Source organism: Pristis pectinata, chromosome 4 (genome assembly GCF_009764475.1).
Source record: "Pristis pectinata isolate sPriPec2 chromosome 4, sPriPec2.1.pri, whole genome shotgun sequence".
NCBI classification, from domain to species: domain Eukaryota; kingdom Metazoa; phylum Chordata; class Chondrichthyes; order Rhinopristiformes; family Pristidae; genus Pristis; species Pristis pectinata.
The window spans coordinates 111,399,091-111,527,651 of NC_067408.1; the positions used below are offsets into that span (position 1 = coordinate 111,399,091).

A 128,561-nucleotide genomic window follows, 5' to 3' on the forward strand; every position below is an offset into this window, starting at 1 on the left:
GGGAATCTCTTCTCTCTCTGGATCAGTGAGAGAGACCGAGAGGAACAAGCCCACTTAGTTCTTCACCAATAATCAACCGCTGAGAAGGAGGCAGGTAATAGATCATCGATCATAGAATATAACAGCACAGTACAGGCCCTTCGGCCCACAATGTTGTGCCGACATTCGCACAGCATTTAAAACGCATCTCGACAGCCACAAGTAATCTTGCTGGAGGAACTCAGCGGGTCGAGTAGCACCTTCAACTCGATCTGCTGAGTTCCTCCAGCAGATCTTGTTGCTCCAGATTCCAGCATCTGCAGTTTATTGTGTCTCTAGCATCAAGACAAGGACGATCCCAGCATTGGACGCTGGGACCAAGTGCAGGTAAATGGGATTAGTATGGATGAGTGCTTGATAGACCGAAGGACTTGCCTCTGTGTTGTCATTCAAATCAAGCTCGCTTTCCGCCTTTCCCGTTAAGTGGGAAGAAACCGGGAGCGACGCCTGATTAATGCTTCATATAGTTCCACCCACTGGACCCCCGGCTGCAGCGCGGGTTTCATCAAGTCCGGGGTCCGGCCCACTGTTGGGGATACACCAAGCAGACGATTTGTTTTTGGGAATCTCAAACACCCGTCTGTCTGTTGAACAAGTCCCTCAGCAGATATGACCTAGGAACCTGGCCCCAGTTGCTGGAGGACGGAGACAAGTCAGCTCTCGCTACTGCCCCAATGGATCTTCCCCTCCGGAGAAAGAGGCCATTCGGCCCTTCGAGTCTGTGCCAGTTCGCACGGCAATCCCATCAATCCATTTTTCCCCATTTATTACCGTGTGGTCTATTCTCTCACACATGTCCACCAGCTCCACCTGAGCCACCAACTACCTACGATCTGGGGGCAATTTGCAGTCGCCAACTAACCTCCCAACCTACTTGTCTGCGGGAGGAAACCCACACGGTCACGTGGAGAACGTGCAAACTCCACATCGGATCCTAGACTGTCCTGCTCATTCAGACCTGATCTCGGGTGCCGGCTGTGTGGAGTTTTTGTACGTTCTCCCTGTGACTGCGAGGGTTTCCCCCGGGTGCTCCGGTTTCCTCCCACAGCCCAAAGACGTACTGGATGAGAGGTTAATTCGCCGCTGCAAATTGCCCCTCCTGTATGGGTGAGTGGTAGCATCTGGGGGGAGTTGATGAGAATGTGGGGAGAATACGAAGAAAGGGTTAATATTGGATTAGAGTACATGGATGGTTGATGGTTAGCATGGACTCTGTGGGCTGACTGGTCTGATTCTGTGCTGTAGCTCTCTGTGATTCTATACTCTATGATTAAATAGAGCTGAATACTGAGCTGCCCTCCTGTGAGAGGCCTCTCTCACTGTCGAACCTTTCCCCACTGCACACCTTCAGGGTCACTCTAACTTGGGACCAGTCAGCAAAGGTCAGGATTGAACCAGGGTAGCTGGAACTGTTAGGCAGCGGCACCACCTGTTGCAACACTGCGCCACCCAATTCCAACATAAAACAGAAGAGGATGCTGATATTAGAGGGAGGTTCCCTCGTGCAAGAATCTGGAACTAGCGTTCACCCATTTTAGACCAAATTTAAGGCAATTGTTTTTCTCTTGGAAGGTTTTGAATCTTTGGAATTCTCTTCCTCAGAGAGCAATAGAAACAAAGTCTTTGAATAGTTTTGAGGCAGAGATAGAGGGATTCATGGTAAGCAAGGTATTGGTATTGGTCTATTATTGTTACTTGTACCGAGGTACAGTGAAAAGCTTGTCTTGCTTACAGATCGTACAGGTCAATTCATTACACTGCAGTTACATTGAGTTAGTACAGACTGCATTGATGTAGTACAGGTAAAAATAATAACAGTAAAGTGTCACAGCTACAGAGAAAGTGCAGTGCAATAAGGTGCAAGGTTACAACAAAGTAGATCATAAGGTCAGAGTCCATCTCATTGTATAAGGGAACCGTTCAATAGTCTTATCACAGTGGGGTAGAAGCTGTCCTTAAGTCTGGTGGTACGTGCCCTCAGGCTCCTGCATCTTCTACCCGATGGAAGAGGAGAGAAGAGAGAACGTCCTGGGTGGGTGGAGTCTTTGATTCTGCTGGCTGCTCCACCAAGACAACGAGAGGCAAAGACAGAGCCCAAGGAGGGGAGGCTGGTGTCCGTGATGCGCTGGGCTGTGTCCACAACTCTCTGCAGTTTCTCGTGGTCCTGGGCAGAGCAGTCGCCGTACCAAGCCGTGGTACGTCCCAGGGGTGGAAGGTGACTGGGGAGGGGAGGAAAGCAGTGTTGAGGTTAGTCAAATCAGCCATGTTCTAAGTGAACGGCAGGACAAACTTGAGGGGCCGAGTGGCCTCTACTCCTGTGCCTAATTCATACCGTTACAAGAACAAGTAATTCATCAATTCTATCCATGAAAATGGAATCCTACTTTGTAACTAATTTTACCTCTCTCCTTTCTACGACTTTAGCACACAATGACGTGTCTAAGAGGCAGAATAGAGTAAGCAATAGAGAGAGAATTCAACCAAGAGTTAGAATGACTTCTAAGTATTACATCACAGAAAGCAAACAGTTTAATGCTATGTGCCAGTGATGCTGCTGCAAGCAGGTTTTTCATTGCAACACACACACAAAATGCTGGAGGAACTCAGCAGGTCAGGCAGCATCTATGGAGGGAAATGAACAGTTGGCATTTCATCAGGACATCAGTCTCGATTAAGGGTCTTGACCTGAAACTGATGCTGCCTGGCCTGCTGAGTTCCTCCAGCATTTTGTGTGTGTTGCTCCAGATTCCAGCATGTGCAGAATCTCTCGTGCCTAAGTTTATCATTGCACCTGTGCATACATGTACTTGTGCATCTGACAATGAACTTGTCTTTGCTGACTGGTCCCAAGTTAGAATGACCCTGAAGATGTGCAGCGGGGAAAGGTTCGACAGTGTTGGATTAGTGGACAAGACCGATCAAATCTGATCTGACTGGGGTGAAGTGTTTCACCGCAGGAGTGATCAGTGTTGGCTGTGGTTCAGAGACTCAGACTGCACCAGGGCAGTTGGGAACTGGGGAATAGCTGGGGATCCAAGCATTGTCCGGGGAATGTGGGAGGAAAACGTAGAAGGGATGAGGAAGAGGTCCTTGCCTGTGTGCACTTAGATCTAAACAGTGTACCCATGCAAGTGAGAGAGGCCTCTCACAGGAGGGCAGCTCAGTGTTCATCTCTATTCAGTCATAGAGTATAGAATCACAGAGAGCTACAGCACAGAATCAGACCATTCAGCCCACAGAGTCCATGCTAACCATCAACCACCCATTTACACTAATCCAATATTAACCCCTTCTTATTCTCCCCACATTCTCAACAACTCCCCCCAGATGCTACCACTCACCTACACACGGGGGGGGGGGGGGCAATTTGCAGCGGCGAATTAACCTCTCATCCAGTACGTCTTTGGGATATGGGAGGAAACCGGAGCACCCGGGGGAAACCCTCGCAGTCACAGGGAGAACGTGAAAAACTCCACACAGCCAGCACCCAAGATCAGGTTTGAATGAGCAGGACGATCTAGGATCCGAGGGCACAGCCTCAGAATAAAGGGACGTCCCTTTAGAACTGAGATGAGGAGGAATTTCTTCAGCCAGAGGGCAGTGAATCTGTGGAATTCATTGCCACAGACAGCTGTGGAGGCCAAGTCACTGGATGTATTTAAGGCAGAGATTGATAGGTTCTTGATTGGTAGGGGGGTTAAGGGTTGCTGGGAGAAGGCTGGAGAATGAAATTGAGGAAAATAAAAGGCAGCCATAAGATATAAGATATTTATTTATTAGTCACATGTACATCGAAACACACAGTGAAATGCATCTTTTTGTGTTACTGAGAATGTGCCGGGGGCAGCCCGCAAGTGTCGCCACACCTCCGGCGCCAATATAGCACGCCCACAACTTCCTAACCCGTACGTCTTTGGAATGTGGGAGGAAACCGGAGCGCCCGGAGGAAACCCACGCAGACACGGGGAGAACGTACAAACTCCTGACAGACAGCGGCGGGAATTGAACCCGGGTCGCTGGCGCTGTAATAGCGTCACGCTAACCGCTACACTACTGTGCTTACTGTGTGGAGCAATGATTGAATGGTGGAACAGACTCCATGGGCTGAATGGTCTAATTCTGCTCCTATATCTTATAGTCTTGAACAGGAGCCACTGGAGCTGGGAGCCAGGGGCTCTATCAGCTGTGATATTGTGCTGCCTATCAAAGGCTATAACCATTGGAGCTGCTGGCACAAGGCAAAATATCCATCTACCTTCCCCTGGATCTGGACAGTTCTCACACAGCACTCCACCCACCACTACCACCCAGCTCTCTTCTACTGCTCGCTTCTCTCTCCCACTTCCCTGTTCTCCCTCTGCAATTCCAAACTTCCCATTCCAGTCATCCTCCTCCCTCCTAGTCCCAGCAGCCATGCTGTCCAAAGCATGGGACGTCCTCACCAACTTGTGGAAGTTCCTGGGCTTTGACCATCTTCAAATGGAAACAGGAAGGCACCAAGAACCTTGAATCTCTTCACCAGGAGCGGGCAGAAGCTCAGTGTAAAAGGAGGATCTGTGCACAGGGTGGTGAATCTCTAGAATTCTCTACTCACTGGGTTATGGAGGGTGGGTGGTTAGAGGTGTTTAAGGTGGAGTTTTAGAAAGATCAGGAATTGAGGGTTATGAGGAATGGACACGGGAGCTGAGACCAGCACATAAGAACATAATAGGAGCAGGAGTCGGCCATCTGGCCCGTTGAGCCTGCTCCGCCATTCAATAAGAACATGGCTGATCTGGCCGTGGACTCAGATCCACCTACTTGTCTTTTTCCCATAACCATTAATTCCCCTACTGTGCAAAAATCTATCTAACTGTGGCTTAAATATATTTAATGAGGTAGCATCTACTGCTTCCCTGGGCGGAGAATTCCACAGATTCAATATTCTCTGGGAAAAGCAGTTTCTCCTAATCTCTGTCCTAAATCTATTCCCCCTGATCTTGAGGCTATGTTCCCTAGTTCTAGTCTCACCTACCAGTGGAAACAACCTTCCTGCCTCTATCTTATCTATTCCTTTCATATTTTTATATGTTTCTATAAGATCCCCTCTCATTCTTCTGAATTCCAGTGCGTATAGTCCCAGGCGACTCAATCTCTCCTCATACGCTAACCCCCTCACCTCTGGAATCAATCTGGTGAACCTCCTCTCCACCGCCTCCAAAGCCAGTATATCTTTCCTCAAGTAAGGAGACCAGAACTGCACACAGTACCTCACCAGTACCCTGTACAGTTGCAGCAAAACCTCCCTGCTCTTAAATTCAATCCCTCTAGCAATGAAGGGCAACATTCAATTTGCCTTCTTGATAACCTGTTGCACCTGCAAACCAACCTTTTGTGATTCATGCACAAGAACTCCCAGGTCCCTCTGCACAACAGCATGCTGCAATCTTTCATCATTTAAATAATAATCTGATCTTCTATTTTTCCTTCCAAAGTGGAGACCTCACATTTACCAACATTGTATCCATCTGCCAGACCCTTGCCCACTCACTTAACCTATCTCTATCTCTCTGCAGACTCTCCGCATCCTCTGCACAACTTGCTTTTCCACTCACTTTAGTGTCATCAGCAAATGTAGATCCGCTGCACTCGGTCCCCGCTTCCAAATCATTAATGGATATTGTGAACAGTTGCGGGCCCAGCATCAACCCCTGCGGCACCCGCTCACCACTGATTGCCAACCAGAGAAACACCCATTTATCCCAACTCTCTGGCTTTTATTGGTTAACCAGTCCTCTATCCATGTTAGTACATTACCCCCATAGATTTGTGTTGGTTTGTTATTGTCACATGCATTGCGAAAAGCTTTTGTTTGTGTACCATCCAGTCAGATCATGGCATATCGATCATGTACTTTGAGGTAGAAGAAGAAAAACAGAATGCAGAATATAGTCATAGAGTTGTACAGCACAGAAACAGGCCCTTCGGCCCAACAGGTCCATGCTAACAAAAGATGCCCACCTAAGCTAGTCCCATTTGCCCACATTTGGCCCATATCCATCTAGACCTTTCCTATCCATGTACCTGTCCAAGTGCCTTTTAAATGTTGTTAATGTACCTGCCTCAATTACTTTCTCTGGCAGCTCTTGCCATATACTGACCACCCTCTGGGTGAAAAAGTTGCCCCTCAGGTTCCTATTAAACCTTTCCCCTCTCACCCTAAACCCATATCCTCTCGTCCTTGATTTCCCAACCCTGGGTTCTGGCTAGGGAAAATGCAGTGCAGGTAGACAAATAAAGTGCAAGGGTCACGACGGGGTAGATTGGGAGATCAGGAGTTCACCATCCGTGTATGAGGGGTCCTTCCAAGAGTCTGATGACAGCAGATAGAAGCTGTCCTTGGCCATGATCGTATTGTATAGCAGAGCAGACTTGGTATTGGTATTGGTTTATTATTGTCACTTGTACCGAGATACAGTGGAAAACTTGTCTTGCATACCTATCTTACAGGTCAATTCATTACACAGTGCCGTTACATTGGGTTAGTACAGAGTGCATGGGCCGAGTGGCCTATTCTTGCTCCTGTTTCGTTATATTTCTCTTGTGATGTTTTTTTGATGAAATAACAAAGAGGCTTGTTGAGGGGTTATTGCAGTTGTTCTGATAAAACAAAACTCTGAATTTTGTGCGGACTGATGTTCATGAGACACAGAATCCCGGATTCCATGAGTGGCCAGCAAGAATCCATTTTATTGTGGGCTGGTAGCCTCCCCCTCAGTGAGACCATAAGACAAAGGAGCAGAATTCGGCCATTCGGCCCATCGACTCTGCTCTGCCATTCTATCACGAGCTGATCCATTCTCCCATTTAGCCCCACTCCCCCGCCTTCTCACCATAACCTTTGATGCCCTGGCTACTCAGATACCTATTAATCTCTGCCTTAAATATACCCAATGAGTTTGCCTCCACAGCCGCTCTTGGCAACAAATTCCACAGATTCACCACTCTCTGGCTGAAGAAATTTCTCCGCATCTCTGTTCTGTATGGGCGCCCTCCAATCCTGAAGTTGTCCCCTCCTGTACTAGACTCCCCTACCATGGGAAACAACTTTGCCACATCTACTCTGTCCAGGCCTTTTAACATTCGAAATGTTTCTATTAAGTCCCCCCTCATTCTTCTGAACTCCAAGGAGTACAGCCCAAGAGCCGTCAAACATTCCTCATATGTTAACCCTCTCGTTCCTGGAATCATTCTAGTGAATCTCCTCTGAACCCTCTCCAAAGTCAGCACATCCTTTGTTAAATAAACGGTGGAACCCTGCCTCTGCAGCAGTGAGTTATTTCAGGACAGGGGGATAAAATGGGCAAGTATAGCTCCAGCATTCTAACCTTTCACCCTGTGGTTAAAGTGGGAATTACTTCTTTTCTCGACTGCACCTACAACCTTTAGCTTTGGCCAAAGTTACATTCAATACAAAGACGCAGAGACTGGAATCTGGAGCAACAAACTGCTGGAGGGACTCAGTGGGTCGAGCAGCACCTGTGGGAGGGGAAAGGAATTGTCGACATTTCAGGTTCACTCACCCTATCTGGTTCTGTCTGCCCTTTACCTCTCCCCTTGTGGTTCCCATTATCACCGTCCCTAACACACTCCAGCACTGATAACCTTTGTTTGTTTTAATTGTGTTCTTTCTTGTAAATATTGTGTACATTTTGTGTTTGTCTTTCTTGTGAGTGTTGCTTATACCATGCTATGTGCCTGTGATGCTGCTGCAAGTAAGTTTTTCACTGCACCGGTGCGCACATGTACTTGTGCACATGATAATAAACTCCACTTTGACTTTGTGTCCCCTTCCCCAACCTGGCCCCATCTACCTTTATTTTTTCCTTGCCAGCCTCAATCTATCATCCACCGGCCTCTCGTCTCCAAGTTCCACCCGCCCTTTGCCCATCATCCTTCGTGGTCCACCCATCAGCTACCGACCCCCGTCTCACTCCTGCTCCTTGTACCCAGCTACCTTCCCTCTCCACTGTCGGTCCTGATGCAGGGTCTTGACTGGAAACTTCAGGCAGGAGGTACAGAAGCCTGAAGTCCCACACCACCAGGTTCAGGAACAGCTATTTTCCTACAACCATCAGGTTCTTGAACCAACCTGCACAACCCTAACCCGACCTCAGCAACAGAACACTACAGACCACCTCTTGCCCTACCATGGACTTGTCTCTGATTGTACCTATGGCTTCTTTTTTGCACTGTCTCACTTTTGCACATTCTTTTTTTCTCTGCATGTTATAATTTTATGTACAATTTATATTCCATGTGTTGTCTGTAACTATGTGCCTGTGATGCTGCTGCAAGTGTTTCATTGTACCTGTACCTCACCATCCTTGTGCACAAGACAATAAACTCGACTTGGTCATTCCTCTCCCCCCCCACAGATGCTGCTCGACCTGCTGAGTTCCTCCAGCAGTTTGTCATTACAGTCGATATATACTGCCTCAGAAAACTGTCGAGCTATTGCAGAATTATTCCAAATATGTGCACTACAATACTGTGTCCTGTTTGTATGGCCTTGCCTCCCATTTCTGCTCACATTTTGTTCCGACGAGCGAGTTGGTGATTGTGCTATACAATGATCACGGCTGAGATTAATGGCTCAGAATGACTCACTTGGGAATCCGAACAAAAGGGCCCGGCGTTTATTAAGCAATTTATCACTCCACATCAGACTCTTGCGTGATTAGGGTTGAATTGTATCTGATTCAAGGTTTGCTGTGGTCACTAACACAGTAGACAGCACAAAGACAGAATATCTCTGCTCACAAAGAGAGGTGACCCCATGCAGATTTTTTTAATATTCATTCAAGGGATGTGCGCTTTGCAGGCTGAGCCAACATTTAATTGCCCTTGAGGTTTGGGTATAACCACAATGCAGTTGGAGAGGGAGTTCCAGGATTTTGATTCCCCAGGAACAGCGATGTATTTCCAAGTCGGGATGGTGTGTGGCTTGGAGGGCAACTTCCAGGGGTTGGTAGTCCCCATGCTTTTGCTGTCCTTGCCCTTCAGGCCGGTAAAGGTCGTAGGTTTGGAAGGTGCTGTCTAAGGTTTGGTGAGTTGCTGCAGTGCCACAAGCTGCTGCTACTGTGCGTCAGTGGGGGAGTGAGTGAATGGTTGTGGACGGGGTGCCTATCAACCGGGCCGCTGTGTCCTGTACGGTGCCGAGCTGCTTGAATGTTGTTGGACTGGTTTACCCTGGGTGCTCTGACATCCTCCCACATCTCACGGATGTGCTGGTAGGTTAATTGATTATGATGAATTACTCTTTAGTGTATGGAGTGAGGGTGTTGATGAGCTCGTGAGGGAGAACAGAGCACGGGGAAAAAGGAATGGGATTCTTCCGAGAACCAGCAAAGACTTGATGGGCCAATTAGTCTTCTATGTAATAAGAACATAAAATAAGGCTAGAGATGATGTTTACACCTGTGGAGGAAGTCGAGAACCAGGAATCAGAAATGTGAGATCGTCACTGATATCTACAACAGGGAATTTTGTGGAAATGCACTAGTGTAGCGGTTTGCGTAACGCTATTACAGCGCCAGTGACCCAGGTTAAACTCTGGCCGCTGTCTGTAAGGAGTTTGTACCTTCTCCCCGTGTCCGCATGGGGTCCCTCCGGGTGCTCCGGTTCCCTCCCACATTCCGAAGACGTACGGGTTAGGAAGTTGTGGGCATGTTATGTTGGCGCCGGAAGCCTGGCGACACTTGCGGGCTGCCCCCAGAACACTCTATGCAAAAGGTGCATTTCACTGTGTGTTTCGATGTACATGTGACTAATAAAGAGATCTTATTTTTTCCTGTTCTGCCAAGCATTTCAACAAAATTCAGTTGTAGATAGGTTCAGATATGGTGGGTGGGTTAGGGTTGGTACATTAGGCTGGGTGGGTAGGTAGGTTAGGGTGGGTGGTTTAGGGTGGGTAGGTTAAGGTGAGTAGGTAGGTAGGTTAGGGTGGGTGGGTAGGTAGGTAGGTTAGGGTGGCTGAGTTAAGGTGAGTAGGTAGGTAGGTAGGTTAGGGTGGGTGGGTTGGGGTGGGTAGGTTAGGGTGAGTAGGTAGGTAGGTTAGGGTGGGTAGGTTAGGGTGGGTGGGTTGGGGTGGGTAGGTTAAGGTGAGTAGGTAGGCAGGTAGGTTAGGGTGGGTAGGTAGGTTAGGGTGGGTGGGTTGAGGTGGGTAGGTTAAGGTGAGTAGGTAGGTAGGTTAGGGTGGGTGGGTTAGGGTGAGTAGGTAGGTAGGTTAGGGTGGGTGGGTGGGTTAGGGTGAGTAGGTAGGTAGGTTAGGGTGGGTGGGTTAGGGTGGGTAGGTTAAGGTGAGTAGGTAGGTAGGTTAGGGTGGGTGGGTTGAGGTGGGTAGGTTAAGGTGAGTAGGTAGGTAGGTTAGGGTCGGTAGGTAGGTTAGGGTGGGTGGGTTGGGGTGGGTAGGTTAAGGTGAGTAGGTAGGTAGGTTAGGGTGGGTGGGTTAGTGTGAGTAGGTAGGTAGGTTAGGGTGGGTGGGTTGGGGTGGGTAGGTTAAGGTGAGTAGGTAGGTAGGTTAGGGTGGGCGGGTAGGTAGGTTAGGGTGGGTGGGTTAAGGTGAGTAGGTAGGTAGGTTAGGGTGGGTTGGGGTGAGTAGGTAGGTAGGTTAGGGTGGGTTGGGGTGAGTAGGTAGGTAGGTTAGGGTGGGTGGGTAGGTTAAGGTGAGTAGGTAGGTAGGTTAGGGTGGGTGGGTTAGGGTGGGTAGGTTAAGGTGAGTAGGTAGGTAGGTTAGGGTGGGTGGGTAGGTAGGTTAGGGTGGGTGGGTTAAGGTGAGTAGGTAGGTAGGTTAGGGTGGGTTGGGGTGAGTAGGTAGGTAGGTAGGTTAGGGTGGGTGGGTTAGTGTGAGTAGGTAGGTAAGTTAGGGTGGGTGGGTTGGGGTGGGTAGGTTAAGGTGAGTAGGTAGGTAGGTTAGGGTGGGTGGGTTAGGGTGGGTTGGGGTGAGTAGGTAGGTAGGTTAGGGTGGGTGGGTAGGTAGGTTAGCTCGTGTGGCCAGTAAGCACTGTAAATACCAGCTGGCCAATCGGTAAGCTGCAGATTCTCTGCCCGTCCAGTGGCAGGGAGGGAGACGGGAGCTGGTTGTCATGTTGGTTGAAGGAGTCTGGGACGCAGGGGTCCTTTTAAAACCAATGCTGCAGCATCACCAATGACGGTCCTGAATCAACGGAATTATACAGGGTATCAGTCCTACACAGCAGCAGGAGTAGGCCGCTCGGCCCCTCAATCCTATCCCACTATTCAAATTGATCACGGCTGATCTGTCCCAGGTCTCAACTCCTCTTCTGTTGCTCTCAACTCCCTGCTCTTTCAAGATTACCTACCTCCTCTGAGTAACTGCAGTGATCTAACCTCCACGTTTCTCTGGGGGAGAGAACTTCAGGGATTTGCTATCTGGGAGAAGGAATTCCTGTGCACCTCAGCTTTAAATGACCAACCCCTTATCCAGTACCCGTGCTCCCTCGTCTGAGTATAGGAAACGTCTCCCCATCTCCACCAGTGAAGCAAGTGTGGAGTTTAATTCAGCTAAATGTGAGGTGTTACCTCTTGGAAGACAAACCAGGGCAGGACATACACAGTGAATGGTAAGGCCCTTGAGGGTGTTGTAGAAAAGAAGGACCTAGGGGTGCAGGTACATAGTTCTTTGAAAGTGGTGGTGAAGGCACGCACATTTGGCACGCTTGCCTCCATTGGCCAGGGTATCAAGTACAGGAGTTGGGACATCATGTTACAGCTGTATAAGACATTGGTAAGGTCACATTTGGAAGTACTGCATACAGTTCTGGTTGCCCTAAAAGACATTTGGGCAGGTACATGGATAGGAAGGGTTTAGAGGGATATGGCCAGACGGGACTAGCACAGGTCAGCTTGGTCAGCATGGATGAGTTGGGCCGAAGGGCCTGTTTCTGTGACTCAGTGTGGTACTCTCCACAGACTGGCTGCGCAGTCACCCTGGATCACATGGAGGTGGAGTCATACCCATCGAGCCAAGCTGCCAGCTCACCCAGAGGCCACAGACTGCTGATGTTACTGCAAGCAATTGGCACTTGCACGGAATACCGCTCCCAGCAACTTCCCAGGATGGAGACAGGAATTTTAAAAGAACTATTTAATTAAAATGCTGGAAGGAGTTAACTTCTGACAAACGCCCAAAATTACAAAGAGGTGGGCAGGTGCCGACTGATATCTGATCCCGGTTACCTGCTGCACCTTGGGTACAGGACAAAATGAAGGTGAAGTCGAGAGTCACAGGCCCAGATGTGACGCCCTCCTAGGTTCATCAGCCGGTTGTATCTCTCACCCCAGATATTCCAGCTCGGTGTTTCTGGGACACACTGGGAGCACAAGACAGGAGATTCCCCACTGCCACCCTGCGGCTTTACAGGGCCGGGCTCCATAGGATTCAATACAGAAAACTTTTCATATTACTGCGTGTAATTTGTCCATTTATTCATTGAGCCGTAACTAAGGCAGACCGGGTGACCTTTCCTGCTCCACCTCTCGCTCTCCAATCTCCTCGCACACTATTGCTTGACTTTTGTTATCTGTGCGATTTCTGTCCTCTGTAACCTACAGAAGCAAAAGCAGAGGTTTTACTAAGATATCTTTATCTTTATTGGTCACGTGTACATCGAAACACGCAGTGAAATACATCTTTTTTTTGCGTAGTGTGTTCTGGGGGCAGCCCACAAGTGTCGCCACGCTTCCGGCGCCAACATAGCATGCCCACAACTTCCTAACCCGTATGTCTTTGGAATGTGGGAGGAAACCGGAGCACCCGGAGGAAACCCACGCAGACACGGGGAGAATGTACAAACTCCTTACAGACAGCAGCCGGAATTGAACCCGGGTCACTGGCGCTGTAAAACGTTATGCTAACCGCCACACTACCGTGCCTGCTACTATAAGCAAAGGGCAATGTGAACCTGCCTCCCAAATAATCCCATGAAGCCAAGAGAGTGAAACAGAACCCTTCCAACTCACCAGTTTTTGGGATCGCTGCCTTAATCTTCCCCATACAGAGAAAAGGGTCTGTGGGAAAAGAGAGGTCTGTTACAGAAGAAGCAACTGATGGGACTATAGACCCCAGTGTCAAATACAATCTGAACACACTATCTGATGGCAAGAGCAAAGAATTTGCATCCAAATGCAGGATGGATCAAAGCAATTAACATCACACATTACAGCTGCCACAACCAATCTGCACACAGTCCTATTCTACTGACAAAATGCATCTGAAAGGTCTTCCCTGTTCATTCCATTCCCTGCAATTTTCATCCCTACATGTATTTATCCAATTTTCTTCTAGAACTCATTATTGAACCATTAGGTGTTTATGTCATGTACCTCAGAGAACAGCTTTATGCAAACTTAATGTAATAAGGTTTCTTTTAAAAGATGATTTTCCTCGCAGTGACCAGAGAGCTTGAGTTCAGCGTTAACAATTAAGGATTAAATCAGCAGCCAAATAATTCATGCAGTCTTTCCGGTAAATAACACAGTAATAACACCGGAAGACTACTTCCTGGAGGTGAAAAAATGCCAGCAGTTTGCCACTGGAGCTGTTAACCCCTTCACTGCCAGGATGCTGCCTGCCCCCTCGCCCTCTGCAATAGCAATGAGTGAACTACGTCTGACCCTTGACCCTTGTGGGGGTGGGGTGGGGTAGGGGTGGGGGTGGTGGGATGGGAGGTGGGGTGGGGGTGGTGGGATGGGATGCGGGTGGTGGGATGGGGGGTGTGGCGGGGTGGGGGGTGTGGCGGGGTGGTGTGGTGGGATGCGGGTGGTGGGGTGGGGGGGTCTGGTGCGGTGGGGTGGGATGGGGGGGGGGGTAGGGTGGGGTGGAGATGCGGTGCATGGCCTTTGCTCTTATCAGGTGTGAATGTGTGCAGCTAACAGCAGGAAAATTTACAGCCACTGACCCAACACCACTCCACACTTGAGCTGGTACCACTTTACTCCCCTCTCTATCTAGAAACAATCCTTAACCACTGCCCTGATAAGATCAGATACACCAGCAGAGACCAGATCAAGAACCAACAATGATTATTAAACCATGCCACCACACCAAGCGCTCCTAATCATGAAGAAACTGAATAAACTTCGGGATTCTCAATTATATTGTGGGAGTTAAAGACAGAAGCAGGAGGTGGCCACCTGCCCCTCGTACCTGCTTTCAGTGAGGACCCTCACCACCCGGGACACACCCTCTTCTCATTACTACCACCAGGGAGGAGGTACAGGAGCCTGAAGACCCACACTCAACGATTCAGGAACAGATTCTTCCCCTCCACCATCAGATTTCTGAACGGTCCATGAACACTACCTCATTATTCCTTTTCTCCCCCACACTATTTATTTACTTTTGTAACTTATAGTAATTTTATGTCTTTGCACTGTATTGCTGCCGCAAAACAACAAATTTCATGGCATGTAGGTCAGTGATAATAAACCTGATTCTGATTCCCATTCAATAAGATCATGGCGATCGTTGACCTCAGCACCACTATCCTGTACTGACCATTACAGAGGAGAAGCTGAACAGGACTCAAGGTCCTTGTAGTTACAATTTGAACACACTGACATCAAGAGCGAAAAAAAAGGAATAAAAGAACTTGAACTTAAGAGTTTTTTTTACCCCAAATACAGTACGTATCAAAGCAATTAACAGCACACATTACTATTGCCACAAGCATTATGTACAAAGCCCTGTTCCACTGACAAAATCTGAAAGGTCTTTCCCATTAGTTCCATTCCCTGCAATTTTATGTATTTGCCAGTTTTTCTTTACAAACTCATTATTGAACCATTACATCGCTATGTTACGTGCTCTCGATAAATCTGTTGGTTTTGGTCTCGATAGGTGACCCACCTTTGCGCCATCTTACCTTCAGTTGAAGGGGTAGTGAGATCCCCTGGAATCTCCGCTCCAGGCCGGGCCGGCTCGTGCTCAGATTGTGGGCAGCGGTGATCTCGTACTGCGAGCAGACTCCGGTCCGGGAGATGTGCGGCCCGTCGCTGACATCAACGAAATCACCGCACCTGCAGAGACAGACAGTGACGGAGAGGCTCACACTTGTCCTGTGAATAGTCTTACCACAACTCACGGTGCAAGGCACCAGAGCAGGAGATTCACACCGTTGACATACATCTATTGTACATCACTGGAATGCATAACCACAAGGAGGACATGGATCAAGGGCTGGTGTGTAGCAGTTAGTGTAACACTATTACAGTGCCAGCAACCCTGGTTCAATTCCGGCCGCCGTCTGTAAGGAGCTTGTACATTCTCCTCGTGTCTGCATGGGTTTCCTCCGGGTGCTCCGGTTTCCTCCCACATTCCAAAGACGTACGGGTTAGGAAGTTGTGGGCATGCTCTGTTGGCACTGGAAGAGTGGCAACACTTGCGGGCTGCCCTCAGAACAGTCTACGCAAAACAATATGTATTTCACCGTGTGTTTCAATGTATGTGTGACCAAAAAAGATCTTATAAATGGGGTTAATACAAAGATTAGTATGGGGTTAGAACTTGATGGTCAGCATGGAAGTGGTGGGAACGAAGGGCCTATTTGAGTTCTGAATGACTCTATGACAAAGGTTTGCCCAGGGCAGTCACGAGCTTGGCTTCCAGACTGAACACAGTCTTCACTGGCCAGGTCTGTACACACATCAGCCAACTATGTCAAAATGTTCCAGTAAACCAAAGCCCATTATTGCTGGGTCAAACACTTCATTTGATCCGGGACTGGACTGAGGTCGGGTCAGCTTTGTGGGTCCTCAGACCGAGGGCAGATCAGGGCAAGTTGGCAACCCTTAGCTCTTTATAAATAAACACTGTATAGCTTGAAAATCGGGCAGCAACACTGGCTTGACTAGACAGGTTGAGGGTTGGGTCCGATTGAGTTAGAAGTAAAAATATTATTGGTCCTCCAGCTTGGGTTGGCTGTGATTGGGTGAGGTTTTACTTTTGTCCAAAAACTCACTTCTACTTCCAAACAATCCTACTCTTTCCCCCCGGGGATGTGTTCCGATCTGCTTATCAGTTAGACCGTTAATGTTTCACTGGCCATTAGTTGGCTCAGGTCAGGTGAAGATTAAGACATCTTTATTAGTCACATGTACATCGAAACACACAGTGAAATGCACCTTTTTTGTGTAGAGTGTTCTGGGGGCAGCCCGCAAGTGTCGCCACGCTTCCGGCGCCAACATAGCATGCCCACAACTTCCTGACCCATACGTCTTTGGAATGTGGGAGGAAACCAGAGCACCTGGAGGAAACCCATGCAGACACGGGGAGAACGTACAAACTCCTTACAGACAGTGGCCAGAATTGAACCCGGGTCGCTAGCGCTGTAATAGCGTTATGCTAACTGCTACACTACCGTGCCTGCCAAATGAAACCCCAGTGATCGTACAGGTATGACCGACTTCGATGAGCTCACTATCCCATGAAAGCAGCAGCCTAGGAACCCTTATCCTGTAACTACAACCACCAGATTCAGATATGTACTCCAAACAAAGATCACCTCCAGTTGCTCCCACCCACCAGTGCTTCATCCTAACCCAGCACTGCTCCAGGTGGTACAATCTCCACGGCCAACTCTCTACATTTATTCATCCTGCCACTTCCTCGCTGACTGAACAGGGTGACACACTGGGCCACGCGTCAACAACAACTGACGGTCCAAAGCAAAACATGGCACGGACCCCAACAACCACAGGCGGTTTCACAATGCAGCAGTTTTAATGGTGACCTAAAACAGAACTGCTGGAGGAACTCAGCGGGTCGAGTAGCATCTATGGGGGGGAAGAGGGGAGGAAAGGAATTGTCAACATTCCTTCATCAGGTTTTTTTTTGCTCCAGATTCCAGCATCTGCAATCTCTTGTCTGCCCATTTTACGGTGACTGTCAACATTACTGTCAACTCCACTTCGCATTTATTACATTACCCGAATTTAAGTATTCCACTGCTGTAGTGGGATTTGAACTCGCTTCTCAGGATCCATGGTCCAGGCCTCTGAATACCAGTCTAATAGCATGGCTGCCATACGCCCTAATCTGTATCAGATGCTCTTCAAAGTTTTGGAGGGCTGCTACTCAAAATATCACGCGCTAGGGTACGTTATTACTGAGAGTGGACAGGTAACCCTACAGACCTCTGATCTCCTCCCTCACTGCGACAGACTGAGCAATAAACCCTCGGCCCATTGAAGCAGTTCTCACCTGTACAACTTTACCAGTTTCTTGGGGTGGAGGGATGCCTGCTCCTCAATGGCGACCAGCTTGTGCCTGTGAAGAGACGCATACAGGTGAGGCACGTTGCACACTGACTGTCAATGTGCGTGGCACTCGCGCACGTTTGTCACTGACGTGCACACTGACAAACACACAATATCACAGCCACCCTCAGCTGCATATTCCTAGTCAGGCGCCTGCACTGAGACAATCACAGTGGATATACTCACCCTCACTGGGGATGAACACACACACACACACACACACACACACACACACACACACACACACACACACACACACACACACACACACACACACACACACACACACACACACACACACACACACACACACACACACACACACACACCCCAGTGCATTCCACATGCCATTGTCATAAATAATATTTTCATAAGAACAATCAGGTTCTTGAACCGACCTGCACAACCCTAACCCTACCTCAGCAATGGAACTCTACAGACCACGGACCACAAGAAACTGCAGAGAGTTGTGGTCACAGCCCAGCGCGTCATGGACACCAGCCTCCCCTCCTTGGACTCTGTCCTTACCTCTCGCTGTCTTGGTGAAGCAGCCAGCATAATCAAAGACCTGGGTCATTCTCTCTTCTCTCCTCTTCCATCAGGTAGAAGATACAGGAGCCTGAGGGCACGTACCACCAGACTTAAGGACAGCTTCTACCCCACTGTGATAAGACTATTGAACGGTTCCCTTATACACTGAGATGGACTCTAACCTCACGATCTACCTTGTTGTGACCTTGCACCTTATTGCACTGCACTTTCTCTGTCGCTGTGACACTTTACTCTGTACTGTTGTTGTTTTTACCTGTACTACATCAATGCACTCTGTACTAACTCAATGTAGCTGCACTGTGTAATGAATTGACCTGTACAATCGGTATGCAAGACAAGTTTTTCACTGTACCTCGGTACAAGTGACAATAATAAACCAATACCAGTACCTCTTGCACTATCGTGGACTTGTCTCTTATTGTGTCTTTTTGTTTTGCACTAATGTCTTGCTTTTGCAGTCATTTTTTTTCTCTCTCTCTCTTCACTGTCTTGAATAATTTATGTAGAATTTATATTCTGTGTTGTCTGAACCCCTGTGCCTGCGATGCTGCTGCAAGCAAGTTCTTCATTGTCCCTGTACTTTATTGTAGCTCTACCTCATTTTATTGTCATGTGCACATATACACTCAACCTGACTTGACTCAAGGCCATCAAAGACATGACTGTGTTAACGAGCCTCAGCTTCCCGATCAGCAGTCAACTTATCCTCTCTTGACAGCACCCCAAGGCAGCAAGGTAATGGGTCCCTGAACCAAAGCAGCGGCCACAAGGAACTTCTGGATGTCAGCCCCAAGGAATACTTTGGACCCCCTTTCCCTTAATCACACTGGGAGGTGCACCAGACATAAATGCACTGCTGATCGTCTTCACGGGAAGAGGCAGAAGTGGGGAGGATGGAGCCGTGCTGTGCAGGGAACATTCTCCGGACCACTCTGCCCTCCTAACCGTCCTCGCATGTGTTCAGAAATAAACTAATTTAGAAAATGAGGAATAAGGGGTGTTGCCGGGACTCCAGGGCTTGAGTTACAAGGAGAGATTGGATAGGCTGGGACTGTTTTCCCTGGAGCGTAGGAGGTTGAGGGGGGAACGTTACAGAGGTTTATAAAATCATGAGGGGCATAGATAAGGTGAATGGTCACAGTCTTTTAAAGGGGACTTGAGGGGCAAGTGTTTCCATGCAGAAGCAAATGGGATTAGTTTAAGGCAACTGGGTCGGCATGGATGAGTAGGGCCGAAGAGCCTGTTTTCATGCTGTGTGACTCTATGACTCTATCTATGAGTAAAATTGCGTCTCCCAAAGCGCAGCTCCCTCTCACTTACTTGTTCTCCTTAAAGATCTCTGCGGCCACATTGGGCGACACCTCCAGCGACTCGAAGGGCAGGTCGTTATGGATAAGCCGGTGAGCCTCTTGAGTCAGGGACCGTAAGTTCTCCTGCAACACAGGCAGAAACACAGGCTCTGAGAACACGGTGGTCTTGTGTGAGTAAATCCCAACCCCCCGCCAACCCACCTGTTGGGGAACGAGTGGGCAGCAAGCTGCTTCCGAGAAACAGGCAGAGAACGAGGCAAACTCCAGAGGGCCACATATCCCACTGCCACTGCACTGCTCTTCACTGGAGTGATCCCAAACTACTCTCCAATCCCTAATTCCGCCACGGGAACTGTTTCAACACCGTTCTCCTGAAAGATGAGGTTTCATCATCAATCAGAGCAGAAAGTAGCTTCTGTCTTCAAGGGATTGTCCCACACCAAGTGTGGGTGACCAGTGCACTCGTAGCCAGGACACAAACAAGCTGTGATCTTCACAAAGGAACCGTATGCCTCTGTAAAGCAGCCAACATAAAGATCCCACCCACCCTGGACATTCTCTCTTCTCTGCCCTCCCATCAGGCAGAAGATACAAAAGCCTGAAAGCACGTACCACCAGGCTCAAGGACAGCTTCTATCCCACTGTGAACAGTCCCAAGGACGATGAGGTGGACTCTTGACCTAACAATCTACCTCGTTATGGCTTTGCACCTGATTGTCTGCCTGCACTGCACTTTCTCTGTAACTGTAACACTTTATTCTGCATTCTGTTATTGTTTTCCCTTGTACTACCTCAATGCACTCTTGTAAATGAAATAATCTGTATGGGTAACATGCAAAACAAAGTTTTTCACTGTACCTCAGCACATGTGACAATAATAAACCAACTTAACAATGTATGAAGACTAGTATGCGCTGCTACCCCACCAAACCTCCCTTCCACACAGAATGCAAGAAGCAGTGTCTAAATGCTGGTTTCATAACTATATGCTCAGTGGTTGAAACAAAATATATGGACAGCAAATACATCAAGTACCTACCTTTGTATTAACCGTGCATATTTATCTGTGGAAATATTTTCAATGAAATAAACATTTTTTTAAGAACATGGAACAGTACAGCACAGTACGGGCCCTTCGGCCCACGATGTTGTGCCAACCTATATAAACACCTACCCCACAATCAATCTTACCCTTCCCTCCTACACAGCCCATAAGTCTCCATTTTTCTTACACCCACGTGCCTACCTAAGAGTCTTTTAAATGTCCCTATTGGATCAGTCTCTTACCACCAACCCAGGCAGTGCGTTCCAGGCACCCACCACTCTCTGTGCAAAACACCTACCTCTGACATCTCCCCTACACTTTCCTCCGCCCACCTTAAACGGACGTCCTCTGATATTGGGTATTGCCACCCTGGGGAAAAGGTGCTGGCTGTCCACTCTATCTATGCCCCTCATAATCTTATACACCTCTAGCAAGTTGCCTCTTATCCTGCATCGCTCCGAAGAGAAAAGCCCTAGCTCGCTCAACCTTTCCTCAGAAGACATGTTCTCTAATCCAGCCAGCATCCTGGTAAATCTCCTCTGCACCCTCTCTAAAGCTTCCACATCCTCCCTATAATGAGGTAAATTTTTATATACTAAATAATTTTTCCCCAGAGATCTGCTCCCAGGGTTTAACCAAGACCACCATTTGAAATAGATAACGTTAGCATTAAGAATGTAGGCTGTGAGCCTAATCTCCACCCTCTCCTGATAGTGCTGTTCAGGTGATGAGGATCCGCACTCAGTGCTCACCTGTCTACACCAGCAACGGCAAGTGGGACGAGGGTGAGACCATGTGGTGACAACCAAAAACAGCGCTTGGAGTAATTCACCTTTCCAATGATCAAACTTGCTTGGTCAGAAGGCACAAGAGACCACAGATGCTGGTACCTAGAGCAAAAAACAAACTGCTGGAGGAACTCAGTGGGTCGAGCAGCATCTTTGGATGAAGGGTCTTGACTCAAAACACCGATTATCCCTTTGCCTCCACGGATGCTGCCTGACCCGCTGAGTTCCTCCAGCAATTTGTTTTGTCTTGGTCTGTGCGTGTGCATGCGTGTGTGGAGTTTGCACGTTCTCCCTGTGATCATATGGGTTTCCTCCCACATCCCAAAAACCTGTGGGTCGGTAGGTTAATTGGCCACTGTAAATTGCCCCGAGTGTGTAGGTGAGTGGTAGAATCTGGGAGGAGTTGATGAGAATGTGGGGAGAATGAAAAATAAGATTAATGTAGGATTGGTACAAATGGGTGGTTGAAGGTCAGTGTAGACTCAGTGGGCCAAAGGACTGGTTTCCATGCTGTATTACTCTGTGACTGTGTAGTTATGGGTCAGCTGTATTCTGTTGTGTTACGTACAAGTGGGAAGAGAAATTCTAGCACACACTCACTCTGCAAGTAGGGAATCCTTTAACTCATCTGTAGCCCACGTTCCCCAGGCAAGGCTATCAGTAGCAAACAGGTCAAGTCCAACACACCTGGGACTGAAGGAGCACATAGAACATAGAACAGTATAGCACAATACAGGTCCTTCGGACCACAATGTTGTGCCGACCTTTAAACCTCACCTAAGACTATCTAACCTCTTCCTCCCACATATTCCTCTATTTCAAATTCCTCCATATGCTTATCTAGTAATCTCTTGAACTTGACCAATGTATCTGTCTCCACCACTGCCCCGGGCAGCGCATTCCATGCCCCAACCACTCTCTGGGTAAAAAAAACTTTCCTCTGATATCTCCCTTGAACTTCCCACCTATTACTTTAAAGCCATGCCCTCTTGTATTGAGCATTGATGCCCTGGGAAAGAGGCGCTGGCTGTCCACTCTATCTATTCCTCTTAATATTTTGTACACCTCTATCATGTCTCCCTTCATCCTCCTTCTCTCCGAAGAGTAAAGCTCTAGCTCCCTTAGTCTCTCCTCATAATGCATCCTCTCTAAACCAGGCAGCATCCTGGTAAATCTCCTCTGCACCCTTTCCAACGCTTCCACATCCTTCCTATAGGGTCTGCTGTCAGCCACATTCCTGCAATGAAGCTCACACAACTGTAGGAAATACTGACTGGGGAGATCCCAGATCAATCTCCAGATGGACAGGAGGTCTCCGATGTGATCAACGTTTTATCCTCAAGTGGTCTCGGTGACCTCAAGTTAGTAGAGCACCCTGCAGAGGCAGTGGACGGAGTGCACCACCCTACTAACTACACACTCGCCCACCCCACCACCAACCACAGCTGTGGAAGAGTCTGAGGTTCCTACATTGACGTCAGAACCCAGAGAGGAAGCAAGTCGCCCTCAATCCAGAGGGACTGCCTAAGATGATGATGGTTCATATCACCAGCCGGTTAACTCAATCCTGTACTGAAGTATCCAATCTGCTCCAAACCCTTCAGAGCATCCAATGTAGCCTTTTCCCTATTTTGTTTCTAAAGAGTCGTTTTACAGTCAGGCCAGTTATGGGCTACATTATCCAGAAATTCACATAACCTGGGAAATCTGTAAACTAACCTCACTGATAACAACTTACTTCTAACCGAACTGGGGCTCTTATCTGGAATGTGCTGCCAGAGGAGGTAGTGGAATCAGACACAATGACCACCTTTGCTCGGCATTTGCACAGGTGCTTAAACAGGCCAGCACCTGCCTATCACTATCTCTAAACTGCATCTACCTATCACCACCTTGTGCACACCCCACCTCCCCTCTTTTGTCCACCTATCACTGCTCTGCTTTTCCCTCCTAAATACTGGGCTTCCCCTTTTCCCATCTTCAGTCCTGAAGAAGGTTCCTGACCTGAAACGTTGACCGCCTGCTTTTCTCCACGGATGCTGCCTGGCCTGCTGAGTTCCTCCAGCATCGTCGTGTTTTTCACCTAGATTCCAGCATCTGCAGTCAAGGCATAACTCACTGAGGGTCAGGCCAGGCTGAGTTCCTCCAGCAATGTATTTATTGCTCATTCATGCTTATTTATGTCACATTTTGAGCCCTTAAAATGGAGAGAACACTCTGACACAGCCCTAAATTTTGGGAGAACAGTGTATGCTAAATGGTACAACGTCCTGTTGTTTTACAACAGCCCATCTCCATATCAACATAACAGGAGATCAGCTGCTATCTAAACTTACAGCATAAACTGCTGTATGACTTTGAAAATTTATTCTGGAGGTGAGGAGGGGGATCGGCAGGTGATGCTCAGGACCTCCGAGCCAGAGAGTTTGACCAGAGGGCAGTACACTCACCTCCGAGGGTTTCCAATCATCCAACCGGCTGTCCAATATCACGTCGTAACAGAAAGCTCCAGCGATCACTGCAGGAGGAGAGTCATAGAGTCACAGAGTTGTAGCGCACGGAATCAGCCCTTCTACACACATGCCGCCCTTTTTGCCCGTCTGCACTAATCCCATTTGCCTACACTAGTACCATATCCTTCTATTCATCTATGCCTTGCCTATTTGTGCCTCTTAAACAACGTGATTGTATCTGATTCCACTACCTCCAGATATCATCCATACCCTGTGTAAGAGTATCCCAAGGTGGAAAACATGCCCATGGTCAAAGAAGAGATGCTCTCCTCGGTAGATTAACTATTCTTGACAGACCTCTTATACGATAAAGGTGAACTCTTGATCTCCCAATCTACCTCGTCGTGGCCCTTGCACTTTATTTGTCTACGTGCACTGCACTTTCTCTGTAACTGCAAAACTATATTCTGCATTCTTTTTCTTTTTTACAATCTAGATGTAATGGATCCAAGGGGACATTGCAGTGTGGATCCAGAACTGGCTGGCCTGCAGAAGGCAAAGAGTGGTTGTTGAAGGGTCATATTCTGAGTGGAGGTCGGTGACCAGTGGTGTACCTCAGGGATCTGTACTGGGACCCTTACTCTTTGTGATTTTTATAAACGACCTGGATGAGGAAGTGGACGGGTGGGTTAGTAAGTTTTTGCAGATGACACGAAGGTTGGGGGTGTTGTGGATAGTTTGGAGGGCTGTCAGAGGTTACAGAAGGACATAGATAGGATGCAGAGTTGGGCTGAGAAGTGGCAGATGCAGTTCAACCCAGATAAGTGTGAAGTGGTTCATTTTGGTAGGTCAAATATGTTGGTGGAATATAGTATTAACGGTAGGACTCTTGGCAGTGTGGAGGATCAGAAGGATCTTGGGGTCCGAGTCCATAGGACATTCAAAGCGGCTGTACAGGTTGACTCTGTACATGGAGCTGAGTAAAATAGAGGGTTATGGGTAAGCCTAGTAATTTCTAGGGTAGGGACATGTTCGGCACAGCTTTGTGGGCCGAAGGGCCTGAATTGTGCTGTAGGTTTTCTACGTTCTATGTATGGCATGATGTATTGTCCTTCATCAATCAGGGAATTGAATTTTGGAGCCGTGAGGTATCGTTGCAGCTATATAGGTCCCTGGTCAGACCCCACTTGGAGTATTGTGCTCAGTTCTGGTCGCCTCACTACAGGAAAGATGTGGAAGCCATAGAGAGGGTGCAGAGGAGATTTACAAGGATGCTGCCTGGAATGCGGAGCATGCCTTATGAAAGCAGGTTGAGGGAACTCGGCCTTTTCTCCTTGGAGAGACGGAGGATGAGGGGGGACCTGATAGAGGTGTATAAGATGATGAGAGGTATTGATAGGGTAGATAGTCAGAGGCTTTTCCCCAGGGCTGAATTGGTGGCCACAAGAGGACATAGGTTTAGGGTGCTGGGGAGTAGATATAGAGGAGATGTCAGGGGTAAGTTTTTTACTCAGAGAGTGGCGAGTGCGTGGAATGGGCTGCCGGAAACGGTGGTGGAGGCGGATACGATAGGGTCTTTCAAGAGACTGTTAGACAGGTACATGGAGCTGAGTAAAATAGAGGGTTATGGGTAAGCCTAGTAATTTCTAGGGTAGGGACATGTTCGGCACAGCTTTGTGGGCCGAAGGGCCTGAATTGTGCTGTAGGTTTTCTACGTTCTATGTATGGCATGATCTGACTGAGTGGCATGTTTTTCCACTGTATCTCAATACACGTGACAATAATAAATCAGTAAAACCAATCCTGCTTAGATCCCCAACGTTCCATATTTCCTGAGGATATAGAAGGCCATTTGGCCCATCAAATCTGTGCCAGCTCACAGAGCAATCCCATTCCCCCGCTAATTTTCCTGTAACTTATTCTCCCCAGATTCCCCTCAACTCCTTGCAGATTCTACCACTCACCTACCCACCAGGGGCAATTTACAACAGCCAATTAACCTACCAACCCGCACGTCTATGGGATGTGGGAGGAAACCGGAGCACCCGGCGGAAACCCAAGTGGTCACAGGGAGAACATGCAAACTCCACACGGACAGGATTGAACTGGGATCACAGGCGTTGTGAGGCAGCGGCTCCACCAGCTGTGCCACTTGTACAAGTAGCCGGCAACGTCCTGATAATTTCCAGAGACTTTGGAAGGGGTCTTAACTGGACTGGGAGTCGGAGGAAATGCCAGGGGAACACCTACCACCCACCCCTCAACGTGAAGGGGCACACCCCAGGGATCTTCACCTACTGCACTCAGCCTCTTCCCGCAACATGACCAATACCTCAGAGCCTCCCCCAGAAGACACAGTAAAGGCTTTCCCCCTCTCCCCAGAGAGTGGGCAGTGTAGTGCACTTCCACGGTTACCAGCAATCCTTCACATGACTTGCCTTCATTGATCGGGGGTCTGAGTATAAAAGTTGGGAAGTCACGTTGCAGCTGTATAAAACTTTGGTCAGACCACATTTGCAGCTCTGCTTGTTGCATTATGGGAGGCTATGGAGAGGGTATAGAAGAGGTTCACCAGGATACAGCCTGGATTGGAGAGTATTAGCTATAAGGAGAGGTTGGACAAACTTGGGTTGTCTTCTCTGAGGCTGAGGGGCGATCAGATGGAAGTTTATAAAATTATGAGAAGCATGGGTAGGACAGATGGTCAAAGTCCTTTTCCCCAGGGTGGAAATGTCAAACACTAGAGGGCATAACTTGAAAGGGGAAAGTTTAAAGGAGATTTACAAGGCAAGTTTTACACAGACAGCAGTAAGCGCCTGGAACGTGCTGGAAGCAGATGCAACAGCAATGTTTAAGAGGCAGTTAGACTGACACATGAAAAGGCAGGGAATGAAGGGATATAGACCATGTGCAGGCAGTTGGGATTAGTTACATCATGGTCAGCATAGACATCGTGGGCCGAAGGACCTGTTACTGAGCTGTACTGTTCCATGTGACCGCGAGTCGCATCTGCCTTCCTGACAGACTGATCAACCAGCACCATTAGAAACAGGAACCTTGCTCCGTCTCAAACTCCGCGCTTTCCAGCGGGACTGAGATGGCAGTGATCAAAACCCAACGCTGACTTCCTTCCACAGAGACCCAAGGACTGTGTAGTTCTCGCACAAGCATCTCAGCTGAAAACCCAGCACCTTGAAAACAGGCCAGAAATCACACAAGGAACCCTCCTGCTCTGCAGTTTCCTATTGTCAAATAGCCATTCAGTTCCCCACCAGCCTCCCTCAACCTCAACCTCATCCTACCAGCACCTCTTTCCCTTTCCCTCTCCCATCTGCCTTCTCCATGGACGCATTGCACCCTCAGCAACCCCCATTCCTCAGAAACTGGGCCAAGCTCCACTTCCTTAAAGAGAAGAGACAAACAGACCTGCTACTTCTGGTGCTCGGATCAGCTCAACAGCGTACTCATCTTTAAACGCTGTCTCAAGGACATAGCCCATCATCATGGCACACGATCGCCAATAAGCCTGTTGTAAAGAACAGTGCACAATGAGCGAAAGATTATCCCTTCCCAAGACAAGGTCGAGGGAATGGGGGAGGAACCGGTTTCAAACCATTCACTTCCACCCCGCAAATAAATGAAACCATAAGTTCTTGTATTCTACTGTACAGGCTGGGACTGTTTTCGCTGGAGCGAAGGAGGCTGAGGGCTGACTTTATGGAGGTTTATAAGATCACGAGGGGCATAGCTAAGGTGGATGGTCACGGTCTTTTCCGCAGGGTAGGGGAGTCTAAAACTAGAGGGCAAAAATTTCAGATCAGATCTGATATCTTTATTAGTCACATGTACATCGGAACACACAGTGAAATGCACCTTTTGCGTAGAGTGTTCTGGGGGCAGCCCGCAAGTGTCGCCAAGCTTCCGGCGCCAACGTAGCACGCCCACAACTTCCTAACCCATACTTCCCCAGAGGAAACCCACGCAGACACGGGGAGAATGTACAAACTCCTTACAGACAGCGGCTGGAATTGAACCGGGGTCATTGGCGCTGTAATAGCGTGACACTAACCGCTACACTACCGTGCCTGCCCTGAAGAACAAGGTTTTCCAGATAGAGTGTGGTGCGTATATGGAACGAGCTGCCACAGGAAGTGGTTGAGGCAGTACAATTACATTTCAAAGGCATTTGGACAGGTTCATGGATAGGAAAGACTTAGAGGGAAATGGGCCAGATACGGGCAAATGGAACTTGGTCGGCATCAACGAGTTAGGCTGAAGGGTCTGTTTCCGTGCTGTATAACTCTATTCGATCCTCTCCGATCCATATCTCGTCAGATCCAGGTCACAATCTTTCTGTAACCAGCAACAAAAGTGATGTGGGCACTTTAGCAGAGAAAGCAGCTCCACCTTGATCCTGGAAATGTGCAGACAGACCTGCTCCCTCTTCACACACAGGTCTCCTGACTTAATAAAGGATACGCCTGTTATCGTGCGGCAAAGCTTCACCAGACTGGTTCCCGAGACGGCAGCTGGGTCAAACCCGGAGAGAACGAGTAGGTTAGGACTGTATTCTCGGGAGATTAGAAGAAAGAGAGACAACCTCATCGAAAGATACAAAATTCTCACAGAGCTCAACAGGGTGGATAAAGAGAGGATGTTTCCCCTAGCTGTGGGGTATTGAACAAGGGGTCACAGACTCAAGAGGTGGTCAACAGAGGGCTGAAATGGGAAGAAATGTCTTCTCACGGAGGGTGATGAATCTTTGGAATTCTCTGCCCTGGGAACTGTGGGGTTCAGTCAAACAGGGGCCAATACATTTCCAGATACTAGAGGAATCACGAGATATGGAAATAGTGCAGAAAAATAGAGGTAGAACATTAGCCATGATCTTACTGAATAGCGCAACAGGTTCAAGGCACTGAATAGTCATTTCCTGTTCCTATTTCTTATGTTGCCAGTTCAATCCCTGACCCTCCCACCCAAAGTCCCAGCAAACTACCCCTCCCACCCAAAGTCCCAGCAAACTACCCCTCTCACCCAAAGTCCCAGCAAACTACCCCTCCCACCCAAAGTCCCAGCAAACTACCCCTCTCACCCAAAGTCCCAGCAAACTACCCCTCTCACCCAAAGTCCCAGCAAACTACCCCTCTCACCCAAAGTCCCAGCAAACTACCCCTCCCACCCAAAGTCCCAGCAAACTACCCCTCCCACCCAAAGTCCCACTGTAACTACAGACACAAGAGACTGCAGATGCTGGAATCTGGAGGAACACACAAAACACTGGAGGAACTCAGCGGGGCAGGCAGCATCCGTGGAGGGAAATGGACAGTCGACGTTTCGGGTCACGTGGACTGAACCAGATGAGGGGTCTCGACCAGATGTGTCGAGTCCACTTCCCTCCATAGATGCTGCCTGACCTGCTGAGTTCCTCCAGTGTTTGTGTGTTGTCCCTGAGTTATTATGTAGTTATAATAAAGAACTACAGTTCCCAGTAGGCAATGCAAGGGGTCACATGGAGGAACAGGAAGCAGCTGTAAAAAGAGAGGGAAAGCAAGCCAGTCTGGTGTTAGTTATACTAAAACGTTCAGATGTTAAACCCACGCGAAGTTTGTCCCTTGTTGAAGAACAAACAGTCCCTGTATAACTGTCTTGGTTTCCCATGTTGAGGAGAGGAAGTTTTCCTGTTTCCTCTTTCCCATCACCACCCCCACCATTCCCACCCTCTGCCCCGAACGGAACAGCAAGCTGGCCTTTACCTGGTTAACGACTTCAGGGTTCTCATCCGTAAAGGTGAGGAACTGGATGTCACAGGATTTGTCCAGGGGTTTGTACATGTCCCAGACCTCTCCATCTACAAGTGCAAGTATAGACCGCCTGACACACCAGTTGCTGATGTCTGTGGACAGAGATTTTTAAAAAAAAACAGGTGACAGGATTAGACCACGGCTAGTCAGTTTCACAAAACCATCAAGGACTTGAGGTCAGGCAGACCCTCGAACAAACTGTCCCGGGAAGCTTCACCGGACAAAACAAAGTACTGAGTCATCTCAGCTAAACTGCTTGTAACTAAACAAAGACAATACGATGTACAGAGAAAGTGCAGTGCAAACATACAATAAAGTACAAGGACCACAACAAGGTAGATTGGGAGTTCAAGAGTTCATCTTTTAGCGTATGAGAGGTCCGTTCAAAAGTCTAATCACAGAGGGACAGAAGTTGTCCTTGAGCCTGTGGTTAATGCTCTCAGGCTTTTGTATCTTCTGCCTGACAGGAGAGGGGAGAAGAGAGAATGCGAACAGGGGAGGGGTTCTTGATTATGCTGGCTGCTTTCCCAGACAGTGGGAAGTATAGACGAACTCAATGGAGGGGAGGCTGGTTTGTGTGATGGACTGGACCTCAGTAATTTAGATACAAGTTCCTCACGAGCTACTTACGCATGGCACAGTTGTAGGGTGTTGACAGGCCCTTGTTCATGATGAACACTGCTCCCGGTTCAGGCCTCCCCACATGTTTAACTTCGATCTTCTCGATCCGCGGCACCAGTGCTTGCTGCCTGGCCTTCTCCTGATCGAACAGCTTGCTGCGCTTCTGAAGCAGCTCTGTGCTCGACAGGCGGGAGGCTGCAGATGTCGAGAGAAAGCCTGAAAGGAAACAAATGAAGACTTTTATCGTCACAGGGAGATACAGCACGGAAAGAGTCCAAGCCAACATCAAGCACCCATTTACACTAATCCCATTTTATTCTCCCCTCATCTCCCTCCAGGTTCTACCCACTCACCTCCACCCTAGGAGCAAGTTACAGTGGCCAATTAAACTACCAGATGTGGGAAGAAACAGGAGGGGACACCCAGGCAGTCACAAGGAGAACATGCAAACTCTACACTGACAGCACCGGGGTTCAGGGTCGAACTTGGGTCGCTGGAGCTGAGGCAGCAGTTCTTCTAGCTGTGACACCGTGTTGCTTTCTTTGGATTCATGAGTCTTCAGAAGGAGCTGCCTGCACTTAAGAGTCACACAGCACGGAGACAGGCCCTTCAGCCCAACTCATCCATACCGACCAAGCTGTCCACCTGAGCTGGTCCCATTTGTCTGCATTTGGCCCACATCCCTCTAAACCCCTCCTGCCCACGTACCTGTCCGAGTGACTTCCTCACTCTTCCCTCCAACAAATTGCCTCCATATAGAATCAGAGATTTATACAGCATGAAAATAGACCCTTCAGCCCAACAAGATGAGAGTGAGTTTTATTCCAGATCACAAAGTTTGAGAGGTAGTGAGGTGTGAGTTCTGCAAGGGTGAATTTCTAGAACGCAAATGGCCGTAACACGGGGGTAGCCTGTACTCTGAGTTAAAGAGAACCTGAGTAAGGGTAAAAATACTGGGCTTCCTTATTACCTGTAAATATGTTGCACCAGAAAGATTATTTCTTTAACTCTGCAGTTGATGTCAATGCAGCATAAATTACAGGCTATGACAAATTATAGACCCAGAGCAAGTGGTTGGGCCCTGGGGAGTGTTGTAGAACAGAGGGGCCAAGGAATACAAGTACATGGTTTCCTGACAGTAGTGTTGGTGAGGCTGCATTTGCAGTATTGTGTACAATTTTGGTCACCCTGTTATAGGAAGGACATCATTAAACTGGAAAGAGTGCAGAGATTTACGAGGAGGCTGCCTAGACTTGAGGGCCTGAGTTATAGGGAGAGGTTGGGCAGGCTAGGACTTTATTCCTTGGAGCATAGGAGACTGAAAGGTGATCTTATAGAGGTGTATAAAATCATGAGGGGCATAGATATGGTGAATGCACACAGTCTTTTTCTTAGCTGAACAGCAAACCATCCACAATCCACCTCTTGATCAGCTGGATAAGTGGGCTGAGGAATGGCAAATGGAGTTTAATTTGGGTAAGTGCAAGGTGTCACACTTTGAGAAGACAAATCAGGGAGGGACTTTCACACTGAACGGTAGAGCCCTGAGGGGTTTGTGGAACAGAGGGACCTAGGAGTACAAGTACATGGTTCACGGAAAGTGGCCTCGCAGGTAGTCAGGGCATTTTCGCACGCTGGCCTTCATCAGTCAGGGCATTCAGTACAGAAGTTGGGACGTTATGCTGCAGTTCTACAAGACATTGGTGAGACCGCATTTGGGGTATTGTGTAGTTTTGGTTGCCCTGTTATAGGAAAGATGTCGTTAAGCTGGAAAGAGTGCAGAAGAGATTTATGAGAATCCCTCCCACAGATGCTGCTCGACCCGCTCAGTTCCTCCAGCAGATTGTTTGTCGCTCCAGATGCAGGAGAAGGTTGTCGAGAGTGGAAAGACTGAGTCAGGGAGAGAAGTTCAGCAGGCAAGGACTTTAGTCCCTGGAGTGGAGGGGAATGTGGGGAGACCTTATAGTGGTGTATGAAGCCATAAGGGGTATAGACAGGGTGAATGCGCAGAGTCCTCTTCACGGGATTTCCCAGGGTTGGGGGATCAAGAACTAGAGGGCATAGGTTTAAGGTGAAAAGAAACAGATTTACTAGGAACTTAAGGATAGGTTGAGTAAGCTAGGGCTTTTCTCTTTGGAGAGGAGGAGGATGAGAGCTGACTTGACAGATGTGTACAAGATGATAAGAGGCATAGATGAGTGGACAGTCAGAGACTTTTTCCCAGGGCAACAATGGCTAACACGAGGGGACATAATTTTAAGGTGATTGGAGGAAGGTTATAAGGGGATGTCAGGGGTAAGTTTTTTTACACAGAGAGTGGTAGGTGCGTGGAACGCACTGCCTGCAGAGGTTGTGGGGGCAGATATATTAGGGACATTTAAGAGACTCTTAGATAGACACATGAATGATAGAGAAATAGGAGGGAAGGATTAACATTTGGGAGGGAAGGGTTAGGTAGATATTCATTCAATGGATCATACTCTATCATTTCCAGCACCTCCAATAAAATTCCACCATCAGGCAACCTTCCCTTCAACGTTTGAAAGGGACCATTCCCTCTGCAACTCCCTGGTCCACTCTTCCCCCTCCACCAGCCGTTGTACAGGATGTTGCTAAGGCCGCATTTGGAGCATTGGGTTCGGTTTTGGTCACCCCGCTACAGGAACGATGCTACTTAGCTGGAAAGAGTGTAGATCGCCACATGAATGATAGAGAAATGGGGGGTGATGCGGGAGGGAAGGGTTGGATAGATCTTAGAGCAGGGTAAAATGTCGGCACAACATTGTGGGCCGAAGGGCCTGCTGTAATGTTCTGAGAGGCAACCTCTTCACCCAGAGGGTGGTCACCATATGGAACGAGCTGCCAGAGGAAGTGGGTGAGGCAGGAACATCAACAACATTTCAGGTCCATGGATGGGAAAGGTTCAGAGGGATATGGGACAGATGGGACTGGCTTAGCTGGGAAGCTTGGCCAGCCTGGACCAGTTGGGCCGAAGGACCAGTGTCCCTGCTGCGGGACTCCACTGGGTTAAGGGACCAGTGGGTGGGGAGGGGGGTAGGAACATTTGTCCGCCGGAACCGGAAGTCGGATACTCACGGCCGCATCGAGCCCAGATCGGTGGGACACAGCCGGCCCCCATGGCCACTGGGGGTGAGCGGGGAGGACGGTAGAGAGGGGGGAACGCAGCCGCCGCGTCTCCTGTCCCGTATCCCGGGTAACCGGACCGACCGGCCGCCCGCCACCGACCGCCCGGCTCCGCGATCGCCGCCCGCTCCCGGAGCGCCGCCTCGCCGCCCGCACCCCGCCTGCGTCTGACGTCACGCGGGAGGGCGGCCGTGCGTGCCGCGTCGGAGGGCGGCCGTGCGTGCCGCGTCAGAGGGCGGCCGTGCGTGCTGCGCGCCGTGGGTGGGGCGGGGGGAGCGGCGCTGCTCAGCTGCTCCCTCTGCCGGCGCCCCCTGCCACTGCTGCTGCTGGCCGCCGGCAGGCCGGCACAGCAAGATCCCACGCTCTGCATGCAGCCTGCTTTCATGCTTCCCCACGTACTGCAACGGTGGCGGGGACCAGCGTCCCCTCAAAGATATAAAATTAATCTTTTAGGTGGATGACCTTTTTTTTAGCAGAACTGGGATAGGACAGGTTTCAAGATGCAGATAGGGAGGGGCAGAAGAATCAGAATCAGGTTTATTATCACTGATTTACATGATGTGAAATTTGTTGTTTTGCAGCAACAGTACAGTGCAAGACATAAAATTACTATAAATTACAAAATAAATAAATAAATAAATAAATAAATAGCACCCAAAAAAAAGGAATAACGAGGTAGTGTTTGTGGGTTCATGGACCATTCGGTAATCTGATGGCGGAGGGGAAGAAGCTGTTCCTGAATCGTTGAGTGTGGGTCTTCAGGCTGCTGTACCTCCTCCCTGATGGTAGTAATGAGAAGAGGGCGTGTGCCGGATGGTGAGGGTCCTTAGTGATAGATGCTGCCTTCTTGAGGCACCGCCTCTTTAAGATGTCCTTGATGGTGGGGAGGGTTGTGCCCGTGATGGAGCTGACTGAGTCTACAACCCTCTGCAGCCTCTTGCGATCCTGTGCATTGGAGCCTCCATACCAGGCGGTGATGCAACCAGTCACAATGCTCTCCACCATACATCTGTAGAAATTTGCAAGTGTCTTTGGTGACATACCGAATCTCCTCAAACTCCTAACGAAGTGGAGAATGAAAAGGAAACTGATTTTTACCGATTTAGAAGGTTATGAGTGTAATAGGTCCCAATTCTCCCAGGACTGATAGCAGTCAAATGTCAATCCCATTGACGACTCTGGAATCTCATAGGGCTACCTCCCCTCTACACTCTCGGTCCTTTTGCTGAGTTTTGTCTATCCCTTTGCCTCCACAGATGCTGCCTGATCCACTGAGTTTCTTCAACCATTTGTTTTCATTCCAGCATCTGCAGTCCCTTGTGCCTCCAAGCAGATCTCCTTCCCTGAAAGAAATTTTTATGACCATCCAGTGATTTTATGATCACCATTGCTGTGCAGACTTTTCTTTTTTTCAAATTTTATTTACAGCATGGTAACAGGCCCTTCCGGCCCAATGAGTCCACGCCGCCCATTTTAAACCCTTATTAATCTACCCGTACGTCTTTGGAATGTGGGAGAAAACCGGAGCACCTGGAGGAAACCCACGCAGACACGGGGAGAACATACAAACTCCTTACAGACAGCAAAGGGAACCAAACCCCGATCGCTGGCGCTGTAATAGCATCGCGCTAACCGCTACACTACCGTGCCGTCAATCATCCCAATGCATTGAATTAATTGAATTTAAGTTCACCAGGTATCAAAGGGAGAGCAATCCTGGAATACTGTGCACAGTTCTGGTCTCCCCAGAAGGAAGGATATACTTGCAATAAAGGCAGTGCAACAGAAGTTCCTAGGATGGGGATTGTTCTATAGAACAGCACAGGAACAGGCCCTTCGGCCCACAATGCCTGTGCTCCCCATGCTGTCAATCCAAACTAATCCCATCTGCCTGCGCCTGGTCTATATCCCTCCATTCCCAGCTGTTCATGTGCCTCTCTAAATACCTCTTAAACATTGCTATTGTACCTGCTTCCACCACTTCCCCTGGCAGCACGTTCCAGGCACCCACCACTCTCTGTGTAAATAAAAAAACTTGCCTTGTAAATCTCCTTTAAACTTTCCCCCTCTCACCGTCAGGTTATGTCCTCTAGTATTTGACATTTCCACCCTGGGAAAACGATTCTGACTGTCTACCCTTATCCATGCCTTTCATAACTTTATATGAGGAGATATAAGCACACTAGGCCTATAAACTCTTGACTTTAGAAATATAAGAGGGAATCTCATTGAAGCATCCAAAATTTTATGGCACTCCTCAGTTTACCTGTGGCTGGTATGCTTCAAACCAAGAGTCACTGTCTCAAAATAAAGGGTGGGTCGTTCAGGACTGAGATAACAGGTTTCTTCAATCAGGGGTGGGGAATTCAGAGGGGCAGCACAGTAGTGTAGCAGTTAGCATAACGCTATTCAATTCTGGCCACTGTCTGGAAGGAGTTTGTACGTTCTCCCCGTGTCTGCGTGGGTTTCCTCCGGGTGCTCCGGTTTCCTCCCACATTCCAAAGACGTACGGGTTAGGAAGTTGTGGGCATCCTACGTTGGCGCTGGAAGTGTGGCGACACTTGCAGGCTGCCCCAGAACACTCTACGCAAAAAAGATGTATTTCACTGTGTGTTTCAATGTACATGTGACTAATAAAGAAATCTTATCTTTGGAATTGTTCACCTGAGAGAGCTGTGGAGGTTCAATCATTGAGTATATTCAAGACAGAGACCTGTAGATTTTTGGCTATTGAGGGAATCAAGGGATAGAGGGTTAGTGGTCGTGAGGCAGTAGATCAGCAATGATCCTGGTGAATGACAGACAATGGGTCAAAACCCACTCTTACTTCATGATCAAAGTCAAAGTCGAGTTTATTGTCATGTGCACAAGTCCATGTGTGCACAGGTGCAATGAAATACTTACTTGCAGCAGCATCACAGGCACATAGCATCAGATAAGCAGCATTCACAAGAAAAACATAAATTATACACAATTTTTACAAGAAAGAACACAATTAGAACAAAGAAAATGTCCATTTTAGTGCAAAGTGGTCATAGTGTTGCTAAACTAGTGATCAGGGTTGTGCCGGTTGGTTCAAGAACTGAATGGCTGAAGGGAAGTAGCTGTTCTTGAACCTGGTGGGGTGGGACTTCAGGCTTCTGTACCTCCTGCCCGATTGTAGCTGCAAGAAGATGGCATGGCCCGGATGGTGGGGATCTTTGATGATGGATGTTGTCTTCCTGCAGCTACTACCGATGGTGGGGAGGGATGTGCCTGTGATGTATTGGGCAGAGTCCACTGCTCTCTGCAGCTTCTTACATTCCTGCGCATTCGAATTGCTGTACCAGACCATGATGCAACCAGTCAGGATACTTTCAACAGTACATCTGCAGCAGTTTGTTGGAGTGTTCGGTGACAAGCCGAACCTCCTTAACTTCTTAAGTAAGTAAAGAGGCTGGCGTGCTTTCAAACACTTGTCACCGGATCCAAGGCTCTGATAGACCATTAACCATTATATTACTGTCCTCCATTCTAGGTGTTGTTTGAGGAATAACTATGGCCTGGTTACTAGGGAGAACTCCCCCCTCCTTCCAAATAGTTCCATGGGATATACACAGACCAGAGACAGCCAGCAGGACCTCTTGATTCCACTGAAACACACTGGGCTCGATGGTGGATGCACAGAGGGCATTGACCCTGGCTGAGGAGTCAGTTCTTGAACCAACCCTAATCACTAGGGTTTAGCAACACTGTGGCCACTTTGATCTCTTTGCACTTTTTGTTCTAATTGTGTTCTTTCTTGTAAAAATTGTGTATAATTTATGTTTTTCTTGTGGATGCTGCTGATATGATGCCAAGTGCCTGTGATACTGCTGCAAGAAACTAGGGGTGAGAACAAGGGGAAGGACTGAGATGAGCAGAAATTTCTTCATTCAGAGGGTGGTGAAGCTTTGGACTTCTCTGCCCCAGAGGGCCATGGAGGTTTAGTCACCAAGTTCAACCCAAACGAAGATCAATAGATTTCTGGGCATTATGGAATGTGAGGGATATGGAGATGGTGGTGAAAGTGGGGCTGAGGTCAGTTATCAGTCCTGATTTCGATTGGCAGCAGAGCAGGCTCGAAGGGCTGAATGGCCCACTCCTTTTCCTAATTAGAACATAGAACATTACAGCACAGTACAGGCCCTTTGGCCCACAATGTTGTGCCGACATTTTAACCTGCTCTAAGATCTATCTAACCCTTCCCTCCCACATAGCCCTCCATTTCTCTATCATTCATGTGTCTATCTAAGAGTCTCTTAAATGTCCCTGATGATCTGCCACCACAACCTCTGCCGGCGGTGCGTTCCACACACCCAACACTCTCTGTGTAAAAAAAACTTACCCCTGACATCCCCCTTATATCTTCCTCCAATCACCTTAAAATTATGTCCCCTTGTCTTAGCCATTGTTGCCCTGGGAAAAAGTCTCTGACTGTCCGCTCGATCTATGCCTCTCATCATCCTGTACACCTCTATCAAGTCACCTCTCATCCTCCTTCTCTCCAAAGAGAAAAGCCCTAGCTCACTCAACCTGTCCTCATAAGACATGCTCTCCAATCCAGGCAGCATCCTGGTAAATCTCCTCTGCACCCTCTCTACAGCTTCCACATCCTTCCTATAAATGAGGCGGCCAGAACTGAACACAATACTCCAAGTGCGGTCGAACCAGAGTAGAGAAACAGCAGTTTCAAAAGTGAAGAGCCTGGGTAAACGCACTGACCTATTGTTGTGTGAAATTGTTCTTTTATCTGTCTTAAGGATCAAGGACTCTGGACTCGAGCTTTGTAGACAAAAACTAGTTTAATCACAAAGGCAAACGCGGGACAGAATGGATGGGAACAGACACACAGTCTCATGCACAGGATACCACAAACACGAGAGGGGAAGCGCAAATGGGGTAAAATACACTCACACACCACACACACTAATACACACAAGCACACAGTAACAATGTACAACTTCAGGATATAACACTTCAATGCCCATCCCACATTAGCATTGGCCATTAACGCTCCCTGAGTCTGAGTGAAACGCTCCCTGACCATGTGGCGATGCACTCTTACCAATGATCTCTGCAGCATTGTCTCACTACTCCTGGGGTCATCGAAAGAGGTAGGGTTAGGGGAAGCAGCCCTTTTTATGGTGCTAGGAGGCTAGGTGGAGCCTCACTGTTGTGATTTGAACAAGCCAATGGTGTGGGAGTCAAAGGCAAAGGTTCCTGCCACAGCCAATGGTCAGGCAGGTTCAGAGACAAAGGGTACTGGTCAGGCAAGTTCAGAGTGGTCAGGTGAGTTCAGAGGCAAAAGGTACTCTCACACCTGAGGGGTGGGTGGAGCCGCATCTTGATTGACAGTAGTATCACTTCCGCTCAGAGGAGCAATGCTGTCCTCCGGTCAGCGGGGGCCAGCGTCGTTACTGTCATGTGACATCCATGTGGATTTCTCACAACGCTGTTGCGGTCACCACATTGCAGGAAGGATGTGGAGACTTTGGAAAGGGTGCAGAAGGGGTTCACCAGGATGCTGCCTGCATCAGAGGGTATTAGCTATAAGGAGAGGTTGGACAAACTTGGGTTGTTTTCTCTGGAGCATCAGAGGCTGAGGGGAGACCTGATAGAATTTTATAAAATTATGTCAAATACTAGAGGGCGTAGCTTTAAGGTGAGAGGGGGAAAGTTTGAATGAGGTTTATGAGGTAAGTTTTTTACCCAGAGAGTGGTAGCTGCCTGGAACAGGCTGCCAGAGGTGGTGGAAGCAGATATAACAGCAACGTTTAAAAGGTATTTAGAGAGAAACCCACAACGTCACAGGGAGAACATGCAAACTTCACACTGACAACATCTGAGGTCAGGATTGAACCCTGGTTTTTCATACTAGGAGGCTGCAGATGTACTTGCTGCACCCCTGCACTGCCCAAGGCAGCAGTCAGAGTTCTTCATAGTATTTACAAGGAGTTTCTTGCAGTCACTGATAAAGTTACCGGGTACTCACTGCTGGTGTGTGGGTTCTCAATATTTTCTTCCATGATGCACAGCTGTCAAGGCAACACTTTCACTAAATCCCCAATATGGGGAGATTGGGAAAGTTTGAAGGATGGGGGATTGGGAATGTTTTGAAGGATGGCGGGACTGGGAAGGTTTGATGGATGGGGGATTGGGAAGTTTTGAAGGATGGGGGATTGGGAATGTTTGAAGGCTGGGGGGGATTGGGAAGGTTTGAAGGATGGGGATTGGGAATATTTTTGAAGAATGGGGAGATTGGGAAGGTTTTGAAGGATGGGGTGAGTGGGAAGGATTGGGAAGGATTGAGAGATTGGGAAATTTTAAAGGATGGGCTGAGTGGGAAGGTTTGGGAAGGATTGGGAAGGTTTGGAAGGAAGAGAATATTGGGAAGGATTTGAAGGATGGGGGATTGGGAAGGTTTAGAGGATGGGGAGCAACACAGATAAACTGCTGGAGGAACTGACGAGGAGATTGGGAATGTTTGAAGGACGGCGGATTGAGAAAGTTTGAAGGATGGGAGATTGGGAAGGTTTAAAGGATGGGCCTTTTGTTTAGCAATGAACACCCCTGTTCAGTACGAATGTGGGGATCCCACATTGCAAGATGTTCAGAACCTCACTGCTCCCCCCAGCTGTTTGACATATCCACCCAGTGAAGGGCTCTGGACCAGGGGCAATCTTCGACAAATATGCAAATGCTAAACTGGGAAATATTCCAGGGTAACATCTGATGTGCATGCAGGAAGGAGATGCACTAAACCACACTGCAGTCTGCTCCTCCAGTGGTTAGAGGGCGCCACTACACAAAACAGCCATCCCTCTCTCTCTGAACTTGTTCCACCAATTAAGAATAATTTGAGCTGCATCTGTTTTGTTTTGAAAATAAGTGGCAAGAACTAATGACATTCTGACTGCAAACCAGCCACACATCTCTCTATTGTTCTGGTTACAGACAGTGTGTTCATAGTTTAATATACTGGGGATGGGAGAGACTGGTATCACCCAATCAGCGGAAGCTCTGAGGGAGTTACAGAATAGTTCTGTTCTTCTGAGTGCCATTGTGATGACTGCTGACTTGAATTTCCCTCCCTAATCTTTTTCCAAGAATTAAATATATCCATCCCACCTGTTCTTTCCTGCGGAGTCTTCAGTATGTCAAAATCAAGACTATTTTTCATTGCCTTGTGCTCCTGATATTCCTTCCCGGGAGCACAACACATCCCTTCCAATATACTGCTTACTTGCTGCATTTCAAATCCAAAGGATCATAAAATGATGAAGAGACTAGACTGTGTTCATATCGAGGGTTCGCACCCAATTTAACTGTTCAGGAGTCACGGCAAAGACCTTGAATATCAAGAGGTGGTTTCCTTTCCCAGAGAATAGTGGACCTCATGGACACCAAGTCACTGACCTCCTTCAAGTGAGCACTGGTCTCCTACCTGGCTGAGGCAAAGGTCACCATGTACATTTGGTAGGTACTGTTTACAAATTTCTATAGATATACGGTGGAGAGCACTCTGACTGGTTGCATTACCGCCTGGGATGGAGGCTCCAATGCACAGAATCGCAAGAGGCTGCAAAGGGTTGTAGACTCAGCCAGCTTCATCACGGGCACAACCCTCCCCGCCATCAAGGACAGCTTCAAGAGGTGGTGCCTCAAGAAGGCAGCATCCATCACTAAGGACCCTCACCACCCGGGACATGCCCTCTTCTCATTACTACCATCGGGGAGGAGGTACAGGAGCCTGAAGACCAACACTCAATGATTCAGGAACAGCTTCTTCCTCTCTGCCATCAGATTTCTGAATAGTCCGTGAACACTACCTTGTTATTCCTTCTTTTTACACTATTTATTTATTTTTGTAATTTATAGTAATTTTATTGTCTTTGCACTGTACTGCTGCCGCAAAACAACAAATTTCACATCATAGGAGTCAGTGGTAATAACTCTGATTCTGATGCTAGAATTATCATCGCCAGCAAATTTTTCCAGGGACTTTCTGTGTCCCGCAAAGGTTCATATGTAAAGCTTGGCATCAGTCAGCTTCAATCTCCTCCCTTTTCAGCTCTGGGAATATTGCTCACTCTAGCCCTGTGGTTTGACAATCTCTGGAGACACCAGACGCTGCAGATACTGGAATCTGGAGCAACACACGATCTGCTGGAGGAACTCAGCGGGTCGAGCAGCATCTGTAGGAGGGAAGAAATTGTTGATGTTTCGGGTCAGAACCCTGCATCAGGACCGAGAGTGGAGAGGGGAATTGGGCGGTATAGATAAGATATCTTTACTAGTCACATGTACATTGAAACACACAGTGAAATGCATTTTTAGTGTGAAGTGTTCTGGGGGCAGCCCGCATGTGTCGCCACGCTTCCGGCGCCAACATAGCATCCCCACAACTTCCTAACCCGTACGTCTTTGGAATGTGGGAGGAAACCGGAGCACCCGGAGGAAATCCAAGCAGTCACGGGGAGAACGTGCAAACTCCTTACAGACAGTGGCCGGAATTGAACCCGGGTTGCTGGCGCTGTAAAGCGTTACGCTAACTGCTACACTATCGTGTCTGAGAGGAGAGGGGGAGTGGTGAGACAGGAGTCCGAGGCAATTGGTGGACTGAGGAGGGGCGTAAGATGGCAGGCAGGTTGTGCCAGGTAGTGGAGGACAGCAGGGGTGGAGTTGGGAGACTGTGGCAGGTGAATGAGAGATGGAGGCAGATAAAGAAAAAGAGGGGAAAAGAAAAATGTGAGATGGAGAGAGATGGGAGAAGGGTGGAGACGGCTGCTGGAAGGAGATAAGCAGGAACACAAAGGGCTCCCAGAGCTGGATTCGGATAAATAAAGGAGGTGAGAATGTGAACCATTCAGGGAGAGGTGAACGGCAGTTGGACCCAGATTTGGGGGGCAGGGGGGGAGGTGGATGGGGAAAATTTCTTCCTTACTGGAGGACTTACTGAGTTGGAGGTGGGACAGGTGATGTGACTTGCAATGAGAGATCTATAGCACAGCATATCATGTCATTTCGAAGAGCAGAAGAAATAAAAACTACAGCGACTTCTACTGGTAAGAGCAGACTAATTTTTTCACAGTTAAAATCCAGTGAGTGGAGGCTAGTTCTAAGTTTTTATTCGTATTTTGTAATCTGTGCATCACACAGCATTTATTGCACATCCATAATCGTCCTTGAGAGGGGAAGTGTAGAACATTCGACCCCTGCAATTTCTTCTGGTGAAGGTACTCCAAAAATACAGTTGCATAGGGAGTTCTAGGTTTCCTCTCCTGAGACAATGAAAATATACTGAGATAGGATGTGTGTTAGGATGTAAGTTGGTAAAGGACCTGAACTTTGTGCTGTTCCCAATACAGATCCCAGGGTGGTGTGTGTGTGGAACGAGCTGCCAGAGGAAGTGGTTGAGGCAGGTACAATAACAACATTTAAAAGACAGTCGGACAGGTACATGGATAGGAAAGGTTTATAAGGTTATGGGCCAAATGCTGGCAAATGGAACTAGCTTGAGTGGGGCATCTTGGTCAGCATGGACCAGTTGGGCCGAAGGGCCTGTTTCCATGCTGTGTGACTCTATGACCTGCTGCCCTTCTCTTTCCTAATGGTAGTTGTTGCGGCTTTTGGAGGCGTAGCCTTGCTCATGCTAAACAAAGTCCAGATGAAGGGTCTCGATCAGAAACGTTGACAGTCCATCTCCTTCCACAGATGCTGCCTGACCCGCTGAGTTCCTCCAGCACTTTGTTGCCCCAGATTCCAGCATTTGCAGTCTCTTGTGTCTCTGTCCTTTACATTATTGAGGGAAGGTATCCAGAACAGAAATGGAAACTATGGCAACTTCTACCAGTAAGAGCAGGATAATTCCCTGGAACATATTGCCTGAGAAGTGATGGAGGCAGATGCTCTCACAACCCTTAAGAAGCAAGTAGAGGAGCACTTGGGACACATTAGGCTATGAACCAAGTGCTGGTAAATGGGAGTAGTATAGATAGGTATTGTTTGTTCATCATAGACATGGTGGGTCAAAGTGCCCATTTCTGTCCTGCACGGCTCAATGACTCTAAAAATGCAGAGTGGATATTAATTGCAGAAAATTTAAATGATTTATCACAATAATTCAGTGAAATACAAAGGCAGTTATGTCCACAAATATTCTGAGCACTTGAATCGCCAAGGCATAGAAGACTACAGATCAAATGCTGGTACGGCAGGCACGGTAGTGTAGTGGTTAGCATAACGCTTTACAGCGCCAGCGACCCGTGTTCGATTCCCGCCACTGTCTGTCAGGAGTTTGTGCGTTCTCCCCGTGTCTGCGTGGGTTTCCTCCGGGTGCTCCGGTTTCCTCCCACATTCCAAAGACGTACGGGTTAGGAAGTTGTGGACATGCTATGTTGGCGCCGGAAGTGTGGCGACACTTAAGGGCTGCCCCCAGATCACCCTATGCAAAAAGATGTATTTCACTGTGTGTTTCGATGTACATGTGGCTAATAAAGATATCTTATAAAGCTGTTTAGCGTGGATGACTACTTGAACTGCTCTGCCCGAGACCACAAGAAATTGCAGAGGGTTGTGAACGCAGCCCAGTCCGTCACGCAAACCAGCCTGCCCTCCGCTGACTCCGTCTATATTCCCACTGCCTTGGGGAAAAGCAGCCGGCATAATCAAGGACCCCTCCCACCCCGGACATTCTCTCTTCTCCCCTCTCCTGTCGGACAAGAGAAACAAAAACCACAGAACACGTACCACCAGCTTCTGTCCCGCTGTTATCAGACTCTTCAACGGACCTCTCATATACTAAATGATGAGATCTTGAACTCCCAATCTACCTCCTCATGGCACCTACACTTTATCTGTCGACATGCACTGCCCTTCCTCTGTAACTGTATCCCTATATTCTGCATTTTGTTTTTCTTTTTTACCACCTCGATGTAATTATGTGTGGAATGAAAAACAAAAGCTTTTCACTGTATCTCGGAACATATGACAACAAGAATAAACCGAATGAACCAAATGGTCAGTATGAACAGGGTGGGTTGAAGGTCCCCCTCCTGTGCTGTATTACTTCATTATCAAACGTAGCACCGGAGTGAAATGCAGCCCAACAGGGTGAGCAGCATTAACCGAAGACACAAGAGACTGCAGATCTGGAGCAACACACAAACTGCTAGCGGGAACAACTCACAAGATTCTGGATGAATCGACTCGAAGGACTTGACCCGAAACATCGACTGTCCATTTCCCTCCACAGATGCTGCCTGACCCGCTGAGTTCCTCCAGCATCTCATGTGTTGTTCCAGATTCCAGCATCCGCAGTCTCTTGTGTCTCCAGTCTGCTGGATGAACTTGGTGTGTCAAGCAGCATCTATGGGAGGAAATTGGACTATTAATGACACTCACCAACTTTTACCGATGCACCACAGAAAGCATCCTATCTGGATGCATCATGGCTTGGTACAGCAACTGCTCTGCCAAGGACCGCAAGAAACTGCAGAGAGTTGTGGACACAGCCCAGCACGTCATGGAAACCAGCCTCCCCTCCATGGTCTCTGTCTATACCTCTCGCTGCCTTGGCGAGGCAGCCAGCATAATCAAAGACCCCACCCACCTGGGTCATTCTCTCTTCTCTCCTCTTGCATCAGGTAGAAGATACAGGAGCCTGAGGGCACGTAACACCAGGCTTAAGGACAGCTTCTACCCCACTGTGATAAGACTATTGAATGGTTCCCTTATACAATGAGATGGACTCTGACCTCACGATCTACCTTGTTGTGACCTTGCACCTTATTGTCTACCTGCACTGCACTTCCTCTGTAGCTGTGACACTTTACTCTGTACTGTTATTGTTTTTACCTGTACTACCTCAATGCACTCTGTACTCACTCAACGTAACTGTGCAGTGTAATGAATTGACCTGTACAATCGGTTTGTAGTACAAGTTTTTCAATGTACCTCGGTACAAGTGACAATGATAAACCAATACATGTACTGAGGCACAGTGAAAAACTTTGTTTTGCATGCCATCCATGCAGAGCATTTCATCACATCAATGCATCGAATCAGTACAAGGGAAAACAACAACAATGCAGAATAAAGTGTTAGTTACAGTTACAAAAGAATTGTCGCTTTTCGGGTTGGAGCCCTCCATCAGGAAGGGTGGGATCATGACTACAATCGTGATTGGATGCCTGGTTGAATTGCATCATGGCCTGCCATCCGCAATAGCATTAACTCACCGGTCACTAGGACCCAGGGTGAGCCTGGTGAATTTCAGGACGGGAGAATGGGAAAAAAACGGCTGGAATCGTGAGCGGAGTCGGACATCCTCAGCCTCTGCTCCCATTCCCATCCGCACCGGCTGCCGACGCTCGGGAAAAGTTCGGGAGCAGCATTTCGTTTGAGGAATGGCGAGGGTCGGTGTCTTTCTGCTGTTCCTAAGCTTCCTGGAGCTCAGTAAGTTAACTTTGTGAAGTGTTTGTAACTTTGCATCCACTGACTGCCCCTCACTCCCTCCCTCCCCACATCTACTCTTTTGTTCCTAGCTGCTGGCTTTGCCAAGCATTTTCCATTAAAGGACCGATACCCCTCGGGGGAAGCAAGAACTGGCTCGTTATTCCCTCGGGGGGAACAATTGACAACTCCTTCTTGGCAAAAGTTTGGGGAAAAATCTCCCCAAACACTTGTTGACTTCTCTTTAAATCCTCCCCGTTAGAGTTGAAGAGGCCCTACCCCCCCGCCCAGTTAGTTCTGGGCCAAGAGGTTTTGAGTAGGACACTTGGCTCAACGTAAGTTAACTTTTATTTAGGTTTAAGAGTTTTAATTTTTTAAAATAAAAATTTAGCCAGTTCCAGAACTGCTGGTGATTTTTAAAAAATGGGAACATAAAGTGTGCAGGGTGGGGTGCAAAATGGGTTTGCCAGTGCATGGAAAATTCTGGAAGCTTTGCAGTGGTTTTGGAATGATGATTCCCCCCTTTTTTTTATATCGGGATGGTCCCCTCAGTCAGCGCAGACAAGAGGGCCCTCCTGGGACTGGGAGTTGGGGTGGTGATCCCTGAGCATTTTCTGGGGAGGAGAGAAGTGGTGATAGATGCAGAATGGCTGGTGTCTTTGGTCGTTTCATTGGCAGGGTGTGTTATGGGGAGTGCAGTAATCTGTTCCAAAAGCACTAATAAATTTGATGTCTGTTTCTACTTTAAAAACCTTTTTTTTAAACTTCACATAAAATATCTTTGTTTGATTCTGTTCCTGGGATTTTAACCTAGGATTTGTGTCATTTAGTTTAAACAGGCCAACACTGTCTGTGGGTTAAGGCAATGGTTGCAGGTAAAAGTGAGGATTTAGTTTTAGATTTAGTTAAAGATTTAGTTTTCCAGCACTACAGATCCCAGCCAAGGTGGTGATTGGTGGAAGCCAGGGCCTTGACACTGTTAAGTCGAACAGATGAAGGGTGAAGCAGATCTCCATTCTAATCCAGGTTCCTTTCATTCCAGGAGTGAATGAAACCCCCCCCCCAAAAAAAAAACAATGTAGATGCAGGAAGTCTGAAATAATGCTGGAAATACTCAGCAGGTCAGGCAGCAGCTGTGGGAAGAGAAGCAGAGTTAATGTCAACATTGTTTCTCTTAGTACTAGAGTGTTTCGAGCATTTTCTAGTTTTATCTCTTTGAGGAGATTTGTACAACTGCTCAGTAACACCCACGTTGCAAGGAAGTACTGGAGTCAACCATGCTCTTTCGCAAGGGCAGATGGGATTAGTACAGACAGATACTTGATGGTCAGCATGGACACAATGGGCTGAAGGGCCTGTTGCTGTGCTGTATGACTCCATGTGAGAAGTGATCACACAGTATGTACACGTTGTAGCACGCACCCTTGTGAGGCAGACCAATATGCCTGCCTTAATTCATGTACAAGCATCAATGGCAGCGCAGTGGGTAGAGCCGCTGTCTCACAGTTCCAGAGTCCAAGGTTCAATCCTGACCTCCAGCGCTGTCTGCGTGGAGTTTGCACGTTTTCCCTGTGACCGCGTGGGTTTCCTCTGGGTGCTCCGGTTTCCTCCCACACCCCAAAGATCAGGATCAGGTTTATTATCACTGACATATGTTGTGAAATTTGTTGTTTTGTGGCAGCAGTACAGTGCAAGACTTAAAAGTCACTACAAGTTACCAAAAAATAAATAAATACTGCAAAAGAGGAATAACGAGGTAGTGTTCATGGACCGTTCAGAAATCTGATGGCGGAGGGGAAGAGGCTGTTCCTGAATCGTTGAGTGTGGGTCTTCAGGCTCCTGTACCTCCTCCCCGATGGTAGTAATGTGAAGAGGGCATGTCCCGGGTGGTAGGGGTCCTTAATGATGGATGCTGCCTTCTTGAGGTGCTGCCTCTTGAAGATGTCCTCGATGGTATAAATTACCCCCAGTATGTAGGTGAGTGATGGAATCTGGGGGGGGGGGGGGGGAGTTGATGGGATTGTGGGGAGAATAAAATGAGTGTAAATGGACACTTTATAGTCCGCACAGACTCTGTGAGCTGAAGGGCCTACTTCCATGCTGTATGACTCTAGAACTCTTTGACTCTATGATTCTAACTCACTCCAAGCTGATGGCCCATTACCCCTGTGTTCACTTGCCTGCACTTAAGCTGTGCCTCAATTTTTAAATGTATTTGTTTTCAAATCCTTCTCCCAAGATTTTGCCCTCCCTCTCTCTGTAACCTCCACCTGTATAAACCCTCTGAGCAACGTAACAGAGTGTAGATAGCTCAGAGATTTACACAGGTGGAACTTGTGCATCCCAAACTTCGTTACCAGCCTATTGGTAAACGCCTTGTCTGAAAGCTCTGGAATTGCTGACCTGAACCTTACCCACCTCTTTGTAAAAATGACCTCTGACACTATTTTTGCCATATGTGACTCGGTATTGTGAGGCTCCTGTATGTCATGTTTTTCCATGTTGAAGGCGCTGTGCAAGTGGAGGTTGACACTGGAAATGCTCGCCAGGTCAGACAGCATCTGCAGAGGAGGAGATCTTTAAAGCCACAGTCCAGTGACCTTGCATCAATTCTGATTAAAGTTCATTGGATGAAACATTAACTCCATTTGCTCTCTGCACTGACTTCATTTTAATGTGCTCATGGCGTGTGCATGTTACCACCACACCAGCATTTATTGCCCCTAAACTGAGTTAATCGTCAGCTGTGTTGGTGGGTCTGTTGCCGTATATAACCTGATGGATAAAGGTGGCAGATTCCCTTTGCTGAAGCACGTCAGTGAACCAGTTAAGTTTTTACAACAATCTGCCAATTTTGTGGTTACCAGGACTGAAGCTAGCTTCTTAATTCCAAATTAATTTGGATTTAAGTTGCCCCGATTGGCATTGGTGAGATTCGAACCCGTGCCTCTGGATCAGCACTCCTAACCTCTGTCCAATAGCCCGATGACCATTACCATGCTCACCCCCAAAAATGCAGGGTTGGCTGGTTGAGTATTACTGAGAAGATGGGGAGTATCTAAGGCCCCACTCGCCTTCCTCTCCTCCAAGCGGCTCACTCTCATCATCCTGTAGCTGATTTGCAGGAAGGGGAAGGCTGATGCTGGTTGGTAAGGGGAGAGGCGGGAGGCAGCACTGATCAACACAAATATCCCATGGGCAATAATGGGTCACTAAGCAAGAGGCCAGTGAAACACCCTCAACGTACGTTCTGCATCTCTGACCTAAATGTTGCATTTTGGGAAGTCAAACCAGGGCAGGACTTGCACTGTAAAAGGCAGCGCCCTGGGAATGTTGTAGAACAGAGAGACCTCAGGGTACAAGTACATGGTTCCCTGAAAGTGGCGACACAGGTAGACAGGGTGGTGAAGAAAGTGTTTGACAGGCTTGCCTTCCTTGGATACAAGAGTCGGGACATCACGTTACAGCTGCACAGGACGTTGGTGAGACCGTACCTGGAATATTGTGTGCCGTTCTGGTTGCTGTACCATAGGCAAGATGTGATTAAGCTAGAGAGGATGCAGTAAAGATTCACAGGGATGTTGCCGGGACTGGAGGGCTTGAGTTATAAGCAGAGACTGGATAGGCTGGGATTGTCTTCCCTGGAGCAAAGGAGGCTGAGGGGTGACCTTATTGTAAAATCAGTGGAGGCATAGATAAGGTGGATGGTCAGTCTTTTTCCCAGGGTAGGGGAGTCTCAAACGAGAGGATATAGGTTTAAGGTGGGAGGGGAAAGATTTAAGGGGGACCTGAGGGGCAACTTCTTCACACAGAGGGTGATGGGTATATGGAACGAGCTGCCAGAGGAAGTGGTAGAGGCAGACACAGTTACAACGTTTAAAAGACATTTGGGCAGGTTCACGGATAGGAAAGGTTTAGCGGGATATGGGCCAAATGCAGGTAAGTGGGACTAGCCCAGGAAGGCATATTGGTTGGCATGGATGAGTTGGGCTGAAGGGCCTGTTTTCTGCTTTATAACTCTATGACCAAGTAAGAGGGACCTAATATCTGCTCTCATAGTATAATTCTATGGAATCATTTTTGAGGATTCACATTGGGAAAACAATTAATTTTCACAAAAGAATGCTTTTTAAGTATTTTGGGAGTAACTTTGTAAATATAGAGGATTTCAGTTTATCTCCTTATCCATATACCACTGCTACAAGTTGGTTCCTTAGCCACTGATTTCTTGCCCAAGTTTAGTTGTGTGACACAGATGTTCCTGGCCAGACCAGTGTTTATTAAGTGTCATTAATTACCATTGAATAGGTGGTGGTGTTTTGTTGGGAAGCATATCCTTTATTGTTTTTTTTAAATATCACCTCCTAGATGCCTAAAAAAGCAACCTTTAGTGAAAATCTAGAGTTAAAAATGGCCCTCTTAATATTTTTGTTTTTCTGAAAAGTTCACAAAGAATTTTGGTCTGTTTTTCCTACACCCTTGTTAACTTGGCCTTGGCAAGCAGTCAACTAGTGCAGCAATAACGACATTAGTTCCAGTATCTGAAGAGCAACATGCTCAGTGTGTATTTCCCTTCCATTGGCTGCTCCCCACATTCTTCTCACAGTCTCGTACATCTTTGCTTTTTTTAGAGGAAAGAAAAATAAGAGGCAAAAATGTATTGCATTTGTAGAAATGCATTTATAGATTTCGAAGCAGCAACATAAACTACAGATACAATTTTAACTGGATGCAGTTAAAGAAACATGAAAAGTTGAGGCTGTTTAAATTAAAATCAAGACAGTTTGTGCTTCTAAATCACTGGATCAGCTTTGTTTGAAGCACTAAGTACAACTCTAAGCACCACACTTTAAGGAGGACATCAAATTTTCTGTACAAACTCAACAGCAGCCCAATGTGATTTACAGACGATCTGTGTCATGTGTCTGCAAAAGGCCACTTATTTCTTCCAAGTTTAAAATCCCAGAGTGGCATTTTTGTTTTCGAAAAGCTTCAAGTATAAAAAGAATTATCCCAGACACAGTGGGGACGCAGGAGTGATTATCAGCGTGATACTGGGTGTACGAGAGTTGCTGCTCGACCCGCTGAGTTCCTCCAGCAGATTGTTTGTTGCTCCAGATTCCAGTATCTGTAGTCCCTTGTGTCCAGATAGAACATAGAACAGTACAGCAGTGGACAGGCCATTTGGCCCACAATGTTGTGCCAATCAAAACAACAGATGAAGCTCAGGGATGGCTAAGGAGAGATTTAATAGAGGGGGTTTGAAATCGAGGTTTGGTGGATGGGGAGAGACTGTATTTCCTGATTAGAAAACCTGAAACCAGTGGAAACAAAGCTGGAGGAATTAATGGGGAACCAGCGGGAGGTGAGAAGAACTGTTGCTCGGCAACCACTTGCGGCCTGGAACGCAAATAGTGAAGGGATAGTGGAAGCACTTTCAACCGTAACCTTCAAAGCGAAGGATATGGGAGTGGGACTAATTGGACAACTCTTTCAAAGGGTTGGCACAGGGACTATTATCTTGTCACGTCTCGCACAGGCTCTGCAGAGTGCTCGGGAATAACAACAACTAGAGGTGCTGTGAGTTTAATTAGGGATTTAGTTTGCAGGTTTTGCTCAGTTGAATTTGGGGTATTTGTGTTTTAGTTGGTTGTTTGAAATCAAACTCCAGACAAAGCTCAGCAACTTTCTATTTGAATAATGAACTTCAACTAAGTTAGGACTGACTTGCAGAGTTATAGTTATCTGTTTCCCACCTCTTCTACTCTGGGATATCCACGCCTTCCCCACCACCACCCCCAACAGAGTTCACAAGACTGCAACATCCACATTTTGAAAGCCATTTCCTTGAAGAAAACGCACACTTGACGTTGACAAAATCCCATGGTAATTTACCTCATAAAGTACACAAAAGGTTGAGCTAGACTTTGGGGACGGTTAAAACCAGAGAAAAAAAATCCAAATTCTAAGTTTATTGCATTAGTTTGGAGTGTAGGTGTGATGTGGTGTCATAGCAGGCTCCGACTAGAGCATAGAACATAGAACAGTACAGCACAGGAACAGGCCCTTCAGCCACGATGCTTGTGGTGTCATAGCAGGCTCCGACTAGAGCATAGAACATAGAACAGTACAGCACAGGAACAGGCCCTTCAGCCACGATGCTTGTGGTGTCATAGCAGGCTCCGACTAGAGCATAGAACATAGAACAGTACAGCACAGGAACAGGCCCTTCAGCCACGATGCTTGTGGTGTCATAGCAGGCTCCGACTAGAGCATAGAACATAGAACAGTACAGCACAGGAACAGGCCCTTCAGCCACGATGCTTGTGGTGTCATAGCAGGCTCCGACTAGAGCATAGAACATAGAACAGTACAGCACAGGAACCGGCCCTTCAGCCACAATGCTTGTACCAAACACAATGCCAAAACTAAATCCCCTTTGGTAAATTGGTTTGGTATTGTTGCACGTACCAAGGTACAGTGAAAAACTTTGTTTTGCATGCCATCCATACAAATCATTTCATTACAACAGTGCATTGAGGTAGCACAAGGGAAAACAATAACAGAATGCAGAATAAAGTGTTACAGTCACAGAGGAAGTGCAGTGCAGGCAGACAATAAGGTGCAAGGTTATAATGAGGTACATTGTGAGGTCAAGAGTCCATCTTATCGTACCAGGGATAAAATAGGGATTCTACCTGCATGTGATCCATATCCCTCCATTCCCTGTCAGTTTTCTTAAATGCCCCATCATATCTGCTTCCACCAATATCCCTGGCAGCCTGTTCGGGTAGTGGTGGAAACAGATATGATTGGGGGCATTTAGACAGGCACATGAACAGACGGGGAATGGAGGTGGTGTACTTCCAAGTCAGGATGGTGTACAGCTTGTATGAGATGCGGTTTGGGACCTCTCATGACGTCCCGAACCACATCTCATTCAAGTTGTACACCATCCTGACTTGGAAGTACATCAGGTTTCTTCATTGCTGTTGGGTGTCTCTTCCCCCAACAGTGGTGAGGGAGCACTGTCACCAGAGGTTCAAATAAGGCAGGTCATCACCAACCTCAAAAGCAAGTAGGATTGGGCAATAAATGTTGGCCATGCCACCAATGCCAAGATCCCAAAGATAAATGCAAAAATAGTTTCAAAACATAATCGCTATTGGAACGTAACAATTGCAGTAGCTAAGCTCAGCATAGCAAGATCCTACAAACAACAATGTGAAAAATTGAGTTCTATTAATATAGGAAGTGATTTTTAGTTGTGGGATAAATATTGCCCTAGATAGTAAAATGGTTTAGTCCAGGACATCTGTGTCATCTCATTGTGGACTTTATCATTTTGCCCAGTAACCAAGCCAACACTCCACTGTAGAGGTGTACAAGAGACATAGATCGAGTGGACAATCAGAGACTTTTTCCCAGGGCGACAATGGCTAACAACGAGGGGACATAATTTTAAGGTGACTGGAGGAAGACGTAAGGGGGATGTCGGGGTAAGTTTTTTTTTTACACAGTGAGTGATGGGTGCGTGGAACGCACTGCCTGCAGAGGTTGTGGGGACAAATACACTAGGGACATTTAAGAGACTCTTAGATAGACACATGAATGATAGAGAAATGGAGGGCTATGTGGGAGGGAAAGGTGAGATAGATCTTAGAGCAGGATAAAATCTTGGCACAACATTGTGGGCCAAAGGGCCTGCACTGTGCTGTGGTGTTCTATGTTGCGCAAGGAGTGGCAGCAGCAGTTTGGAGTGAATGATGTGAAGCTCCATCCAGTAATTCTACTTTACATTAATGATCCCAGGACATCAGTAGGGGGCAGGAAACAAAGAGCAGGAGAGTTCTCCTGAAGCCCCAAAACACAATCATTTATTTATCCCATTGATATTAATCGCCCCATCACAGGAAGGATGTGGAGGCTTTGGAGAGGGTGCAGAAGAGGTTCACTAGGATGCTGCCTGGATTAGAGGGTATGAGCTATCAGGAGAGGTTGGACAAACCTGGGTTGTTTTCTCTGAGGCTGAGGGAAGAGCTGATAGAAGTTTATAAAATTACATTAGGCACAGATAGGGTAGACAGTCAGAATCTTTATCATATGGTAGAAATGTCAAGTATTTGAGGCTATGCAAATGAGGGGGGTGGTAGTGGATGTGCGGGGCATGTTTTGTTTACATAGAGAGTGGTAGGTGTGAAACAGGCTCCCATCGTGTTCAGGACATTGTGGGCCAAAGATCCTGTTCCTGTGTATGCTTCAAAGTCAAGTCAAGTTCATTATCAACTGCACCACTACAGTGAGATACAGGTGCAGTGAAAAACTTGCTTGCAGCAGCATCATAGGCATGTAGATTCAAACTCACAGGACATAAGTTATAAAGACAGTGAAGAGAAGAAAAAAGACTGTGTGCAAAACAGAAGAGATTTAGTTTGACTTGGCATCGTGTTCGGCGCAGACATTGTGGGCTGAAGGGCCTGTTCCTGTGCTGTATCGTTCCATGTTTTGTATTCTATGTAAGCATGACACCATCCAGTATAAAGCAGCCCACTTGGTTGGCACTCCTTCCATTGTCCTAAACATCAGAGTGGAGCTTGTGAATTAAGGGTAATATTCTGGTGTGGATTGAGTGCTGGTTAACAGATAGATAACAAAGAACAGGAATAAACAGGGTGCCACAAGATCAGTGCTTGGGCCCCAACTGCTCACAATCTGCATCGACGATTTGGTTGAGGGGACCAAATGTAATTTTTCAAAATTACTGATGCCATGAAGCCAAGTGGGGTTGTGAGCAGTGGTGAAGGTGCACAGGGTCTTCAAGGCAAGCTGAGTGAGCGGGTGGAGAACAGTGTGGAAACGTCTGAGGCTATCTGCTTCTGCAGACAAACAGAAATGCTGAGAGGCTGGGGAATGTTGAAGGCCAAAAGCACTCGGGTAGCCTTGTGCACTGAAAACTAATGTCCGGGTGCAAGAAGCTGTCAGGAAGGCAAATGGTATGTCGGCCTTTGTTGCAAGAGGAATTGACCTTCAAGTAAAGATGTCTTACTACAGTTATACAGGGCCTCGGTGAGACCACACATGGAGTTTAGTGTGCAGTTTTGTCCTCCTTATCCAAAAAAATGGATATACTTTCTATAGAGGGAGTGCAGTGAAGATTCACCAGACCTGTTCCTGGGTTGTGGGTCTGTCACATGAGGAGAGATTGAATAGGCCAGTTCTTGAGAGATTAGAAGAATAATGAGCTGGAAAGGGTATAGAAAAGATTCACGGGGATGTTACCAGGTCTAGAAGGCTTGAGTTATAAGGAGAGGCTGCACAGGCTCGAGCCTTTTCCCTTGGAGCTGAGGGGTGACCTTATAGAGATTTATAAAATCATGATGTGCTTGGATAAGGTGGATGGTCACAGTCCTTTTCTCAGGGTAGGGGAGTCCAAAGCTCGAGGGCATAGGTTCAAAGGTGAGAGGGGAAAAGATTTATAAGGGACCTGAGGGGTAGGTTTTTCCACACAGAACGAGCTGCCAGAGGAAGTGCTAGGGGTGGGTGCAATACAATGTTTAAGAGACATTTGGACAGGTACAAGGATAGAAAAGGCCTAGAGGGACATGGGACTAGCTCAGTTAGATACCTTGGTTGGCATGAACGAGCCAGGTCACAGGGATGTTTCCCTGCTGTTTGACTCCATGACGATCTAATGAGACTTGACCTCGTTGAACTGAGAGGGGGCTTGACAGAGTAGATGGGGTGGAGGTGAGGGGAAATGTTTCCCACGACTGAGGATTATAGAATCTCCAAATCTCAAAAAGAGTAAAGCCATAGAGAATTTTTTTCACTCGGAGGGTGGTGAATCTCTGGAGTTCTCTGCTCCAGAGGATTGTGGAGGCTCGATCGTTATATTCAAGACAAATCCGTATCAGATTTATTATCACTGACTTGTATGAGATGAAACTTGTTGTTTTGCAACAGCAGTACAGTGCAGACACAAAAATTACAATAACTAACAAAATAAATAGTGCAATAAAAGAAGGAATAACGAGGTCATGTTGATGGACTGTTCAGAAATCTGATGGCAGAAGGGAAGAAGTTGTTCCTGAATCGTTGAGTGTGGGTCTTCAGGCTCCTGTACCTCCTCCCCGATGGTAGTAACGAGAACAGGGCATGTCCCGGATGTGAGGGTCCTTAATGACAGATGCCGCCTTCTTGAGGCACCGCCTCTTGAAGATGTCCTCGATGGTGGGGAGGGTCGTGCCCGTGATGGAGCTGGCTGAGTCTATAACCCTCTGCAGCCTCTTTCGATCCCGTGCATTGGAGCCTCCATACCAGATACAACCAGTCAGAATGCTCTCCATTGTACATCTATAGAAATTTGCAAGAGTCTTTGGTGACATACCAAATCTCCTCAAGCTCCTAATTTCGGATATTAAACCCATCAGAGGATATATGGGGATGTGGAAGGAAAGTGGTGTCCGAGAGAGATCAGCCAGGGACAGGCTTGAGGGCTGAATATCCAGCTCCTAATCTTATTTCTCATGTCCTTGATCCTGTTTTAGCTACTTATTCCTGGTCTATGTAATTACTGGAATGTAACCTTCCCAGCTGTCCTGGTGGGATTTGAACTTGCTTCAATGGATTGGTGGTCAAGGCCTCTGGATTACTAGTCCATTACTGTCTCCTGTTTGCTACCTGATACCCTGCACGTGTGTACCAGTAAAAAAGAGACCTGGGTTCCCATCTTTGATTCGGCCCGTCTCCAGTCCAGGTATCCTGAATCAAGTGCAGTGACCCTAACCTTGACCAGACTTCAGGGACTTGGTCCCGACGTAGGAGGGGTTTTCGTGGGACCTGTGGCCCAGATCCAATCTGTGTAACACGTATCAAGACTGAGTTGGAAGTGGAACAGATAAATCCCTGTGGAATTCTGCACAGCTGCTGAGTGTGAGGGGCACTTGTCTTTGGGAAGGCGGAATGTGACATACTCTTGCCGGGTTTCCCCAGGGTGTGAATGTTTGGGATTCCTTTGTGCCACTCCTTGTTTTGCCATTCAATCATTTTCTTTCTCTGTGTGTGTTGTTTGTGCTCATTAAAACTGTGTTGGCAATGGGTGTTGGAGATGATTGGTGATCAACACAGCTTTCCTACTTCAGGCACACAGCTAGACATGGAATAAAGGGAGCCTTCCTCTGCCTGTGACGTGCACTTGTGTCAGCAACTCTGCAGGCTTCAGAGTGAGTCGCCAGATTAGCATCAGCTTTGTCCAGCTATTCTCTTTGATCTTTGATCACTGCAGGCTCCAAAACACATCAGAATAACTCATTAGTGCTCGTGGCTGAACAATATAACACTCTGCAGGGCTACTGTAACACTGAGAGTAGTGGACAACGTCACACTCCTTTGAGTGAGTTGCACACATCCTTCCCCCATCCTGTGCTTTGAGGTCAGTGCTGCTCACTTTCTGCCCAAGTTCAATGGCTTGGCAATTGGCATCCAGTGCACTGGAGGTGTGGAGTTCCTGAGCATTGTCTGCATCAGTGTGTCCTTGCCACGGGAAATGGTCAGGGAACTTCCTGTCCTTAACAATGGGTTTAATGTTTCTCAGACACTGTCTACAGACGTTCGAGTTGCAAAATCAAGTTGAGTTTACTGTCGTGTGCACAAGTACATTGAGGTACAGGTACAATGAAAAACTTGCTTGCAGCAGCATAAGATTTCTTTATTAGTCATATGTACATTGAAACGCACAGTGAAATGCATCTTTTGCGTGGAGTGTTCTGGGGGCAGTCCACAAGTGTCGCCACGCTTCCGCCGCCAACATAGCATGCCCACAACTTCCTAACCCGTACACCTTTGGAATGTGGGAGGAAACTGGAGCATCCGGAGGAAACCCACACAGACACGTAGGCACAGACAAATCAAGAACTGCATCTTTGTTTCTTTTTAAAACCTCCCTTTTAAAGTCTTTTATTAACGGTGCGAGGATCCACTGCAGAACTCCAGTGGTCTGCTTTCTGATTGATGATATGGCATCTGGGTCACCAGGTGCTGATCCCAGCGCACTTGAGGCCCCTGTTCACACACTCCCCTTACACCCACCGGGTCCCAGTTCCCACCCACCAGGGCCCTGTGTCCCACTCTCCCTTTGCGCTCTCCAGGAGCCCACCCCCCCCGTGTCCCACTCTCTGTTTACAGTCATTTCGCTGCTTTGTAAAATCTTAAAGGGAATCAAAAGTACGTTGAAGCTTCAATTGTAATAACATCTAATAGTCTGGAAAACCTTCCAGTTGGCCCACCCGAGTCTGCTGGATTATTGGATTTTTACTGTACTCGCTACAGTCCCTTCAAGCTCTGTTTGAAGATGAATTTCCTGTTCCCTCTTCTCCATTCTGATGATGGGTAACGTTTTCCTACATTTTTGAATCGATGTATTCATCCACTTGGTGGAAACAATTCCATCAGTCGTAAGAACTTCAGATCATAAGAACCGAAGCAGGAGTAGGCCATTTCACCCTTCATGCCTGCTCTACCATTCACTAAGGTTATAGAGTTGTACAGCACAGAAATAGGCCCTTTGGCCCAACATGTTCATGCTAACCTTTTTGCCCTTCTTATACTAATCACATTTGCCTGCAGTATGACCATGTGCTTCTATAGCTTGCCTATTTAAGTGTCTGTCTAAATGCTTCAGAAAAGTAGTAAATGTACCTGATTCTAGCACCTCCTCTGGCAGCACCTTGCAGATATAAACCACCCTCCGTGTAATGGTGATGTCTGATCTTTTAATCATCACCTCTTTCTTGCACTTACCCTATATCCCTTGATATACAAACGTCTATCAATCCCATTGACTAAGCCTCTCCTTGGATATACTCATTCACTGAGCCTTTACTGGCAAAGAGTCACTGCCCCCTGGATGAAGAGATCTCCCCTCATCTCGGTCCTGAATGGCCAATCCTTTATTCTAAGACTCTGATACTTGATTCAAGGGACCTCAGCCAAAGAAAACACTATCTTTGCATCCACTCTGTCAATCCCTGAAACAAATTTGTACATTTTAATAAAATCACCTTGCATTCCTCCAAGAATAAAGTCAAGTTTATTGTCATATGCACAGGTGCAATGAAAAAATTACTTGCAGCAGCATCACTGGCACATAGCATCGGATACACAGCGTTCACAAGAAAAACCTAAACATAAATTATACGCAAATTTTTACAAGAAAGAACACAATTAGAACAAAAAAAATAAAGTCCTTGGTTGAGCAAAGTGGTCACAGTGTAGCTATACTGAGGTAGTGATCAGGGTTGTGCAGGTTGGTTCAAGAACCAAATGGTTGAAGGGAAGTAGCCATTCTTGAACCTGGTGGTGTGGGACTTCAGGCTTCTGTACCTCCTGCCTGATGGGAGCTGCGAGAAGATGGCATGGCCCAGATGGTGGGGATCTTTGACGATAGATGTTGCCTTCTTGAGGCGGCGTCTCATGTAGATACTCTCGATGGTGGGGAGGGATGTGCCAATGATGTATTGGGTTGAGCCCACTACTCTCTGCAGCCCCTTGCATCCTTGCACATTCGAATTGCCGTCCCAGACCATGATGCAACCAGTCAAGATACTTTGAACAGTACGTCTGTAGAAGTTCAAGTGTTTGGTGACAAGCCGAATCTCCCTAAGCTAAAAAAGTAAAGATGCTGGCATGCTTCCTTGTGATTACATCTACGTGCTGGGCCCAGGACAGGTCATCCGATATGTTAACGCCCAGGAATTTAAAGCTGCTGACTCTCTCCACCACACCGATTTTTTCCCCCGGTGTAGACCCAGTTTGCTTAATCATAGGGCAAAACCCCTATCCTGGAAATCAATCTGCTGAGCTATCCTTGTGTTCCCTCTATCACAAGTAATCGAACCTGTGCACTGCATTCTGCTCATGCCGTAACTCCCCTTAATCACCAGCTGATTTCCATCTTAATCCCTCCTCCTTGCAGAGGCCGATGAATCTCTGGAATTCTCTGCCCTAGAGTGTTGTGAAGGGATAGATCATTGGGTGTATTTAAATTAGATAAATTTTGGTAAGATGAGGGCTGTGGGGAACTGGCACAGAAGAGTAGATCATATTGAATGGTGGAGCAGGTTTGAGGGGCCGGGTGGCCTTCTCTTGCTATTTTCTTCCAACCCCATGCCTTGACTTGGCTCCAACCACTGCTGGATCGTCACCATCCACCACCCACACCCCCCCCCCCCCACTGATGACCCCCTCCTCGTGTCTCCAACACTCCTCTTCCTCAGGGACAACCCCCCCACCCTTTTCTGGCCTTTTTTACCCTCTCGCAACCTGTTTACTTCCAGTTTCTGACATGATATCAACTCTCTCCATGTCTCCCGCCCCCCCCCCCACCCTCTCCGAGTGCGTAGCCTCCACTCACTCCCACCAATCCCAGCCTTGCCGTCGGCCAGCTCCTGCCTCACCACACCCCCCCTCACCTCTTTATAGACCAAATCCCCTCTGCCCTGATTGAGGGTCTCAAGTATCCCTTTAACTATTGAACAGTTTCATTATACAATGAGATGGACTATGACCTCACGATCTACCTTGTTGTGACCTTGCACCTTATTGCACTGCACTTTCTCTGTAGTTGTGACGCTTTACTCTGTTATTGTTTTTACCTGTACTACATCAATGCACTCTGTACTAACTCAATGTATCTGCACTGTGTAATGAATTGACCTGTACGAACGGTATGCAAGACAAGTTTTTCACTGTACCTTGGTACAAGTGACAATATTAAATCAATACCAAGATGCTGCCTGACCCGCTGAGTTCCTCCAGTGGTGTGTGTTTTTTTTCTCCAGATTCCAGCATCTACGGTCTCTTGTGTCTCTGACTTCTTGTTCTCAGTGCCACAGGATGCAATAGTGAGGCAGATAAAGTTCCCAGGCTCGTGCTCCAGTGATTTAGAACAAAGGAATTCTGGCCTGACCTGTCAGTGCAGAGCTGAGAGCATCGGGAGCTGCAGAAGGGCAGTGTTTTGGATCAACGCTGTGTGGGCTCTGTGCTGATGGAAACTGGTGTTAGTTGGAAGAGAATTGGAAGCTTCTTCCCCAGTGTGCTGGGCACTGTTTATTCCTCAAACAGACATTGCTAAATTATCTTGGATTATCAGGACATTATCACATTACAATTTGCGTGGTTGCTGTAAACATGAAGTAACATAAGGAACAGAAGTAGGCTATCTGGCCCCTGCAATATTCAGTAAGATTATGGCTTGTCTTTTAACCTGGCATCACTTTTCTGCACTGATCCCTTATCCCTTGATTCCCTTATTATTCAAAAATGATTGGCTGTTGTGTTTCCTAGATCACAGCTGTGATTACAAAAATATTTCATTGGCTGTAAATCATTTTGGTGACATTGAGAGCTTATGAAAGATGTTGTTTATCTCAGAGTCAGAATTATTATCACTGACTTCTATTACTTGAAATTTATTGTTTTGTGGCAGCAGTACAGTGCAAAGATACGGTAATTACTACAAATTACAAAAAAAAGGAATAATGAGGTATTGTTCATGGACCATTCAGAAATCTGATGGTGGAGGGGAAGAAACTGTTCCTGAATCATTGAGTGTGGGTCTTCAGGCTCCTGTACCTCCTCCCTGATGGTAGTAACGAGAAGAGAACATTTCCTAGATGGTGATAGTCCCTAGTGATGGATGACACTTCATTGATGCACCGCCTCTTGGAGATGTCCTTGATGATCTTTTCTCCTTTTTAATTCTTGAATGTGTGATTCGGTAAAGGAGCCAAGTGTTTTTTTTTAGTTTTGGAAACATACAGAGTTCACCTTCTGTTTTCCCTTTGTCTGTACAAAGATACAGGCTATCCCACCATTATAGCCCAGGACACTGCTACATATTGGTATCAAGTTCAAGTTACTGTAATTGTCATTCACCCATATGCTATAAAAATACATGGAGGAACAAGATGTCATTTCCCCCAGACTCTCTCAACAGAAGACGTACATAAAACAGAAGACATACAATAAACGCAGACAAAAAAATTGTGCAAGTACAAATAATGCAAAAAAGTGGGATGTACAGAATACAAATTTAGTGCAGGGTTAGTGCAAAACTGAGTTAGACAAAGAAAATACAGAACTCAGTGTGTTGCACTAATTGTATAAACATGTTCAGCAGCAGCCAAAGTTCTTAAACGTCGTTGTGCAAACCAGGGCTTTTGACGTGGCATTTGTCTGAGACTGCCTCCAGGGTATTCAGGAGCCAGACAGCCTGGGGGGAAAAACTGTTGTACAGTTGGTTTATTGTTGTCACTTGTACCGAGGTACAGTGGAAAAACTTGTCTTGCATACCAATTGTACAAGTCAATTCATTACACAGTGCAGTTATGGGAGTGAGTACAGAGTGCATTGATGTAGTACAGGTAAAAATAATAACAGTACAGAGTAAAGTGTCACAGCTACAGAGAAAGTGCAGTGCTGTAAGGTGCAAGGTCACACCAAGGTAGATCATGAGGTCAGAGTCCATCTCATCGTATAAGGGAACCATTCAATAGCCCCATCACAGTGGGGTAGAATCTGTCCTTGAGTCTGGTGGAACGTGCCCTCAGGCTCCTGTATGTTCTACCTGATGGAAGAGGAGAGAAGAGAGAATGACCCGGGTGGGTGGGGTCTTTGATTATGCTGGTTACTTCACCCAGACAGCAAGAGGTAAAGACAGAGTCCAAGGAGGGGAGGCTGGTGTCCATGATGTACTGGGCTGTGCCCACAACTCTCTAACTCCTATAGTATTAAATTCAAAAGCCCGGCGTACATCCAAGCAGTTGTTCCTATTAATGACAGAACTAGTTTCCTCTCTCTCTCTCCACCTTTAGTAATTGTTCTTTCTTATCAGTCTCATATACTTTTGATGCCATTCATTAAAGTTCTGTTGGGGGATGTGGTGCTTTTGTGTATTTTCTGACTTGCGGACAAAATTGACTTATGGACGAGTGTAAAAACAGAACCTGTTCATTACCCAGGGACGTTCTGTACTGGCGATTAGCAGTTCAATGGGACTGATGGGGTTACTCTACAAAGCACCAGTATGGGCTGAATGACCTCTTGATGACTGTCAGAGGGAATCCTTCCTACAAGTGTTGAACAGTTAAGTAGAGGCAGTACATCCGCAACTCTCGCTGTGCGACCCGTGGGAGGGACTTGGTGTGGTGTCCTGGAAAGGAACGAATAAACAAGCCTAGAATCCTTCACAGACTATAGCTTGGGCTGTCAGGATTATGCATTTGAACGGTAGCCAAAGAAACTGCTTGTATTGAGCTGTCCCTGTTGGAGAGTTTAATATGGCTGGAATGCGGAGGGATCTAAGGATTTCATTTTGTTTTCATATTCTTTTTGCCGATTATATTCCACCCTCCCAAAAATCCGCACCTAATATCGACTCCAGTTCCCTGCTCTGTCGGCAGCCCTGGCACTGAGTCCAGTCTGTAGGGCGAACTCCAAGCAGTGCTGAGACAAGGGAGTGCTGCACTGTCAGCTGAGTGGTTTACCCAAGCCCTTCTCTGCCTTCCCTGGTGGAGATAAATCTTTGTAAGATGCTCCGGGTCATAGAATCGTAGAGTTGTACAACACAGAAACAGGCCCTTCAGCTCATCACGTCCATGCTAACCTTTTTCCCAATCTACACTAATCCCACTTCCCTTCATTAGTTCCATATCCTTCTATGCCTTGCCTATTTGTGTCTGTCTAAATGCCTCTTAAATTTCGTAACCGTATCTGACTCCACCAACTCCTCTGGCAGTGTGTTCCAGATAGCAACTGCTCTCTGTGTTAAGACCTACATGTTAAAACCATGTGTTAAGATCTCCTGTAGTTATTTACAGGAGGTGCTGTCTCAGGAAGGCAACATCCACATCAAAGATCCCCATCATCCAGGCCATGCCATCTTCTCACAGCTACCATCGGGCAGGAGGTACAGAAGCCTGAGGTCCCACACCACCAGGTTCAAGAACAGTTACTTCCCTTCAACCATACAATTCTTGAACCAACCTGCACAACCCTAATCACTACAGCTTAGCAACACTATGACCACTACACTAAAATGGACTTTTTTTTTTGTTATAATTATGTTCTTTCTTGTAAAAAATTGTGTATAGTTTATATTTTTCTTGTGAATGCTGCTTACCTGATGCTATGTGCCTGTGATGCTGCTGCAAGTAAGTTTTTCATTGCACCTGGACAATAAACTTGACTTTGAAGATAGCTTACCCCTGGTTGGCATAGATGAGTTGGGCCGAAGGGCCTGTCTCCATGCTGTCTAACTCTATGATTCTATGACCCTCAGATCCCCCTTAAAATTCCTTCCTCTGACCTTGCACCTTGTTTTTGATACCCCTACCGTGCGAAAAAGATTCTGCCTCTCTACTTTATCTGTGCCACTCATAATCTTAGATATCCGGTCACCCCTCAGCCTCCTTTGCTCCAGAGGGCATCAAGCCCAGCTTATCCAGTCTCTCCCTATAACCGAAGTCTTCCAATCCAGGCCTCCTGTTGAATTGGTATTGGTTTATTACTGTCGCTTGTACAGACGTATAGTGGAAAAACTTGTTTTGTATACTGTACGTACAGATCAATTCATTACACAGTGCATTGAGGTAGTACAGGGTAAAAACAATAACAGAATACAATAAAGTGTCACAGCTACAGGGAAGTGCATTGCAGGTAGACAATAAGGTGCAAGGAATTTGAAGGCAGAATATATGGTTAATGGCAGGACACTTAGCAGTGTGGAGGAACAGGGGGATCTAGGGGTCCACGTCTTTAGATCCCTCAAGGTTGCCACGCTGATCGATAGGGTTGTTAAGAAGGTGTATGGTGTGTCGGCCTTCATTAGTTGGGGTATTGAGTTCAAGAGCCGTGAGGTAATGTTGCAGCTCTATAGAACTCTGGTTAGACCACACTTGGAGTATTGTGTTCAGTTCAGGTCACCTCATTATAGGAAGGATGTGGAAGCTTTAGAGAGGGTGCAGAGGAGATTTGCCAGGATGTTGCCTGGATTGGAGAGCATGTCTTATGAGGATAGGTTGAGTGAGCTAGGGCTTTTCTCTTTGGAGAGAAGGAGGATGAGAGGTGACTTGATAGAAGTGTACAAGATGATAAGAGGCATAGATCGAGTGGACAGTCAGAGACTTTTTTTCCCAGGGCAACAGTGGCTAACATGAGGGGACATAATTTTAAGGTGATTAGAGGAAGGTTATAAGGGGATGTCAGGGGTAAGTTTTGTTTTACACAGAGAGTGGTAGGTGCGTGGAACGCACTGCCGGCAGAGGTTGTGGGGGCAGATACATCAGGGACGTTTAAGAGAGACTTAGATAGCCACATGGTCACCCCTCAGTTGTCAGTTCAACAAGTTCTCATACGTGAAGGGTGGTGCTGAGCGAGAAGCCACTTTGCCCCACCAGTGCCCTGGACTCTGCAATCCCTCCCTAATCTTCTCAGCTTTACCATCTCACTTGTTTAAGACCCTCATTAAAGAGTTTGCGCTTTGATCAGACTTTAGTTGACCTGCTTTGATGGGTCCTTTCATAAGCTGCTGCCAGTTTGAGCCTAGTCGGCTGGTAGGCGCTCCAGGACAGTTTGCTCCATCACTCAAGTTGTCACGGTGACCTTGAGGTCAAGGAGTAGCCTCCACCTTCGGAATAGAGGTGAGGGGGGGCAAACGATGTAGTGAGTGTATCAGAGCTGTGACGTTCAGTGAACAGTCCGATCGGTGACAAAGGGTGGATCTGCATTTGCAACGATACTCGACAAACCCTGCCTGAGTTTCTTTTCCTTTGTTTGTTTTCAGTCCATCGAACCAGCGGGGTCAACATTGTATCTTCAAGCAGTGATGTTGAAGTGAACGAGTTCGAAAGTAAGTGCTGTGCTGAATCTCCGTGTGTCTCCAGATTCTGTGTACGCTCGGCTGGTGCTGGGTCAGAGACTTTCCCTCACCAGCCAACGTCTTGAGCTCCAGAGTCCCCTCTCTGCCTCTCTCCTCCTATAGGTCACCTCTTCAGGCTGTGACTCATTGGCAAAAGTTGTAGTCAACTGTACCAGTCCCTCCTTATCTCTACACAAAAAGGAGGCCATTCAGCCCTTCGGGTCCATGATGGCTCCCAGGGAAGCAATCCCAAAAGTCCATTTCCCCCACTCCATATTTCCCTGTATGCCTACACCCTGATCTTCCCTTCATTGTCCACCAACTCTCCTTTGAGTCTTCTTGCCATTCATTCTGGATCCCAGTAGAGCAATACCATTAGCCCTATTCCCTTTATTCCTACAAGTGATCTTCTCCAGTGTCTGATTGATGCTGTTTTCTTGTATACTACTTTAGAAGGCCTGGTCCCCTTCCCTGTGATAAAGGCTGGACAGGGTCACAAATTGCTCTTTTGTCCTTATCGAAAGGTGAATTGCTGGTTTTCTTGACGTGACGTGTGCACGGCGATGAATTCTTCTGTGATGTCGAGTGCCCTGCTTGCATTGGCAGAGGAATGAGCACCTTCCAACTGCAGCTTGTTAATTCAAGGAATTTCATGCAGTTGTATCTCATCCTAAATGGCGCACATGTCGACTTCAATCATCCGTCCTACCTGAGATAAAGCAAAACCATCCACTTTGGCTACAGAGACCTACAGCATGGAAACAGGCCCTTCAGCCTACTGGGTTTACACTGACCATCAACCGTCCATTTACGCTAATCCCCACGTTCCCGGACAGCTTCCACCCCCACCCCCCCCCCAACCCCCCCCCACCCCCCCCCCCCCCCCCCCCCCCCCCCAAAATTCTACCACTCACTACACACTAGACGCAATTTAGTCAACCAACCATCCTGAGTCTGCTTCCAACACCCTGTTGGGAAGAGAGTTCCAAAGACTTGCAGTCCTCCGAGAACAGGACTTGCAGTCCTCTTGCACCTCTGCCTTAAATGGGTGATGCTTATTTTTAAATAGTAACCCTTCATTCAAGATTCCCCCACCAGTGGAAACATCCACCCTGTCAAAGTCCCTCGGGATGTTACACATTTCAATCAAGTCCCCTCTCGCCCTTCACGACCCCAGGGGTACAAGCCCAACCTCTACATGTAAGATGACTGCCCATTCCAGGGATGACTCCATTAAACCTTCTATGAACTGCTTCCAACGTATTAAAATCCTTCCTTGAATGTGGAGACCAGTTCTGTACAGAGTGCCCTACCTGTGGTCTTACGTCATGTTTAACTGAAACATAACCGTTTCTGTTCCTTCGTAATTTTGTACATCTCCATCAGGTCACCCCTTCACTCCAGGGAAAACAAACACAATTTCTCCTTAATTCATAATTCTCCAATCCAGGCAATATCCTGAAACACTGACTCTGCATTACCGTCCATAGATGCTGTCTAACCAGCTGAGTAAATTGGTTTATTATTGTCACGTACTGAGGTACAGTGAAAAACTCTTTTGCATGCCATCCATGACAGAACATTTCATCACGTCAGTGTATTGAGGTAGTACAAGGGAAAAGCAATAACAGAGTGCAGAATAGAGTGTTACAGTTACAGAGGAAGTGCAGTACAGGTAGACAATAAGGTGCAAGGCCATAACGAGGTAGATTGTGAGGTCAAGAATCCATTTTATCGCACTAGGGGACCATTCAATAGTCTTATAACAGCAGGATAGAAGCTGTCCTTGAGGCTGGTGGTACGTGCTTTCAGGCTTTTGTATCTTCTGACCGATGGGAGGCAGGGGGAAGAGAGAATGTCCAGGGTGGAGGGGTCTTTGATTATGTTGGCTGTTTTACCGGGGCAGCGAGAGGTGTTGCTCCAGGTTCCAGCATCTGTAGCCTCTTGTGTCAACATCCTGGTGAATCTCCTCTGCACTCTCTCCAGTGTAATCACATCACCATAGTCTACAGACCTCAAAGTTTTGTATTCAGTCCTTTACTGTTCAGTCCATCTGGGGTCCAGTGTGAACAGTCTCCCATTCATCCAGTTTGAAAGGTATTTACCACAGCTTTGCCCATACATTTCATTTGCTCATATCTCTTTAGAACGTAATGTTTCAAACTACACAACTGTCTGAAATCAGCCAGGATCTTATTGAATGATAGAACCAGCACAAGGGGCTGAATGGCCTACACTCCTGCTATTCCTTATGTTCTTGTGTACCACAGTGGCATCATCAGACAGCTTCCTATTCCATCATCTAAGTCAATTGTAAATACGATGAACTACTGCAGTCCCAACATTGACCTAACCCAGTCATGCCCTACTAATACAAGTCCCTCCCCATTATTCCCACTTGCCAAATGACCGCACTCCAAATCATGTTAATAATTTGTTGGGAATTTCATGAGCTTCAATTGTGGCAAAGCTGAAGAGCATGGAATGTTCAACATCAACTTCAAATAACAGGGGAGTTATTAAGTACCATAGAACCATACAGCACAAAACAGGCCCTTCGGCCCACCATGTTGTGCCGTCCATCAAACCACCCTCACGCTACCTAACCCCTTCCTCCCGCATATCCCCCCATCCCACACTCCTCCTCCATATGCCTATCCAACAAGCTCTTGAACCTGTCCAATGTATCTGCCTCCCCACCACCCAGGCAGTGCATTCCATGCACCAACCACTCTCTGGGTGAAACCACCCCTGCCTATCAGGAGCCTACATGTAACTTTTGTAGGCTATAATGATGTGATTATGGGGAGAGCAGGATGTTGCTTGGATTGGAACATAGATTCAGAGAGTCATACAGCACAGAAACAGGCCGTTCGGCCCAACTCATCCATGCCAACCAAGATACATATCTTAGCTAATCCAGTTTGGCCAACGTCCCTCTAAGAGTTTCCTATCCACATACCTGTCCAAATATCTTTTAAATGTTGAAATTGTACCCGTGTCTATCACTTCTCATGATAGCAGCTCGTTCCATATACGCACCACCCTCTGTGTGGAAAAATTTGCCCCTCAGATCCTCTTTAAACCTGCCCCCTCTCACCTTGAACTGATGTCCTCTGGTTTTAGGTTCTCCAACCCTGGGAAAAAGACTGTGTCTATCTACCCTATGTATGCTCCTCATGATTTTATAAACCTCTATAAGGTCGCCCCTCAGCCTCCTTCACTCCAGGGAAAACAGTCCCGGCCTATCTGGTCTCTCCTCATAACGCAAGCCGTCCAGTCCAGGCAACATTGACATAGATAGGAATTGGAATCGGTTTATTATTGTCACAGTGGAAAAACTTGTCTTGCATACTGTTCATACAGATCGATTTATTACAACAGTGCATTGAGGTAGTACAAGGTAGGATAATAATAGAATACAGAATAAAATGTTACAGTTACAGAGAAAGTGCAGTGCAGGCAGACAATAAGGTGCAAAGTCATAAGGTAGATTGTGAGGTCAAGAGTCCATCTTATCGTACTAGGGAACCATTCAATAGTCTTATAACATCAGGGTAGAAGCTGTCCTTGAGCCTGGTGGTATGTGTTTTCAGGCTTTTGTATCTCCTGCCCGATGGGAGAGGGGAGAAGAGAGAATGTCCCGGGTGGGTGGGGTCTTTGATTATGCTGGCTGCTTTGCTGAGGCAGCAAGAGGTATAGACAGAGTCCATGGAGGGGAGGCTGGTTTCCGTGATGTGCTGGGCTGTGTCCACAACTCTCTGCAGTTTCTTGCGGTCTCAGGCAGAGCAGTTGCCATACCAAGCCGTGATGCATCCAGATAAGATGCTTTCTATGTGGTTGGACCAGGACAGGCTATTGGTGATGTTCACTCCTAGGAACTTGAGGCTTTCAACCCTCTCGACCTCAGCACTGTTGATGTAGAACGTAGATTTAAGGTGAGAGGGCAAGGATTTAAAAGCGATCTGAGGGGAGGAGAGCAGGAAGAAACGTGGGCACTGAAGGGTGAAGATAAGATAAGGTCTTTATTAGTCACGTGTACATCGAAACACACAATGAAATGTATCTTTGCGTAGAGTGTTCTGGGGGCAGCCCGCAAGTGTCGCCACACTTCCGGTGCCAACATAGCATGCCCACAACTTCCGAACCTGTACGACTTTGGAATGAGGGAGGAAACTGGAGCAAGCTGAACCGTTCCCACCAGCTGACCACAGGCAGCCTTTGGGAAAGGGGCCAACAACATTAGATCTTGATTGAGTCCAGAGCAATTTATGGCACAGGAAATGGCCCATTGGTCCATTGAGCTAAGTGGCCGCTTCATGGTAGGGAACCCTTGCATCAGTGGTAGGGATGCTATTGGAAAGATTCTTAGGAATAGGGTCTACTCTCACCTGGAAAAGCATGGACTTAGAACATCACAGTACAGGCTCTTCGGCCCACAATGTTGTACCGACATTTTATCCTGCTCTAAGATCTATCTAACCCTTCCCTCCCACATAGCCCCCCATTTCTCATCATTCATGTGTCTATCTAAGAGTGTCTTAAATGTCCCTAATGTATCTGCCCCACAACCTCTGCTGGCAGTGCGTTCCACACCACACACACTACTCTCTGTGTAAAAACAAAACTTACCTCTGACATTCCCCCTCCCCCCCCCCCCCCCCCCCCCCCCCATACCTTCCTCCAATCACCTTATAATTATGCCCCCCTGTGTTAGCCATTGTCGCCCTGGGAAAAAGTCCAATCGATCTATGCCTCTTATCATCTTGTACACCTCTATCAAGTCACCTCTCATCCTCCTCCTCTCCAAAGAGGAAAGCCCTGGCTCACTCTACCTGTCCTCATAAGAATTCGGGATAGTCAGCATGGTTGTGGGGGGAGGTCCTGTCTTATGAATTTCAGTCTTTTGAGAAGGCAACAAAGATGATTGAGGGCAGGGTGTTGTATACATGGACTTTTTAATAAAGTTTTCGACAAGGTCCCTCGTAGTAGGCTGATCCAGAAGATTAAGGCACATGGGATCTGCAGAGACTTGGTAGACTGGATTCAAAATTGGCTTGGCCATAGAAGACAGAGGGTAGTGGTAGAGGGGTGTTATTCTGACTGGTGGTCTGTGACCAGTGGTGTTCTGCAGGGATCAGTGCTGGGACCTCTGATGTTTGTGAAGTTGTATTTAAATAATTTGGATGAAAATGTAAGTGGGATTTATTAGTAAGTTTGCAGATGACACGAGAATTGGCGGAATTGTGGATAGTGAGGAAGGTTGTCAAAGGATACATCAGGATATAGCTCAGTTGCAGATATGGGCAGAGCAGTGGCAGATGGAGTTTAAACTGGACAAGTGTGAGGTGTTGTACTTCAGGACGTCAAATGTAAGAGAAAAGTATACAATAATTGGCAGGATTCTTGGAAGCATTGATGTACAGAGGGATCTTACGGGGGCAAGTCCATAGCTCCCTGAAAGTGGCAACACAAGTGGATATGGTGGTAAGGCAGACTTATGGCATACTTGCCTTTTATCAGTCGGGACATTGAGTATAAAAGTTGTCAAGTCATGTTATAGCTGTATAAAACTTTGGTTAGGCCACATTCGGAGTATTGTGTGCAGTTCTGGTCACCGCATTACAGGAAGGATGTGGGGTTTTCGAAGGGGTTTCACCAGGATGTTGCCTGGATTAGAAAGTTGGACAAACTTGGGTTGTTTTCTCAGAGTGTCGGAAGCTGAGAGGCGACCTGATAAAAGTCTATAAAATTATGAGAGGCATAGGTAGGGCTAGACAGTCAGTGTCTTTTCCCCCAGAGTGGAAATCTCAAATACTAGAGGGCACAGGTTTAAGGTGAGAGGGGGAAAGTTTAAAGGAGATTGACAAGGCAAGTTTTTTTTACACAAGGGTGGTAGGTGCCCAAAACGCGCTGAGAGAGGAGATGGTGGAAGTAGATATGATAACAAAGTTTAAGAGGCATATAAACAGGCGGGGAAAAGAGGGATATGGATCATGTGCAGGCAGATGGGATTAAGTTAATTTGGCATCATATTCACCACAGACCTTGTGGGCCAAAGAGCCTGTTCCTGTGCTGTACTGTTGTATGCTCTATGTCCAGCTGAATCCCACTTCCCAGTTCTCGGCCCACGGTGTCCTAGGTTACAGCCCTCAACTACCACTGTGGTTCCAAGCCCTAAATTTTCCCCTAGCCCACCCACGTCCACGGGTGAAGGTTCTTCTTGGGGGGGGGGGGTGGGGGGCCCCCTCCGACGTAAGTCTATGCTCCTGACTTACTGGCCTTGCCGCTAATGAAAATTGGCTCCACCTATCCACTCCACCTCGTAATTTTGTGCACCTCGATTAAATCTCCCTTTGGCCTCCTCCATTCCAAGGAAAACAATCCCAGCTATTGCCTTCCAGTGCTGGCAATGTCCTTGTAAACCACCCCTGCACCACCTCCTCCACTCTTGCAGGCTTCCTGTGATATCGTGTACTGGACAGATTGTTTCCCCAACTAAATGCTTGTGTTTTAAAGCACGGTTCCTTTCCTTTGAAAGCAAGCACTTTTGAGGCAAGAGTTATTTAAAATTCTGCTGAGTTAGCGGCAAATGTTGTTTTCCCATAGACGGTAAATAGGCAGGAGTTCAGGAACCTGACCGCAATTGAAAAGCGCTTTCACACCCATTGCCTTGGAGAGTATCCAATTTCTCTCTCAATGAGTGAACCAACGCAGAAGACGGGTACAGCCAGCTTTTAATGGAACTATCTGTGAAGTGGTTAGCTGAGGTACACATGGGTGGGTTGTGGGGCGGTGGTGGGAAGAAGAAATGAGAGAGGCAGTGGCAGGGATGCAAGTGCATTTGAACTTCTGTCGTCTTTCCCAGTCCTTTCCCCTGGTTTGAAATGTGGACTCACAAAGAATTCATCCAAATCCTCTCTTGTCTGCAGCCAGATTGTTCTGTGTTCATTCCGCCCACCTCTCCTGCCTGCTTACTGACCTAACTTGCACTTTCCATTTGTATCTGACCTCCCAGACTTGCCTACAGGGAGGATGTGGAGGCCACGGAGAGGGTGCAGAAGAGGTTTACCAGGTTGCAGAAGAGGTTTACCAGAATGCTGTCTGGATTAGAGGACATGTGCTATAAGGAGAAATTGGACAAACTAGGGCTGATCAGAATCAGATTTATTATCACTGATGTATGATGTGAAATTTTGCGGCAGCAGTACAGTGCAAAGACATAAACATTTATAAACCACAAAAATAAATATTGCAAAAAAAAAAGGAATAATGGGGTAGTGTTCATGGACTGTTCAGAAATCTGATGGCGGAGGGGAAGAAGCTGTTCCTGAATCATCGAATGTGGGTCTTCAGGCTCCTGTACCTCCTCCCTGATGGTAGTAACATGAAGAGGGCATGTCCTGGATGATGAGGGTCCTTAATGGTAGTGATGAGAAGTTTTTTTTTCCCCCTGGAACGGCAGAGGCTGAGGGGAGACCTGAGAGAAATTTATAAAATTGTAAGGGGTATAGATAGAGTAGACGGCCAGTATCTTTTTCCTTAGCCGAAATATCTAATACCAGAGGGCATGCATTGAAGGTGAGAGGGGGTAAGTTCAAAGCAGATGTCCAGGGCAGATTTTTTTTTTACACAGAGTGGTGGGTGCCTGGAATGCGCTGCCAGAGGTGGTGGTGGAGGCAGATACAACAGAGGTATTTAAGAAGCTCTTAGATAGGCACGTGAATCTGCAGAGAATGGCAGGATGTGGACCATATGCAGGCAGAAGGGATTAGGTGTCTTTAGCTTAATTAATTCAGCACAGCGTAGTGGGCTGAAGGGCCTGTTCCTGTGCTATACTGTTCTATGATCTATGTAGACTGGCATCGGTATTGGTTTATTATTGTACACTGAGGTACAGTGAAAAACTTGTCTTGCATACCGATCGTACAGGTCAATTCATTACACAGTGCAGTTACATTGATGTAGTACAAGTAAAAACAATAACATTACAGAGTAAAGTGTCACAGCTACAGAAAAAGTGCAGTGCAGGTAGACAATAAGGTGCAAGGTCACAACAAGGTCGATTGTGAGGTCAAGAGTCCATCTCATCATTACAAGGGAACCATTCAATAGGCTTACCACTGTGGGATAGAAGCTGTCCTTGAGCCTGGTGGTACATGCCCTCAGGCTCCTGTATCTTCTACCTGATGGGAGAAGAGAGAATGTCCAGGGTGGGTGGGGTTTTTGATTATGCTGGCTGCTTCACCAAGACAGTGAGAGGTATAGACAGAGTCCATGGAAGGGAAGCTGGTTTCCGTGACGTGCTGGGCTGTGTCCACAACACTCTGCAGTACACCTGGGGTTTAAAGTTCCTACCCTCCATGGTGTGGCCTTCTCTGATCCCCAAGCTATACAACACCCTCCACGTGAAAGGCTTCCTTTCATGTTTATTCATCATTTTCTTCTCTCTGCCATTGCCTTCCTGAGCCCAGAGCTCCAGAATTCCCTCCCTAACCCTCTCCGTTCCTCTGGGACACTGCTTATAGTCTATAGTTCATTGGCCAAGGGTAATGTACTCTGACTATTAAACACCCGCCACGAACTGCTTCGGATCAACTTAACCCAATGTTGAGTTTACTCTGGGAAGCAGCCAACATAATCAAAGACCCCACCCACCCCGGACATTCTCTCTTTTCCCCCTCCCATCGGGCAGAAGATACAAAAGCCTGAAAGCACGTACCACCAGGATCAAGGACGGCTTCTATCCCGCTGTTATAAGACTATTGAACAGTCCCCTAGTACGATGAGATGGACTCTTGACCTCACAGTTTACCTTGTCCTGACCTTGCACCTTATTGTCTGTCTGCCTGCACTTTCTCTGTAACTGTAACACTTTATTCAGCATTCTGTTATTGTTTTCCCTTGTACTACCGTAATGCACTGATGTGATGAAATGATCTGTATGGATGGCATGCAAAACAGTTTTTCACTGTCCCTCAGTACATCTGACAATAATAAACCAATTTAACTTAAGTACATGTGTGCAGAGGTGCAGTGTAAAACTTACTTGCAGAAGCATCACAGGCACATAGCATCAAATAAGCAGCATTCACAAGAAAAACATAAACACAAATTATGCACAATTTTTACAAGAAAGAACACAATCAGAACAGAGAAAAACAAAATCCATTGTAGTGCAAAGTGGTCATTATGTTGTGAGTAAGGATGCTAAATGAATGCAGCTTTTTATTGTTGATTCCTGGATTTGAAGTTAACACGGGTTTGGGCATGTGTGTTGAGTGTGTGTGTTCACATGGTGCTAGAGCCCCATGTGTGGTTGTTATGTCCCAGAGGTCATTATGAGGTTTGTGTATACAGTGAGGTGTGTCTTACAGTGTAGAGTCAGTACCATCTTAATTTAATCAGCATTTATTGTCCGTCCCTAGCTTCCCCTGAAGGGATGAGGTTATTAAGGACGTCGATGGCTCAGAGTAACATACAGGTCAGACTGAGTTGGTTCGGCAGATATCCTCCCCATTAGTGAACCAGATGTCTTTTACTGGTAACTGATATCTAATTGCCTACTCAGTCCAGAGACAGGAAGGAATAGACAATAAATATTGGCATGACCAGTGACGCCCACATCCTGTGAGTAAACAGAGTATAAAGTCGCCTCTTCCTGTGCTCTACGAATGAATGACACTGCGACTGATAGATTCTCGGTTTGGAAGGGTGCCGACGGTTGTGAGTCACAAACCTGTAAAGAGATTCTGGGTGCAGATCAGCCAAAGGGTCTCGACCCGAAACGTCGACTGTCCATTTCCCTCCACAGATGCTGCCCGACCCGCTGAGTTCCTCCAGCGTTTTGTGTGTGTTGCTCCAGATTAAAGCCTCTGCAGTCTCCTGTGTGTCGGCCATTATGTAACTGGCTTGAGGGATCTGAATGTCCGACCTCTGTACATGTGACAGAGTTACGGAGAGATACAGCAGAGAAAATGGCTCTTCGACCCCACGGGTCTGTGCTGACCATCAGGCACCCATGTTACACTAATCTCATTTTTTAAAAATTCTCACTGAGTCTGTGCTGACCATAAAGTGTCCGTTTACACTAATTTCATTCTCCCCACATTCCCATGAACTCCTCCCAGATTCTACCACTCACCTACACACTCGGGGCAATTTACAGCAGCCAATTAACCCACCGACCCGCAGGTCTTCGGGATGTGGGAGGAAACCCACACGGTCACAGGGAGAACGTGCAAACTCCACACGGACAGCGCCGGAGGTCGGGATCGAACCCGGGTCTCTGGTGTTGCGAGGCAGCAACTCTACCAGCTGTGCCATCTGCTGGTAGGCTTCCTTCTTACAATTGGTTGAAATGTAAGAAACAGGAGCGGGACTCAGCTGTCCAAACCGGCCGGCCTTGGAATGAAATTGGTAACTCCTTGCTCTGAAACAATACCCTCTCCTTGTAGGTTCCTGTGAGGGAGATGTCTTCTTGACCCCTCTCGGAACTTCACGTGCGTCAGTAAACCGCCTCTCATTCTTAAAGAGTCGTACAGCAGGGAAACAGGCCCTTCAGGCCAACTCGTCCATGCTGACCAAGGTGCCTTCCTGAGCTAGTCCCATTTGCCTGCATTTGGCACATATCCCTCTGAACGTTTCCAATCCAAATCTTCTAAACTCCGTTGAGCATGGTACTAGTATGTTCGAACATCTTGCACAAGACAACCTCTCTGTCTGTGGAACCAACCCAGTGAAGCTCCTTGGAACATTCTCCAAAGCAATGTAGGTTAACCTATGCCATTGTATTATCTTGTTTAAGGCCTTGGAGAGGGTTTCGGACAGATTTAACAAGACAGGAGACTTTGAATAGACTCTGAGCCCCCTTCATTGTCCATTGCCATCGTTAGTTATTGGACAATTGGGCAGGTAACCCAGCAACAATTGAGAACTTCAGGCGGAAGGCTGGGGATCTGTTACAGAGATGGAAGAGTGTTTTAAACCCTTGCCACCCTGTTCTGCTTTCTGCTTGTTGTTCCCAGCGGCAACCCTGCGCTGCGATTACATCTTGGAAAAGGACACCAAGGCACGTCTGGAGTGGAAGATGATCAAAGGCAAACACATCTCCTTCGTCTACTTTGATGGAGCTCTTGTGGGTAAGTGCTGGAAGATGGGCAGGTCTGGACGCTCGCCGGTCATTCGGGTCCGACTGGGGGGTGGGGTAGGAGAGGCTGGAATGGGGCGGGGATTGGAAGGTGATGGCAGAGACCAGATTTGAGGTGTGGGGGGTGGTGGTTTAGGTTGGGTGAGTCAGTCATTGTAATGAAGGGGCTAAAGGGAATGGCAAAGGGAAGATTTGACCAACAGAAGAGTAGCTGGAGAGTGATTTGTGGAGTGGGGTAGGTGGGCGGGGCTATGAGGAGAGCGTGGGTGGTAGGGGGTCCATGGGGAGGGTGGGCGGGGCTATAGGAAGGGTCATGGGTTGGAGCGTGGGGTTCTGAGGGTGGGGTTATGAGGAGGTGGGTGGGGTTACAGGATGGGTGGGCTCACGGGAGGGGCCATGGGATGTGGCTGGGGTCACAGCTGTTCTTCACAGACACTGATGTGGTTAGACGGGAGAATCATCAAAAGATGGACCCCAGAGTATCGGGAGGTGGAGGGTCGGACAGGGTCTGGGGGGGGCGGTGTGGGGGTGAGAACAGAGTTTTGGAGCAGTAACGGCAGAGGGAGTGGGGAGGGGGCTCCCTGCGAGGGGTGGTGATGAGCTTTCTGTAGAGCAGGCAAGGACAGCTGTGGAGACCCTGTCCCTCACGTGGGGAAGGGTGACGGATCGCCGTGGTGGGCTGGGTCGGGGTGAAGTGAGTGTGGGAGCAGGGGAGGGGAGAGGAGGGAAGTGGGGGAAGGGTGACGGGGGGGGGGGGGAGCCAGCGGGAAGAAGGGTGGCCCAGTGAGGTGGGGTGGGGATTGGTGGTAGAGGGGGAGTATTGACCCTCCCACTGAAGCCTCGCTCCCCCCCTCCACTGACCAGCTGGGTGGGATCACTCTCCCACCCCTCCATCTGCTCCACGACATTAGTCTGACGGGAGACCCCGTCCCCCTGCCGGGGAGAGAAGGGGACATCTCACTGCTCCCATCCACACCTCCCTCTGGCTGTGGAAGGCAATGAGCGATGTTGTTCTTATTCCAATGCGGTGTGGTCGCCATGGTAATGTTGGAAATGGTGGACCTGGATTGGAAGACTAGTTGTGGGGAGAGATTGGACAGGCTGGGCTTGTTTTCCCTGGAGAGAAGGAGGCTGTTGGAAGTGTATAAGATCATGAGAGGCGTAGAAAGGGTAAATCTTTTTCCCATGGTCAGAGGATCAAGAACAAGGCGCTTTGAGGGGAGAGGAAAGGGTTTTAAAGGGGATCTGAGGGGTGCATTTTTTACACAGGAGGGTGGTTGACATCTGGAACAGGCTGCCAGAGGAGGTAGTGGAATCAGATACAGTCACTGTGTTTAAGAGACTTGAATAGACCAGGTGTAGGAGGATATCATTCTATTTCAGGCTAATGGGTTTAGTGTAGAAGGACAAAAGGGTCAGCACAAACATGGTGGGCCAAAGGACCTGTTTCCGTGCTGTACAACTCTAAGGATGTTAATGTGTTGGAAGCTGTTCAGAGAAGGTTCACCAGACGTAACCGTGGGTGAGGAGAGGTTAGGTTTAGGTTTAGAAGAAGGGGGGGTTGACAATGTGGCTGTGGTGAGGATGTCTCCTCTTGTGGGAGAATCTACAACTAGGGGCCATGATTTAAAAATAAAAAGCTGACCATGTGAGACAGAGAAAAAAATTAAATTTTTTCTCTTGGAGGCTCATGAGTCTTGAGAACGTTACAGCACAGTACAGGCCCTTTGGCCCACAATGTTGTGCCGACATTTTATCCCGCTCTAAGATCTATCTAACACTTCCCTCCCACATAGCCCTCCATTTCTCTATCATTCATATGTCTATCTTTGCAACTCTCTCCCTCAAATGGCAGTGGGAGCAGAGGCTCAGAATATTTTCAGGGCAGAGGGAGGTGCTCGATAAGCAAAGGGGGTGGATGGTTCTGGGGGTAGGTGGGAATGTTGATAGTACCTGGCATTTTAAGATAGTGGAGCAGGCCAGGATGGCCCAAGCGGCCTGGTTCTGCTCCTGATTTGTCGATTCACAACGGTTTCCATGACAAAGAACAATGGGATGGATGAGCAGGGAAGCTGTTGGATCATTGGTTGGGATGGGAGTATTGATGGAGACTGTTGGGACTCTCCCATCCGTGATGTGGGGTCCTTTACTTCCATCTATGGGGACAGATGGGCCTCACCCCAACCTCCCCGTTGGAAGGATGGCACCCCCCCCCCCCCCCCCACAGTGTGGCAATCCCCCGGGGAACGGATTTGGGAATGGATTTCTGGAACGGAGCTGTGGGCAGAGAAATGGCAGATGGCATTTAACCTGGATAAATAGGTGTTGCAGCCTGGTAGGACTAACATCAAGAGGCAGTGCACTCTTAAGGGCAAGACCCTTAACAGTGTTGAAGAGCAGAGAGACCTTGGGGTGCAAGTCCATGGCTCATTGAAAGTGGCTACACAGGTAGACAGGGTGGTTAAGAAGGCTTATGGAATGCTTGCTTTCATTAATTGAGGTATTGAGTACAGGAGTGAAGAAGTTATGATGCATCTCTATAGAACTCTGGTTAGGCCGCATTTAGAGTATTGCGTGCAGTTCTGGTCACCTCACTATAGGAAGGATGTCAAGGCTTAGAGAGGGTGCAGAGGAGTTTTACTAGGATGCTGCCTGGATTAGAGGGCATGTGCTATCAGGAGAGGCTGGACAAACTTGGGCTCTTTTCTCTGGAGCAGTGGAGGCTGAGGGGTGATCTGTTGGAAATGTATAAAGGTATGAGGGGCATAAATAGGGTGGACGAGCAATATCTTTTTCCCATTATTGAACGATCCAATACCAGAGGGCATGCATTTAAGATGAGAGGGGTAGGTTCAGAACAGACGTGAGGGGTACGTTTTTTTTTTACTGAGAGAGTGGTGGATGCCTAGAATGTGTTGCCTGATAGGGTGGTGGAGGCAAATTCATTGGGGGCTTTTAAGAGGGGCTTGGATGGGCACATGAATGAGAGGAAAATGGAGGGATATGGTCATTCTGTAGGTAGGAGGGATTAGCTATGTCAGCACAACATTGTGGGCTGAAGGGCCTGTTCTGTGCTGTACTGTTCTATGTTCTTTGGAACCCAAACGGGGGGGGGGGGGGGAGTCACAACTGGGGATCGCCTGGGTTGGTTTGCTGGGATCTTGCTGTGGAGTGGCTGGTGAGACGGCCACAGCCACGCTTCCAGGCCTCTGCGGAGTGCAGAGGGAGCGACAGACCCTGGGGAAAGGCAGGCCCGTAGATTTCCTCTGGGGTTTTACTTCTGCTCCTCTCTCATTCTCTCGCTCACTCCTGCCCACAGATAAATACAAGGACCGGGCGACCATGAGTGGCTCCAGCATCGTGCTGCGCAGGGTTACCCGGGCGGACACTGCCACTTACCGGTGCGAAGTGACCGCCACGAAGGACACGAGAATCTTCGCCGAGGTCTCCTTCAAGCTTATTGTCCTGGGTGAGCAAGGTCGTTGTGAACCGCACTGGGGTGGAAGAAGGATGGCTGAAGTAGATTGGGGGGCGGGGGGGGGGGTGTTGGTGGGGTGGGGGGGGATGTTGGGGGGGGTGGTGGTGGTGTGGTTCCATCAGCAAAGGAGGATGGATTGGAAGGTCTGGCCAGTGTCATCACCCATAGCAACTGGACTCCAACAACTTGCACCCATTTCTCACTCGCACTTCGTTTACTTGTGCAAAAGGGGAAGAGTCCGGCCCCCGTCACCGAACTATTGTAAAGTTTCAAGAAAGAGTTTCAGATAAGATTTCTTTATTAGTCACGTGTACATCGGAACACACAGTGAAATGTATCTTTTGCGTAGAGTGTTCTGGGCGCAGCCTGCAAGTGTCGCCACGCTTCCGGCGCCAACATAGCATGCCCACAACTTCCTAACCCGTACGTCTTTGGAACGTGGGAGGAAACCGGAGCACCCGGAGGAAACCCACGCAGACACGGGGAGAACGTACAAACTCCTTACAGACAGTGGCCGGAATTGAACCCGGGTCGCTGGCGCTGTAAAGCATTACACTAACTGTGTCTGCCCAAAGAGTTGTCTTTTTTCAAGCAGATATTCACCAATTAAAATCTTTGGGCACCTTAGAATCCCTCATTTGCCTACATAAAATACCAATCACATTCCATTATTATAGGAGTTAATGACCAATAGAAACTACATGTTAGAGAAACAAAGGACTGCAGATGCTGGAATCTAGATGAGAAACACGATGATGCTGGAGGAACTCAGCAGGCCAGGCAGCATCTGTGGAGAAAAGTGGGCGGTCAACGTTTTGGGTCAGGACCCTTCCTCTGGACTGAAACTACATGTCAATGGCCAATAATACCTTAGAGTTAGTAAAGTAATTTTCCAATAGTTCGTATGTGCCCTGCATCCTTGTCTTGGTGTGCCTGGTGACCTCAGGGGCCCCATTGGTATTGGTTTATTATTGTCACTTGTACCGAGGTACAGTGAAAAACTTGTCTTACAAACCGATCGTACAGGTCAATTGATTACACAGTGCAGTTACATTGAGTTAGTACAGAGTGCATTGATGTAGTACAGGTAGAAACAATAACAGTACAGAGTAAAGTGTCACAGCTACCGAGAAAGTGCAGTGTATTAAGGTGCAAAGTCACAACAAGGTAGATCGTGAGGTCAGAGTCCATCTCATGGTATAAGGGAACCGTTCAATAGTCTTATCACAGTGGGATAGAAGCTGTCCTTAAGCCTGGTGGTATGTGCCCTCAGGCACCTGTATCTTCTACCTGATGGAAGACGAGAGAAGAGAGAATGTCCCGGGTGGGTGGGGTCTTTGATTATGCTGGCTGCTTCACCAAGACAACGAGAGGTAAAGACAGAGTCCAAGGAGGGGAGGCTGGTGTCCGTGATATGCTGGGCTGTGTCCACAACTCTCTGCAGTTTCTTGCAATCCTGGGCAGAGCAGTTGCTGTACCAAGCCGTGATACATCCAGATAGGATGCTTTCTGTGGTGCATCGGTAAAAGTTGGTGAGAGTCAAAGGGGACAAACCAAATTTCTTTAGCCTCCTGAGGAAGTAGAGGCACTGGTGAGCTTTCTTGGCAGTGGCTTCTACATGATTTGACCATTACAGGCTGTTGGTGATGTTCACTCCCAGGAACTTGAAGCTCTGCAAGGCTTTTTGACCACGCTGTACAAAGAGGAGCTTTGCTCTCAGGGACCTTGCTCAGCATGGGTGACTGCATTCTGTCTGCAAACCATCTCTGCCTGCACACTATCCTAACCCCTGGCTTGCCACAGCGTCCACACCAGCATTTCTCATCCATGCCGAATTGCCTCCAAACCAGAGAGATGGTTTGGAGAAAACCACGATGGAGAGGCTTGGGTCTGGAACCACGTGCAGGACATATGAGGGGTGTAAATAAGGTGGGTTGTCACAGGATTTTTTTTCTCCAGGGTAGGGGAGCCTAAAACTAGAGGGCGTAGGTTTAAGGTGAGAGGGGAAGGATTTAACCGGGACCTGAGGGGTGACTTTTTCACCCAGAGGGTGGTGGGTATATGGAACAAGTGATTGAGGCAGGTACAATTACAACAAGTAAAAGACACTTGGATAGGTACATGGATAGGAAAGGTTTGGAGGGACATGGGCCAAATGCAGGCAAATGGGACTGGCTCGAGTTAGGCAACTTGGTCAGCATGGACGAGTTGGGCCAAAGGGCCTGTTTCCATCCTGTACAGCTCTGACTCTGGGGCAGGTTCCCTTCCCAGGTGAGCCAAAGAGCGACAGCCCCAGTGAGGGGAGGTGGGATTAGGCAGAGGACCTCTTTCTCAATCAGAACAGAGCTGGTGGGCCCAGTGGCCTCCAGACAACTCCATGACTTCCTTCACTTGCTTTGCTCATTCTGAGACCCTCTGTCAACCTCTCCCTTTGACCCAGTAGGAGCCCTTTATCCCCAGTGTGCTGCTGTTTGTCACTTTATGACCAGTTACCTTCCTCAATGGCTCATTAGGACAGACCTGTTTAAGCTGCTGTTCCTGTTGGAGATGCTGGCAGTGGTCGAGTTATCTGAATGTGGTCCTTTACTACCCTCTGCTGGTGATGAAATGGTAATGCAGCAAACTCCTTTCGGCAAAAATAAAATTCAAAAGTTTTAGAAAAAAAGTTTTTATTAGAAACTGAGGAAGGGTCCTGACCCAAAACGTTGACTGCCTGCTTTTCCCCACGGATGCTGCCTGGCCTGCTGAGTTCCTCCGGCATCTTGTTGTTTGTTCATTAGTTCATCTGCAGTACTTTGTTCCTCCAGTCCATGACGTTGCCTTGGATTGGAGGACTCGTTATGGGGAGAGATTGGACAGGCTGAGTTTGCTTTCCCTGGAGTGAAGGAGGCTGAGGGGTGACCGGATAGATGTATATGAGATTATGAAAGGCACAGGCAGGGTAGGTCAAAACCTTTTTCCCATGGTAGGGGTATGAAAAATGGCTGCCTCTCATTTTATTTTCTCCCAATGCGATGAGCGTTTGTCGGCTCTTGGACTGTCCTCACTGGAGTACAGAAGAATGAGAGGGGACTTCATAGAAACACTTAGAATGTTGAAAGGACTGGACAGAGTAGATGTGGCTAAGCTGTTTCCCTTGGTGGGTGAGTCCAGGACTAGAGGGCACAGTCTTAGAATTAGAGGGTACTGGTTTAAAACAGAAATGAGGAGAAATTTCTTTAGCCAGAGGGTAGTGAAATTATGGAATTCTTTGCCACGTACAGCTGTGGAGGCCAGATCATTGGGGGCGTTTAAGGAGGAGATTGCTAGGTATCTAATTAGTCAAGGGATATGGGGATAAGGCCGGAAATTGGGGCTAGATAGGAATAGTTTTAGTTTAGCTCATGGAGCAAGCTCGATGGGCCGAATGACCTACTTCTACTCCTTTGTTTTGTGATCTTGTGACTTTGGCTGCATCCACCTCTCATTCACACTGTTTCCCAACTCCAGCCCCCTCCCCTCCCCTCCCTACCTGGAACAATCTTACACCCCTCCTCAGTCCACCAATCGCCTTGGGGCTCCTGTCTCACCACTTCCCTCCCCCACCCCCGTTTACATGAGCCATCTCCCCTCTCCACTCTCATTAGGTTCTGATGAAAGGGTCTCGACCCGAAACGTCGACGATTCCTTTCCCCCCACTCACACCTGCTGAGTTTCTGCAGCAGATTCTCTGTTGCAATTGGTCACTAAAGTTGTGCCAAAGGTGAGTGAACTCGGCCTTTTCTCCTCGGAGCGACGGAGGATGATGGGGGGACCTGGTAGAGGGTGTATAAGATGACGAGAGGCATTGATCGTGTGGATAGTCAGGCTTTTCCCCAGGGCTGAAATGGATGACACAAGAGGACATAGGTTTAAGGTGCTGGGGAGTAGGTATAGAGGAGATAGTTCAGGGGTAAGTTTTTTACTCAGAGCGTGGTGAGTGTGTGGAATGGGCTGCCGGCAACGGTGGTGGAGGCGGATACGATTGGGTCTTTCAAGAGACTGTTAGATAGGTACATGGAGCCTAGTAAAATAGAGGGCTATGGGTAAGCCTAGTAATTTCTAAGGTAGGGACATGTGCAGCACAGCTTTGTGGGCCAAAGGGCCTGTATGTGCTGTAGGTTTTCTATGTTTCTATGTCAGGGTTAATTTATGAGACGATACAACAGAACAGTCGAGAAGTTGTACTAAACCAGTGTTGAACCTCAGTTGGACCACACTTACTACACCCAGTTCTGTTCACCAGTATAAACGGATTTAGAGCCATTGGATAGGATGAATGTACCTGCTCCCAGAAAGGGGAGGGTGCACTTATCAGGAACGGAGCACGATCAGACTGGTCTCTCCTTCCGAGCAGAACCGGAAACCATCGATACAGGACGATCACCAAGAAATCCTCTGGGGAATTCCACCCCGGAGAGCGGTACTGATATGGGACCACTCCCACAGGGGGTGGTTGAGGTGAATGGTATCAGTGCATTTCGGGGAGAGGTTGGACAAGATGTGGGGAAGGGAACGGAGGGATACTCTTGATGGGTTAGGATGAGGAGAGACCGGGTGGGGCATAAACACCAACATAGAGCGGTGGGGCTGAATGGACTGTGTCTGTGATGCTGTGTGGTCTGATGTGAATCGTGGTGTGCCCACACCCCACTCCATGTTGTGCCCTACACCAGCCCTGCTTGGGGCCCCGATCTCCCTCTGAGCCTGGCCCTTTGGTTTCCACCATCGTTGGCCGTGCCTTCAGTTGCTCAGGCGTCGAGCTTTTGGAAATCTCCGTCGCTGTCATTCCTCCTTTAAGGCTTGCAACCCAACGGCATGAACATTGAATTCTCCCACTTTAAGTAATCCCCACCCCCTTCCCCCACAGCCCCTCCCCCCCCCCCCACCATGCCTCTTCTTCCCTTTCTTAACCTATCTTTTTTTTTCTATCGCCTTTTTATTTGCTCTCCTTCCCTTTGACCCATCCCCCGGTGGATCTGCTCTCCCCTCCTCCCCCACACCTGCCTATCACCATCTCTTACCTGCATCTACCTATCACCACCTTGTGCCCACCCTGCCTCCCCTCTTCTGTCCACCTATCACTGCTCTGTTTTTCCCTCCTATATATTGGGCTTCCCCTTTTCCTACCTTCAGTCCCGAAGAAGGGTCCTGACCAGAAACGTTGACCGCCTGCTTTTCTCCACGGATGCTGCCTGGCCTGCTGAGCTCCTCCAGCATCGTCGTGTTTTTCATCTAGATTCCAGCATCTGCAGTCCTTTCATTTCTCTTGTATTCCATCTTTAAGACTTTGCTTAGAGCTTTTGGCCGTCGGCCCTGTTGCCTCGTGTCACCCTATTTCAAAGTTGTCCGTCAACTCTCCTGCAAGGTGTTATAGAGTCATACAGCACAGTAAACGGGCCCTTTGGCCCATCAACCATCCATTAATACTGTTCCTACACTAATCCCATTTTCATTCTCCCCACATTCCCATCAACCCCCGCCCCCCCCCCCCACTCACCTACACACTCGAGGGCAATTTAGAGGCCAATTAATAGATAGCTATTAGATATTTATTTATTAGTCGCATGTACATCGAAACACACAGTGAAATGCATCTTTTTGCGTTACTGAGAATGTGCTGGGGGCAGCCCGCAAGTGTCGCGATGCTTCCGGCACCAACATAGCACGCCCACAACTTCCTAACCCGTACGTCTTTGGAATGTGGGAGGAAACCGGAGCACCCGGAGGAAACCCATGCAGACACGGGGAGAATGTACAAACTACAGACAGCGGCCGGAATTGAACCTGGGTCGCTGGCGCTGTAATAGCATTACGCTAATCGCTACACTACCGTGCCACCCCACACGTTTTTGGGATGTGGGAGGAAACAGGAGCATCCAGGGTTGGGGGGGAGCCCACGCAGTCACAGGGAGAACGTGCAAACTCCATACAGACAGCACCCGCGGTCAGGATCGAACAGGGATCTCTGGCGCTGTGAGGCAGCAGCCCTACCAGCTGTGCCACTGCACACACCCTGGGATGTTTTGTTAAAGGTTCCACGTGTCGTTCCGCAAGTGATGTGACGGGTCTCCCCTTGGCACTACTCTCTCCTCAGTCCCGCCAGCCATTCCCACCTGTAAGGTTCCGAGCTCAGCGATGTCCGGCTCAGAGGTCAAACTGGTCTGCGAGGAGACCGAGGGTTCCCCGCCCTCCGAGTACACCTGGTACAAAGACAACAGGGTTCTCCTGGAAACTCCGGCCAAGGACTCAACTGCAAACAACGTATCCTACGTCGTGAACCGGAAGACAGGGATACTGGTGAGTGTTTTGACAGTTACTGGGAAACTGGCTGCTTAACTTGCTCCCCTGGCTGTATCCTTCTCTCAGCCTCTGGTAGAAAGTGGGTGATTTAAACTAACAACACACAGGGTGTCTTCCTGACACAAGAACTTACATTGACTGAAGCAGCACTTCCCAATTCTGCATTGACCATCACATGGGCAGCTTCTCCCCATAGATAAACAAGGTCAAAGTTGAGTTTATTGTCATGTGCACAAGTACATGTATGCACAGATGCAATGAAAAACTTACTTGCAGCAGCATCACAGGTACATAGCATCAGATACACAAGAAAAACATTAATTAAATTGGTTTTGGTTTATTATTGTCACTTGTACTGAGGTACAGTGGACAAACGTGTTGTATACCGTTCGTACAGGTCAATTCATTACACAGTGCATTGAGGTAGTACAGGGTAAAAACAATAACATAAATTATACAACAAAGAACACAATTACAACACAAGAAACTAAGTCCACTTTAGTGCAAAGTGGTCGTAGTGTTGCTATTGCTGAGGTAGTGATTAGGGTTTTGCCTGTTAGTTCAAGAACCAAATGGTTGTAGGGAAGTAGCTGTTCCCTGGTGGTGTGGGACTTCAGGCTTCTGTACTCCTGCTTGATGGTAGCTCTGAGAAGATAAGATAAGATATCTTTATTAGTCACATGTACATCAAAACACACAGTGAAATGCATCTTTTGCGTAGAGTGTTCTGGGGGCAGCCCACAAGTGACGCCACGCTTCCAGCGCCAACATAGCATGCCCACAACTTCCTAACCCGTACATCTTTGGAATGTGGGAGGAAACCGGAGCACCCGGAGGAAACCCACGCAGACACGGGGAAAACGTACAAGCTCCTTACAGACAGCGGCCGGAATTGAACCCGGGTCGCTGGCGCTGTAATAGCGTCACGCTAACCGCTACACTATCGTGATGGCACGGGCTGGATAGTGGGGATCTTTGATGACGGACGTTGCCTTCTTGAGACAGCGCCTACAAGTAACTGCAGGTTACTGTAGTTGCTCGTTGATGGGGATTGCCAGGAAGTGCCCGGATGGATTTCCTGAGAGGCTCTAAAACAATGCCAACGTCTCATTGAAATGAATTAGAGGAGGAGAGTGGAAAAACAGGAAGTGTTGCCGGAACGGGATGGGAAATGGAATTGGAGGAATGGGGAAAAGAACGGGAGGATGAAATGGTGTTGCAAGAACCGGAATGGGATGAAGAACAAAAATGGAAAGTGAACTTGGAAGAATTGAAGCAGGAGGCACATCAGGAGCAGCCGGAAGTGAAAGAACGTGTGGAAAGGATTTGGGAACAGGAACCAAGAGACCAAAGGCCCATCTTCTCATTTTAAAAACAATGTTAGTGACCCAGCCGCAGACCATAACAAAATATTCTTTGGGATGGTGAAGGCCGACTGCATTGCGAACAACAGTGGGTTTCAGTGCTTGAAATAATTAGCAGTACCTTAGAACCGGTTTAGTACTTAAATACTCTAAGGCTGAACATTTCAACACTTGCTGAACAAGTTTCTTAAAGCATACCTCCATAGTATAATTAAGAAGGTTTGTGTTTACGAGTTGATCTTCCGAGATTGAATGGAGCTTGGATTTAATCGTGGAGGGGTCGCAGATGACAGTGACACGCATTACAGCAACAGTATTGTCTGGGTGAGACCAGTGTTTATACCTCATCCCTTACTGCCCTCAAGAAGGTGGGGCTGAGTTTTTGGATCAAATACTCGCACCTTCTGGTGCTCGCGTACTCTGGTGTTAAATCAGCCGAAGCTCCCATCTCCAGCTGATCGTTTTTCCGTGTCGGTTTGACCACTTTTCCTTTCTGTTTTATCAGATGTTTAACCCGGTGAGAAAGAGCAACAGTGGCTCGTACTTCTGCGAGGCTCATAACAAAGTTGGCCGGTCGCAGAGATGTTCCGTCAAGTTCATGCAGATCAGTAAGTGTGGTCACTATTTTACTGGAACTTAAACGTGGAACTCCAGGCTGGTAGTGCAGCGCTGGGGGGGTGCTGCATTGTCACAGGTACCACCCATTGCACGAGGCTTTGAAAAGAGACCCAGTGTGCCTGAGCCGGGCAGATATCCCCAATTATTGTGGCCAATGTTTATCTAGCAGTCAACGTTGTTAGGACTGATTTGTCATTGTCTTTCTCCCCAGGAGTCCAAAACCAGAGGGTATAGGTTTAAGGTGAGAGGGGAAAGGTTTAAAGAGGACCTGAGGGGCAACTTTTCCTGTATGGAGGGTGATGCATATGTGGAACGAGCTGCCAGAGGAAGTGGTTGAGGCGGGTACAATTACAATGTTTAAAAGACATTTGGACGTGTATGTGGATAGGAAAGGTTTAGAGGGATATGGGCCAAATGCAGGCAAATGGGTCTAGCTCAGGACGGCACCTTGGTCAGCATGGACGAGTTGGGCCGAAGGGCCTGTTCCGTGCTGTATGAATCTGATTTTCTATCATTATCACATTGTCTGTGGGAGCTCGCTTTGTGCAATTGGACAGCTGCCTTTAACACATTACAATGCGACAGCCCTTCAGCTGTTGTCAAGTGTGTAGGGGCTGGGATGGGATCAATACAAATGCAAGTAGAACACCGCCTTTTGTGTGGCTCCATCACTTTTTTTTGTTGCCAGCCTACAGACTCGATGGGCTGAATGGCCCTCTTCTGGGCTGTGACTAACCTCTCACCCACCAAGGCAGACACACGTATATCGAAACACACAGTGAAATGCATCTTTTGCGTAGAGTGTCCCGGGGGCAGCCCGCAAGTGTCGCCACATTTCCGGCACCAACGTAGCACGCCCACAACTTCCTAGAGAAGGTTTAGAGGGATATGGGCCAAACGCGGGCAAATGGGACTAGCTCAGGACGGCGTCTTAGTCAGCGTGGATGAGTTGGGCCGAAGGACCTGTTCCCGTGCTGTGTGACTCTATGACAAGGTCCACCCTTGTCCACAAACCTTTGTGTTTGAAGTCGGGTGTCAGCAACTCTTAAGCAATGCCAAAAGTCCCGCACAACGAATTAAATGAGGGAAGAACGGGAAGTAAAGTTGGAGGAAAAAGGAAGAAGAATGGGCTGTCCTCGAGTTTGAGTTTCCTACCACACCCTCCCAGCCGAATCTTTAAACCTGTTTTCTCTCTTCCATGTTTCCAGTTGTGACGTGGGGTTGAGTCCAAAATCGTTCCCTCTGCTTCCCTTTCTCCGGACGGCAGAATGAATCTTTCCATCCTGTTACTACTTTTATTACAGCTTTCCTGCACCTGTGATATTTTGCTTTCGTAAATGCAGGTTCTTTTAGACCGAGCATTCCCCTTGTGTTAAACAGCTGAAGGTTTTTAAAAATGTTGATGGATCATTGATTGCAACAGAACAGCTAGCCTTGAAGAATGTGCATTTGTTAAGAAGCAAACCATCTCAAAATCTGGGACTTCAACAAGAAGATAATTCCTCAATCCCTTTGCCTCTGTACCTAACTCGTTATTCTTTTTTCATTTCACTACTTATTTATTTTTGTAATTTATAGTAATTTTGTGTCTTTGCACTGTACTGCTGCAGAAGTAGACCATTCAGCCTATCGAGTCTGCTCCGCCACTTCACCATGAGCTAAACTATTCTCCCATCTAGCCCCCATATCCCTTGATACCCTGACTAATTAGATACCAATCAATCTCCTCCTTAAACACACCCAATGATCGGGCCTCCATCACTGTATGTGGCAACGAGTTCCATAAATCCACGACCCTCTGGCTAAAGAAATTTCTCCTCATCTCTGTTCTAAATGGGTACCCTCTAATTCTAAGACTGTACCCTCCTGTCCTGGACTCACCCACCAAGGGAAACAACTGAGCCACATCTACTCTGTCCAGTCCTTTCAACATTCGAAATGTTTCTGTGAGGTCCCCTCTCATTCTTCTGTACTCCAGTGAGTACAGTCCAAGAACCAACAAACGCTCATCATATGTAAGCCCTTGCATTCCGGGAATCATCCTCGTAAATCTTCTCTGAACCGTCTCCAACATCAGTACGTCCTTCCTAAGATAAGGGGCCCAAAACTGGTGATTAATATATCTAATTCTCTCTTGTTTTTTGTTTTGAGTCACTCCTTCACCATCCAACTCTCCTCGCTTCTGCTCCCTCCCTGCACCACCCCACCCCCTTCCAGGAGCACTCTTTCCGCACCAATGGCAACCCCCCTCCATCGTACTCTTTCTTCTTCCGCGACCCAGCTTACGTCAATCTGATCCAAGCCATCTGCTTCAACCACTCCCTGCCGTGCTGTACCGAGGGAGTGCCACATTGTCTTGGGTGCTGCTCTTCAGATGAACTGTTACACTGAGGCCTCACTGATTCTGCCATATAAATGTAAAAGATCTCCAGGGTCCACTTCAAAGAAGGAGGTTCTACCAGGTGTCCTGGCCTAGTTTTCTCCCTCAACCAATAACACCACTGAACAAATAATGTTTTTTTTTGACACATGTATTCAGTGGGAAGTTGATTTCCTACATTACACAGTGATGATATCTCAAATATGAGGTTGTGGGGGCAGCTACATTAGGGACATTTAAGAGACTCTTAGATAGCCCCCTATTTTTCTATCATTCATGTGTCTATGTGGGAGGGAAGGGTTAGATAGATCTTAGAGCAGGATAAAATGTCGGCACAATAATATGGGCTGAAGGGCCTGTAATGTGCTGTAGTGTTTTATTTTCAAAACTGTAAGTCATAGTGTCAAACAGCATGGAAACAGGCCCTTCAGCCCAGCTCGTCCTTGCCAACCAAGATGCCCATCTAAGTGAGCCCCATTTGCCTACATTTGGCCCATATCCCTCTAAACCTTTCCCATCCATGGACCTGTCCAAACGTCTTTTAAATGTTGTTATTGTACCCTCCTCAACCCTTTCCTCTGGCACTTGTTCCACCTCCCCACCACCCTCTGTGTGAAGAAGTTGACCCGCAGGTCCCTTTTAAATCTTTTCCCCTCACACTTTAAACCTATGCCCTCTGGTTCTTGACTCCCTTTCACTGGGAAAAAGACTGCGTGCGTTTACGCTGTCTCTGCCCCTCGTGATTTTATACACCTCTATAAGGTCACTCCTCAGTCTCCTACATTCCAAGGAGTAAAGTCCTAGCCTGCCCAACCTCTCCTAATAACTCAGGCCCTCGAGTCCTGGTAACATCGTTGTAAATGTTCTTTCCACTCTTTCCAGCTTAACGACGTCTTTCCCATAACAAGGTGACCAAAACTGTACACAATAGTCCACCAAATGCCTAGTTATACTCATCCCATTTTTCATTAGAGTTCCAAAATCATACAGCATGTAAACAGGTTATTTGCCCACTATATCAACGCCAACCAGTGGGCACCCATTTGTATTAATCTCGTCTTCTAGCCATAGACTTTTAAGCTGAGGTGATTCAAGTGCACTTCTTAAATGTTGTTGGTGCCTCTGCTTCTCTCAGGCAGTGCGTTCCAAATACTCACCACTGTCTGCGTGTAAAAGGTCCCCCTCAGATTTCCTCTAAATCTCTTACCCTTTACCCTAAATCTATGTCCTCTGGTTTTATGCGGGGAAAAGTTTCCTGCAATCTACTCTCTTTTATTCCTCATAATTTTATATATCTCGATCATGTCCCCCTCTTAACCTCCTCTGCTCTAGGAAAAATGGACCCAGCCTCTCCAGTATCTCCTCATAACTGAACTGCTCCATGCCAGGCAATGTCCTGGTGAATCTCCTCTGCACCCTCTCCAACGCAATCACATTGCTGTTCTCCCCACATTCCCATCAACTCCCCCTAGATTCTACCACTCACCAACACACTAGGGGGAATTTACAGTGACAGTTAACCCACCAACCCGCACATAGAGTCATAGAGCACTACAGCACAGAAACAGGCCCTTCAGCCCGCCTAGTCCATACTGGTCTGGTTTTTTGCCTAGTCCCATCTACCTGCACCAGGACCATAGACCTCCATACCTTTCTCATCCATGTACCTATCCAAACCTCTCTTCAATGGTACAACTGAACCCACATCCACCACTTCCGCTGGCAGCTCGTTCCACACTCGCACCACCCTCTGAGTGAATTAGTTACCCCTCAGATTCCCCTTAAATATTTCACCTTTCACCCTAAACCTATGTCCTCTAGTTCTGGTCTCACCCAACCTGAGGGGAAAAAGCCTGCATGCATTCACCCTATCTATACCCCTCATAATTTTGTATACCTCTATAAGATCTCCCCTCATTCTCCTGCACTCCAGGGAATAAAGTCCTAACCTATTCAACCTTTCCCTATAACTCAGGCCCTCAAGTCCCAGCAACATCTGTGTAAATTTTCTCTGCACTCTTTCAACTTATTAATATCTTTCCTGTAGGTAGGTGACCAGAACTGCACACAATACTTCAAATTCAGCCTCACCAACGTCTTGTACAACTTCAACATAACATCCCAACTCCTGTACTCAATGCCCTGATTTATGAAGGCCAATGTGCCAAAAGCTCTCTTTACAACCCTATCTCCCTGTGATGCCACTTTCAAGGAATTATGGATCTGTGTTCCCAGGTCCCTTTGTTCTACCGCGCACCTCAGAGCCCTACCATTCACTGTGTGAGTCTTACCCTGGTTTGTCCTCCCAAAGTGCAACACCTCACACTTGTCTCCATTAAACTCCATCTGCCATTTTTCAGCCCATTTTCCCAGCTGGTCCAGATCACTTTGCAAGCTTTGATAGCCTTCCTCGCTATCCAATATCCCCCAATCTTGGTGTCATCCGCAAATTTGCTGATCCAGTTTACCACATTATCATCTAATTCATTAAGATAGATGATAAACAACAATGGACCCAGCACTGATCTCTGCAGCACACCACTAGTCACAGGCCTCCAGTCAGAGAGACAACCATCTAATACCACTCTCTGGCTTCTGCCTCTAAGCCAACGTGGAATCCAATTGACCTCTTCATCCTGAATGCCAAGCAACTTAACCTTCTGGAGCAGTCTCCCATGTGGGACTTTGTCAAAGACCTTGCTAAAGTCCATGTAGACAACGTCCACCGCCGTTACTTCATCTACCTTCTTGGTAACCTCCTCGAAACTCTATTAGATTGTTTAGACATGACCTACCATGCACAAAGCCATGTTGACTATCCCTAATCAGGCCCTGTCTATCCAAATACTTATATATCCAGTCCTTTAGAATACCTTCCAATAATTCACCCACAACTGACATCATGCTCACAGGCCTATAATTTCTCGGCTTATTCTTAGAGCCTTTCTTGAACAACGGAACAACATCAGCTGTCCTCCAATCCTCCGGCACCTCACCCGTGGCTAAGGATGTTGTAAATGTCTCTGCCAGGGCCCCTGCAATTTCTGCACTAGCCTCCCACAAGGTCCGAGGGGACACCTCGTCAGGCCCTGGGGATTTATTCACCCTAATTTGCCTCAACAGCAAGCACTTCCTCTTCCGTAGTCCGGATACAGTCCATGACCTCACTGTTCTTTTTCCTCAGTTCTATAGATTCTGTGTCTGTCTCCCGAGTAAACACAGATACAAAAAATCCATTTAAAATCTCCCCCAATTCTTTCGGCTTCAGACATGGATGACGACGCTGATCTTCAAGAGGACCAATTTTGTCCCTTGCTATCCTTTTGCTTTTAATATAGCTATAGAAACCCTTGGGATTCTCTTTCACCCTGTCTGCCAGAGCAACCTCGTGTCCTTTTTTAGCCCTTCTGATTTCCCTCTTAAGTGTTCTCTTGCATTTCTTATACTCCTCAAGTGCCTCATTTGATCCTAACTGCCTATACCTGATATGCACCTCCTTTTTCTTTACCAGGGCCTCAATTCCCTAAATCTGTTAGCCTTGCCTTTTATTCGAACAGGAACATACAGATTCTGTACTCTCAATATTTCACTCTTGAAAGCCTCCCACTTACCAAGCATCCCTTTGCCGGGAAAACAACCTATCCCAGTCCACGGTTGCCAGATCCCTTCTGATGCCATCAAAATTGGCCTTCCTCCAGTTTAAAATTTTAACCCTAGGACCAGTCCTATCCTTCTCCATAATTATCTTCTAACTAATGGAATTATGATCACTAGATCCAAAGTGTTCCCCTGCATACACACCTCTGTCACCCGCCCTGTCTCGTTCCCTAAGAGGAGATCCAGTATCACACTCTCTCTAGTTGGGACCTCTAATATATATATATTGATTAAGTAAACTTTCCTGAACACATTTGACAAACTCGAACCCATCCAGTCCTTTTACAGTATGGGTGTCCCAGTCAATATGTGGAAAGTTAAAATCACCTAGTATTGCAACTTTATATTTCCTGCAACTGTCTGCTATCTCTCTACAAATCTGCTCCTCTAAATCCCGCTGACTATTGGGAGGTCTATAATATAGTCCCATTAACATGGTCATCCCTTTTTTATTCCTCAGTTCCAGCCAAATTGCCTCTGTATTCGAGCCCTCCAGTACGTCCTCTCTGAGCACTGCCGTGACATTTTCCCTGATGGGTAATGCCACCCCTTCCCCCTATAATACCTCCCCCTCTATCATGTCTAAAACATCGGAACCCCGGAACACTGAGCTGCCAGTCCTGCCCCTCCTGCAACCAAGTCTCACTAATGGCTACAACATCATAATTCCACAAACAGATCCACACTCTAAGTTCATGTGCCTTGCCTACAGTACTCCTTGCATTGAAATAGATGCATCTCAGAACATTAGTCCCACCACGCTCAAACTTTAGGTTTCCATCTTTGCTTGTAGCCTTAACGTTTACTTTCCCCACAGCCTCTCCACTTGCTGCTCTGCCACTCTGGTTCCCGACCCCTTGCAACTCTCGTTTAAACCCTCCTGAGCAGCACTAGCAAACCTTCCTGCAAGGATATTGGTCCCCCTCCAGTTCAGGTGCAAACCGTCCATTTGTACAGGTCCCACCTGCCCTGGAAGAGAGCCCAGTGATTTAAAAATCTGAAGCCCTCCCTCCTGCACCATCTCCTTAGCCACGTGTTAAACTGCACACTTTTGGGATGCGGGAGGAAACCAGAGCACCCGGAGGAAATCCATGTGGTCACAGGGAGAACGTACAAACTCCACACAGACAGCACCAGGGGTCAGGATTGAACCCAGGTCTCCGCTGCTGTGAGGCAGCGGCGCCACTAGTTGCATCACCATGCCGTCCCAAAGGTGTTCAGGAGGTGCTATGGCCATGAAAGGCATTTAATGAAAGCTTCATTCCCTTCTTGTGTGGATGAGTTTGTACTTTATAATAAAGTTAGCTAGCTTTTTTTATTTTAAGACTGCATTCAGAAAGCTGAGGGTCAGAGTCAAAGTTGACTCTATTTTTATCTGCACAACTACAATGAAAAACCTACTTGCAGCAGCATCATGGGCATGTATAAACAGCAAAAACATAAATTATGCACAATTTTTACAAGAAAAAACACAATTAGGACAAAAAAAGTCAATTTTAGTGCAAAGTGGTCAGTGTTGCTGTACTGAGGTAGTGATTAGGGTTGTGCAGGTTCGTTCAAGAACTGAATGGTTGAAGGGAAGTAGCTGTTCCTGAACCTGGTGGAGTGGGACTTCAGGCTTCTGTACCTCCTGCTCGATGGTTCATATGATTCAGGGGTTGTGGGTTGTTTGACTGTGTGAAAAGAGCTGGGTCTCTCCATCCAGCTCTGGTCATACCTCTGTACAAAGAATGTGAAGGTCTCAGAGTGGGCATAAAAAAAACCTTGTGGTATTGCCGGGGATGACTGACTCCAGGTACAAGTGTAGAGTGGAGAAGCTGGGGCTTCTCTCTGTAGTACAAAGGTACATGAGAAGTGACTTGATACAGGATTTAGCTGGGACACTGTGCCATGAGTGGATGGTTGAAGCCCCAGATTAAATTTTGGGCACACAATAGAAGTATATAAAATTATGAGAGACATAAATAGGGGTAGACGGTCAGAGTCCTTTTCCAGGGCGGAAATATGAAATACTAGAGGGCATAGACTCTGCTCTGAGGGGAAAAGTTTAAAGGAGATTTACATGGCAAATTTTTTACACACAGAGTGGTAGGCACTCTGCCAGGGGAATTGGTGGAGGCAGATACAATAGCAACGTTTAAGAGGCATTTAGACAGACATGTCAACAGGCAGGGAATGGAGGGATACAGACCATGTGCAGGCAGGTGGGATTAGTTTGAATTGGCATCATGGTTAGCACAGACGTGGTGGGCCGAAGGGCTTGTTCTATGTTCAGAGGTTATTGGAAGGATGAGAGAAATGCTGTTGTACTCAACTGACTGCCTGTAAGGGTGGAAGGAACAGATGACTGGGGCTTTAGAAAGGGATCTGGATAGGTACATCCAAGAGAACAAAGTTCAATGTTGTGGGAAAGAGCAGGGAAGGGGACTGGTGGCATTGCTGCTCTTGGCACCAGAATAGATTCGATGGACCGAATGGCTGCTGTCTGTGCTGTAACACTTCTGTAATTCTAAGTCCATCCTCAATGTACATTGATGTTTGCCTCGCTCACAGATGACCTCAACGTCAGCGCCATTGTCATCGCCGTGGTGATCGTCACCTTTGTGCTGTTACTGTGTGGTCTCGGACTCTGCTATGCTCGTAGGAGGGGCTACTTGGGAAGTGAGTACTGTATAGTTTCTTCTGTCTGTGTCTGGAGAGAAATGCTGGGGTCTGATTTATCCCCTGAGGACAAGGGGCTATCTTGAGCAAGTTTCGCATATTAGTGTACGTTAAAGGCCAGCGTTTTATTGCCCATTCCTCACTGCCCTCAAAGCTGGTGGTGGTGCTATGATGCTGTGTGTCTGTGATGCTGCTGCAAGTAACTTTTTCATTGCACCTGTGCACACATGTACTTGTGCATTGTGATGATAAATTCGACTTTGGTTGAGCCAAATTCTTGAAGCACTTCTTCTGATGAAGGTACCTCAACCGAGACCTGAGGGGCAACTTCATCACGTATATGGAACGAGCTGCCAGAGAAAGTGGTTGAGATAGGTACAATAATGACATTTAAAGGCCACTTGGACAGATACATGGATAGGAAAGGTTTAGAGGGATATGGGACGAGCTCAGATGGAGATCTTGGTCAGCATGGACGAGTTGGGCCAAAGGGCCTGTTTCCGTGCTGTGTTACTCTATTATAGAGCTGTTGGGGAGGGCGTTCCAGAACTTCGACCTATTGATGGTGAAGGAACACTGATATATTTCCCAGTCAGGATTGTGTACAACTTGGAGGGATGGTGGTGTGCACATGCATCTGCGGCCTTTGTTCTTGGTGGTGGAGATTGTGGCTTTGGGCAGTGTGCTGGAGAATCCTGCTGACCATTTTGCACATGGACACACTGCAGTTACTGTACGCTGGTGGTGGAGGGAATGAATGTTTAGACATTGGTGAGTCAAGGCCATGATTCCTTACACCATGAAGTAGTCAGACAATGCACGTGAAGATTGCCCAATGATCATGGCCAATATCCTTGGAATTTGCAGTCAACTAGGGTTTGAACTTCCAAGAGGAATAGCGAGGAGTTTGAGATGGGAAGAGGGATGAAATGTTTGACCGTTTAACCCTAATAAACCGATTTGGTATTGTGCAATGATTGCTTTGTCCTGAGTATATTCACATCAAACGTCATTTGTGAAGGCTTCCTCAAGCTGTATTTCTTCTCATCTTCTTTCCAACTGTTCCAGATGTCTGGAATTGTAAACGTGATTCCCTTTCCTAATGTTGTTGGATCAAGTATTAATTCTGTGTCTCTTTCTCTCCACAGAGAGACGATCAACCACGTAAGTATGAAATAATGAGAGACCCAGACAGAGTGGACAGAAGGGACCTAGTCCCCTTAGTGAGGTTAGTAATGAGGGGGGCAGAGGGTTGAGTTGAGTTTAGTAATTTACTCGGTCAAGCAGAGTGGCGGAGGGTGATAAAAGCAGAAAGTGCTCAGCAGGTCAGGCAGCATCTGTGGAAAGAGAAATCAAGTTAATGTTTCAGGTCCAAGGTCCTTCCTCGGAACAGAGTGGTGGGGGTCTGGAAGTCACTGCCCGGAGTATGTACCTGGAAGGGCTGTGACCTGCAGGGCTCAGTGAGCAGGAGTTTGGGGCTTCACCCCACTGTCCCAGTCCCACACCATCCTGGGCAAAAGCTTGGGCCTTGGCCCTTACCATCCTTGGCCAAGAACCTGGCCTGAAACCCCCTGGCCCACCCCCACCTACCCTCGGTTCCAGAACCTGGGTCTCTCTCCCCTTCACCCCGTCAAAGAGACTGGGACCAACTTCCACCACCACAGCCTCCTGGGTCTCACCCACCCAAACCTGGGCCCAACTCCCAATCTCTCCTCCCCTTGGCCAAGACTCCCCGGTCCCACCACCACCCCATCCAAACCGCCCTTTGCTCAAGACCTCCCACTCCCCCCCCGCCTCACATTTTGTTCATTTTTTGGGTGAGGCCAGCAGTTATCGCCCCTCCCCAACAGCCTGCTGCCTCTGAACGCCCCCCCCCCTTTGGCATGTACTCACCCTCCCTCTCTGTCTCCACACAGGTCAAATGGAGCCAACCGCACTAACACTCCAGCTGCTACTGAAGTAAGTGTGAGGTAACTCGACTCGTACGCATGCTCTGGAGCGAGAACACATCAGTGACTTCGTCCAGTTACGCGTTATTCTAAATCGACGGTTCCCGACTCCTGGGCTGAGAGTTCCATTGACTCAACTCTGCTATAGAACACTCCCACCAACACTACCTTTAAACTGGAAAGGGTACAAACAAGATTCACTGGGATGTTACCGGGACTCCAGGGCTCGAGTTATAAGGAGAGGCTGAGACTGTTGCCCCTGGAGTGTAGGAGGCTGAGGGGTGACCTTATTAAGTCATGAGGGGCATAGGTAAGGTGAATGGCCACAGTCTTTTCCCCCAGGGTAGGGGAGAACAAAACTAGGGGGCATGGGTTTAAAGTGAGGGGAAAGATTTAAAAGGCACCTGAGGGGCAAGTTTTTCACAGAGAGGGGGGTGGTCAGCATGGACAAGTTGGGCTGAAGGGGCCCTTTTCTATGCTGTATTACTCCGTGACTTTGACTCCATAGATGTGGAACAGGCTGCAAGAGGAGATAAGATTTCTTATTAGTCACATGTTTATCGAAACACAGTGAAATGCATCTTTTGCATAGAGTGTTCTGGGGGCAGCCCGCAAGTGTCATCATGCTTCCGGCGCCAACATAGAACAGTACAGCATAATACAGGCCCTTCGGCCCACAATGTTGTGCCAACCTTTAAACCTCGCCTAAGACTATCTAACGCCTTCCTCCCACATATCCCTCTATTTTAAATTCCTCCATATGCTTATCTAGCAATCTCTTGAATTTGACCAATGTCCCTGCCTCCACCACCACCCCAGGCAGCGCATTCCATGTCCCAACCACTCTCTGGGTAAAAAACCTTCCTCTGATATCTCCTTTGAACTTCCCACCCATTACTTTAAAGCCATGCCCTCTTGTATTGAGCATCGGTGCCCTGGGAAAGAGGCGCTGGCTGTCCACTCTATCTATTCCTCTCAATATTTTGTACACCTCTATCGTGTCTCATCTCATCCTCCTCCTCTCCAAAGAGTAAAGCCCTAGCTCCCTTAGTCTCTCCTCATAATGCATACTCTCTCAACCAGGCAGCATCCTGGTAAATCTCCTCTGCACCCTTTCCAATGCTTCCATATCCTTCCTATAATGAGGCGACCAGAACTGGACACAGTACTCTTAAGTGTGGTCGAACCTGAGTTTTGTAGAGCTGCATCATTACCTCACGGCTCTTAAACTCAGTCCCTCAACTTATGAAAGCTAACACCCCATAAGCTTTCTTAACTACCCTGTCCACCTGTGAGGCAACTTTTAGGGATCTGTGGATATGGACCCCCAGATTCCTCTGCTCCCCCACACTACCAAGAATCCTGCCATTAACCTTGTACTTTGCCTTGGAGTTTGTCCTTCCAAAGTGTACCACCTCACACTTCTCCGGATAGCATGCCCATAAATTCCTAACCTGTGCGTCCTTGGAACGTGGGAGGAAACCGGAGCACCTGGAGGAAACCCACGCAGTCACAGGGAGAACGTATAAACTCCTGACAGACAGCGGCAGGAATTTAACCCAGGTCACTGGTGCTGTAATAGCATTACACTAACCGCTACACTACCGTGCCTGCCCACAGAAGTGGTAGAGGCAGATACTATTACGACATTTAAAAGGCATTTGGACAGGAATGTGGATTGGAAAGACTTAGAGAGATATGGGCCAAATGGAAGCAAATGGGACTAGCTCAGATAGGCAACTTGGTCAGCATGGAAGAGTTGGGCTGAAGGGCCTGTTTTCAGTGCTGTGTAGGTCTATAGCTCTAAAACACCAGGTGACATCATGGTCATTTCTCTTAAGGAGTTGTGGATTGACAGTAGCCCCATGGCTTGTGGACTTGGTGTGCTGAGCATATATTTAACTTTTTTTTTGTGACTTTTCTAACTAATTTATAGAACATTACAGCACAGTACAGGCCCTTTGGCCCACAATGTTGTGCCGACAGTTATCTCAATATTATTGTGCCTCCTGGACCCCCTATAATCTTTGGTGGACGGGAGGTTTGAGAGGTATTTTAGACAAGCCAGTGAGTTGCCATGGACCAATGGGTGCTCAATGGTCAGCATGGACGTAGTGGGCCGAAGGGCCTGTTTCTGCGCTATATGACTATGAAAGACCATGAGATATAGGAGCAGAATTAAGCCATTTGGCCCATCGAATCTGCTCTGCCATTCAATCATGGTTTTTTTTCTCTCAACCCCATTCTCTCGCCTTCTCCCCGTAACCCTGAACCCCCTTACCAAATAAGAACCTATCAATCTCTGCCTTAAATCCACCCAATGACTTGGCCTCCGCTGCCCTCTGGCAACAAAATCCATAGATTCACCACCCTCTGGCTGAAGAAATTCCTCCTCCTCTCCGTTCTAAAGGGACCTCCCTTTATTCCGAAGCTTAGATCCTACTCTCTCCTACTAATGGATGGATTCTCTCCATATCCACTCTTTCCAGGCCTTTCAGTATTCAGAAATAATGCTGGGGGGTCCTGCAACTCATCTGACTTGTGAATGTTGCAGTGTGAGTTAATGGCCTCTGTACAGCACAGAGAGCATCTGTTGCCTAGGCAGAAAATAAAGATGGAAGGAAGTGCTTTGGAGCAGGCTGTATCCATCCTGAATCCAAGCCCATCGTAAGAGGTTCAACAGCATACTGCTGCATTGTAACTGGGATCTGTGTGGCAATAATAAGACCAGTGAGGCACCGGTGTTTATCCTCTTTTCCCCTCTCTCTGAACCCACAAAGTACAATAGCTTTGAGTTTGCATATCCAAAGGCCTGTTGATGATGGGTGAAGGGATTTTGCACGCTGTGAGAAACCTATTACGTGCTTGTAGTTACAAGGGGCTGGTCATTTAAAATGGCAGTGAATAGACATCTCTTTTCAGAAGGGGTAATGAACCTCTGGAATTCTTACCCTAGAGGTTTGTGGAGGCTAGATTATCAAAAGTATTTGAGGTGGAGATAGATATCTGAAAGAGAAAAGGATTGAGGGTTATGGGGAACTAGCACAGAAGTGTGAGGTGTTACGCCTTGGGAGAGCAAATTTAAAGGGAAAGTACACAGTTAATGGCAGGACCCTCCACACCATTGATGTGCAGAGGGGTCTTGGGGTCCAAGTCCGTAGCTCCCTAAAAGTGGCCGCACAATGATAGGGTGGTAAAGAAAGCGTATGGCATGCTTGCCTTTATTGACCGAGGGATTGGGTTCAAGAGTCAGGAAGTTGTGTTGCAGCTTTGTAAAACTCTGTTTAGGCCAAATCTGTATTGCATTCAATTCTGGTCGCCCCATTATAGGAAGGATGTGGAGGCTTTGGAGAGGGTGCATTCATCAGGATGCTGCCTGGACTAGAAGGTACACAAATTTGGATTGTTTTCTCTGGAGCGGTGGAGGCTGAGGGGAGATCTGATAGAAGTTTATAAAATTATGGGAGGCATCGACAGAGTAGACAGCAAATATCTTTCTCCCAAGGTCGAAATGTCTAACACTAGAGGGCATGCACTGAAGGTGAGAGAGGGTAAGCTCAAAGGAGATGTGTGGGGTAAATTTTTTTTCATATAGAGTGGTGGGTTCCTGCAATGCGCGGCCAGGGGTGGTAGTGGAGACAAATATGATAGAGGCGTTTAAGAGGCTCTTAGGTAGGCATGTGAATGTACAGAGAATGGAGGGATATGGACATTGTGCAGGCAGAAGGGATTAGTTTAGTTAGGTGTTTAATTAGTTCAGCACAACGTCATGAGCCGAAGGGCCTGTTCCTGTGCTGTACCTGCTCTGTGTCCTAAGGGGAGTTGAGGCGTAGATCATACGGGGCAGGATTGAGGAGACAAGTGGACCATCCCTGCTCCTGTTTCCTTGTGTTGCAGTCAACGACTTTCTTCGTCCATATACACTTGTATAATAACTGATTCTCTTTTGTTTCTTTACCAACACAGGACTTCAAACATACCAAGTCTTTTGTCATCTGACAGCAAGTGAAGAATGGTGCATCTGTGAAGAATTCCAAACCACTTCTCAAATCTGTAAAGAATTATTGCATTCAGGACAATGGGGTAGATGTTGACTCTATTCCTTCCATTCTGCCCTCCAGCATCTCCCTGAATTCCTTTCCCGCCTTTAGTGGCCCTACCTTCAGCTGCCAGGGCCCAGAGGTATGGATTTCCCTCCCCGAACCCGTGGGCATCAATATAAGCTGCCGTGATATCTGGTCTAGTTTAATGGCAGTTTCTGTCAGAGCAGGCTCACTTGTGTTTACTGTAAGGTGATGTACGACTGTTTACAATATTAATTGCCAATCAAAAGCATTTTAAATACCTGATGCTTGACATTGACAGGAATTAAAAATCAAGAGAGATGTAATCTTGGCTGCCAACTCATTTTCCCCCATTTTTGTCATAGAGTCATAAAGTAATACAGCACAAAAACAGGCCCTTCAGCCCAACTCGTCCATGCTGACTGTGTCTGCCCGCGTTTGGCCCAGAGCCCTCTGAACCTCTCCCATCCACGTAAACCGAACAGAATAGATCTGCCCCAGTGATATACAGCCCATCCCCTGGTAACGAACAGCTTCCATTTTTACAGACATCCATTGGTCAATTTTGTCCGTAAATTGGAAGATACTCAAAAAATCACCACACGTCCACAGTATTGTAGTGAATGGCATCAAAAGCATATAAAACTGATAAGAAAGAACAATTACTAAAAGACGAGAGAGAGAGGAAACTAGTTCTGCCGTTTGTAGGAATGACTGTCCCTACATATGTCGGACTTTTGAATTTAATATTATGGGAGCTCATTTATATGTACAGGTGACCATAAGTCGGGTGTTTGCAACCCAGGGATGACCTGTACTCATAAGTAGCTTTGAATGAACTGAATACTTCACTGTGAGTGATCTTTGCAGAATGACTGGTTCATATCCTCGCATATAACTCTGCCAATTAATAAAAGGCAACTCCCACAGTGCCACACTCCTCTAAACGGTGTCCTGGCGCACAAGGAAAAGGGATTTTTTTTTTCTGAATAGTGACAAAACTGCAAGTGCTGGAAATCTGATGAGAGTCGGGAGCTGGGATTTGCCATTTACCTGAACTTTCACCATTTTCCTGCTAACATTCATCTCCCAACCGGCATCAGCAGAAGATCATCACATTGCAGTTTGTGGGACCTTACTGTGTGTATTGGCTGCAACATTTCCTGTATTCCAACATAGGCTGTGAAGCATTTAGGGGTGTCCTGAGCACATGAAAGGTGCTATATAAATGCAGGTTGTCTCTTCCATTAGCCACATGACATCGGCTGATATAAATCAGTCTCATTAAACAGGGTTGTCGATGACCCCTTATAATCCAGCCTTCAAAACCCAGATAGCATGTCATTTAGAACATAGAACAGTACAGCATAGGAACAGGCCCTTCGGCTCATGATATCTGTGCCAAACATGATGCTGAATTAAACTAATTCTTGTCTGCCTGCACATGATCCATATCCTTGCATTCCCTGCATATTCATGTGTTTATTAACAGCCTTTTAAACACCACTGTCGTACCTGCTTCCACCACTCCCTCTGGCAGCTCATGACAGATGCGCACCACTCTGTCTTTATATTTTAAAAAAAAACTTGCCCTGCACATCTCCTTTAAACTTTCCCCCTCTCACCTAATGCATGTCCTCTAGTACTTGACATTTCTACCCTGGGGGGAAAAGTTCTGACTGTCTACCCGATCTAAGCCTCTCATAATTTTATAAACTTCTATCAGGTCTCCCTTCAGACTCCGACACTCCAGAGAAAACAACCCCAGTTTGTCCAACCCCTCCTAAATGATCATACCCTCTAATCCAGGCAGCATCCTGTAAACCACTTCTGCACCCATTGCAAAGCCTCCACAGCCTTCCTGTAATGGTGTGACCAGAACTCTACTCAATACTCCAAGTGCAGCCTAACAAAAGTTTTATATAACTGCAACATGACTTCCTGACTCTCATACTCAATTCCCCAACCAATGAAGGCAAGTGTGCCGTATGCCGCCTTTACCACTCTATCTACTTGCGTGGCTGCTTTCAGTGAGAAATACTTCCATTGTTTTGATGTTTATTTAAATCCATGCCCCACATTCATTCTCAATTCTGGTCAATCCACCTGTAAAGATAAACGCCTGTGTTTGTACACTGGCAGTTTTCAAATAGTGGAAACAGTGGCAGCCAATTTGAGCACAGTGTGCAATATTGACCAGATAATCTGTCCCTGTGAGGTAGTTTAAGTGGTAAGTATTTGCCAGATCCATCAAAGAGGGTGATGGCACCTCTGTCTAATGTCTCACCCAAGCACAGCAACGCTGGAATTCTGTGTGACTGATCCTGAAAACCCAGTCTTGCTGTTTGTAGAGAGGGTAGAACCCACAACAGTGAGGCAACATAGTAAGAACAACTATGTCCTCCAAAGTCCCCCAGCCTCGAACTTTTCGAAAAGTCTCATGTGATCTATCTTCAAGTGTCATGACATCTGAATTGTATATTTTGTTTTCCTATAAACCTATTGATTCACAAACAAGTTAAAAGTCACAGAACACCAAGGAACATTTTGTTTCTAACAATGATACTAGATGGGAAAGACCGCATGTGGGGAAATGCGAAATCCTTCACTTTGAATTTTAGAGACAATTTTGTTAATTTTTTACCATATATAGTGACAAAGCTGTGGATAATTTGCACAAATCATTGAATGCTAATGCACAGGTGCAAAAATGAAACAAAAAAAGCCAGTAAAGCATTATTTTTTTATCTCAAAGTGGGGTGCGTGAATTCAGGAGTGTTGCTTTGATTGGACAGAGCCTTAAACAGATTCCATATAGAGTCCAGATGAAGGATCTCGACCCGAAACGTCGACTGTCCATTGCCCTCCACGGATGCTGCCTGACCCGCTGAGTTCCTCCAGCATCTCGTTATTTGCTCTATGTAGATACTGCGACCAATTTTGGACGACATTGGATTTCTAAGAATGACACAGGGCTTAAATGGTTGCATAAATTTAGTTTGTATTTGCCTAAGTGGGTTAAAAGAATGTTATGAGATGGTTCAAAATGTAAAAGGAGTGTGATGGAGAGCTACGGACCATTCCCTTTTATTTCTAGGTGCATGGGAATCAAAAATTAAGAATACAGATAGATTATTCAGGATGGAATGTGTTTGCAGATGGTTGGTGGTAAGAATCTCAGAATCTGATTTATTATCACTGTCTTATAATGTGAAATTTGTTGTTTTGCAGAATGCTGGGTGAATTGTGGTTTTGAGGGCAGAAGTTAATTTTTAGGAGTTGGGAAATGGGGCAAAGGGTAAATCATTGAACAATGGACAGGCTTAAGAGGCTGAATGGGCTACGCATATTACATTAAAGCTCTCACCCTATTATTTGGCTGAATTGTAGATCAATAGCTACGGATGTTGAAGCCAGGTACTTGAATCTGGACTGGCATTGGATCACTCTTGTACCTATCCTGTATGGAAATGTTCTATTGTCTGCTTCTGATAACCACCGTCACATTTTGCAGAAGTTCTTAATTTTGTCTCTCAACCTCCATGACTGCCATAAATTGTACAGATGTGATTTCTAATTGACCGTAACCTATATGTGAGATCAAAGGCAGGGACATCTTGTGTTGGGTGTATCCCAAGGTTATCAACAGCTTGTATTATCTTTTTGGAATCCTGATGTCCCATTGGTATATGAGAATTTTTCAGTTTTTGCAGTGGCCCTTGAATGTATCAGTGTTGGCAATGATCCTGCCCTGAAACAGAACAATATTCCCAAGAGAAATCTCCACAGTATCAGTATTCACAGGGATTCTCAGAAATATCAGTATTTACAGGGAAGACCCCTAGAATGTAACACTATGTCCAGAGGGCCCCTAGGAATTGACAAGGAGAATCCTTCAGAAGTATCAGTATTTGCATATAGTTCCCCAGGATTAAGAGTATTTGTTTTTTATATATCTGAGTGAGCTCGGATATATGCAAGTATCTACAGGAGAATTGTCAGTATTTGCAGAGGTATCTACACTGCAAAATTCAAACCTTTGTAATGATAGGTTTCTTATATGGGTCCTTCAACAAATTGCCTGTCATTTTTATTTAATGCAGGTGGGTCTTGTATATTTCCAACATTTTCTCCATTTTATTAAATAAGAACTATTTGAATGCAAGCCCCTTTTATATTTTAGGTGTTTGGGGTTATGTAACTTGAAATTGAGATAACTTATGTTGCTGTGCATAATACTTAACAGTTTTAAAAAAAATTTAGAAGCACATCTTGCATTTTAACTTGATGTTTATCTGCTAATGAACTCATTGACCTTATTTCGAACCTACTGTACCCTTTGACACTTGTTTTTCTCTTTAACACAAATTAAACTCTTATCTGGAACTTCCAGATGTTGGTCACTGTGTGAAGATATTGCCTTCAAATGTGGTCACATTTTTCATTCATGACGCAGGAGAACATTCAGATCCACATGGTTACAGGAAGAAAACTGGACAGATACCTCCTGTGCAGTAATTCTATTGTTGCAATGTTACCATTACTACAATGTAGTGTCTTTTTTTACTTGTGGTTGATAACAGATTGGAGATCAAGCATGTCTGTCTTGGCTTGTGTGACTTCCTCTAAATCTGCTAAGCTGTGGAGTGTAGCGGTTAGCGTAAGGTTATTACAGTGCCCGCGACGAGTTTGTACGTTCTCCCCGTCTCTGCGTGGGTTTCCTCCGGGTGCTCCAGTTTCCTCCCACATTCCAAAGACATACATATTAGGAGCTGTGGGCATGCTATGTTGGCATTGGAAGTGTGGTGACACTTGCGGGCTGTCCCTGGAACACGACACAAAAAGATGCACTTCACTGTGTTTCAATGCACACGTGACTAAAAGATATCTTATCTTACATGGAGCAGCTAAGGTCACGGGTTCCTGGATCAACTGAAACTTTACTATACAATGCATGAAAACCCTTGTAGATATTCATTCTTAAAGACAGACAGATATTCATTTGTCTTTCAGAATGCCTCAGAGCAATAATTGGCATATCCAGTGAATCACTTACTAAACTCTGCACCACCAGGCTCAAGGACAACTTCTATCCCACTGTTATGTCACAAACCAGCAACAAAAGAAACACACTGTGCATGATTCAGTGTTAAAAACTATTTTATTAATCACTACTTATGATAATACGTAAAATAAAAGTAAAAATGTTAGTATGTTAGAATTCAAAAATGTTAAACCTCGAACGTTAACCCCAAAACTAAACTCTTCGTGTGTGTGTGTGTGTGACAAAGTCCAAAACTCCAAGTTCCGGAATGGTTCTTAAAGTTCAGTTCCGCAAGCCATAAGGTGAAACATGAGCAAGGGCTTCTTCAACAACCACCGTTGTCTGAAGATAAGACATAGATGTAGGGAAACAGAGAGAGAGTAAATACGAAATCCAAATGTTCCATGATGGAACCCAAACGACACTTCAGTGTTTACTCGGTAGTGACTTCCTCACCCCGAAAAGCATCCGAACCGTGGTCGTCCACACACAAATACCTGTTTCCTTCTACAGGTCAGCAACAAAGTGAACTCCACCGGATTACTTCCAACTCCCATACATGGATTTCAGTGGCAAACACAGTTATTGTTTCTCATCCATCGATAGAGAAAACAAGCAGGCTGGTGTCTCTCTCCCTTCTCTCTCTCTCTCCTTCTTCTTACTTCTTCAACAACGTCATTACGTCCTTTATCTTCTATTGACGTAAGCACGCCCCACACACACATACACACACACTCTCTATCTTAAAGGGACTTTTACTGAGTCCGTAAGAGTTATAAGACTATTCAATGGTCCCCTAGTACCATAAGGATGGATTCTTGACCTCACAGTCTACCTTGTTATAACCTTGCACCTTATTATTTCCTGCACTGCACTTTCTCTGTAACTGTAACACTTTATTCTGCATTCTGTTATTGTTTTCCCTTGTACTACCTCAATGCACTGTGTAATGAAATGATCTGTATGGACAGTACATAAGACAAAGTTTTTCACTGTACCTCAGGGATAGGTAATGTGGCTTTGTGAAGGGCAGGTCATGCCTCATGAGCCTAATAGTTTTTTGAGGAAGTGACGAGACAAATTGATGAAGGTAGCACGGTGGATGTGGTATATATGATTTTAGCAAGGTGTTTGACAAGATTCCTCATGGTAGGCTCATCCAGAAAATCATGAAGTGTGGGATCCATGGAAAATTGGCCGTGTGGATTCGAAATCAACACCCACAGAAGGCAGAGGGTGGTTGTAGAAGAGAAGAATTTGACCTGGAGGTCAGTGACCAGTGGTGTTCCGCAGGGATCTGTTCTGGGACCCCTGCTCTTTGTGATTTTTATAAATGACTTGGATGAAGTGGAAGGATGAGTTGGTGGTGTAGTAGATAGTGCAGAAGGTTGTCAGTTGCAACGGGTCATTTAAGAGACTATTAAATAGGCACATAGACGACAGAAAAATGGAGGGTTATGGGAGATGGAGAGGCGATAGATTGAATGGGGATAAAGTTTATATAGGTTAGCACAACGTCGTGGGCCGAAGGGCCTGTACTGTTCTATGTGACAAAAATAAACCAATTTAGAATGATAATCCAATTCTAGTCACAACCTGACACCTCAATCTCAAATAATACAGTACAAAAATGACATTTATCTAACTTCTGTCTTCCCAAAACAGCTATTTAAGTACTTTATAGTCATTGTTTTAATATAGAAGACAAGCTCCTACAAACAGCATTTAGATGATATCCAGGTAACATATTTTACTGGTTGAAGGATAGTGGCCAAGACACTTGACAAATTCCCTGTCCATCTTTAAACTTGTGCCTCGGTATTTTTTTTTACAGCTGCCTTGATGGTGCTCTCAACAGATGGCACTTCCAATAGTGCAGCACTCCCTGTGCATTGCACGGCACCATTCACAAGGATTTATATGCTGAACACTCAAAGAAACAAGTTGTTTCATAATGAACTAAATGAGACGTTTAGAAAACCACTGAATATCTTTCTGCCTTGAAGAATAAATATCTACAAGGATTTTATAGTAAGGTTTTAGCTTGGGAGAACACTCCTTCACACCCACCCACTGAAAATGGTTGGCCAAGGCACATATAACCTCCATTACAAAATGCAAAGAGATATGATATCTTTATTAGTCACATGTACATCAAAACACACAGTGAAATGCATCTTTTGCATAGAGTGTTCTGGGAGCAGCCCACGAGTGTTACCACGCTTCCGGCGCCAACATAGCATACCCACAACTTCCTAACCTGTACATCTTTGCAATGTGGGAGGAAACCAGAGCACCCAGAGGAAACCCACACAGACACGGGGAGAACATACAAACACCTTACAGACAGTGGCTGGAATTGAACCCGGGTCGCTGGCGCTGTAAAGTGTTACGCTAACGGCTACACTACCGTGCCTGCCCGATGCTGCTAGATGAATTCAATTTGTTTGTGCAGGGCTTTGTAAAAAGTGTATTCCTACTGTTGGTGGAAAATAGGTTCCTATCTACAGCCAAGGGCAAAATCCATTCAACTGGCCCGAGCAACCACATTTGAGTTTTTTGTTAGCCGAGTTATCCTCTATACCTTTCATGGGCTTAGAAGTTCAACAGTCATTATGAAATGACACTTAGTTCCAGTTTTTGAAATATTCACTGCAAATTAACCAGGCAAATGGACTGATAGTATCAGATACCCACACAGTTCAAAAGAATCAATTAATAAAAGCTTCTGTGAGGGAGCTACTCCCTTTGTAGTGTCGATAAGGCTGCTCATTCATAGGAAACTTGACTCTTGCAAGTTTTGCAATGGAACTTTAGAGCCATTGTCACCTTCAGGTGTGTCAGCTGGAACTCCAAGCAATATTCATGCCCGAGTCAAAGGCTCCATGTTCCAGCAGAGACTCACACTATCTACATTGCCACTGCTGTTCTGATAGATGGGATGTCTTGTCATCAATAAGGAGCACTGAATAGTCTTTCAGGCAAACGTAAAGGATTCCATGCTACCATGAATGGCAGTCAAATTAACCAATACTTATCCCCATCACTTAGTCACTAATCCTTTAAACACTTTATTCTCCCCACATTCCCATCACCTCCCCCCCCCCCCCCCCCAGATTCCACCACTCAGCTACACACTACAGGTAATTTACAGCAACCAATTAACCCCCCCCCCCAGCTTGATCATCTTTGGGGCACAGGAGGAAACTAGAGTACCCGGAAGAAACCTAGTCACAGAGAGAACGTGCAAACTCCACACAGACAGCACTAGAGGTCAGGATTGAACCCAGGTCATTGGAGCTATGAGGCAGCAGCTACTTTTAATTATTAATAGAGATTATGTGGCAAGTATTACATTATTTGTAGAAGCACAACTTGGCTGCCACCTTTTCTACATTCAATGACCTCATTTTAAAAATTGGTAATTGGATTAAAGTACCAGGGATACTGCAGGAAGGTCATGAAAGGCACAATATCCTGCAGCATAGTGGTAGAGCCGGTGCCTCATAACTCCTGCGATCCAGGTTCCAGCCTGACCTCCGGTGCTGTCTGTGTGGAGTTTGCATGTTCTCTCTATGACTACATGAGTTGCCTTCCAGTGCTTCAGTTTGCTCCAGCATCCCAAAAATGTGTGGATTGGTAGCTTAATTACCCGCTGTGAGTTGCCCCTAGTGTGTAGTGAGTGGTAGAATCTGGGGGGAGAATAATCATAGAATTGGTGCAATTATGTACCTGATGTTCAGCACAAACTAGATGGGCTGAAGGGCCCATTTCTATGCTATGTGATTCTATGGCATTTAATATCAAATGTCTATCAGCAAGGGGTTAACCAGGAGGAGTGAAGCATTTGTTCTGTCTATGACACTGACCCAGAGGTTAAGAAGCAGCATGCACGATGTCACTGAAGTTGGCATCTGGACATTATTCCCAGCAATACCAGGCAAGAGTGTTGGGGGCAGATAGCCTAACAAAGCTTGAGCTTGGCACACACTTACATGAACAAATGCCCAATTTATGGGGGAATAAGTTGTGCAAGCAACATGCTAAAGTCAGATCTTAATCCAACAGAATTTATTAAATTACAATTTTTACAGTCTCAGGAAGCATCAATGACGACAATTCCTTTTCTTTCTGGAAACTAATCACTTGCTGATTTCATCAAATTTTGGTTCTAAATGAAAAACAGAAAGAAGTTAATTGAAAAAATTCAGAAGTAAAAAAAAATGTTTATATTCATATAACTGTACACGAGTGTCTCCCTCCCCCACTGGAGTCACTGTCAGGCCCTGTGTCTGTAATGAGCACAACACAGAACCACAGAAAAAGAAATGCATTTTGACTCTCAACTCCTTCAAGAAAAACTGCTCAAGTTACATTTTTGGCACTTGAGAGGTCAGGAGCCTGTGTACACCTGACTACAGGGTTCCTTCAACACACAGCTTATGCCACCTAGAACACCTTACCCTCAAATTTAAAATCTGGGAACTTCTCAAGGTCCCCTCCACCATAGAGTCGCTGCAACTTGGTTATCTCTTGGTCCATGTTCTTCTGGTACTCTGGACCAGCGTCAACAACACCACCTGCTTTCCTGTATTTGTAGGGAAGGGAATAGGAATGTTAATTATCATGGTGTCATGTATTGGTGTAATCAACCTGATTGCCAGCATCATTACTGCCTCAACCTTGGTGTTGCCACTAGACTTGTGTCTTCAGCTGGATTTTTCTCATTTAAAACACATTCCCCATTATATTTTGTTTGCACAAAGTCATAGAACACAGAAACATGCCCCTCAGTCCACCGTGACTGTGCCAGCCATCAAGTGCCTCTCTATGCTAATCCCACTTCCCCTCATTTAGCCCGTAGCCTTTTATGTCATCGCATTGCAAGTGCTCATCTAAATACTCAAATGTTTTGAAAGTATCTGCTTCCACCACCACCTCCCGTAGTGAATGGTGGGTTTCAACAACCTTCTGGGTGAAAACAATTCCTCCTCAAATACCTCCTAGATCTCCTACCCTTTATTTTAAAGCTACATCTTCTGGTCATAGACACCTCTGCTCAGGGGAAAACGTCTAACTCTCTAACCTATCTCTACTCATTATTTTGTACAGGTACCCACTGGGAGTATTCAATAGGCCCCCTGGTAGCAGCAAGGATACTGAGGAGCAGATCGGGAGGCAGATTTTGGAAAGGTGCAAAAATAACAGGGTTGTTATCATGGGAGAATTCAACTTCCCAAATATTGATTGGCACCTGCTTAGTACCAAAGGGTTAGACCGGGCAGAGTTTGTTAAGTGTGTCCAGGACAGATTCCTGTCACAGTATGTTGACAGGCCGACTAGAGGGAATGCCATATTAGATCTAGTATTAGGTAATGAACCGGGTCAGGTGACAGATCTCTCAGTGGGTGAGCATTTGAGGGACAGTGACCACCGCTCCCTAACCTTTAGCATTGTCATGGACAAGGATAGGAGCAAAGAGGACAGGAAAATATTTAATTTGGGAAAGGGCAAATTATGAGGCTACAGGTTTGAACTTGCGAGTGTAAATTGGGATGACATTTTTGAAGGGAAATGTACTATGGAGATGTGGTCGTTGTTCAGAGATCTCTTGCAGGATGTTAGGGATAAATTTGTCCCAGTGAGGCAGAGAAAGAATGGCAGGGTGAAGGAACCATGGGTGACAAGAGAGGTGGAACATCTAATTAGGAGGAAGAAGGCAACATACATAGGGTGTAGGCAGCAAGGATCAGATAGGGCTCTTGAGGAATATAGGGTAGCAAGGAGTAGGGTTAAGGAAAACCCCAAGGCATTTTTCACCTATGTGAAGAGCAGAAGGATGACGAGAGTAAAGGTAGGACCGATTAGAGACAAAGGTGGGAAGATGTGCCTGGAAGCTGTGGAAGTGGGTGAGGTCCTCAATGAATACTTCTCTTCAGTATTCACCAAGGAGAGGGGCCTTGATGATGCTGAGGACAGTGTTGGTAAGGTTAATGTTCTAGAGCATGTAGATATCAAGAGGGAGGATGTGTTGGAGCTGTTAGAAAATATTAGAACAGATAAGTCCCCGGGGCCTGACGGAATATTCTCCAAGCTGCTCCGCGAGGCAAGGGAGGAGATTGCTGAGCCTTTGGCTAGGATCTTTTGAGTCCTCGTTGTCCATGGGAATGGTACCGGAGGATTGGAGGGTGGCAAATGCTGTCCCCTTATTCAAAAAAGGTAGTAGGGAATAGTCCAGGGAATTATAGACCAGTGAGCCTTACGTCTGTGGAGGGCAAGCTGTTGGAAAGGATTCTTAGAGATAGGATCTATGGGCATTTGGAGAATCATGGTCTGATCAGGGATAGCCAGCATGGCTTTGTGAAGGGCAGATCATGTCTCACAAGCCTGATAGGGTTCTTTGAGGAGGTGACCAGACAGATTGATGAGGGTAGTGCAGCAGATGTGGTCTACATGGATTTTAACAAGGCGTTTGACAAGGTTCCACAAGGTAGGCTTCTTCAGAAGGACAGAGGGCATGGAATCCAGGGAAGCTTGGCCATGTGGATTCAGAATTGGCTTGCCTTTAGAAAGCAGAGGGTTGTGGTGGAGGGAGTGCATTCAGATTAGAGGGCTGTGACTAGCAGTGTCCCACAAGGATCGGTTCTGGGACCTCTGCTTTTTGTGATTTTTATTAATGACTTGGATGAGGGGGTAGAAGGGTGGGTTGGCAAGTTTGCTGATGACACAAAGGTTGGTGGTGTTGTGGATAGTGTAGAGGATTGTCGAAGATTGCAGAGGGACATTGATAGGATGTAGAGCTGGGCTCAGAAGTGGCAGATGGAGTTGAATCCGGAGAAGTGTGAGGTGGTACACTTTGGAAGGACAAACTCCAAGGCAGAGTACAAAGTTAATGGCAGGATTCTGGGTAGTGTGGAGGAGCAGAAGGATCTGGAGGTCCATATCCACAGATCCTTGAAAGTTGCCTCACAGTTGGATAGGGTAGTTAAGAAAGCCTATGGGATGTTAACCTTCAAAAGTCGAGGGATCAAGTTTAAGAGCCGCGAGGTAATGATGCAGCTCTATAAAATTCTGGTTAGACCACACTTAGAGTACTGTGTCCAGTTCTGGTCACCTCATTATAGGAAGGATGTGGAAGCGTTGGAAAGGGTGCAGAGGAGATTTACCAGGATGCTGCCTGGTTTAGAGAGTATGCATTCTGAGGAGAGACTAAGGGAGCTAGGGCTTTACTCTTTGCAGAGGAGGAGGATGAGAGGAGACGTGATAGAGGTGTACAAAATATTAAGAGGAATAGATAGAGTAGACAGCCAGCGCCTCTTTCCCAGGGCACCAATACTCAATACAAGAGGGCATGGCTTTAAAGTAATGGGTGGGAAGTTCAAGGGAGATATCAGAGGAAGGTTTGTTTACCCAGAGAGTGGTTGGTGCATGGAATGCGCTGCCAGGGGCAGTGGTGGAGGCAGATACATTGGTCAAATTCAAGAGATTACTAGATAAGCATATGGAGGAATTTAAAATAGAGGGATATGTGGGAGGAAGGGGATAGATAGTCTTAGGCGAGGTTTAAAGGTCGGCACAACATTGTGCTGTACTGTTCTATGTTCTATGTACCCCCCTCAGCCTCCTCTGCTTCAGGGAAAACAAACCCAGCCCATCCAGTCCTTCGTCATAACTGAAAAGCTCCATCCCAGGCAATATCCTGATGAATCTTCTCTGTACTTTCCCCACTGCAATCATGTGTGTTAAATACTTTAAGTATCCACCACCCAACCTCCATCCCTAGTTGGTTTGACAACAAAAGACCATTGTTTTGTTACTTTCTGTTGCCCCATTTCCCGGGTGGGAAAGTGAAGAGTACAACCTGCAACTCCTTCCTCAAAATTAAAACATTGAGCAGCAGAGCTGAGGTGCTTTGGATAAGATACTAAATGCAACCACTGACTGACTGGCAAGCAAAGAGAAACAGGGTCAATTGAGGGTGCTCATGACCACATGACACCATCAGGGTGATTTGAGTGTTGGAATAGTGCAGACACTGTATCATAATTGGCCTCAGTGAACTTTCCCAAAGATGTGGGGGGAGGTGGGACTATCATTCCAGGCCATTTAACATTTCCTGCCTTCCAGTCTATCACAGATTTTCCTTTGGTTCTATCCATTCCCTCAAACTTTCTTTCAACCTTAAATCCTATTTATTTTAACTTTTCCAGTTTTAACGAAGGATTACGGACTCAAAATATTAACCATTTCTCTCTTCAAAGATGTTGCCTAAAGAGCAACATTTTCAATGATTCATGTTCAGCTATACTGCTGTAAGGGAATTCAACATGAACACAGAAAATGCTGTAGATACTCAGGCTACATTATTGAGAAGAGAAACACAGCTAACTCAGGTCAGAGACCTTTCAACAGTTCTGTTTCTCTTCCTACAGATACAGCCTCACTGCCGAGTATTTCCAGCAATTTTTGTTTTTATTTTAGATTTCCTGCATCTGCAGTTTTTATTTTCACTCATTTAGGGAATTCAAGGGGCATTTTTTATTCATTTTTCAGGATGTGGATGTAGTTTGCAGGACCAGCATTAACTGCCCATCCCTAACTACCCTTGAGAATGGGGCTAGGCAGCCTTCGTGAACCACTGTAGTCCTTCTGATGAAGGTGATCCAGGATTTGGACCCAGTGATGATAAAGGGACATTGATAGGTTTCTAAATCAGAACAGTGTGGAACTCAGCGAGGAACCTGCAATGGTGGTGTTGGGGCTAACATTTATCAGTCAATTGACAGATTACTAGGTCATTATCACTTTGATGTTTCTGAGATAGAGTCATAGAGTACTACAGCACAAAAACAGGCCCTTTGGCCCATCTAGTCCATGCCAACCTGATCTGCATAGTCCCATCTCCCTGCACCCGGATCATATCCCTCCAGACCCCTCCCATCCAAACCTCTCTTAAATGTTACAATTGAACCCACATCTACCACTTCCACTGGTAGCTTGTTCCACACTCGCACCACCCTCTGAGTGAAGAAGTCCCCCTTCAGATTCCCCTTAAATATTTCACCTTTCACCCTAAACCTATGTCCTCTAGTTCTGGTCTCACCCAACCTGAGGGGAAAAAGCCTGCATGCATTCACCCTATCTATACCCCTCATACTTTTGTATACCTCTATAAGATCTCCCCTCATTATCCTGCGCTCCAGGGAATCAGGTCATCAAGTCCCAGCAACATCCTTGTAAATTTTCTCTGCACTCTTTCATATTGATATCTTTCCTGTAGGTAGGTGACCAGAACTGCACACAATACTCCTAATTCGGCCTCACCAACATCTAACTTCGACATTAATCCTTGTACTCAACGCCCTGATTTATGAAGACCAAAGTGCTAAAAGCTCTCTTTAGATCTTGTGGAATGCAAACTGGGTGCAATACTTTCTACATTATTAAAAGGCTGCACTTTTCAGAAGAAGTGACTATTACCTATTGTGGGATATTACAAGGTTACAAAAGGTGTCATGCATACGAGAGCATTTTAGTTTCTTTTCAATGACTCTTACTTGCTCTTGACGTCGTAGTCACGAATCTTATCCAAGAAGAGTTTTTGGATGGGGTCGAGATTCTTGGTCTTGTTGAAGGCGACAGCCGTGAACCCAATGTTCCGCTGCAGCTGAAGGGAAAGGGCAGATCGCAGGGCCATGGAGAAGCGGAAGAGACGCTGCAGAATCATGGCGGCGCGACTGAACAGCTTGGAGTTCACACTGTCGGAAGTAACAAAAGACGCTGTGTATGAAACATTCTGGGGCAGGCAAGGACCATCCGTTCACTACCCTCTAACCTCCACACACCCCAATCTCACTTGTTGCAAAGCCAGCAAACCTCCCTTTGCAAGAGCAAAACTAATTGTACATCTGAGGCCATACAGTATTTGAATTTAGAGTCCTGATGCAGGGTTGTGACCCAAAATGTCGACGATTCCTCTCCCTGTCATAGAATGCTGCTCAACCCGCTGAGTTCCCCCTGCAGATTGTCTGTTGCTCCAGATTGCAGCGTCTGCGTCTCCACCATTTTGATTTAAGTCTCCAAAAGATGCAACAGTGAAGGAATTCCTCAGTCCTACACTGGAAGGTCAGCATAGCTGTTTGAGTGGAAACCTTGCGTCTTCATTGAACTGTATCTTACAAGAGACTGCAGATGCCGGAATCTATAGCATAACAAGTTGCTGGAGGAACTCAGCGGGCCAGGTAGCATCTGTGGAGGGACTGAAAGAGTAGAGGGGAGATAGCCAGTACAGATACAGTGCCAAGGTCATCCAGCTACATTAAATGTGTTCAGGGTTTCCTGCCTCCACATCCCACAACTCAGTGGGAGAAAATATATTTCAGCTCTCCTCCAATCCTTCCTACAATCAACCCTGAGCATTTGACATCTCTAATCTTACTTTTGTACACAGTTATATTAAAAAAAAAGATGCACACTGCTCTCAAGCTCAACCTCCCTTTCTTCCAAGTATTGATCCTAAATTTCCAATAAAGGATCTACTTCGATCCTCAGAGTGCATTACATATTCACCACCCACTGGGTGAAGCACTTCCATTTAAACGGTTGGCCATCCTTATTCTGATCTACACTCTTCCCCTTGCTTTAACTTGACTGTAACTTACTTTTTATTTGCTTAACCTTGCTCGCCCACCCGAAGATGGCTCTGCTGATAAATGATGCTCGAGTATTAGGCCACGAAATCCAGAGTAACTTTATTTTTTGAAATATAAACTTTCATTTATGTCAATACAATACAAATGTCAAATACAAGACATTTAACTGGCAAACATCTCCATACATTTCCACGGGCACTATCACACAAACATAGAAAATAGGATTGCTCCATTACACCCTTCAACACCACTTCACCATTCAATATGATCCTGCCTGATCATCCAAATTCAGTATCTGTTCCAACTTTCTCCCCATATCCCTTAATCCTTCGATTGCCAAGAGAAATATCTAACTCCTTCTTGAATATATTTAATGATTTGTCTTCAACTGTAGCTGTGACACTTTACTCTGTACTGTTATTGTTTTTACCTGTACTACTTCAATGCACTCTGTACTAACTCAATGTAACTGCACTGTGTAATGAATTGACCTGTACGATCTGTATGCAAGACAAGTTTTTCACTGTACCTCGGGGCGGGGAAGGAATTGTCAATGTTCCGGGTCCAGACCCTGCATCAGGAATCCGTGTGCCTCCTTAATCATCTTATCAGCCTATCCCACAGCATACAGGGATGCACGGACACACACTGCGTGGTCCCTCTGTTCCCCTACAAACACTTAAAGTGCAGTCCAAGGTCCCTCAATCCCTCTACATTTCTTAGCATCACCCCATTTACTCTGCACCCCCTTGACTTACTATTTATTTTATATTTCAAAAATAAACTTTACTCATAATAAAAATTATATACAAAAGAAACAGTTCAAAATGTTTATATTTGTGGTCAAGACCTCACAATCTACCCCATCATGGCCTTACACTTTATTGTCTACAGCGCACTTTCTCTGTAACACTTTATTCTGCATTCCATTATTACTGTCCCTTGTACTACCTCAATGCACTGGTGTGATGAAATGATCTGCGTGATGGCATGCAAAACAAAGTTTTTCCCTGTACCTCAGGAGATGTGACAATAATGAACCAATTTACCAATATCTTCAGTAGTGTTAACTTATTTTTTTAAAAGCATAGCACCGTTGCCACACGTGGCCCCCTAGGATGATACACCACTTTAACATTTGAGGGGCTTCCCCACCCCGACTCAGTCCCTCTAGTGTGCAGTATTAGTATTGGTTTATTATTGTCACTTGTACCGAGTACAGTGAAAAACTTGTCTTGCATATCGTTCGTACAGATCAATTCATCACACAGTGCAGTTACATTGAGTTAGTACAGAGCACATTGAGGTAGTACGGGTAAAAACAATAACAGTACAAAAAAAGCATCACAGTTACAGAGAAAATGCAGTGCAAGCTCACAAGGTAGATTGTGAGGTCAGAGTCCATCTCATTGTAGAAGGGAACTGTTCAATAGTCTTATCACAGTGGGGTAGAAGCTGTCCTTAAGTCTGGTGGTACATGCCCTCAGGCTCCTGTATCTTCTACCCGAAGGAAGAGGAGAGAAGAGAGAATGACCCGGGTGGGTGGGGTCTTTGATTATGCTGGCTGCTTCACCAAAGACAACGAGAGGTAAAGAGAGTGCAAGGAGGGGAGGCTGGTGTCGGTGACGCACAGGGTTGTGTCCACAACTCTCTGCAGTTTCCTGCAGTAGCAGAAGGAAGCCCAGACTGTGCTCCTTCTCCACAGAGCCTTTGCATTTGTGCAACCCCTCAGCAGGTCCTCCCGCAGCCTGGAACGTGCAAGTGGGCAGCATTCCCTTGCAAACACCTCGCTGCGCTGGAAGACCGACAGGTTTCCGGCAGACCAAAGGGCAGCAGCAGCAGCAACAACAACACATTGGCACCTGCTCGGTGCCCGGTAGTGTAGCGGTTAGTGTAACGCTATTACAGCGCCAGTGACCCAGGTTCAAATTCCGGCCACTGTCTGTAAGGAGTTTGTACGTTCTCCCCCGTGTCTGCGTGAGTTTTCCTCCGGGTGCTCCGGTTTCCTCCCACATTCCAAAGACGTACGGGTTAGGAAATTGTGGGCATGCTACGTTGGCACCGGAAGCGTGGCGACACTTTTGCGGGCTGCCCCCAGAACACTCTACGCAAAAGATGTATTTCACTGTGTGTTTCAATGTACGTGTGACTAATAAAGAAATCTTATCTTACTTGTCACCCCTGCCTCACTGATATGTCCACCCACCCACCTCCCCTGCAACCCTGGATGACTCTTATCTCTGGATTAGTTTCAACACAAGAAACAAAACACAACTAAAACAGAGCAGATAACACCCACACAGATTCCCCCTCCTCCTCCCTCTCCCCTACCCTGTCCCCTCCCCACCCCTCTCCCCCTCCCCATGTACTGCTCTATAACCCCTCTCCCTCCCCCCGTAACCCCACTCCTCCCCCTGTACCCCTCTCCCCCGTAGCCCACTCCCTCCCCTGTACCCCCTCCCCATACCCCACGACCTCCCCTTCCCCCGTACCCCTCTCCCCATACCCGACGCCCTCCCCGTACCCCTCTCCCCATACCCCACTCCCTCCCCCTGTACCCCTCTCCCCTCCCGTACCCCTCTCCCCCTCTCTATCCCCTGTACACCTCTTCCCCCTTTCCCTCTCCCCCCATCCCCGTACGCCTCTCTCCGCTCCCCCTCCCCTCTATCCCCGTACCCCTCCCCCCCTCTATCCCCGTACCCCCTCTCCCCCCTCCCCCTCTATCCCCCGTACCCCTCTCCCCCTCCCCCTCTATCCCCCGTACCCCTCTCCCCCCTCCCCCTCTATCCCCCGTACCCCTCTCCCCCTCCATCCCCTCTGCCCCTATCCCCTCTCCCCCTCTCCCCCCCATACCCCCCTCCCCCCTATCCCCTCCCCCCATCCCCCGTACCCCCCTCCCCCTATCCCCTCCCCCCATCCCCCGTACCCCCCTCCCCCTATCCCCTCCCACCCCCCTCCCCCCTATCCCCTCTCCCCCTCCATCCCCCAGTACCCCTCTCCCCCTTCCCCTCCCCTCTATCCCCCTCCCCCTCCCCTCTATCCCCGTAACCCTCTCCCCCATCCCCCTCCATCCCCCGTACCCTTCTCCCCCCTCCCCCTCCATCCCCCGTACCCCTCTCCCCCTCCATCCCCGTACCCCTCTCCCCCTCCATCCCCGTACCCCCCCTCCCCCATTCCCCCAATCCCCCCTCTCCCCCCCTCCCCCTCTCCCTCTCTCCCCTCTCCCCCCCCCCCATCCCCCCTCACCCCCCTCTCCACCCACTCCCCCCCATCCCCCTCCCCCCCTCCCCCTCCCTCATCCCCCTCCCCCCTCCCCCCATCCCCCTCCCTCCCCCCCCCTCCCCCTCCCTCCCTCTCCCCCCCATCCCAGTCCCCCCTCCCCCCTCCCCCCCATCCCCCCCCCCCCTCCCCCCCCCTCCCCCCCCCCCCTCCCCCTCCCTCCCTCCCCCTCTCCCCCTCCCCTCCCTCCCCCCCCCATCCCCCTCTCCCCCCCTCCCCCCCTCTCCCTCCCCCCCCCCTCCCCCCCTCTCCCCCTCCCCCCCCCTCCCCCCCTCTCCCCCTCCCCCCCATCCCCCTCTCCCCCCCCCTCCCCCTCCCCCCCTCCCCCCCTCCCCCCCCTCCCCTCTCCCCCCTCCCTCCCCCCTCTCCCCCCTCCCCCCCCTCTCCCCCCTCCCCCCCCTCCCCTCTCCCCCCCATCCCCCCTCCCCCCCCTCCCCCTCTCCCCCCCCATCCCCCCTCCCCCATCCCCCTCTCCCCCTCCCCCCCTCCCCCCTCCCCCCTCCCCCTCTCTCCCCTCCCCCCTCCCCCTCTCTCCCCTCCCCCCCCTCCCCCTCTCCTCTCCCCCCCCTCCCCCCTCCCCCTCTCCCCTCCCCCTCTCCCCCCCTCCCCCCTCCCCTCTCCCCCCTCCCCCTCTCCCCCTCCCCCCATGCTCCTCTCCCCCCCCCTCCCCCCATCCCCCGTACCCCCCTCCCCCAATCCCCCTCTCCCCCCCTCCCCCCATCCCCCTCCCCCCATCCCCCTCCCCCCTATCCCCTCCCCCCATCCCCCTCCCCCCTATCCCCTCCCCCCATCCCCCGTACCCCCCCATCCCCTCCCCCCATCCCCCTACCCCCCTCCCCCCATCCCCCGTACCCCCCCGTCCCCCATCCCCGTACCCCCCCGTCCCCCCGCCCCTCTCCCCCTCATTCCCGGGACCCGTCGCCCTGACACTCACCTTGTCCTCACCGCCTGCACCGAGGCATGCTGGGAGGTACACAGAATAAAAATCCAACCGGTAAAACCATCCCCAACCTACACCCTCCCCACATCACAAGCAAAGGAACTAAAGGCACAACTTCCAGATTAAAAAAAGAAGCCTCAAAACGTGAAGTATTTTCCAGCCGGCGGTGAACCGAAGTGCTTGTGCTCGGAATGGAACCGCCGCTGTAGTTTTATTTACAGACGGCGGCGGGAGTCGGACGCGGCGGGAACCGGCTGCCGCTCATCGGAGGAGGGTGAATCCACCGGTAAAACTGTGACCGGAGGGGGGAAGTTTGGCCGAGGTGAGGTCGGGTGGCGGGGGAAGGAGGTACGTCACTGTTCCGGAAATGGAGGCGTGCGCTTCCGGTTGTCCACAGCGAGCGGGCGGCGGGCTGTCGCATCAGAAATAACAGGAAAGTGACTGGTGAGGGAGGGGCGGAGCTGGGGGGTGGGGGCGGTGAGGGAGGGGGCGGAGCTGGGGGTGGGGGCGGTGAGGGAGGGGGCAGCGGAGCTGGGGGGTGCCCCGTCCCCACGGTGACGGGATGGGAGTGGGGGGGGAGATGCCCCGTCCCCACGGTGACGGGATGGGAGGGGGGGGAGATGCCCCGTCCCCACGGTGACGGGATGGAGGGGGGGGGGAGATGCCCCGTCCCCACGGTGACGGGATGGGAGGGGGGGGGAGATGCCCCGTCCCCACGGTGACGGGATGGGAGGGGGGGGAGATGCCCCGTCCCCACGGTGACGGGATGGGAGGGGGGGGGGAGATGCCCCGTCCCCACGGTGACGGGATGGGAGGGGGGGGAGATGCCCCGTCCCCACGGTGACGGGATGGGAGGGGGGGGGAGATGCCCCGTCCCCACGGTGACGGGATGGGAGGGGGGGGAGATGCCCCGTCCCCACGGTGACGGGATGGGAGGGGGGGGAGGTGCCCGTCCCCACGGTGACGGGATGGGGATGGGGGGGGAGGTGCCCCGTCCCCACGGTGACGGGATGGGAGGGGGGGGGAGATGCCCAGTCCCCACGGTGACGGGATGGGAGGGGGGGGGAGATGCCCCGTCCCCACGGTGACGGGATGGGGGGGTTGGGGAGATGCCCCGTCCCCACGGTGACGGGATGGGGGGTTGGGGGAATGCCCCGTCCCCACGGTGACGGGATGGGGTGGGGGGGATGCCCCGTCCCCACGGTGACGGGATGGGGGGGTTGGGGGAGATGCCCCGTCCCCACGGTGACGGGATGGAGGGGGGGGAGATGCCCCGTCCCCACGGTGACGGGATGGGAGGGGGGGGGGAGATGCCCCGTCCCCACGGTGACGGGATGGGAGGGAGGGGGGGGGATGCCCCTTCCCCACGGTGACGGGATGGGGGGGGGGTGCCCCGTCCCCACGGTGACGGGATGGGGGGTTGGGGGAATGCCCCGTCCCCACGGTGACGGGATGGGGTGGGGGGGAGATGCCCCGTCCCCACGGTGACGGGATGGGGGGTTGGGGGAGATGCCCCGTCCCCACGGTGACGGGATGGGGAGGGGGGGAGAGATGCCCCGTCCCCACGGTGACGGGATGGGTGGGGGGAGATGCCCCGTCCCCACGGTGACGGGAAGGGGGGGTTGGGGGAGATGCCCCTCCCCACGGTGACGGGATGGGGAGGGGGGAGAGATGCCCCGTCCCCACGGTGACGGGATGGGGTGGGGGGAGATGCCCCGTCCCCACGGTGACGGGATGGGGGGGTTGGGGAAGATGCCCCGTCCCCACGGTGACGGGATGGGGGGGTTGGGGGATGCCCCGTCCCCACGGTGACGGGATGGGTGGGGGGAGATGCCCCGTCACCACGGTGACGGGATGGGGGGGTTGGGGGAATGCCCCGTCCCCACGGTGACGGGATGGGGTGGGGGGGAGATGCCCCGTCCCCACGGTGACGGGATGGGGGGGTTGGGGGAGGTGCCCCGTCCCCACGGTGACGGGATGGGGATGGGGGGGCAGGTGCCCCGTCCCCACGGTGACGGGATGGGAGGGGGGGGGGAGATGCCCAGTCCCCACGGTGACGGGATGGGAGGGGGGGGGGAGATGCCCCGTCCCCACGGTGACGGGATGGGGGGTTGGGGAGATGCCCCGTCCCCACGGTGACGGGATGGGAGGGGGGGGGGAGATGCCCCGTCCCCACGGTGACGGGATGGGAGGGGGGGGGGAGATGCCCCGTCCCCACGGTGACGGGATGGGAGGGAGGGGGGGGAGATGCCCCTTCCCCACGGTGACGGGATGGGGGGGGAGGTGCCCCGTCCCCACGGTGACGGGATGGGGGGGGGAGGTGCCCCGTCCCCACGGTGACGGGATGGGGGGGTTGGGGAATGCCCCGTCCCCACGGTGACGGGATGGGGTGGGGGGGAGATGCCCCGTCCCCACGGTGACGGGATGGGGGGGGGGGAAGATGCCCCGTCCCCACGGTGACGGGATGGGGGGGTTGGGGGAATGCCCCGTCCCCACGGTGACGGGATGGGGTGGGGGGAGATGCCCCGTCCCCACGGTGACGGGATGGGGGGGTTGGGGGAGATGCCCCGTCCCCACGGTGACGGGATGGGGGGGTTGGGGGAGATGCCCCGTCCCCACGGTGACGGGATGGGGGGGGGGAGAGAGATGCCCCGTCCCCACGGTGACGGGATGGGGTGGGGAGATGCCCCGTCCCCACGGTGACGGGATGGGTGGGGAGTGCCCCGTCCCACGGTGACGGGATGGGGTGGGGGGGATGCCCCGTCCCCACGGTGACGGGATGGTGGGGTGGGCAGTGCCCCGTCCCCACGGTGACAGGATGTGGGGCGGTGCCCTGTCCCCACGGTGAGGGGGGTGGTGGAAGTTTCTATTCCATGATCCCTGCAATTGTCATTGCCTGTTTCCACCCCCCCCCCCCCCCCACCCTCCACCGCCCCAGCTGGGGACATTAATGCCTGTATCTCCACCCACCCTACTTGTGAATCTCTGGGGTCTTGTTTCTCTGCTGGTGGAGATAGGTGTGAAGGGTGCCTCAGGAGTCTCAGTCTGTCTCTGTAGGGGTAGGGTGCTCTGTGGGATGTCATCATTTCCACCTGTGCTCAGGTAGGTGGTGGTGGTGGGGTTGGTTATTGTCTTTGTTGGCATCCTGGGGTCTGTGTCTGTCACGTGGATGGTGTATCTCCAGTACCAGGGAGTTGAGGCAGAGCGGAAGAGATGCAGGTTACCTGAGTTGAAGGTGGTTGTGTGTGCTGGGTTTAGCTAAGTGAGGCTGGTTTCATTGACCAGGAGGATGTGTGCCAGGATCCACCAGCTGGTCTCTGATTCTGTAACTACATTCTGTTATTGTTTTACCTTGCACTACCACAATGCACCGTATAATGAATTGATCTGTATGAACGGTATGCAAGACAAGTCTTTCATTGTACCTCGGTACGTGTTGCTATAAACTAATTTACCAGTTCAACAGGGGACACAAAATGTTGGGCAACACCTTCTGAGTGGCAGAAAATTCTCTTGACTCTTTCAGGGACAGGCCTCAGATGTTCTGGGCTCAGCCTGAGGCTTCAGCTAGCGTAGGGACTGGGAAATAACTGGCGTGCGTCATGCGAGATGTGTTCTATAACTTAATCCTCTTCATAAATGACAATATTGCTGACCTACTGCAGTGGGAAAGATCATCTGATCCTCCATTTCAAGAGTTCACTGGCAGTCAGTGTCTCCTGAGGTTTCTGGTCTCCCTGCTCAGCTGCTCCCAGGGCTTGTGGTCTTTCTAACCAGACTCTACATCGATCCTGCAAACCCAGGTAGACACATCCCTGGAAATTGGGGCAAAGACTCGTGGACAAGCCAGGCAAAGTTGTGACAAAAATGCGAATTACCACAACTACTAAAAAGTTCACTTTCTGTAAACTGCGGTAACCAGCAATTTTCCACAATTTTGACTGTCTTGTCTACATCTTTTTAAGCTTACCTTGTGATTTCAGTAGAACATTACAAGTGGGAATTCTGCGACTTGAAGCAATCATTGCCACAAGGTTGTACCAGGAGTCTTGGTGTGAGAATAGTTTATATGCCCAAGGTCTGGTGCCCGGCTCAACAGTAAGCAGATGTAGTTGAATTTTCAACTGTCAGTTTGGGTGTCAGATGTGTTTATGCAGTGATCAGGGAGCTGTCAGCATTTGCTGAGTATAGTGAGGGGTTTCACTCCTGAAATAAGCTGTACACCTGTGGTCGTACACGTCTGTTCGTAGCTGGCAGAAGATCATCCTGTGTGCATCAGTGTCTGTTCACCAAGGGATGAGTGCGCTCTGGGGTCAGTATCTATCCACGATACTGGAGTGTGCCTGATGGTTCGAGTCTGTCCTCAGAGGAGAGATTTCCTCTGGGTTATGTCAGTTTGCAGTCTGTTCAAATGGGGGGAATGTCCCTAGCACCACAGTCTGTCTGCGTGGAAGGAGTGTTCAGAGTTGGAGATATGGAGGTGGCGGCCATCTGTCGGCATGGCAGATGGATTGTACCAGTGCTTTCTTATAAAAGAGTTGATAACACACTTCCACTTGAGTCAGAAGGTTGTAGCTTTGACTCCAGAGCAGTAAAGTCTAGGCCAACAGTCTGATACAGTACTGAAGGAGCGTTGCACTGTCAGTGGGCCCCCTTTGGATGAGAATTGAAACTGATGCCCTGTCTGATCTTTAGGTGGTTCTAAGAGATTGTGTGGCACTGTTTTGAAGGAAAACCAGGGAGTATCCCAGTAGTCATATTCAGGGTATCACTGAACCCATTGAGCAGGCATAAAAGTATCAAATTGAATTCAGTCCAGAGAAGTGTGCTGTAAAGCATTTGGGCGGGGCAAACTAAGCAAGGGAATCACAATAAGTGGTTGGATGTTAATTGCTGAGAAACATGGGGATCTTGGAGTGCATGTCCACAAATCCTGGAACCGATTAACCCAAGTTCATGACTTGTAGTTACTGACTTCTCTGCTGAGGGTAGTGGAACACAGGTGTTTAAAGATCCATTATGAGCATTTGCCTTTACTGACTAAGGCACAGGGGAGGGAGATCAGACTGGAAAGGCATAAAGTACTACTCTCACCACACCTCGAATACTGCGTAAAATTCTGGTCACAGCACTACAGGGAGAATATGCTGGCTCTGGAGGCTGCAGAAGAGATTTGAGGTTGTTGCCATGGCTATAGAATTAGTTATGAGGAGAAACTAACTAGATGGGTGGGTTTCTTTGGGACAGACTGGGGGGAAATTGACTTGATTTGTGTAAAATTATGGAAGTGTTAGGCAGAATAAAGGGTATCCTAGAGCAAGAAACAAACTGCTGGAAACAGCCAGTGGGTCCAGCAGCGTTTTGGGGGGAGGGGGAGGGGGGGGAGTAATTTTCAACATTTCAGGTCAAGGCCTTGTCTTACTGGTGTCTCCATTAAAGAGTATCCTATTTACCTTAGCAGAGAAGTCAGTAGCTAGAGGTCATGGACTTGGGTTAATTGGTTGAAGGATTAGCGGAGTTGAGGAAAAAGAGACTTTCACT

At 47.9% G+C, this 128,561-nt stretch overlaps 3 protein-coding genes across 4 annotated transcripts; 1 reads left to right on the top strand and 2 right to left on the bottom strand.

Moving 5' to 3' along the window:
• Nucleotides 1-12,507: 12,507 nt before the first annotated feature.
• mrpl39 (mitochondrial ribosomal protein L39) lies at nt 12,508-33,259 on the bottom strand. The gene is made up of 10 exons (XM_052014713.1): nt 33,028-33,259; nt 29,941-30,147; nt 29,263-29,402; nt 26,933-27,032; nt 23,504-23,571; nt 19,231-19,343; nt 17,303-17,368; nt 14,967-15,120; nt 13,063-13,110; nt 12,508-12,648 (listed from the first exon to the last, which is right to left on the bottom strand). The coding sequence occupies exons 1-10, from the start codon at nt 33,068-33,070 to the stop codon at nt 12,544-12,546; spliced, it is 1,044 nt and encodes a 347-aa protein (XP_051870673.1). The 5' UTR covers nt 33,071-33,259; the 3' UTR covers nt 12,508-12,543.
• Nucleotides 33,260-45,357: 12,098 nt separating this feature from the next.
• On the top strand, nt 45,358-107,517 carry jam2a (junctional adhesion molecule 2a). Of its 2 annotated transcripts, XM_052014714.1 has the most exons (10): nt 45,358-45,552; nt 65,390-65,455; nt 76,492-76,605; nt 79,933-80,082; nt 86,207-86,409; nt 88,282-88,384; nt 96,985-97,092; nt 98,241-98,256; nt 99,009-99,051; nt 103,008-107,517. In XM_052014714.1, exons 1-10 carry the CDS (start codon nt 45,504-45,506, stop codon nt 103,038-103,040), a joined length of 885 nt encoding a protein of 294 aa, XP_051870674.1. In that variant the 5' UTR covers nt 45,358-45,503; the 3' UTR covers nt 103,041-107,517. The 2 variants fall into 2 exon arrangements, with proteins under 2 accessions (XP_051870674.1, XP_051870675.1); XM_052014715.1 differs by lacking the exon at nt 96,985-97,092.
• A 4,688-nt stretch (nt 107,518-112,205) lies between these two features.
• Nucleotides 112,206-123,159, bottom strand: atp5pf (ATP synthase peripheral stalk subunit F6). Its single transcript, XM_052014002.1, has 4 exons — nt 123,015-123,159; nt 117,707-117,907; nt 112,613-112,737; nt 112,206-112,320 (listed from the first exon to the last, which is right to left on the bottom strand). The coding sequence occupies exons 2-4, from the start codon at nt 117,874-117,876 to the stop codon at nt 112,292-112,294; spliced, it is 324 nt and encodes a 107-aa protein (XP_051869962.1). The 5' UTR covers nt 117,877-117,907; nt 123,015-123,159; the 3' UTR covers nt 112,206-112,291.
• Between the last annotated feature and the right edge of the window lie 5,402 nt (nt 123,160-128,561).

Coding starts and splice junctions, on each gene's coding strand:
- mrpl39 (XM_052014713.1), bottom strand. CDS start 33,070: ATGGGGGCCGGCTGTGTCCCACCGATCTGGGCTCGATGCGGCC. Junction 30,148..33,027: donor GATCTGGGCTCGATGCGGCC/GTGAGTATCCGA, acceptor GTTTCCTTTCAG/GCTTTCTCTCGACATCTGCA. Junction 15,121..17,302: donor AAACTGGTAAAGTTGTACAG/GTGAGAACTGCT, acceptor CTGTCTCTGCAG/GTGCGGTGATTTCGTTGATG.
- jam2a (XM_052014714.1), top strand. CDS start 45,504: ATGGCGAGGGTCGGTGTCTTTCTGCTGTTCCTAAGCTTCCTGGAGCTC. Junction 80,083..86,206: donor CTTCAAGCTTATTGTCCTGG/GTGAGCAAGGTC, acceptor CTCTCTCCTCAG/TCCCGCCAGCCATTCCCACC. Junction 88,385..96,984: donor CGTCAAGTTCATGCAGATCA/GTAAGTGTGGTC, acceptor CCTCGCTCACAG/ATGACCTCAACGTCAGCGCC.
- atp5pf (XM_052014002.1), bottom strand. CDS start 117,876: ATGATTCTGCAGCGTCTCTTCCGCTTCTCCATGGCCCTGCGATCTGCC. Junction 112,738..117,706: donor GACTACGACGTCAAGAGCAA/GTAAGAGTCATT, acceptor CTACAAATACAG/GAAAGCAGGTGGTGTTGTTG. Junction 112,321..112,612: donor CCCAGATTTTAAATTTGAGG/GTAAGGTGTTCT, acceptor TTTTTCATTTAG/AACCAAAATTTGATGAAATC.